Consider the following 121,896-nt stretch of genomic DNA (forward strand, 5'->3'; position numbering starts at 1 on the left):
ATCTCTGGGCTATGGCAAGGTGTTTACATCAAAGAAATGAGATGCACTGTGAGTCTGATACCTTTGATAAGATGAATGATCATTTTTGTACTGCATCTGGACTCACACTGAGGTCACTAAGCTCACAAGGTACTTCTTGACCGTGCATGCAACTCCATAGGAGAGAAGGATGAAAGTTTTGGGAGAAATCTCTCTTAGGAAGAAGTTTAACAAGAAAGGAGCAGAGTTGATGCAATACCATTTTCCATGTTCTAATAAAGTCTTTGTTTAGTGCTAGGAAGAAGATGACTGCTTTTCACAGGGGAATATTTCTCTGTCTAAATTAGCACTGATTTTGGAGCCTCCACTGGTGGATCAAGGGGGCTATTATAACCTCTGGAAATCTTTAAATCCTAAGTACGCCTCCTGGTATAGAAGAATCAGTCAACTCTAGATGTAACTTATCTCATCAAATTAAAAGTAAAACTGAGCTAGCTCTTAGAAAAGCTTTTGGTGAGCCAAAATCAAAACTCCAGTTAAAGACAAGAAGTTTCTAATTCTCTTAGTTGAGAGGTTACGTTCAAAGTTTCAAAGGTAGTGTTCTAAGAAGCAGGTAGTAGAAACGATAGTTCTGAGCGCGATTAATTGTGTCCATTCACCAGAGGGAAGAATTAACTTCAAATCCATTTGATCAACTGAAATATTGATGCTAAAAGAAAAGAAACTTAGAAATGTTGCTGCTTACAAGATTTGCATTCATTTTTGTTGTTATAATTTTCTGATGTTCTGAAAAGAATTTGGAGAAGTTCCAACATAATTTTTATTTTAAAATCCAATTCTGGAATAAAATACAAGCAATATAATGTTCAGCTCAAATAGACCATTCTGGGGACAACAGCTACAGTAACAGAGCAAAGACGACATTTGAAATGATTGTTTACTGGTGTAAAGGTAACTACAGCACATTCTCTCTTCAGAGCCACATTCAGGATGTGGGCATTGGAGGTCGCAAATGGCGTTTTCTAGTAAACAGCGTGAAGGGAAACCAGATACTCCTTGTCCATCTTTCACACTAGCTCACTACTGAATCACTGACACCGACTACAAAGTTGAGACATAATTCTGGGGAATGTGAACATAGACATATCCTCTGACCCAAAAAACAATGTCATTAAACGCCCCCCCCCCCCCCCCCCCCCCCCCCCCAATAAACAAATAATGATGTCCCTACTGCAAACCACATCATTCTTTACCTGGAATCCCTTTTACACCTACAGTAAAAACTTTAGGAGTCCATCTACCTATTCAGGTGGTTTCCATCCCCAAATTATTAATAAAGCTTGGTCTTTGACAGCCTATGTCTGATAGATTAGATATATTTAAAATATCAAATTATATTTCATATCTCTTCAAGTTATACTTCTCTACAGCCCTAGATACACACAGAGAGTATACAGATTCAGAACATATGAATATTTCCCCATATACTCATCTTGTTAAGAAAAGAAGTCTCATAAGACAAAGGGCCATTGAACATTTAAAAATTATTTCATCTCCATCTAAAAATTTATTAACTTATGTAGATCTAAATGATACTCAAATTTCCAATAACAGAAAAATCATTTGATAAAAAGATTTTTTCCTTATTTTCGTTTGTAGAAAGGGGAAGAAAAGTTTTCTCCCTATTAGGTGAATTCTGACCCCTCTTTGGTAAGTCAGGATTTTAGAATTTTGCTTAAGAAGAAAATTTTGATAAAGCATATTTTAACATATTATTGAAAATAAATTTTTAGCAACAATAGAAATTATATTTGAAATGAATATAATACAAGTAAAAATGAAATGATGACATAAATGTGAAATAAAGGTATTGACTCACTGTTGAAATGCATTTTCTAATGAAAACAGTTCCATCTAAACTGATTTATTCTTCTTTCCTATACAACTGCATTGTCTTTCTGCTTTCCTGTATAATATTTTTACATTCCACATCTTCCAATAGTTAAAGGAATTACTGATTTAAAGAGTACAGTGGACCGTTACCACTATTCACTTTTTTTAAACACACATTTTTCCATAAACAGTTTCCCAACATAATATGAGTCTTTCATGAGCTATAGCAAGATCTTTCAGAAGGGTTGAAGACTTCCAGGGATAGAGAAAATTTCATACATCTGTAAGTAAAATCACTCAATATTTACATAATAAAAATGAAGTAGGGTCGCTTTCTGATGTAGGAACACATATCAGTATGATAACAGCAATCTAAAGAATTAAAAATTATAATTTCAATTTAGATATAAAATATGTATCCATGTGAAAAAAATGTAAATAGGTATTATACTAAAGCTGATTAAAATAGAATAAATCAAAATATATCTCAGTAACTATTACTATAATCAACTGTCACTTCCCTGTACTTCTCTCTTTGAATACTAAAATAGAAATTAGAGAGTTTTTGAGAATTAAAAATAAACTAGGAGCAGAACTATTTGTTAAATATTTCAAAAAGTTTCAGAAAATGGTATGACATTTCCCCTAAATGCCAAATAAAAACAAGTATGACTATGTATACCCAGAAAGTAAGGCATGTAGTCTTTAAAAGCCAACAACAACCATAACAATAAAATGAGCTCTTCTAAAACAGCAACAACATAAACCGTGACCTTTTTTGGCACCGAGCACGTGAGAAAAAAAATGAAACTCCAGCCACACTAGCAGTGATAAGTTTTCACAATTTGGAAATGTAGTCATCAGCTCAGCTGAAAAACAGCCACTGAATCAGGTTGTGCAGAATGGCGCCTTTGTTGCACTTGGTATGCACTGACAAAAGACTAATTCTTCGCATTGTTAGAAAGACTGACTGCTTCAGAACAAACCACCACTATTCAAACTTGTCAGAACAAGCTTGGAGAAAACTAGATAAGAGCACTTGAGTGATCTGTACACAGAGACAATTGAACTGGAAGTGAAGTTACATACACGAATGATCTATTGTGTGGTGCAGCTTTAATTGTCTGAAACAATTCCTTGGTCTTGTTTGTAGCAATGATGTTCCGTTTACTGGAGGTCTTCTTTGATGGATGTTTCAGGGCATACAGCTTGCATGCTAATGGTCTTTAACAAATAGTATGCTGGCAACATGTGATAACAGGTACTTCACATAGGGTATGGAAATATTAATTTCTGAGATATGCAAGTTTGTTTGAATTTAGTTTAATTTTAAATGCAGTAATTTATGATTTTGAATAACTCTGCCACACAGTAATCCTTGTACAACACATGATATTCAGGAATGGCCACATATGGAACTTTCCCCATACAAAAAATAGATCATTATGAACTGCACCTGTTTCTACCAGCCAGACGATCTTGCACTGTAATTCTTACGTTGCACTAATAATTATCAGATTAGTATTTAACTGTTCTTACCCAACAGTTGTTTTAAACTGGGGCACATATACCCCTTGAGATTTGATCCAGCAACAACCTAAGCACATGTGTTACTGCACGCATACTTGTAGTCTCACTGGTATGTCAAACAAACTGATCATAAAAAAGAAAGGTATGTTCATATAATGAGGAGCCACCTTTGTACCTCTGAAGCCCGGGCTGGAAGAGGCTTGCAGAGAAAGTGAGTTTTCTCAAAGTGTAAGCTAAGGATGGAGATTTTTATTCAGTGACACAAGAGAGAAGGGAAATGGGGGAACTGTATTCATGTGGATGCGCTGAATCTAGATTAGAAATTAAGATTTAGAAATAAAGCATAACAACATGCAATCAGCCAAAAGTACCATCCCAGGTAAGCGTAAGTGAAAATGAACATACAAGATTAGATGAAGAGAAGTGGTCTTTTGGGGGACAACTTTTCAATAAGAGGGCTCCAAAATGCACAATCAGAAATACTAATACTAAATAAATTTGCTCCTTCTGGTATTTTCTATAGTTTATTCACTTCAGTAAAAATAACAGGTGTCTAATCCCATCCAATATTTTTTGATATCAAATCATTACCAGTTCTTACTTTTCAGCAAGTACTAGCTTAATTAGTTTTATATTATGTGTATGTATCTAAATTTGGTTCATATTTATCTGAATAATACATACAATAATTTCTACCGTCTGGGTACTAACACATACAATTGGATCAAATAATAGCTTTAAAAATACTTCAGCGCATCAGCACTTCCATACCAATAAGCACTTCAGGCATATTTTCATGCTTGGAAAAAGACTAGAAATGTCACTTGACCATCTGAAATGTTATGTCAGTAAACTCCTGAAAATAAATGCATAATACTGTATTATGGCCAAATGGGCAGAGTCCTGCACACTGAAGGGTGAAATAATCAAATCTGCTATAAAATACATTCTGTGTTCGATGTTTTTACCCCAGCCTTAGGAGATAACGTCAGACACTTTCAGAAAGGTTTGTTTGGTTTCTTCTTAAGTTCTTGAATTCTCATTTTAGCTATGAAAGGGTAATTTCCTTACATTGTATTTCTTAACACCTTTCTTACATGGTAGATTGATGACATAAATGCTGGGAGAAGAGAATGATTAGGCAAATACGTGTTTTTCTCATTATAGCTATTTTCACAGCATTGTAGATGAACTATTGTATTTCTAAGGGTAAATAATACTCTTCACGTGTAGAATTCTACATTCATAGGTGAGGTTTGCTTTACAGAGATCCAACTGCAATAATACAAGTCGAGGCAGGGGTGAATCTTCATCCAAATTTAATACTAATGTGATTAAAAATTTTTTTTTAAACTCTTATCTTATGTTTTGTGCCAATTTCCTTTTGTGATTCTAATTTGCTTTTATTGTGGGAACATAGTAACTGACAGCTTATTCATAAATTAGGTCCTGCATACTGTTTGCGACAGCCGTAGACTTGAATCATCCCCTGTGTGAGCAAAACACAAATTTCCTAGACATGCATCAAACTGCGTTCAACCTAAATGTGAGTGAGATGACTGTTAAAACTATAACCCCCAAGCCTTCAGCAAACGTAAAGTCTGTCATGTGAAATTCAATGTGGATCTTAATGCATGGTGTTCTATTGAGGTACACTACTTGATTCAAAAGTAAATTTAGGTATCAGAGAATAAAATTATAATCACAAAACCTTAAGGAGAAAAGAGACAACACAGGAATAAAGCAATTTTTTTCTTAATGTAATGGTAGTGAAGAACCTTTCCATATAAAGATAATGTCTTTTTTTCATAAAAGTCTATGGCCAAATGTATTCCTCATATTATTCAACTGATCTTGTTCTTGCTGCTCCTATAGTCTTAACTGACATTGCTAGCATTTACAGCCTTTACAGAAAAAAATGGTGTCTTGGTTCATACGTGAAATGAATAGGCTTAGACAGGGAAGAAAAAAAAATAACCTACTTGATTTTAGTCATAGTGGACAAAAACCTCAGGGATCAAAAAGTCTACTGTAAGGTAGACTGGAAAAGTGTTCACGCACAAGGACCCCAAGTCAACTTTCTGAAGAAAGTTTGAGGGTTTCCAGAACATCACTCGAACCTGAGATACAATATACAAACTTAAGATATGGTATAAACTTCCATTGTTTTATGGCTGTATTAAAGTGCACAAAAGCTTTGTAAAAGTTTACTGAGGCTGAAAAAGTGTCAGTGCTTTAATATCAAAGCTTCCTCATTCCTTCCAATAAAGGGAGAGAAGTTATGTGCTTTAATACCACCCCCAGCAAGCAGATAAACATTTTCTTTAAATAAGCCATTGCTGTTAGGTTCTGGACAGAACTACGTGCTACTTAGTTTTCCAATATTCTCAGCTTTCACAACTCAGATTCATTTACTCAGAGCCACTATAATTTAAGATCTGGATGCACTGCAAGCCCCTCCAAGGTTGTGGGGAAAAGGCAATTAAAAACCCTACAAAAATTTTAAGCATATTTAAGGTTTGTTTGGTATTTATGTGCTTTTAAAACTTTTAAAGTGTAAACCTACACTATCAGTTACACTACACCCATAGTTACCAAACGTATTAATAATTCTGCAGAATTATTTTCAGCCCAGCAAGTTTAAGAGACATGGGGATACCTTGCAGCATCACAAAGGGACAGGGAATAACAATATAAGAAGCAGGGAAAGTGAAGGGAAACAGGACATAAGGGCAGAAGGAGTTTAGTGATGTAGGATGTAAATCCACTGGATTTACAGGGTCCATAAAACTGGACTCTGCTGTTCATAAAACTTGTTTGGGTAAGCCATATTCTGGATGGCATAGCTTTATATAAGGCAACATGTATAAATCCTATAAAATGCACTGAATCACACTAAATCTATGCTAGCTACAACTGTGCTCCAAAGCTATTTCCATCAAAGCTCAAGAATCACTATCTTTAGAACTGGAAAGCAGTCACAGCCTATTGTACAACTAGAGTTGGGTGATGTTTGAGTCTAATCCCTTTCAGATCTTAGCATTTGGCCCTTGTTTCTAGAGTGGATGAGCTGAAATCCAAGATGGAGAGAGCTTCTCACACTGGGAAAGTCTGGATTCAGAGCTGACCTTTCGGGGTCTTGGGCTTACGTAGTTTGTGAGCTGGTGTGGAGAGGACATAATATTATTTAAGACAAGGATCACAGAATGGTACTACTGTTCTTTTCCAGTGCCACTGAAAGGTTAATTGTTTAAGATAGTGATAAAAAAAATTCCCGTCTGAATGTAAAACCATTGAGTTATATAGCAATTCTTATGGGAGCCGAGAGGATTAAAGCCTGGGAACTGCCACACTGAAATACAGATCTGAACCGATTTGAGTAAAAGAGCAACTCCTTTATCTAGCAACTCCATCACCCTCTGTCAGACAGTGCATTGGGAATGTTTCCCCTTCACACTTCTGCAGGATGCTGAATCCCCTTCAGGCCCAAGGAACATTACCAGTAAGTTAGTCTGATTCAGAGTTTTCAGCTGCCAAATCACGTTCACTCTCTGAGTATACGCACAGAAACGCCTGTCTCAGTCTTCTGCTTAAAAATACACCAGTGCTATCGTTTATATAAGGCTGGGATTAAGACAGTTGAATAAAACAGTAACACATCCATCAGAAACTGAAATTAAGCCTCTTTGAACATCTTAAGCAGAAAGGAAGTGGGTCATTCAATTATCTATGCATAAAATTAGGCATTTAACTTATTTCAGCTTATATCAAATTCTTTAAATCATTCATGGGAATTCACCAATCATTCAAATTAAATATCTGAAGTAATGAGAACTAGACATCTAGAGACAGACATGTATCAAACATATACCAGTTAATAAACAGGTTTTGATTTAACAATCAAAGATGCATCAAACTTTTTAAGGGCAAGTTCAAATTACCTGCATTTAGAGGGGAAAGAGTCTATGCTCAGGTCTATGCAGGTAACAGTGAGAGGAGAAGAACAGGCTCTATGAAGAGACCTCGGCTGCACAGCCCCACTGTGTTCTCGTTACCACATGTTAAGGTGTAACAGAGAAATAGGAATTAAAAGTGTCAGGTATAAAAAGGTGCTCAACTTCAGTGCTGATGCTACAAAGGTGTTGTTAATAACCTTACCGTATGTTCCTTAAAGTTCAGAGTAGCTTAGAAAGACCAAAGCCAGGCTAATAGATACTAGTTTCAATGAAGTAAAGTATCAATCAAAAAAAAAAAAGCCAATATTATTAATATATGTATGATTAATAACCACGTCGATAATTGATTTGGTCAAGCATTACTTATTCAGAAACAGGCCGCTTTCAAAAAATATTCACAAAGAAAAACACTTAAATATCTCAAATTTGCCGTTAACATTTATTTTTAGCTTTTTATTAAAAAAAATTACAAAATATTTTTGGAAATATTACAAAAATATTTTGGGAAAAGTTTAACGAGGAGACTGTCCTAACAATAAGAGTGTTCTTGAATTCTGTTTTTTGTTTCATTCAACCATAACAGAAGCCAGCTGCTGATGTTAGATGTGGATTGGCTTCGACCTTCACCAAAACACAGGAGAAGTACCCTTTCTACATTTCCTTCTAGTCCCACATCGCATGGTCTCAGTGACCAAAATCCAGAAAGCCTCATGTGTCTGACCTAACTGCTTGGTGGGAACGGGTACAGAGCACACGAGATGCAGCTTTTTGCAGACACAGAGCATTTCTCTAAAACCACACAGTTTTTTAGTATACCCTGTGAGGGTGGTGACAAGATGGTTCAACAGGACATTTGTATTAAGCTTGTATTCCCCCTTGCTTCAGCCATCTCACTGATTGCTACAGGATCTAGCAGCTTTTCTTTCCATCACCTACTCTCCCCCCCCACACACTTTCCCCAACGTGACATATTAAGCTAACTTCTGGGGTATTTTTCTGAGGAAATGTAGCTGTAGCTAGAAATAGAATACTTTGGCTGGTATAAAAATCTCTGAAACTTGTGTGATGCTTGGCTCAAGCACTTACAGATTGCAGCCAGGAAGACATTTCCCCACAGGGCTGCCTGACAGAAGTGCCTGGGCTGTGGGTCTCCCCTGCTAGTGCAGACCCTGCCTTGCATCTGAGGCTCACCTGGAAATTTCACTTAGCAAGTTCCCTGCTACTGTGGTGTCCTGTGATACCAATAAAGCTTCTGAGGTCTCCTGCCTTCTTCCTGTGGCACGCTGTAATTGTGACCATAGATCTTTTATCATGGGTTTAAGCTTGTTACAGGGTATTAGAAGTGCTGTGCAGCCTCTGGGAGGAGGAGCAGCAGATGTCCCCCAGGCCTGCCTGGATTAACTGCTTGTTACACAATTGTCAGTCTGACAGCCCTGTTGGTCCTTCTCATGCTCAGGTTTCTAACCTGTAAATCATGAACCTGCTCTAGTTACAAGAAAAAAATTTCTCAATTTTCTGTTGATTTTTTTTGTTTGTTACATTTTCTTTGTTTTGTCTTGGCAATACCTTCTACAGACCCGCTTTCATTTTTTTTTCCTCCTGCACAGCACTTCTCTTCAGAGACAAGTCACAAGCATAATCAAGCTTAAAAAAAAACAACCCCCAAACAACTCATTCTATTTAAACAGATGGCTTAAAAACAATGGCTTAAAATGCCTTATTAACTAATGTAAAACAACTTTTTTAAAAGGAAGAGCTACATTTCATAACATTATCCATATATCTTGCAGAAGCACAGAAACTGAAGATGGAAGCCCATCACATAAATTATTCATTCTCTGCCAAGGCAGTTCCCTGTAATGTAAGTTTTAAATAGTTGAAAAGTTGAAAGGGTTTTAAAGTTAGAAAAGTTTACAAGTTGGAAAGGTTTTAAATACTCGTAAATGGATGACAGAAATCGAGCTTTCCCTAGCTTCCCAGCAAAATAAACCATATGGATATTAAAGCACTATTCTAGTCTCCCCGTTTATGTTTCTGTGTTGGACTGTTTCTTTTGCTGAAGTATAGTCTTTACTCAAAATAACAGATTAATTTTTGTTGCTTTTCGCATAACAATATAAATGAAATATTTGTATGGGATAGATTTACATTGCCTTCTAAGAGGAGGGGTAGTTTGGACATAGAACCTGAATACAGGAGATAGAAAAAATACCAACTAGATTGCAGACTTTCCTATCTGTGATAAAAAGACACATATCATCGGTAGACCAGACATGCAGTTTCCTGTTTGTTTCATTTCAGAGTACAGAGGTTGACAAACATATTTGTATATATAATAACACAACGTTAGTCATCTTCTATCATTAAATGTTTTCAAGTCACATGACACTATAATGGCAAAAAAATTAATCTTGTACATTTTAACAGTCAGTCAGAAGAAATGCTACTGATTCGACATTTCCTTGCTACCTGCACCCTTTGTATACACATCCATAACTTTTGCTCCATCTTTATAACATGCATTTCTGCATTACAAAGACCATTTGCTTAATAAAATTCAAATATCTGCCCAGTGAATAATAAAACTATATGTTCACACATCATGCAACACAATGGCCAAAGAAATTCAATTTGGGTAGCACCATTACAAAAGATTAAATCACAGCTTTGCTAGTGGTCTGTGAAATTTTGTATATTAAGAATGTTTCTGAAAAGTTTCTGAGTGTGGATTTTGAAACTGTGCTGTAAAGAACCCATTCTTCTGGTTAAGAACTAACAGTCTAAGAACAAAGCACAAATCACTTTTATTTCACAAAATATCACTTAGGGATGTATTCTTAGGTAGACCAAATTAATCCCTATACATATACTACTGATAAACAATGTATGCTTTATGTACTATTCTTTCAGCAGAGGCCATGTTTGCTGCACAGCAGTGCAGGCTGCATAAGGATTTCCATTTTAGATGCTGAAAAGTTTTAGAAAATATTGTCCTTGAGGCCAATATTAATTTCAATTAAAGAAAAAACCCCAGGATTTTCAGGGCCACACATCTTTTTAACATCTCATTGTCTAGTGGGTGAGAACTCCTGAGCAATGTGTAAGAGTCAGCTTCTACCTGATCTGTACCTCGGTGCATAAGGGGATTGTTTTTGGAAGAGTCTATGCAAAGGGCAGAGCAAAAACTGTTGTACCTGGACTTCTTCATGACTACAATAGCCAAATATGCTCCTCCCTCATTTTCCATGCAGGGAAAACAAGTTTGATCTATACAAGCTAGGATCAAACCTCTGCCTCGATACCCTGTAAAACCTGGAAAATACAGGATGAGAGAAGAGCTAACAGTGTTGCACATTTCTCCCATTAAATATTTCACATTCTGGTGAAGGTGAGGCTGCATGGCTGCCCCTCTGCCTCACTGCGTGTTTGGTCAACACTGAGCAAAGTACAAGGTGCACCCTCTAAAGCAGTGCAACAGGTGACCACCTAGTGTCTTCCCATACCCTTCATTCTTCTGCTTTAACCAGGAATTGAAACTTTTCCTTTATTCAATTTATGCAGGATGGTACTAGGGTTTATTTCATGTTTTTCCCCCAACTCTTTACTTTTCCATTTAGAATAGCAACACAGAGACTGTATGTCTGATATTAATTATACAGTAGAATTTAATGCCCTTCCCAGACTTGTTACGTGACTGTTATCATGAAGGAGAATTTTATGTTTGCAATCTTTTGAAGGCTGAAGAAAACTGTAGATTAGGTCAAATAGAAAGTTTGTTTTAGATAACTTCTGTCATTACTTCCCAGCATCAGTGAGCATGCTCAAATACAACCAATAAATTCTTGAGTTCTCACTACAGTAAAGAGTAGTCTCTTTGCAAATGCAATGGTTAGAACACATAAAAGATGTCTGATGCCTATTATAAAAGACAGCAAGTGTCTCTTCTGGATTTTCCTTTTCAGGCTGTTTATAATTCAAATATACTTTCCATATTCACTTATTTAAAAACAGAGGCTCTAGCAAAAGGAAACAACGCATTAGAGAGAGGCACTGTGCTACATAATCAGTTTTCAGCTGAGACTTCACTTACCATACTGAACTAGTTTCACACAGTAAGACAACCTTATGACCAAATAAGACAAAAGAAAATCCCTTGTGGGGATGTAGCACTGATCAAGGGAACTTCTTTTGCCAGAAAAGACAGTTTCATCATGGCAGTTAGGGGTTTTCTGACTAGAAAGAAAATTGTGTTGGACAAACAATTCTGCTAGAATTGCATATACCACATTGTTATGACAAGGATTTTAATTTATTTTGTACTATGCTGTAGTGTAGCTCTACATAACAAAAGAAAATATTATGGGATATACTTATATTCTAGTACTGAAAGGAAATGACATCTTTACATGAAATGCTTTTCAAGTTAAATATATATTTTGATTCTACTTTGATAAACTAATGCTATAAATTATCCTTTTATTTGAAAAAGTCTTTCAGTCCTTTGTCTTAAAATGCTAGATTTAAATAAATCCAGACACAAAGACCCACAAAAATCTAAGTGATCCCAAGTTTTGTGACAGAATCCTTCACAGCATTCCCCTGGTAGAAGGCAGACACATGTTGAGGGTTTATCATTTCAGATTGCTTCAACCTTTGCTGCAAATTTAGTAAATATTCAGTTAAGTTATTAAAGCCTTGGGGAGGGGAAGAGGGGGCAGGCACTCACCATGCCCAATAGGGGAAACTTTCACTTTCTAATCTTAACAGAAACACTAGCTTGCGCCACAAAATAAAACCCATAAAAGAGAACATACATATTTTATTGTAGGACCCATATTGTTTCTGCAGCTATATCACAACAACGAACTCTGTATTTCTCTCATCACAGCATATTATCATGCTGGTCCTTGCTCTTGGAAAAAGGGAAATGCAGAACACACGTGAAATAAAAGAAAACACATGTGTTTTAGATTAAGCCGATCTCAAGATGTTAAATCCCAGACCCGCTCCACAGAAGAGCAAAATGGGTATTAGCACCATATGATAATTATTCAGTTTAGAACTAGACCGTAAATTGTAACATGGTGTTTTTCCTAGATAATGCATCCTAATTTGGTTCCATCTTAATTCTGAGAGACACTGTCTCATCAACATTTATTTAGAGTTACATTCCCTGCACCAGTAAGAAGTGCAGCTATTTTTCTGGCAGCCTGCTGTTCCCTCATTTTATCCAGTGCCAAGTGAGATCATTGCTCTTGTTTGTTGAGAGTCAAGCAGTGGGCTACTTATGTCTCTTGACCTTAAATATTTATTGGGCTACAGAAGTTGATTCTATAGACACCTTTGGATTGGGTGTTCAATTTTGATGTGGAAGGTTTAAATATCTGACTTTTCCCTTGAAAAATTTGTTTTAAATTTACTTTGCCCTATCTATTTTGCTTCTACTTTACTATAGCTGAAGAATGAAACATGAGATTTTCATACCTTTTCTTACCATATGGATATCTATCCACAGAAAAGAAAAATATTTACCCTTATTATTGAAATAGCTTTTTATATTTCTGGTTCAGACTGTAAACTGGCTAGATCACTACAATATTTCTTATATGCTCTTCTTGGACCACCACTCCCTCAGCCCAGCTTTGAGTGCATTATAAGAAGTAATCTTCCTAAAATAGTTGTGAAACAATACATACATATGTACCTCTTAAGAATGTGTGTTGAAGTAACTAATAGACATTCCTAATTAGAATGACATAATTTGCAAGAAATATCATTAAACTATTCTCTATTATAGTCAAGAGAGAAAAGGAAACAATAGGACCACATAAGGTCTATTTTTTTCCCCTAACTAGGTCCAGTTGAGTATGGCTGGCAAGATAACAGGAATTACCAGGTTTACACCATTTTTTAATGTTCCATAATTTGTTTTTATTACACATCAAAATAAAACAGATCTTTCACAATCAATTAAAAATACAGGAAGATTAAGAGAAGTGGTTCATTTATTTTCAGGATCAAAGGTTGGACCTTAACTTGTGTCACCACATGTCAGGTAATTAACCCAAATACCTAGGTCTTCTGGGTTCCTCTGTTCCCCCTCTCCTTCTTATTTCCAGCATAACTTTCACCAAATTCAAGAGCTTCCCCTGAGGAGTTCTGTTTTCAAGTAACCAAGACTTTTGGACAGGGGAATGTTTAGTTAAAATATTTCTGATATAGAACGGTTCAGTTTGGAAAGGAGCTCTGAAGATCATCTGGTCCAACTCCCTGCTCAAAGCAAGGCTAACTTACAGCAGCTTACTATTATCATTGGTTTAAATATAGATGCTGATAACCTTTTTACAGACTTTTCCCTTCCTTAGCTATGTCCAATAATTTTGTACACCTCCTTGCAACTGTAATGATCAGAAATACTTCAGTGACTAACAGTAGATAATTTCAAGCCAGCACCTATGTAATTCTGATTTTTATATCAGATACTTGTTTCATTTTATTCCCTAAAATGTGTCAGCTAAAAGGAGACCATCCATAGATCTTACACACACAGAAAGGCACACTAGCTAACACTTTACTAAGGCCATGTATAGATTATGTGATTTCCAGAGAAATCAAACTCTACTTGTACCAATGAAAAATCAGTGGAAGATATGAAGAGATTATTTTTCAGGTAACATTATATCACAAGTTTCCCCACTGAGTTTATTGAAATTATTGGTGGACGCCAGCACTTTTCAGTCACTCAGCAACTCTCCAACTACTTCATCAGGGTACTGTAAGGAACAGTTTGTACTGTGTTCAAAGGGGTCTGTGTAAGAGGACACACTGGTGAAATTGGCCACAGCCCAATGTTGCAGACTTACCTTGTGGCACAGAGCTGGCCCAACATTTGGTCAGTGCTCTACAACATTATTACTCCACAATATTTATATAGCTACCTTTATCCATTAAAATAAATTCAATCCTTCAAAATTTCACCATTTGTACTGGAAACATTCAGGATTTTAGTGAGGTGTATGTATCTTCCACTAGATCCAAGCATGACCAGGGAACAACCGTAAAACAAATTGCACTGCACAGACAGTTTATGAACAGTTTGCAAACAATACAACAAGAAAACTCTTTATCCTATCCATTCAGTGAAATTAAGGAATAATAAATATACGTACAGAAATAAAACTCCTTTCCAAAACAGGCTCTTTTATGTTTGGGTTTGTTTTTGTTTTTGTTTTTGTTTAAAGACTAACTAACCAGTTCTTTAATGTTATCTGAAGTGACTTTAACAAATGAGTATCAGCAGTTCAAACTGAATAGTCTGCCTGGCAGCCTAGCTACTCAGACTTTGAGATTTAAACATGACCTGCATAGAATTTAAAAAAAAAAAAAAAAAAATTAAAAAAGCTTCAACTACTAAAGGGTTGTCATTGTTGTTTTAAATGACAAATTAGTGGGATAGAATTCAAGACACTTAATTATCACATTAGTTAGGCCAGATGGTTTATTTGAAATCCCAGCAGATGAGTATCTGATTTTTGCTTTAAGTTGGGCTCAACGAATTAGCAAAGGCAAAGGACAGCAAGAATATGCGACTCTTTCTTTTGCTTGCTTTAACAAATAAAATTTTGTCTGCTCATCCCCCTGAGCAATGTTTCAAAAAGAATTTATAAAAATAGCGGTAGCCAAAGGAATATGAATGTTCCATGACTCTTTAGATATCTTTGGTCACTTAATAGTCTTGTTACCTCTCTGACACACACTTTCCACTAACTTTTTCAAAGAAAGAGATTTAGAAGCAAACTTCCATAAAAATTGAGACTTTTTTCTCAACCTGAAAAATGGTTTAAATAGTCTGCACCATCTTTTTTCTCTTCCCTAAATGTTTTGGCAACAAATAAGATTCCTTGTTGGATGACTTCAGAGGTGGCAGGGAGAAGTCATGCATCAATAATCACAGAATAAGAACTGGTGGTATGACTTGGCTTAACTATGCTGTTTCAGCAGTTAGCTCTCTAGTGACTTGTTCAAATGGTCTCAGCACATTCACAAGAGTTTCCATTAGTGTCTACTCCAGACGTGAGAAGAATCCATCAATTTCATTTTCAAACTGTCATAGCATGTAATAACTGCCTTTGCTCAAACAGCTTCTCTTAATAGAGAATATTGAATTCTGTCTGGTAACTGCATCCTGAATAAGTTTGTCTTGGGGAACAAGTCATTATTCTTGGAAGAATTTCAGAAGTTTTTTGGCTTTCACAGGCTGCCTGAACTATGGACAGCTACCATCTGCTCTTATAAGAATATACATCTCTAGTGTATCATCGTACTCATGTATGAAGTATATAGACACAGAAGGGCAACATCTTTAATCCCATCCCCACTGTGAAAGTAAGTGGCAAAAATCTTGGCACTTGTTTTCTTTTAGTGGTTGAATTGGAGGAGTTGAAACATTAACAGCACAGCAATTCATTGCCTCTAAAATATTTCTCAGATGACCCTTTGAGAACACAAGTAGCACCTGATGCACCCACTTAGGTGCAGTCCTTGACAAGGCTCTCTTCTCTAAAGTTATAATACTGGTACAATATGTGGGAACAGGGTGTCTGGCAAACAAGGCAACCGAAGATATTTTACATACAACCATAAATACAGTAGCCTCTGTAAGGTGATATTTCCAAGTAGAGAAATACCACAATTTTCCTTTCCTTAGTGGAGATGTGAGGAACAGAAATGTTAAATGACTTGTCCAAAATGACATAGGTATCTGTGGCACAGGAGAGAGTCATGCCTTGTTATACATGTTTCAGACCACATAACTTTTGGATATCTGCCCAAAAAAGTTAAAACACTTATTTTATGTATTGCTCTGATGTAGCAATTAGTGGAACTTGAAAAAAAAACCAAAACAACCAACCTCAAAAATTCAAATCCCAATGATTTTCAATGAAACTAGAATTTTTTAGCAATGAAATACAAGTACTTTGAGGTGTTGCCCAAGAGGATCAGCACATGGAAATATTAACACAAGCAAAACGTTAACTAGGATTTCCAGTAAAGGCAACACAGTCAATTCAGTTCTTGGTATCAAACAGTAACATCTGTTCTATGGTAGGTGTATACTACTCCCATCACTTTTTTACTTCACATGGAATGTGGATTGTCAGTATGAGAGAGTATTTCTGAGTCAGGACATTAAAGTCAAGCTAATGCATACCAAATGCATCATCTATGTATTTTTAGAGTTCTGGGGTTGCCTGCATAGTAGAAAAGTTGCTTTTCCCAAAGTTATTCTTGCAGAGGTTAGATATCATGCAGAAAAACTGTAGACTATACTGTGTCCTTCTCTCTCTCAACCTGGAGTCCTTCTCTTTAGTTGACATACAGGTGCTCAGTTTTGCCTAATTGTGACAAATTTTTTTGGATCACTATCACCCTTCAGGAGCTTTTTCTAAACGATTGCACCATGGTCTCCCCCCGCCAAAGAACAATATGCCTGTAAAAATATTGTCTAAAACACACATGTGCATCACTTACTATGTCTATAGTTTGGGAATGACCAAAGTAATCTACAGTAAAACTATAGATTATTTGCAAAAAAATTTCCCTGTAATGCTCCTATCTATTATTGTCTTGAGATCCTGAATTCCAAAGATGATCAAAATAATCCTGTCTGGCATCGTTAGGTTTCCCTTTCTCAGTTAGGCTCCCCAACTCCTGTCTGTAGCACAGTTTGCAACTTTGCGCCTCTCAATATGTGTGAACTATCATGTCTCTCTCTACCTTCTCTGTCATCCTTTAGCATATGAAATTATGCAGATTACTCCTAGTATGCAGATTACTCCTAGATAAAATCTATACCTGTTAAATTAGAAACATGCATCAATACAGGATGTCACAAGTATCTCAAACCCAACTATTATAAATTAAGTTACAGAAACACAAAAAACATAGAGAAACCTGAAGTTTGCACTATAGAGGCAGCATGAAAAATAATCCAGTTCTGTTTAATATTTGAGACTGCTATAAACCTTAGAGGATAGTTAACTAGTTTTTGGAGAATATTTTTGCATTATGTTTTTGCTTCAGAACGTCTCTACAAACATGCCACCCCAAGCACAGCTCTGTTTTGCTGTCACCCGAGAGGAGAAGCTCTCCCGTGTGCTTGAGAGACACCTTGATTTGGGTCTTTCCGAGAACAAAGGGACATGGCTTCTACTTGGGGGTTAGGGGGAGACAGGTTGCTTTTTATAGAAAAATATCACTCTGTTATTGGAAAAAACCTTTTTAAATTCTGAAAAATAATGACCAAAGATAAGACTGCAAGTCTTGCCATCATGCATACACGAACACACATTCACTACACAAGACACAATTTACTAAATGCTCCTTCAAAATATACAGACCAAAAAAAAAAATAGTGACTACCCTTGCCTCGGAAAGAACAAAAGCAGAGATAAAATATCTTGCCTATGATGATGTAACAGGTCAGTAACAGAAGCAGGACTATAAAATGTGCCATCAGTTAAGTGAATCATGTACTACTCTTATAAACTATCATATTGCTTCCCTTAAATCTTACTTGAAAGAAAAATATTGGCTTAAAGTGCATGCTGGTCTGTTTTGTCTCCAAATACATACTTCAAAGAAAAGTTGCAAATATTTATTCCAAGGGTGCTAGTGGCAATCTTTTAGAAGTGGAATAGCTACCAACAATATGTCATGTGAAATAAGTGTTGAAGTTACTTAATGGCAGAGTACTGGACAGTTATATGGGAAAAATAGTCTCTCTAGTTTTTGAGACAGACTAGGGGGAGTGGAGAAAGAAAGAGGAACTCCGAGCTGTCAACTCACAGCCCTTGCAGATAACTGAATGACTCGAAGTCACAGGGAAATCTTGTCCAGCCCTTAGCGCAAAATGTAATAGCTTAAAGAGTAAAGAAATCATATGACTGGGTGAAGGGGAGTTACTGACAGCCATAAATGGTTTTAAATGTCATTTTTGTAGAAGTTTCACTGGCTGTTATTTATTGGCAAACAGGTCGGTAATAAATTATGGAGCTATATTCTGTTTCAAAAAATCAAAGATCCGCTATTTTTCTTTCACATTCTGTGATTTTCTTTGCAAAGCTTGAAGGCCATCCTGCATGAGTTTGATTGCATATTTGCAATTTATTGTTTCCCTACTGTTAAATCCATCTTTTCTGTGAAAACATTGAGCCTTTGTGAGAGCTGTTAAATGAGTGCAGCTAATCAGTCCTTTTTCTGGAAGGACTCTCTCAGCTAGAAATGAGGTATAAGATCTGTGGCTTTCAAGTTCTACTGCCTAAATTGTTCTTCCGCAACAGCTGGAGAAAATGCTTTCAAGAGTTTTATGCTTCTTCCTGTGTGGTGATGCAGCTTTCCTCTAACGACTATTTCCCATCAATACCCACAGACACCTACCTTCTTAACCACTGGTTTAACGGTTTCTTACCACTTCCACCTTTCTGACAAAAAAGACTCGTTTGGGAGAAGGTTTACAAATATCTGCACACCAGGCTGTTGAAGGAGATAATATCTCAAAGAACTTAAAATTAGGTGTACAATTCTTGTCTAAAGAAAATAAACCAAAACCAGCCCTGAATGTGTGCAGGCAGCAGATGTGACCAAAATGATTGGTTTATACTCTTTTCCATGCTAAGACTACAATGGTCTTTACTGAAAACTTCAGAGCCAGAAAAAATAAGTGACCTTTTTCCATGCAGTATAACTGTTATAAGATTAATAGTTAACACAGCAAAGTCCACTGTTCTGAATCATCCCATATTCTTTTGAATTACAAGAAACTTTAAAAAGTAGATCTTTCTTAAAAACAGCAAAACACATAAAAGCTCTGTTTTTTCCAAGAGCCACTATCTGACAGACGTATGCTGACTTTTCTGGGAAATTTAATGTTTTCTTCATTTTCCAGAGGACTCTGGAGATCCACCCAATTGACTTCTTAAATTCATGCTGCATTAACAAAATATATTTTAACCTTATTAGGGTAAAACTTCCACCTACACATTTATTCAAAATTGCAGTGAAATATTTAACTAACTGGTCTTTTGTACATAGTAACTGAGAGTATCATAACAGCCCAGCAAATCAGTGTGTTTTAATACTGACATATACGCTAAATTATTACAAATATTGTACGCTCTCAATCACACACCTAGTTTACTTATTTGTTATAAAGAAAAGAACAAGGACAGCTACAGCAGAAGAGCCTATACATGACACAGTCTTGTAACTGTTCATATAGAGCACTATTTCATGGAGCATACCCAAACTTCATTCAGGGCAAAAGATGATTACATGATTCAAAAATACTAAACTGTCACTTGTTTTTAGACCTGCCTCTAATGAAAATACAAACCAGTTTCCATACAGAATGCTAAAGATTGCTCCCCCCCCCAAAAAAAGAGAAGTGCTTTTATTTAAATCAAAACATGCAGACTGAGAGTGATGACAAAATGTCACAGAAATGCCATTATGCCTTTATAAAAATGAGTCAATCAATAGCTAATTCTGAAAAAGAATATAATACAAAGTCATTGCTGGTATCCTCTGATCTCATAAAACACAGATTGCTGACATCACTAAGAGAATGTTAAGTAGATAGTCAATAAGGACCAAAGTTGAAGAAGTATTTACTGAGCAGTAGGGATACTGTCTGCAATCAAAGGGAAAAGAAACATTAAAATACCTATTTTAAAACTTTTTTTCCAGCTGTTCACAACCAGAGGATTTCACTCAGTCAAATTAATCATACAGAGGAGTGGATTAAATTTAGATTAAAAAGAAATTCTTATTATCCAGAAAGGTCAGTTCTTAGGCATTCATGAACAAGACAGCAAAATGAATGATCAGGGTTTATAGAGAATCATCTGGTCCATGAATCTACATCCAAATATCCCAGTGTTCTGGCACTAAAAAACATGGCCAGCCCAGAACCTCAGCTACGATTTGTGTGGCAGCCAGGAGCACTATCAGGGTTGGTCTCTGTAGCTCTTACAGACTCAAAGAGGAAAAAGGGCGCTCTAATCAGTTCGTGTTTATTAGCATCACTTGATTATGGAATGTTTATGCTACTGCTTAAACACAACAGTCAGCATCTCCCTCCCTCCAACAAAAACCATCACAAATGCATTAATAATAAGATTGATAACACTGTTTTATGTTACTAATATTGCTAAATGTCATAATTTGCCTTTTTTTTTTTCCGTGTAAGATGCAGCAAAACTTTTAAAGCAATATATCTTAACATTAGTATGAGATGTTGCAAATTCAATTTGTCTGGCTAGAGCATGGATTCAAATTTATTAATTCCATTTTTGTAAGAGGTTCCGGATTACAGGAATACAGGAAAAATAAAGAATGGAATTTATGAAGAAAGAGGACAAGACCAAAAGTTAGGTGAACAGTTCAAATCTAAGAGGAAATTCACAATTGATTTAATTCTTAGAAAGCTTTTTATGGTCTAAGAATGAGAAGTGTTTGGGCTTGCTTAGCTGTTACAGCCTGGGTAGATACTGATTTGGGAGAGTTGGTAAGAGAGAAAGGACTAAAGAATTTACTGTAGGAGGAAAAAAAGAGCAGTACCCAGAATCTCTCACAAAAAAGATGCAAAAGACAATAACATAAGTAGGTGACTGACTATTTTTATTTCCTCTACTTATTTAGGAAGGTGTCTCCAAGAAAAATTCTGAAATCCCAGGTTTGCATTTTCACTAGAATTTTTGTCATACAAAAATCTGAACATGATTATCAGCAATGTTTTTATAACATTTAGTGAAAATAGCTTTAATTCTACTTCCAATGCATAATTATAATTTTTTAGTAGGATTGTTCAGCTCCTACAATGCTTGTGTTAAAACATCAGACAAGTTCATCTTATGGTTTATGTTTTCTTTTCACTTTTCTAACTCATAAACCATCTAATTTATTGTTTTTATGCAAGAAATTCAAATGAGATGTTCAGTAGAACTGATACAGAGTTTTTCTATTGCAAAAATCTGACTTTATACATTTACTACTCGTAAAAAAGTAGTTACTTAATATTTGCCAGTTTTATACTTTTACATTAACTAAAGCTATATGACTTAAATTCAATTTAAAGTTTTAATTTAGACATTAAGAACTTATTTAAATATTTTGTTTTAATTAGAAATTTTATTTTATAATCTTTTTGAGTTAATGAGAACATTTGCCAGTTTTAAAAGACAATAAAGACTGTAAAGACTGTTTTTCTTGCAAAAATCTTAAAATTACCATATTTTAATTAATGCATGCAACTAGACTTGTAAGGAAATAGCCATTTTATACATTTTAGTTTCATTTTTAAAGCAATGAATATGTAAACCACTAAAATTAAAAATAGCTTGTCATTTCATCGTAGAAACCTTACAGTTGTAACAAAACGAGAATCAGGCTTCAACACGCACGTTCAACATTATAAGTAAATACATGCCCTTATCAGACCATAAGTATTTGAATGTTTATTTTTATACATCCCTAAGAGTTTGTCTGGAAATTTCTCATACATAGGTATGCATATATTTGCCAGTGCAAACACTAAACACCAGCTTGTTAGCTATCACACTTTCTTTCTCTCCCTCCACAAGAAAATGTACACAGAAACAAACGTACCCTTTCCTCTCTCCAGCTCACCAATTATATGCCACGATGCACTTTGTCAGAGCAGAGAATCTAGCTTTCATTCTGCATTTCCAGACTTTGTGTAAACTCATTTTGCAATATTAAGATAAAGTTTAGATTTTGTAAACGATATTCGTACAAAATCGTTAAGATTATAAGAATGTAAATCAACCTTTTCTCATTTCTGTGCCAGCAACTGCAATAAGATGAGGAGCTTTCACTGACACTCCTTTCAGGCCTCATTCACTGCTCCCATGTTATTCACAATTTATTCCTGCTTTCATGGGTAACAATAGCATCAGCTGATAATATGCCAAACCAATGGAGTCTTATTTCATTCACTTAGGGGTAGCTTAAAGTCTTAACTGGTGGTTTTTTGCTTTTGGACTGAGAAAGTGAGGTGGAGGGAAGGCTGGATTTTACTATTCACATGCTTTTTTTTGTATAGGTGATGGAGCACTAGCAGTGACTGAGATGCATGCATTTTTTGAAAGTAAAAAATATTAACATACATAATCCAAGGAGACAACACAATAACTTGAATAACATCCATTCACACAGAAAACTGAGTAAAAATAATCTATCTATACTGTAGATATTCTTGCCTCTGTCTGTATCTGGTCTTTCTATAGATGGCTGATATACCGAATCCAGTCACACTGCTCCAAAATCTCATGGCAGAGAGAAAACTTTATTGTTTGTCTTTCAGCTGTCTCACCAAAACAGCCTGCAGACAGCTCCATACCTTCCACACCACTAGAAGATGCCTGACAATACCACTGCAGTTTTAAGGTGATTTGTCCAAATGGTACCGGAAGGAACATCCATAAACAAGGTGTGCAGCTGCCCAAGGTACAGGTCCTAATACATCTCATAAGCCTAGTCTCCACTAGGATATAAATGTGACAAATTACAAAATAACATGCCATTAAGTTTCCTTCGAATGTATAATTCACAGTTGAAGAATTCAATCTTTGGTCATTCACACTGGCAGCTGCTACTTTCAGCCCTCACTGTATGAATCAAGTCAGGATTGAAATGTCTCATGTTACTGCCTGCCACCACAAGAAGGACTCAAATCCAGAGGCATGAAATTCCTAATAAGAAGGGTCACAAGAGTTTCTGCTATTCTACTGTATATTTTATATGAAATTTTCTACCTCACTTAATTTATTCATCTTTGGTGAGACAAGAGGTCACTGGTAACATTTCACTAATTCTCACTAGTCACCAGGTTGGCATATACAGCTGACAAAATACATAGTTGCTTTTTTTTTCTTCCCTTTCCCCTCCTTTTAAACATAAACCAAAAATTATTACCTTTGTGTTACACAAGCAATCCCTTTCCTGCACAGTCTAGAGCTGTAGGCTTTCCATCAGTCTTTTTCACCACACTTTTAAAGCCACTTCAACATTAAGGAGCTCCATAACTGCATGGCAACTGGCTGGCTGCCAACCAGCTGCAAAATGAACGCCCCTCGTATTGACATTAGAGGTTCCTTGATCATATTCAATAAAGCACCTTTGATGTTAGCACTGTTGGCTAATATCATCTTACAGGGTCTTGAGGGAGAGCTTGTTGAGTCTGTAATACAGATCATAAAGCCAGAAAGGACCCTCTAGTGTTAGAATAAAACAAAGTTTGTGTCTCGTGAGGTAAGAGTAGGATTTATAGGTGAGAAAATGTCAAAATACACACATCATCTATGATTCACCATTTTTTGCGTAACTTTTGGTGAACCACAGATCCCACCTTGTCTAACAAATACCAAGTTGTTTTCTTTTGTTATCCAGCCTTAACAGAGAAGTCCCCACAGGACACTAAACAACCAGCCGCGCTTGGGTGCCTTTCTGTCACTCCATATACTCCTGGCTGTCACCCCATATCCTCCTGACCTTCCTTTGCTATAGCCAGGCAGCTCCCCTTTCTGGCATGCTCTCAGAGCAGTCTGTCACCCTACCCACAATGTGGGACTTCAACACTTGGCAGGCACAAAGCAAAACTTCTAGTGCTCTAGCACTGTGGGCTGTCTGGTTTAGTGACACCTCTATAAGTACATGAAATTGTAAAAACAGAGACTAACAGGCCTCCCAAAGGTTTCCAAAACAGAAGGGACACTGGCCCAGGAAAAAAAAAAAAGATGCAAGACAGTGCCCTGTTTCAGCATCCTCAGTGCTGGGGAATGACCTCTAGAAGGGTAGAAATCTTTCCACATCCTTTACTGAAATATGGAAGGTATTCTAGGTTTTGATGGTGGTGGTTTTGGCTTTTTCTCCCTCTTGCTTCATTAGCTTGCGTGCCCAGCCCTGCCGTGGAAATCATCTCCACTGACAACTCGATGAAGTCATCATTTTTTCCTCTCCTCTTCAGTTTTCTGTTCTGCTGTGGGAAATCCCCCAAGGGTACAGGCTTCTTGTCCTCTTTTTCAACTATTGCAAAATTTCACCTTTCCCAGCCCTCTAGACTTGGAACAGCATCTGGCTAGATGTTATGACCTGGAAGATCCCTTCCAGTACTAAGCTGGAGAAAACAACTTCCCTAACATACTAGCCATCTCATTTTAGTCTGGGCCAAGTCTGTTTATAAGCAGGTGAAATGACCCTACTGGAGGAAACCAAAGTGTTGTGGTATCAGGCCTATCTCCAGCATTGGCTGTCGACAGATGCTAGTGAAGTGTGTAAGTATCAGGCAGTCACAGAACGATAGTTTTCTATTATACTCTTCTAGCTTGCAATAACCAGAGGTTTATTAGCTCACAAGTCTCTAAAAACTTCTCTTTCCTCCTTTTCTAATAATAGAGGGAAAAGGCAGAAAAAGGTTATCACACATAACTTACATGAGAAAATAAGATATTCTATTTCATTTTTGTGAAATTGCACAGACACAGATGGAGATCATCTTCATCACCTGTTAAATGCTGGATTATGCTCTCATATTGGCCTCACTTATTCAGCAGGGCATAGTCATTCTATGTCATTATACCTAGCCCCATATGAAATTGTTGACATTATTCTATTCCTTGGGCCAGCTCCTCCCTCTTTCTCCTCCTCTGTCTCCCCAGCTCAAGGACTGCTGCCTCCTCACTCCCACCACCTGTCCACATTCAGTGATATTTTCACCTTAGGCTCAGCACCTTGTGCACACACAGGTCTGCCATACCTCCCGCTCTGGGAATACTGATAGCACAATGCTCTCCACTTCTGAACACCAGTGAGAAAAACCCTCAGACCTGCAAGCTCTGAAATACCACTCACTCTATGTTATGTCACAGTCAAAGACACTAGAAATGGACTTTCGATAATAAAAATATTTCCTTGTAAATCTGCACATTGGGAGGAACACCTGCATGTTTATTTACCAGTTTCCTAGACAAGACATTTAGCCTAATTGATGTGATGTCATAAGGCAGATATTGTAAACTAAATAACAGATGTATACGCTTCCTTCAGACATGAACTATTCAGGTTATTGCATTGCATCAAACCAACATCCAAATGCTGTCTTATGAAATAATCTTAGCAGTGAGGAATTTCGCAGTGCCACAGCCTCCAAAAGAAGCAACATCTCTCATTCCTTCATTTTTGTATCATTGTGCTCCTTTTCCAGCTACATTCTTCAGGTGAACATGTTTTTGTGAGTTATTTTACATTCACCTCAATAAGAGTTTCTTAAAATGTCATGTTTTCTTTGAAATAGAAAACTGCAAAATAACATGATCAGAATAAACTGTGACCATATTATGACTAAAAAATATTTTTAGCATGAAAAAATCCCATAAAGGAGTAAAATTTCTAATTTGTGAAAGAACTGATTAGCTACTCAACTCCACAAAGAAGTTAAAAGTGTAAGATCACCCAAATGTTTTATACCGTCACTATGACTTAGTTGCCTTTTAACAGTGTGCATTCATTAAATCATTAAAAGCTGTCAGTACTTATTAAAATTAATTTGTATCTTTTTTTTTTTAAACAAGGGAATAAAAAACTGCCTGAGATATAAATGCAAGTTTCTTTAGAAGAAGGGGAAAGGAGACGTTAAGAGTAGCCAGCAAATTATATATGTGAAAAGAAAAACAAATAGTACACCCAAGACTGTTATCTCAACTCTATAAATTAATTTTAACCACCCTTTCCAAATATTCACTTTAGATGTGACTATTCGAGAGGAATAAATTCAGTTGAATGTTCTCAATAACTCAATACTTGGGTGTTGTTTTTTTAAAAATTAATCTTCCTAGATGTGTCCATGTCCCCTTGGCAGTCAGTTCCATGAAAGGGTCTACAAGCTTTATAAGCACACATTGTTATGGAAGGCAAGTTCAAAGGCACACATTTAAGCATTCAAGGAAAGTATCCAGTATCAAGGAAAGTTCAGGCAAAAATATTTGCAACACAAGTACTTATCCACTTGAAGAACAGAAGCATCATCACATAGATTAGCTGACCATCCTAATTCCAACAGCACACACCTTGCACAGAACACCTAATGGTTAATTCAGACAGACAAAATATTGCTCCCAAACAACTCTAATGCTCCCCAAATAATATATTTTGGTAAGCAATTTTCTGAGCATTAAAAAATACTTCCGGTAGGGAGGATAACCCTTAGAAAAAGGGAGAGAGGGTTGTAGTTGAGATGTAGTGGAAAAAAAGGCATAAAGAAAAGGAACCCCTGGAATTGTAATTTTCACTATATTTAAGAAGGGAAACAGAAGCATAAAAAGGGGAAAACCGCATAACAGAATCAAATTGCCTGGACCTACAATAATAATTAATGATTTTAAGTGTAAAAAAAAAAAAATCACATGTACAAAATAATTATGTCTCTAATAGTTGGCCCCCTTTCTAAAGGAAATCAAGGGTAAATAAATTGCATAGCTTAAAGAACATTGATTACTACTCCTAACTGTGAAAGCTCATTAGAGATCCAAACAAACAGCTGAAATGCCCAAAGAACCCCAAAAAAGGTACTTGCAAAGACTGACAGTTTCCAGGTGAGTCAGTGTGAGAAGAGAGTTTGAAAGAGTTGAAGTCTTGATACTTCTAAATAACTTAATAGATTTGAGTTGAGCCAAAATAGAGCAACTGGATGAATAAAATTAGATTTTTAAAAAAAGCTTTAAATTTTTTCTGCACTTTGCCAATTTCTAAATCTGATTTCTAGTGTATACTGAGCTGACATTTTAATAATTCTGGCTTTACACCTCTGAGCTCCCCTGCTAAGACAGAAAGAAAACGAAAGGATCCTCCTCATGTTAGATAGGAGTTGGATAAAGGGTTAGGAGAAGGAAATTCCAAGAGTTAGTAAAATGAGATAACCACATTTTAAGCATTACTGTTCCAGGAAATTCAGAGGTGTCTCTAGCTTATATGAGACTTGTCTTTCATTACAGGTATTACATGTTGAGGATAAGATGCCTACTTTCATTTTCCTAGTAAAGTCTTTACAATTTATATGGGTTTATATTTATAATTTTTTTCTTTCATTTTCTTTCAATAATCCTATAAAATCAAAGGGGCACTAGTGATTTTGCACATTGCCTATGTCAGACAAACATTAATACGCCAAAAATAAATGGTATTTATTTGAAAACTGGATGTATAAGATAAAATTTTAACAACTAGAAAGATTTGCAGTACGGATATTTAGTTCTTCGCACTTTTGTGAACCAGTGAAGTTCCTTTTTACGCTTACAGGTTAATATGACAGTCACATTTATGTTTACAAACTTAAATATTAAATAATGTTATTAATGGAATTTTAAAAGGTAGCACACTTGTGTTCATTAATATAACTACATTAAAGATGAGCATGTTAGCTTCTTCAGTGCAAGACGACTTTTTGGTTCACATAATAAAAAACTGAAGCCAAACAACCTGGGTTTTCTTTTCAAACCTACCATATGTTTTTCTAAAATAACAAATTTAACCTTCAAAGATGTGTATGGCATAAAAGACGCAGTCAACTGGTAGTTTACTTTGCTTTTTATAGCCACATTACTCTCTATTTTCACTGAACAAGGCCACACATGCTATTTTAAAGTCTGATGACTCTGGCCTTTTTAGTGTAAACCCTCAGCCCCTCCCTGCCTCCTCCCCAAATCCTCAGGCTGTCTGGTGACTTGAACAAAGTATTGCTTTTTCTGCGCAAGCGTCTCTCTCCTAAGTCAACAGCTATATACTGATCCAAGCACCGCAGACCAGCCTATACCCTGGTGAAGGTAGCTTGTCATTTCCTGTCACAGGATACCCTTCTAAATTACCCTTTTCTTTTTAAGAGTTCAGCAAATCATGTTTCAAGAAATGACCATTTGTATTTCCTTTTTGATTTAACATGTTAAAAATAAACACCAGCCATCCTTCTTGTTAAATCCAGAGCCAGATGAGGGTATTGTAGATCAAAAATAAACATCAAATTATTTCTTCTCCCAGCTATAACAACTTACATTTGAAGTTACAAAAGAAAGCAATCTTTAGGCTGGATATTTTTAAAGATACATAGAAAAGTAGAAAAGGGATTTGAAGAAATTGCAGCGAACTATTTCCCCTACTTTTAAGATTTTATGTTGGAGCATGCACTCTTGATTGATAAAAAACAAATGTCCACAAGAATGCTTAATATACCTCAGATTTAAGCTTTAGTAATCTGAAAGGTGTTGAAAGTAAAAGCAGTTAAAGTTACAGGCTTTCACACCAAGAGGTTTTGCCTTGGAGTTCACCAGGTTTTAGACTCAGATGAGGAATTGCCACATATGCTGTAGAGTTTTCACAATTCTCATTTCAGAGGAAAAGTTACAGCCTTAAATTCCATGCAATGAAATTGAGAATGGAACTCTGTGAAAAATGGGTCTCTCAGTTGAGTGGCCAAACCAAAACCTTTTAAGCAATAATAGATTTAGGCCAAATTGTAATAAAATATTTTATTTGATTTGTAAGTTAACTAACCTTTATTAAAACTTCATTTTGGTTATGGATGGTTTCAAACTATAAATGTCTTTTTTATGCCAAAAGCCCGAAAATATTTACTTTTCCAAAAAGGTCATTGTTTTCTTACAGCGAATCAGCTATTCTTTCACATTTTCCTTGACAGTGAAGTCAGGATACCTCTTGATCCATCTTATTACCAATTCACATGTCACTAACAATGCCAGCTTGCTGGAAGACAGCTGGGTAGTGTGCTACCCAGCTGGGCAGACTCAATTGCAGGGGAGGGGGCTGAACTTGCCAGGATACGGGCTGGCCTACACCACATGGGTCAGTGTGCAAACATTGATTTAGGACACATGCTTACCCAGAAAAAGACATCTTATACAATCCTAAAAACCTTGGCATGGCAAATTGAGGACTTCAGTGCAACTTCCCTATCTCTACAACTCTGATCATGCAAATACGCCAGCACATGTTTAGCCTCTTATGTGTGAGCAACCCTGTTTATTTCCAAAGTTAAGCATATGCAGATTCTGTTTCACCAATTTCCGTACACAGTTAATGTTATGTCTGTCAAGATAATTTTAGAAATATTTAAGGTTTAAATCAAAGAAAATCATTAGTAATCATCCACCCAAAATTACAGCTTTAAAATATTTATGTACTGAGGATTAAAACAAAACCACAAAGTGTTCAAAGTTCTCCCGTTTCTTAACTCTAACCAATGCTGCAAAAATAGTAATATTCAAAAGTCTTTTTTTTTTTGTCTACTAGCATCCCTAATTTCTGAACTTTATTTTTTTACATCTGTTTTATATTGACCTTTCACTACACTTGAGACTCAAATGTAGTGGTGGCACTAAACAAATGGTCATTTTTCCTTCCCTAAATCATAAGGCAAAGTATTGACTCTGCATATCTTCTTCTGTACTCTTTATTCCATTTTTGGTGGAAAAAAGGACAATAAAAGTTCAAAACTCCTCTACAATCTACTTCAGCATAACAGCATCAACGTGAAAAATAAAACGTCTCATGCCAATATAAATATATGCATACATTTTAAAACAGTGATGTTATGCACAGTCCCTAAAGTACCTCATTAATTCATCTAACTTTTACTGTTAAGCCTGCTTTAGTGTTTTGGTCAGTTTCTGAGGTTTCTAACAAGGTCTCCCGTCACAAGAGTGGACTTTTTTTTTCTTAAATTTGTTGAAGGTTACTGAACATTATTCTGAGTGTGGAAGATTCCCTGTTTTAGAAAAGCACACCGACAATTTTCCAAAAGTAAGTAAAAGCATGGCTTTACCACATGTTGGTTAAGGTTAAGGAAGTCTGCGAATGTCCTGAAATCGGACCACGACTAGGGTTGCGTTTTCCACCTTTACTGGATCTGTCTAGGTCTCTCACACATGACAGATCTTCATTACATTGGCTATTCCTTCATTATTAATCAACGCTCTGGATTTATCCCCTTTCTTGTATAAGAGAGGCTTGTAGAGACTACTTTTCTTCTCTGAGGTAACCAAGGTCACTATTAGCACACTCAAGGGAGTAATGTGGTGCCCTGTGTACTTACTGCCTTTGCTTATGTTTGGTAGTGTTGAGATTTCAGTAAAAGCATTATTGCTGCAACAGTAAACTCAGTTAGCATAGGAAAATGTGATCATTGAGTGTTTCTTTTCATTACAAAGTGAAAGAAAAGCTTTAGGGTAAAATATAGCTTTTCCATTAAGCTCCTTTTCCAACTATACAAAAATGATGCTATAAAAACTACAGTGGCTTTTGCTAATTCAGTGGCTGTTAATTTACAATCAGATCAAAAGGTAAGATTAGGTGTTTGAACTTTCTCTTTCCCCACTGCTGTATTTTAACTAATTCCATCAAACAAAATGTCAACCTTACTTTCTTTAAACAAAACTCATAACTTGCTAAAAGAAAAGTTGAGCAGTTTTCTATTTGGATCCAAAGTACAATGAGGTCAGTAAAAATACTCTCATTAAGTTTAAATGAGCTCTGGTTCAGGCATTTTTATGGTAATAACTGGACAACCAAGAAAGATGGATGTCTTATAAAGCTAGGAGCATTTTAATTCTGCTTTTGCCATTTATCATGTTAACATATGGATATCAATGACTTGGAATACAAACAAGAGGCATTACAGTGTTTCACTGAAGGGACTAACAGCTATTGAAGTTCTTAATTGATTTGATGAGGGGCCTGCATTTTTTAAACTCAGGAAACCTAAACAGATGAAAATCCTGTTGTAATATATAAGGATGAATATGGACTTAAACTCAGAATAATTGCAAACAGAGACATTCATAGATGCCTCATATTTCACCTTTATCTTTAACTCCACAAAACCCAAATGTTCTGCCAGTTGTTTCTGCCCTTCCCTGTCCCTCCCCTTCCATGTTCTCAGTTTTTCTTCTACACCAGAAGTCAAGTGTTAATTCCAATATGGGTTAATAAGTGAAAAGACATAACTTTGTTATTTTGAAAATTAATGCCAAAAAAAATCAATTTGGATTACAGTCAATTTTTAAATATTAGAAGATCTAGCTTTGAGCATATTTTAGCTTTAATTTTGAATTTCTTCAAGTGGGAATTTTGTAAGAATGTTTTAGGCAAGTAAAAAACTTGAGGTAGTGCTTAATTGTAGATTATGAAAAATGCCTTTGACTTTAATAAAATCCCACATGCAGTTAAGACAATTACTGTGCATTACACATCCTAGACTGTTCATCTCAATGTTTCATCCTAGTACTGCACGTCCACAGTAAGCCACTTAGCCATGGTGCCGTGTCAGGTTACTGTTGGTTATTTTTCTTTGCTCATGCATGCAAGTACGTACTCAGTATTTTAAAATTAGCAAAATCTTTAGTCATAAACACATAACATTTACCACACTTATTTTAAAGCCAAAGAAGCTGTCAATGCAATGTTAATGAATGCCTTCTAGTGTGGCTAAAATAATTTCTGAAATTATGGAATGTGCATTAATGGGTATCACTGTGATTGGCATAAGATGGCTACAGAAGCCAGCTAGAGTGAGCAGAGCCTTGGAATACAACCACTAGCAGCATTTGCCATAGACAATTCACCTGCTGCTAGCCACACACCAATAAAAATCACTAACACAGTAGATGAACTTTCAAATCCATAGTGCTTCTGCGTAATCCCCTCTTGCACTGCTAGCAGCGTGCAAAATAAATAAATAAAAAGCTTACCATGCTTAATGCTAGTCAGATGAAAAAGGATGCAAAGGAGTGGAAGGGCAGAATCAAAAAGCTTTAAACTTCAGGAAGTTACCTACAATTTGCAAGGTGAACTTTTAATTTCAATTGTATTTTAAAATTATTGTTAAGGAAAACACCAAGCTGCCAGTGTGCTCCTCTTCAAAGAGGTCCCATAAAGCACATAAACACTTGCTTAAAAGCCTTCATTCACTGTTGTCCAGATTTCCCTTTCCTGTCAGGTTCATTTTGTACCTCTCCTCCATTTTTCAGGCCTCCCACTTTTCCTCTTTTATGGCTGCGAGCCCTCAATGTCCTGACATTTTCTTCCTAGTCATCACCCTTTTCTACTGAGAGGTTTCTCATTACTTCTAAGGCTCACTCTTTGCACAGACAGCTTCTGCACCATTTCCCCCCGCCCCTCAGTGCCAGTCAACTGTGCTAAATCCAGACATTCCAGATGCCACAGATACTTGTCCATTACATTATCTCCCTTCAGCCCATCTGCTAAAATCAAATTTGCTGGATCGCGGGCTAAACAAATGCTTCCCCTTCCCTGGCCTCTGGTAGCACTAAGCCAGCTTAGGGTCAGTAATAACAACAGAACTTTGAACTCAGGACTTTTGGTTTTGCCTGAAGATGACCAACTCAACAAATTAAAATTAAATGAAAAAATGAGCTCTCCTGTCATGTTAAATACTGTTATATTGTTGAAAAATATTTCCAAAAACTCATCTTTGCGCTATTTTAGGACCTAAAAGGCCTAACGTTCAAGCCCTAGAATGGAATCAGAACTTGTTAACAAATAAATAGTAACAGTAAGTATTTATCAATGCAGTCATCTTTGTAGTCCTCAATAACCACACTGCTATTTTGTATACACATACACTGCATACCATCTGCTGATGTTTATTTTAATTCACCAGGAAAGGCCTGTGTTTAAGTTGGAATTTAAGTGACAGAATCAGAACAAAAGGAAAAGGGCAGCAGAATAAACTGAATAAATTCCAAATATGACTTGTAAAGGCAGACAATATAAAAGCTATAATCTTAGTTTAATCCTCACACTTTTTAAACATAGTAATTACTAGACATCTGCTGGTAACACAGCCTTGCTATTGGATAACCTTAATTACCCTGTAATATTTCCTGACACTCCCCCAAATATGCCCTATGGATAATAATTCATTCACGGTTCAGCCCCATTATTAGCTACTAATTCAAACAATCAAGACAAAGACAACGAACAGATGACCTTGAACAATTACCCACTCACTGAACAGAATTTATTTCATGCTTTTCAAAGACTTTACTGCTTTCCTGGCTTCATGAGCAGCACTCAAAAATTAACAAAACGCAAGCAAGAAAAGAGCTGCAGAATAAAAAGAGATTTGCTGGGGTACCCCAGCTCCCTTAAACATCATTTGCTTGCATTAACAACATAATGGCTACTGCAATAGACTTCATTTTCTGAGATTAAATAGGGACCTAGACAGACTAGGTGAAAAACACAATACAATTGTTTTATTAGACTTGATTTGTAAGCTAGATAATTATCTGTAAGAAAAGTATTGGGAAACTTGGAATAATTAAAAAAAAATAAACGCACATAAGTAAGATGAATGGAATTCATGCAACTGTTGCAGAAGCAGATACAGTATCATTGACTTCAGTGTTGAAGCAGACTGCTGCAAATGTCTGAGACTTCTCTGTGGGCTGCCCAGGAAATATTTCAAGCCACAAATCACTTTGTCCTCATTTGAGCTGCCATAACCTGATGCCCTTCTTTTTGATTGTATAGGTAAAATTGAGTGCATAAGATGGACCATTATTGCCCAATAAACTTAATTTCTACTAGTTTGGATGATTGACTTGTGTATTTTGAGAAATTATTGTTGTAATGGACATGAAGATACAGCTTTTAAATTTATTATTATTGTAATCAGCTTTTGGACATTTTGTCTTTAGATTAGGATGAGGAGAAAGTACACCAAGGAGTGTAAAAAGTTGCTGTCCTTTTCTCTGTACCTCAGTTCATTGTCTCTGAGACTCTAGGAGGTCCCTTGCAATCCATCTGAAAGTCAAAACATTCAGGTTCAGCTGGAAACAGGACTGAAATTACCTAACTGGTAGGAAAATAAGGTTGAAGCAAAATATAGGAAAAAATGAAAAGGTAAATGAAAAGTCAAAGTCAAAATGAAATAATTGTTTCCTGAGGTGATTCTGACAATGACATTGTCGTTGTAGGAATATGGTTGAATTTCTTAAACACCTGTAAAAGTGAATGGCAAAAAGAAGATATTATAAATAAAATAAAAGCATAGAAAGACAGATGTTACAAAATTTCCCCATGCCAAAATCAGAACTATGATAAAAAACAGCTTCTAAACCCTATTTATTTATTTATTTTTATGCACTAATCACAATGACTTTAAAGATGAGATTTTTTTAATGTAAATTTCTTAAGAATGAACAACCTTGTGAAGTTTAGGGCAGAATAGTTAGTCCTAGTTACAGCCAAACAATCAGAAAGTCACAGGTAAAAGGACAACTATAGTTCTCCTTGATCTTAAAAGGTATGCAGTTTGCAAATATAAAGCACTCCAGGAAAGGTGGAGTGGAAAAGGATTTTCTTCTCCAATGGAAAACATGAGACTGCAATATCTTCAGAGAAAAATATTTGTGTCAACATGGCTTTATACATTACTTAAGGTTTATTGTTGAAGCTGTGCTCTCTGAGCATGCTTTGCTTATCAAGAGTGCCTCATAAAACTTCTAAGATTTAAAAGTCCACCTCCCAGAAAGTACACGTCATGAAATTTCTCTTCTAATTCCAAGCAGGTTTTTTTTTAACTTTTCCACTACCCGTCTGAACATCCTCTTCAAGGATAGCATTGAAGTGTTAGCACATCTCCTTATAACGTTGTACTTTTCTAGCGTAGTAAAGATAGTTTTGGAAAGCATTTTCAGTAGCAGTATATTGGATTAAATTTGGTATGGTCTCTTCTGGCCTCAAAATTCATTAATTACATCAACATTCCTCCTTAACTTCTTTTCTTTTGGTCATTACACAATCCACAATCCAACATTTAGGATTTTCGTTAGGAAGTATGTTTTTTATAGCTAGAACTTCTCTAGAAATGGACATTTGACATTTCCTTTCCCAGATCAAGAGTAGCCTCTCAGGTCATAATCAAGCATCTAGGAAACAAATTTGTTATCAAGCCTTAGTAAGAACAGTATGCTCTATTTATGTTTCAAAAATCACTCATGTAATGTATTGTCAACAGAAAATATTTCCTGTGGATAAACCAACAAAATAATCTCTTGGCCACAGGTCAGGAATGGCCTTTTCTAATGCATAAATATTCAAATTATTGTTTTTGAGGGGAAAATTTGAAGTACAGTTGTTATTAATTTCTATACAGACCAAATTAATGCAACTTGCCTGAAGCTCACGTCCTGGTTCATTCACAAACTGAAATGTCATGTACAGCACGATAGTCTTTTCTTCTAATTAATGTGGTCATGAAACAAATGAAACACAATATGCAAATAAGAGCTATGATGATTAAATAAAATGCTGTCCCTCCAGGAACAAAACACTCAAAATAAACTAGTTTCCTATAGTTGGTTTTGAAAGGCCCATCTGTTAAAACTGAAAGTATTTTGCTTAAATTACATCTGGTTACTAATAGGTACTGTGTTTCAGTTACTTCAGGGAAACTTAAAAGACAAAAGCTTTTTGCTAGAGTTCATGTCCAGAATGAACTGCATAACTGGGTTCTTGGTGTGTTTAATCTTAGATGTTGGGCCAAGCTCAAAATTAAATTCACATTTCTGTTCACATCTGAAAAGCCTCCTAGAAAGTCAGTATGAATCTAGATAATTTCTCTTTATGACTGTTAGACATCCAAAAGAATATAGAACTTCATTTTTAACCTCTTAATCTTATGATTGCTGCAGAATGCCATAAAGCCAACACAGAACAACCAAACTTATTTATAGAGTGAAGGGTCCTTACAAAAATAGGATTCTAAGAAAAATTACTGTTTTGCATCAGTGATTCTACTATCAATTAACATGTTTGATCTAATCTCCTGGAGCACACAATAGTGAGTGAGTGTCTTGCATGATTATTTTAGAAAAAACCTATTTATTAAATGAATGTTAGGAATAGGGCAGAAAAGTGACCAGATTTACTAACAAGAATTCTGATTCAAGCATTTCGTTAGCCAACTAGTTCAACAGGGGATGGTGTCCCTTTCAGACTGGAGAGGGTCAAGCTGGTTACTACCATCTTCACAGCAGAAATTAGACCTTCCTCCTTGTTATCCAATGGGAGTTTTGACAACGGATCTACAACCAGTTTCACCTACTGGATCTTTCCGGGGTGGGACACCACATCCTAGAGTCAGTAATTTCCCATTCCTCATTAAAGCTTCACAGAAAATGTCTCCTTCATCCTGTGACCCTGGGAGTTTTTATGTTTTAAAAAATATTCCATTCCGGTGATCCCTTTCAAGATGAAAACAAGACAATGGAGAAGGTGACCATTTCCTCCAGAAAATCCAGAAAGCCAGGGCACTTGCCTGACATGTAAGAAACCAACATTTCCTGGAACGAATCAGGTACAACAAGACCTCACATGCAACTTTCTCCATCATAAGCAATTGTTCTGACCACCAAACTATGTTCTTAATTAGTTTTGTCCATCTGGACACAAAGATCCTTTCCAATACAATCTCCCGTGTTATACTCCCGTGAGAAGTTTTGATGTGAAGTTATTGGTATTTTTAAGTAACAAGTATTTCTGCTGAACCTGATTTTTCAAATAAGAATATGAAGTTTAAAGACCCTTGGAAAGTTACAGATGCAGAAAACACTGTCATTAGAGCGATAAATAATCAAATTTATGCAAAGATTACATTCTGACAGAGTAGAACTTTTAGATGCAAGAGACCTATCCAGACCCAGAAAGGACTTTAGGAGCAGCAGAATTTTATTTCTTCTCAGCTGCACTGTTAAGCAATCAAGGCTTCAGACCTACTAAGGCCTAATCCACACAACTCAATGGAAGAGCTGAACGTCAATTGCTACCAGCTGCTTTTAATTTCATGTTGTTTTCCAGCTCCCCTTCACATGAAAGATTCTTTTTCTTTCTTAGACTGAATGCTTTTTCCTGCTTGTGTTTTCTCTCTCCTTCCTGGAGTCACGACTCTCTGCTTTTATCTTCAATGTAGTCAATTCCCAGTGCATACCTAAGACTTTGACTACAATGTATTTTTTTAAATGGAAATAAACAAACTTGCCTGCTTTTTCACTTCTCCATGCTTCTGAAACCTCCTCTATGCTGCCCAATTCCTTCTTCCTCTTTTCTTCGCTTAATCTCTGCTTTTATATCCTGCAAAATTCATTTGCTATATCACGTATATCTTTATTCTTTATTATCTTTCTCTCCCTACCTTTATTTTCATACGCTGTCTTCAATGTCCAAATTTGTTTTACATTGCAAAGCTTTAAGGAATTTTTTTTCCCCCAAAATAATACTTTCATTCCTTAGCATTATAATGAAGCAAAATATGTTTGGTTGTTTGAAATTAACAAAGACCATCCCACCTTCTGAAATGTGGATACCAACTTGAATCATACAATCTTTTCTCTCTGAAGCTGAGTGCTAAATTCCTGAAGCACATTCAGAACTTACACTTTTAGTTTTGCCACAGATATATTGCATCAATCTGTTTTCTAGTTTCTATTTGATGTGAAATGTCTTGTATGCTGAATATTCGTAATTTTAACCTACTGCAGTCTGACTTGAAACATTTCTTCTTGATGATTTTTACATCTGCTCACTGCAATATAACCTGTGCCACTGCAAGGGACAGAAATCATCATTGTCACATTTTTATTTCATATATTTTCTATGTGAGGTAGAAATTATAACCATGTGTAAGAAGCCATTGTCGGTATAAGAAGGCAGTTTTAGCAAAAACGATGGTTTTTCCATTCCTATGTTGCCCACTGAAGCTCAAACATTGTCTGGCAACTATCCTCAAGGGCAATTGTCTGGCCAACTTAACAGTGGGCCCCCTGCCATCCTGACAGATGGGCACCAAGTGTAAGTAGCCATAAGACCATATAAGTGCATTTAGTGTGAAACTTGGGGCATAATTCCCAACCTTGATCACCATATGGCTTTTCCATACTGAGTTTGTGATAAATGGGATGTGCAGTGCTAACCTAACTTTGAACATAAACAGCATTAAGGAAAATAATAATGAGAATAGCTCCCATCATGTAATAAGCGGGGGCTAAGTTTGGAAATAGCAGGAGCTAATTAGTAGGATTATTATACACCATCGTCTTCCCCACACTTTTATTTCTGCTGATCTACTAAGCTTTCCATGACAAACTCAACTTCTGAAAAACAAGGAAATCAGCTGCTTCACTCCCTCCATACTCCTTTACAGGAAAAGAGAATGCAAAATTATGAAAGCTGGTGCCTTCAAGAAAAAACCTTGAATTAATTCACTTAGTCTTGTAATTGTACTGAATCTACATTTCACAGTAACTTCAATATTGAATTCCACAGGACAGTTTTACAAGAGAGGCTCCTGTAAAACATTTACCATACACATATTAATGTTCTTACTCTGTATTCTTATTGGATATGGCAAGCGTTTCACACCTCCTCAACACAATTTGTTTCAGACAACTGCCATATCTGATCTAATGCTCAAGGAAAAAGGAACCTGTGAGTATGTTTGTGGCCACCATCTTTATTCTAAATAATTTCAAGTAGTACATGCCTCGGTGCTTGTGGATTTTAGTTACTGCAAAAAACTTCATCTGAGTTTGTTAACAGAAAGGATTGAAAACAAACAGTAAATACTGAAATATGGATTTAGTTCCAGGAACACGAATCTTTTAAAAATTCATACATTGGCTATGAGAATTTTTAGACAGTGCTTCTGAGTTTTAGTTATTGTCAACAAAAATGCTGTTTGTGACCTTTGAAGAGTGAAAATAATCTAATTATATCAAGTCTTGAGAAAAGTATGAGAACTGCGATGAAACATTCATCTAGATTTAAGAGTTTAAGTGGTAGGAAATCATATGAAAAAGAATTTTTCTGGCTGTGTTCTTGCCTTTTCTCTCTATCATATTTTAGGCTGGAGTCCATGGTTGATTTACACCAGTCTAAAACCATGGTAGCAAAAGGAAAAAGTCCCACCTCTCCCATCCCCAGCAACATATTTCTGCTGGAAAGGGCAATGCTGCCTCTCAGTGAGGCATGATTTGAGTAGTTTAAGTTACGTACGGAACCATTGTCTTAGATTAAAAAAAGAGGGAGGCTTAATCTGGTATACACTGATACAGATTTTACTGGAAACAGTTACAGCTGTGCAGCTGAAGGTCTAACATAATGTATGTCTCTAGGTTCAGTTCCTAGCTCTGAAAGGGCAACACCTTTCATGAATACTCATTTGAATTTACTTGCTTTCCAACAGTATTCAAATAATGAGCTCTGCTGGCATGATCACTTGCAGAAAGCAAATGCCTAAGTTGTTTATGTAAGCTTTTCTGGAAGCACAATTTAAATCTGGCCCTCCAAAAATTTCGGTTGAAACATTTATCTAATTAGGAAGAGAGATAACTGACAGGCAGTATTTCATCAGAATTCTGAAGCAACCGTAATAGAGAATCAAACACAGTCACGCTTTCGGTTGATGTATATGAACCCTTTCTGAATTAAGTTCCTACTACCTGAAAAAGGAAAAGTTAAATTAGTGCCTATTTATGTACTGGTTACTTAGGCTACCAATAGCTTTTTTCATATATGGTTACATATGATTAGAGCCCATTGATTTCCTCTTAAGAAGATTGGATCTTTTCATTTTCTTTTTAACTATTAACATATAAAGTCTGAAGCTGAATCAAGTTATGTTTCAAAAATCAGGGAATTAACTAGGCAACATTAAATCGTATATTTTTGCAGACCTATGCATCAACAGGAGGCTTCAAATGCTTATTCAATAGTTGAACAGGTGAGAGAGAAGCAAACCAAACATACCAATAGAACATGTCCTAGTCAGCATCAGAGTATAATTAATAAGGTAAAATCCCCTTAGAGATACAGATATTACCACAAGTATTAGGAGATCAAATTCACAACAGAACGAATGTCTTTGTGCTTCAATTGTGGCTCTGTTGAGAAATTAGTCTAAACGTTGCACAGCTTCCTGTTCATTATCTTTCAGAAACTTCCAGGTCTGATTCACTCAGTTTATCTGAAAAATATTTTTCTGTTGTCAGCCCTGCAAGACTGACTTTAAATATGAGAGTCAAAGCATGGACTCCTTCTGATGAGTGCAACTATAAATGCAGCACTGAAAATCACAGTTGGAATCACCATTACTCCCTTTTCATGATACAAATTACTCCATAATCTGTCTATCGTGAAGACTTAAATATGCCAAATTCGTAACGCAGAAAGAACAAAAGAAAAAGGACTTGAGTAAGATGAAACTAGACATGAGTGAAGCAAAAACAAACAGCAAGAAATGCTCTAATAGGCATTTATCGTCCTATAAAAGCAGAAATACTGTACTTCCGATGAAACTGAAGTTACAAAAGTTAACTCTTTTGGTTACGAAGAGAGAGATACATTTTTACAACATAATTAACCTGCAGAACTCACTACCTACAGGTGATTAGACAAACCAAGAGTTTCATTTGTTTAATGGCTCAGATATTTGTCTGGATAGTGAAATTAAAGAGGGTCTTTACAACAAGAGAAAAGGGCTCATCAACCCACTGCTTCATACAGTAAATCACAAGCTTGGGTGAGATCAGAGCTGTGCATAAATTTCCCCAGTGGGCAGCTGGCTTGCAGAAGTTTCTGATGTTGGCAATTATAAGAGCAATGAAAGCCACACGCTCCTCGGCTACATTTACAGAGTTTCAGTTTCTTCACGTTCTCCACTGAGCTGAGGCGTGCAGTTTCACTGCCAGCACAGGTTGTGATACAGAGCAATGCTCCATCTGCACCCTGTTGGTCATCTGCAAGCCAGCACAGGCAGCTCTCCAACACCCATGTGACCTCAGGGGTCCAAATCAGAATAAAAGTTACAAACCTACCACAGAAGTAAATTATAAAGTATTGTGTGCATCTTGAAAGGAAATCAATTCTATTTTGTAGCAGGTACATTCAGCATATTAGCCACATTTTCAGAATTAGGAAGCAACCAACCCTTTTAGAGAAAACAATACATCTTTGATTGAAATTGCATTGCATTCAAAACTATAAGAAACACATTTACAAAGTTGTAGGCATTGTAAAAGTCTCAAAAATGCCTTATTTCTGCTTGTGTTTGCTGGTGTGGTTTTGATCCTTGTCAGCCAAAACAGAAATGCCTTGTGATTTAAGATTTCAGCTGCTGGGATCCAGTCAATGGCCCAGCTAACACTGACTCTGACTCCTCAGTTTGTTCTCACTCACGTCACAGCCGTGCCGAGGGGGTCCTGAGCGCTATTTGCCTGACCCCTGGCATAGCCGGGAGCCGCAAGCGTGGAGGCTGCGCTTGCCTGACTGATGGCGGTGCTGGGCCCGGGGCTCTCCCTCCTTCTGCTGCCCCTCTCCTGGCACCAGCAGTTCACAGCAGCACAGGCACCCAAAATGCTGCAGGTTGTACATTCAGTAGTCCTCACAGGTCCGCTGATACAAAACACAATTCAACCCTCATCAGCCTTTGCAAGCCCAAAACAGGTTCATAATGGAAAGAATAGGGGGATTCTGTGTTTTGTTTGCTTGTTTTAGAGTATTCTTCTCAAGGCATGGCTTTATGTAGAGAACTGAATAACCTGGTGTCCATAGTCTTTAAAACAGGAATTAAACTTTCTAAAGCCCTTTTGGAAAATTAATTTAAGAAAAAACATTTCCTTATTGGCTACCTTATAGTAAATTGGCAATATTTTAAAATGTGTCCAGTTTTTTCTGTAACAACTCTTGCTGTAAAGTGTTAATATTAAAGACACTGAATTCAGAAATAAATGCAATAGAAATAAGTTTCTTTAAATTATGTTTCTATTTCAGTTCTTCTTCTTCTTCCCAAAATATTTTATTTTCTAAGGTATTGATCATTAGTTCAAAATTGAAAATTGGACAGTGTAGTGCTCCTTTCAGTTTCCAGTTCTATAATCCACAGAATCTTTGTGTTTAATCTTTTGTTAGACCCTAAAGTTCTTTGATGCATGCACATTATTTTCTATTTGATTGCCACCACATGAAAAGGGTGTTAATCCTCTGCTAATTAACAACTTGTTGAGGTCAACGGGGGTCAGTGCTTTACATTTCTGGATTTAGTGAATTTTTGGTTCATTGGAACTTCTTGTTCTCATCAGTTCAGTTATTCCATCATTTTTTCTTGGTGTATTTTGTTCCACGTCAGCAATAACACCCTCTTGTGCTCTTAACCCACTAAGAACATACTAAAAGCTTTTGGTTTGACATGAGATTCAGTTTGCTTGCATTTTTTGAGTAGCCATACTACCTACTCTACAACTACTTTGATTACAAAGCCTATTGCTTCATGCAGTTTAGGTGTTTTGTCTAGTCAGGAAATGGAGTTTCCACTGCTTTTGATAGTCATACTACATGTTTCATTGCATACAGCATTCCTCAATAAAAATATAATACAATATTTCCACAAAATTATTAACAGATTATAAAAGGTATAAGAAATTTTTCTATTGGTAGAAAAAATAAGATTGAAGAAGGTCTTGCCACTTTTACTTATTCAGTTAGTAATATTTATGTGTATAAATATTTCTTCATTGCCTTATTAATCTGAAAATCAGCTTAATTAACTCCAATTTTAGTTTCTTTCACCATTATCTTCACTGAATGCAATGGCTTACATAGTTGAAATTCTATTAATCAGATTTCAAGAACAGATTTGTTTCTCTTTTCACCTGATATCAAGACTAAAAAAAATGGTAGCTTTTTATCTCAGTAACATTAACAAGATCCATCTTATTTTTTCATAGCATGTCAGTGAATCATGCTTATTTTCTAGACGACCATGTAACAACCTTTCAGAGTACTGGTGAAATACAACTATGCTGCCCTTCTTAAAAAGGTTCTGCAATTTGAAGAAAAGTAGATAGCAAGACAGTAGATGTTTTGTTTTTCATTTCCCACAAACTGGAAAAGGTGCATGAGAAAAGGCTTCACAGAAACAGATTAATAACGCTTGATGGGAGAGAATATGAATGAAGAAAAAAATGGAAGGGCATCAAAACAGTCCATATCCATATAGTAATTAAGAAACAAGTCTAGCCTTAGTAACCTTGCCAGCGAGTTCCACAATTTTATCACACATTGTGTGAAAAAGCACTTCCTTCCTAACAAAATAATTTGGTTTTTCTATCTTTAGATTAGGTTGAGGACTTCTCTCATCCCTTGTGAGAGACACAGGGAACACAGGCATTCCCAATCTCTCTCCTCTACAAGCTTCAGTACTTTGTAATTTTTTTTCCTTATGACCCATTTTAATTCTTCTGCTTTCTTAAATAATTAATCCTAATCTTTGCAGTCTCCTTCACCCAAGCCCCCTGCATTTATGTGACTGTTTTCATCACTATTTGAACATCCATATTTCTGAAATACCCTAACAAGGATGAGGAAATTCTCTTTGGAAACCCTGTTTCTTAGTCTAGCTTAAAATTAAAAGAAACTACTTAGAAAGAAAAAAAAACCCATCAGAGCCCTGTGGCTGTTACTCATAGTTATAATTCCTTCAAAAATTCTTTAAAAAAATACAAAAACATCTAAAACTGAAGTGCAGACTTAGCCACCTGCCTGTGTAGACACTGACTAATTACATGTTAGGTGAATCGTATCTCACAGGCAGAACTGTATAGATGATAGACCTTAAAGACAGTTTACAAAAGGAAGTGAGTGATCTTACCCTTTGAATCTTGACTAAAGGAAAAAAAAAATTGTATAAATTTCTTGGTTTAAAATTATTTTGTTATCTGAAGCTCAGTAAAATCTTAGCACAACAGAGGTGATTCATGATCCAGGATATGCCTATTTTTTTGACAAACGAAATACCTCCAGGGTGCTGATTTCTGCAGCTCTTACTCAGCTATTCGAATGATGGCAGGATGAAGGTTTCCCTGAGGTACCCTTACATCGTTACTGAGTGCACACCTTCAGTTCCTGTTGCAACAAGGCACTGAGTATCTCCGTAATTATTTTTGAATGGTTATTGTGACTGTTGAGAAGCAATTTCTGAGATTCCATTTATGCATATATATGTTAAAATGAAAATAGCTGAAGAAAGAACACTTGTCTTTCTTTTCAGTATTCTCTTTCCAGAACTTTATAAAAGAACTTCCCCTTTTTATTAAATTATTAACATCACTTTTTATTCGTTCTGCTATTCATTTGTAGTAATAGATTTTCATCCAGATAAACTAGTAATTCTCTTGAAAGTCAATTCTTTCCTTAGATTATTAACCAAGTAAGGAATTTCAGTGTAAATATTGGCATTAAAACAGTGCTACAATTTGAACATTTGAAGAAGTTTCATTACTTGAGGAATTGAAGTATTTAGATAAAGTTAAATTAGGCCACAAGGAAATATATATTTTTTTTAAGACGACGGTGACCTAAATGGTGAATTGTGACAGCAGCCGACAGCAGCCAAGTAAATAACTTAACAAGAAAAAGCTTTGCAGAATATTGATTTAATGCATCACTTAAGCAACAGAATATCTCAAACCCGCATTATCCATGCTCTATTTCCCTGTACCTTGGACAGTTTATCTATTCACCTCTCTCAAAGGAACAAGCACATATTTCTACACGAATTGTTTGACTATGATGTACAGCTTTTAACAGTATGATAAAATTCATCTTCAGCATAATTCTACTTTTGTGGAAGATACTCATTTATAGAAATTTTAGCATACTGGAATTAAAAAGCTACAGAAATTTAACCAAGATATCATATACATTAATTATCATCTTTACTCTGTGAACATGCGTCACTGCAAAATAAGGATTTTCACTATGTCAAAGGACTGTAAACTGCATTTCAACTTCATTGCACAGAGTTTCTAAAAAAGCATTAACAGAATACCAAAAATCCGATACAAAATTACACAGATTTTAAATTATGGCTTGAAATGTTACATTCAGGACAAAGACTGTAAAGATAGTGCTTTCTCACAGGTGGAGGGACAAAAAGCAGGAAAAAGTACTCATTTTCTTTTTTTTTTTTTTTTAAGGAAACGAGTGAAAGAATTTTTTTTTTTTTTATAACAGTCTGGTTTATTACCCAAAGTAAAATCTGGTGCTGTAAAGATTATTTCAGCCAAAATTAACATTTGTCAGTGTTATGCCATTTAAAATGCATGAATGACAGCTTGATAGCTAGAGAGGCATCCGATTTGAATTCTCTGATTTCCTCTCTGTGGCTACGGAGCTGGAGCTACTGCTGCCTGACTCCATGTCACCCAGCTGCCACGTCAGGTTCTGCACGTAGACAGGACTGTTTTCACAGCGTACACTTAAATAGTTCTACCAAAGTCCTACATGAATAATCAATATTATGAACGAGGGCCTTTCCTACATGCCTGTCTTGAGGAAGCATTTAAACCGCCTTTTGTCCAACCGTTTTGGTTTTCCCTGATTAAGCACTCAATTTTATGGAAAATGGGCTAAGAAGACAGAGTTACTCAGCAGGTGGTGCAGGAATTGCACAGGGTAAAAGAAGCCCTAAGGAAACTATGATTTTCATGGCATTTTGCAAAAACGTGAATGGTCAGAACATTGCCCCCAGAACCAGGTTTGAATCACTATTTATTCATAACATCTTAAGTAATTTCCATCCCTGTTACCTAGTCTCAAAGATATCTCACCAGAGACTAGCAAAGAATATGGAGGTAAAGTCAGTACTGGCAAAATGAACCACAGCTAAACTCCTTTTCAACACCCATCTCACCAGTAAAAAAACTGTTTTAAATTTTCAGGTCTCTTCTCGGTCTTAGAGGAGGTGGCCACAAGGTCTTACTGATTCCCCTCCCTCCCTCCATGCTGTGGTAAAAAGCTCCCAAGCTATTTGTAGTCTACCCTTTGTAATATCTGCAAAGCAGATTTAAGGAATTACAGAAGTTACCTCCTGGCCAGTTTTATTTATCTTTTACAGATAAAGGATGCTCTAAGAGCATCGTTGGAGCCTATTTGACCACCCTTAGCGATCTCTCCAGCTGAGCAAGGCAGGGAATAAGGCTCATCTGTTCACCTCATGTTGATTTGTCATTTGACATCTGTGTCAGAGCAACACCCTGTAAGAGCAGACACTTTGATGCCACTGCAGCTTTATCTCTGTCAGAACTAGAGCTGGGTGGACTATTTACTGTGAATAATTTATTCAGCAGATTTCGCCTTTTCTTCAGTTTAAGAGTTCTCTATACATGTCCTAATTAAAAGAGATAATTGGCTTAATATTCAAGCACTTGATTCTTACTTGTTCCCTTTGTCCAGAGATGTCCTGAATAAAGGCAGGGGTGAAACCCTCGTGCCACTTAAGACACTGAAATCCACTCTCCTCCTTGATTTCACTAAGGTCAGGATCTCAGTCAAGGTCCCTCAAGCAAGAAACCTCCGTTTTAGATTGTGATATGCCACAAATGAGATCCATAATTAGACAGTGGGAAGGAACAAAAGAAACGGAGTGAGGGACGCAGTAATAAGATATTTAGATACCATCATGATGGCTCTATTAAAAAAAGAAATACCACAATAGAGATTACTTAAAGTAGGAGGACATTTAGAAGGGCTCAGGGTAGGATTTTATTCCCCTACAAGGATCAGACAAATATGTGAACATACTGTAGTGACTGCAATTATTTGAACAAGTGCAGTTTGCATTGACTTCCCTCCTCTGCCTCCCCGCTTTCCTCACCTCTGCCTACACCTTGTTCTTTAACCAAGATCAAAACCCTCTTGGTAAAGGAATTCTTCGGTCTTTAACATATAAGAAATTCATTAACCAATATAGAATATATAATACAATATATAGTTAAAGATAAAATGTCATTACTAGAGTTGCAGTTCTATTCAACTATATAATAATCTCTTTCTGAAAGCATCTCTACCCTGCATGCACCTAGTAAGGACCAATGCCTGAAGGCAGTATTGAACTATATTCTCTGAAATATCTAGTGTTTTGCTAGCAGTTTCAAACTCCTCTGTTCTTCAACATTCAGTCACTAAACTATGCTGCTTAAATTATTAAATCTTTTAAATTTAAATTTGCATAAGTTACCAGAGGTAAAATGCGCATCCTTAAAGTAAAAGGTCTGGCTTCTTGCAAGGAAAACTACAGTATTAGTATTGCTTTTATGCAGTATTAACTTCCCTTAAGAAAAGAACAAAATAAATTATTTCATTAAGGAGTAAAATGTGGAGGGCAGATGGTTTAAAAAAAAAAAAATCCTTTTGAAACTATCTTGGTTTAGGACCACCCAAAATTCGAACAGAAATGGGGCAAACTATCTAAAAGACTGAGATATTAGACAAGAATAATGAATCAAAAAATGGGAGCTCTCTTTAGATCAAAATTATTGAAAAAGAAGAAAAATAATCTCCAAGATTTATTATATTGGTCCCCAAACAACACATTACTTTGAAAAAAGCTGTAATATATTTTAACTTTACTATATTTTTACTGAAAAGGAAATTGCAACTGCTAATGACTTGTTTCTTTGCGATGCTTTAATTTCACCAATAATACTGCATTTCTGTTGCAGTCACTGCTGTAGGGGTGGGACAATGGAGGGAATACTCTATTTAATTTTGTTACATATAGCGTGAAATACTTAAACATTCATCTATTTCCTCTGTGAAAAGAGAGATGATTTATCCCAGGGAATGATATAGTCAATAAAAAAATTTCAAAGTTAGACCACGTATAACTTGTACATCAAGAGACTTCTACATCTGAAATGTGAACTGCTAAATACTATCATTCTTCACTAAATCCTGGATTGCACAAAATTTTCATACATTTCAGATTTTAAAACCAATAGAATATCTTACAACAGAAGAAAATTAGAATATAAAGTGCCAGTTGCAGACTTCTATAAGGAAATGGCAGTTTGATAGATAATTTATAAAATATATATGTTTATATATTATTATAGGTTAATTGGGGATAAAAGAACTTACCTGAAAGCGGAAAAAGCTATGTAACCTTTTAAGAGTAGTCTGAGGGAAAAAGACCTGTTATGGTCACCAAGTCAGACTGCCCCTACAAAGTCCTTAATATTTTTGGTGAAAATTGGGCCAGCTAAATTTCAGGCCTGTATATTTTAGGGAAAATAATCTGTTTATACTGAAAAGAGTTATGGGAACTAGTAACCAAAGAAAAGGGATAAAAATGAAAGAATTCAACAAAAATTGACAAAATCACCATCATTTAAAAGAAATCACCAGACTTTCCGGAATATATACAGATGTGATATAAAAATTGTTCAAGTATTTTTCATTTCAATGGTACCTTAATGGTTACAAAGGATTTTATATATTTTAAACTTGAGGTATATCAGCTTAAAAGCATTGTTGATTCTAGCTTTGTTGATCAAATCTGTCTGGACATCAAAATTCTAAATATAGCTGAGCTTTAAGACATTTGTATCACTCAGTTTCATCTGACCAATATTGCAGTTACCAACCCACTGTTTACATAACGTTCTGTTTTATCTAGAAATTTTCTCCTACAAATATGGTTGTTAACAGATTATTTTAATTTTCACTTGTATAAACCTTGTAAAAATTTTAGAATCCATTAGCTGAAAATCCTGGATTTTTTCCTAATGTTATCAGTTTATGTGAATGAGATGTTGATGAGATTTGAATTCCTCACCAACAGTCCTGTAACTAAAATCAGGTTTATAAATATGAAACAACTAATAACTCAAAGTATGCATGAATTTCAGTACATATAGGTCAAGAACCTATATGAATCGGAGATGGTTTTGTAGTGATTAAATTGCAGCCAGATTATCTAAGCTATCCACAAAACTTGACCCTAAACAGAAAGGCGGCCTGCAGAGAAAACAGGAATAAGTTCTCCTGACTTTCACTAGTAATGGGATACTAGCTTCCTTTCTGCTGCTGAAAATATTCCCAGTATCTCATGTGGTTTCATCCACTTTATCTACATAAATAGGTAGAGGAGACAGAGAAATGAGAAAAGACTCGGTTGGAAAAAAAAAACCTCACAAAAAACCCAAAACTTAAACCCAAAAAAGCCCCACAAAACCAGCTTTGCTGATGATTTTTCTTTATGTAAATGGTAGATACTGCAGCCTGGCCAGCTGGTTCATGTACCTCACAGATGACTTGCTCAGACAGCATTTCAGCAAGTTTCACCCCTCCTGGTGCAGAAGAAGAGAACAAACCTTCCTTCACAGCCCTCCTGTACCAGATCCATTTGAAAAACTCCTTGTGTTAGCTTAAGACTGTTCTTAACTAGGGTATAAAACAATTTCCAGGATATATATCTACACACTGCAAGTGCTGTGCATGTTTCCAGGCTCTGGTAATTCCTCTCTGTGAAATGGCTTTTGGGTGCCCTTTGTCCACTTGCCTGCCCTCAAAGATTTTCAATGACTTTGCTGCTTCTCTGCCTTTTTCCAGCTTCTCCAGTATCTCCTGTTTTTTTTGACTGATTTCTTCTTTTCTTATGCATTACCAACATTGAGGGATTTTACTAGCAGTGACTAACATAAGATTTAAACTTTAGCAGATACCACCTACTGCTGAATTATAAAAAGCAAAGGTGTATAGAACAGCAAGAATTCTCTGGCAAAGTTGCAAGCAAATACACCGTCTATACAGCAAAGTTCAATTATTTTCCACAGAAAGAAAAAAGGAAAGGCTTAAAAGTGCTGGGCAACATGAAATCTACATCATACACACAATAGAATTGCATTTGGTTTTCTAAGGAAACAGTTAAAAGCTTTTCAAAAGTATCTATTTATATAATACAACACATCAACATGCAAACTGCATAAGTGCCTTTATTCTAAGCATTTCTTAAAGAAATTTATCTGACTTTTTGATTTTTGCCTTTCTAAATGTAGCATGCATTGCTAAAAAGAAGCCAAGGGGCAAATCTCCTCCTCGCCCCAAATAGTCATTGAGCTTAGATTTACACAAGAAAAAAATCACTAGCTGTTTTGTAAAGTTGTTTGGGAATGCACCCCATACAAGAGGATCAAGGCCATCCTACTTTTTCTCCCTCACACCATATTCTTTCCAATAATTCCGAAGAGTGAAAAAGAGCTATTTTAGTGACGACCATTTCTACCTTACTTCAGTCATCTTTTTTCTTTCCTAGAGTTCCTGGCCAGGAACTGAAAATTCTTAGGAACAGGAGACTGAAAATTCTTAGGAACAGGACCTCTATTAGGCAGGAGTTAAGTTTCTTTACCAATCTTTGCTAGATCAGGGAAAAAAGCCCAAAACAACCTAACCCAAAACCAGAAATAGAAGTCCATTCTAAAAATGGATGGAGTCACAGAGGATCACATAGCAGAAGCAGTACGGTCTCCAGACTCGGACAGCCCTGTTTGTACAGCAACATCTTTTCTCGCATCTTAAGCATCATCACAATGAGAGAATTTGCAAAGTAATGTTATTTTCCACACCGTGGTACTTTTATGATGCTCTCATTCTTTGTCTCTTACAGTTATGAATTCTTCTCTAGCAACCAATAACAGAGAAAGAAACAGTTTATTATTCAAGGAGAGTGAACATGATGTAGCCTAAGTCTTTGTTTTGATTTCTTTTCAATGGAGATGATATGGAAAATAAGATGTCCATTGAAATACATGAATACACGTAAAGATGCACTTCTCTCTCTGCAGACAACAGTGGTGCTAAGTATTAATTTGGCCTCTGAAATACTATAAAAGTCACAAAAACGTCTGCTTGTATCACCTAAGTCTTGATTCATGGCTCAAGAAGCGCAGGTAAATAATCATTGCTCCAGATTCCCTAAATTTTCCTGAAATTCACTCATGATTTGTTTGAGGAAAGAGCTAAACAATACTAAATGAATTCAGATGTTTATTCCCTCTCTTTAAATAGCTTTTCAGCATTTTAAAATCAGAAACTGACATTCATGAAAAAGATGTATTTAAGAAAAGACCATTACTGGTCTTAAAACCAAAGAGTTTACTGCTCTCTGGAGTAAGGTTTCTTTTACTAGTATTTCTTCCCACTTTAATTGAATTAAACAACAACAAAAAAAGTAACCAAAATTATGAAGACCACCAGCGCTGCGAAAAAAAAAGAAAATGTCTCCCAGGGTTTTCAGTTCTCTCCCCTCAGTGTTCTGGAGTCCAGATGTGGAAAGCCCAGTGGAGCTGAAAACATTTTTGGAGGAGGAGAGAAAGTTTTGATGCTACTGCTGTAGCCGTATTTTATCCAAACCAGACAATTACCTTTCTTCATGAAGATTAACAAACCAAACAACAACAAAACCAACCCCACCTTTTATATATTATGACTAAACGTTATTTTTAAGTGAGCTTGCTAAAGAAAAATAAACGCTTCCCATCTTCTTAGCACTTACAAGGCCTTCTTCTTAACTCAGAGTAGAGCATATAGTGTATTAATCTTCTTTGAAATCCTGTTTGTCAGGTGTGTAAGTACATTTTTTAAAATATATTTTTTTCTTGCTCACATATCAAGCAAACACACATTGATTTGCTGCAGCGATACCAGGTCATAGGTTACGGAGGAACGTTCCCATATCTTACGGAGCTACACCTGGAATATGGTGTTCAGCTAAGTGATGACAAGGGTGGTCAGTGAGGTGATGATAAAAGTCTATAAATAGCTTAAGAGGGTGAACTCCAAAGAGGAAGAAGCATTGTTTTAAGGTGGTCTGAACAAGCTTTGCTGGTAGAAACAAGAAGATGTCCTGACACCCAGAGCCAGGCATAAACTGCTGAATAGGAGCTTGTACATAGTCTGTCTGTGCTTGGCCTTGCATACACCACAGGCATATAATGAATTTACTATTCTGGAATAATTATTCTGGTAAATTTCCAAGTATAGTTAAGCCCTTCAACTGCTAAATTAGGCCCTAAGTTCAACAGTCCACAAACAGGAGCCACATGTTCAGGGTATTTAGAGTTACACTAGACAAAGCCCTGGAAACATAGAAGAGGAAATAAACCTGCCCAGAGAGGAGGACGAACACAAACCCTGACAAATCTGTCATACCTCTACTTTCTGTGGTTCTAGGAAAACATGCATGTGGGATTTGGGAAAGGTCTTTTTAATAAGGGTTAATTGGAGAAGTATGTCACACATGACTGAGTACCGTTTCAAATTACTGCTCACGCTGGCATAACTAAATCAGGCAAATGACAGAACACCAAAACAGGCAATAGTCAATCTTCTTCCCTCTTATTTAACCTTTATAGTTTCATTAGTCTCAAAATGACCAAATATCAGCAATTATAGATTTTATGGAATTCATTGCTTCTTTCAAAATATTATTATAACCACATCATAATATTCCCCAGAGATCCAATAGTTCTGTAAAATCTATTTTCTGTTGTCACTTAAATTATTAGTCTAGGCTTTGGCACTGCTGGATTCATTTGTCTGGCTTATGTGATGCAAAAGCTCAAGTTAGATGATCCTGATATAGCCCTTTCTGGGCTTAAAAAAAAAAAATCTAGAAAAGAGAAAATAACCACTTTTTAACCAGCCAGAAAAGAGTTATTCCCATAAAAATCATTGTATGGTCTGTAACGCTGTGTTACTCTAAAAGTCAAGTCCCTATCCCTGAACCTGAAGTCACTTCAGTTTCTCTGTGCTGCCCAAGTTAACTGCAAGCATTTCCTGACACACAGAACGCAGACAGAAAAAGGAAAAACGTCGACTTGAGAAAAGCACAGCTTCCAATCCCCACCCACCAGCTTCAGTTAAAGGGATGACTTCAGTCCTCTACTTAACTAATCCTGCCACTGTAAAATCCTACAGTCATTCTTCCACACATAAAGGGAAAACGGACTCACTAGGAGGACCTAGACTCTTTCAGCTTGAACTGTTAACCAATGGTGGAAATGCAAGAATGCTGAAGTTGTGCCTTCGGAGCCAATAGAGTGGATTTGTGTGTCCCACATGACTGTGTTTCCCCTGTCTTTCACATGGGCAGTATTTAGTTCAATTCAGAACTGCAGATAGTATAGCGTGCAGAGCAGCAATGGGATGTCTGAGCACAAGTGACTGACTTCCAGGCGTCTTCAGGAAGCACATTTGTACACTTCTCCTGAATTAAACTGGAATTCTGCACCTTTGACATCCTTCTACCCTCCTTGCCTCTGCAGAAGGAGACTGCGACCTGCACAGCACAGCAAAACTGTGAGTACGCGGTCTATTTATTTTTATTTTCACCCAAAAAAGCAAATCTCTTAAAATTGTCAAAATGCTATGTACACTAAATCGATGGTTACTTTTTCTTATGAGATGAACAAGTATCTAAAGTGCTATTCAAATTCAGAAATATTTCTTGCATGTTTCAATAATAGAAAAAAAAAAAACCAACAAAAAAACCCAAGAGATCCTCCAGGGCAGTGCCTGCATGCACGCTGCATGCCACACTGCTTCCTGACATAGCCAGCGTGCTGCTTTGTTCATAAAGAAAAACAAAGACGAAAAGCCCTACACATGTATGTTGTTCACTTTTATTTGTACTCTGTGTCTAATCAGGCCTGATCTGTCCCCAAGGGGAAAAAATAAAGGCAAACTTTAACTCCGCCAGCAAGGGCAGCCCAGACTTTCCAGACATCTGACAGTTATTATAATTAGCTATGAAAGACAGCAAAGACACTTTGGGGCAAATAGCTCTTACATTTGGAACAATGAAGTCGAGCAAGGTTCCCATCCCACCCCTTCCACGGGGGGAGGGGGAGAGGCGAGCCAACGGGGGGAGTGTTAGAAAAGGGTTATGGCTGGACGGAAAAAACACAACTAGTATAATATCTGGACTCACTCAGCACGAGGAGAGGCTTTTTGATAAGCAACTTTAACTACCTCTAGATTGCGGCTTGCATTCACTCAGATTCCTGGTGGGGCGGGAAAGGGTGTGGGGCTCTTCGCAGCATAACGTCAGAAGGTCGGGGTGGAGGGGGCAGCGGGGACGAAGGGGGCAGAAAGAAGAGAATATCTATAGCAAGAGACATTGCAATTGCTTCCCAGAGCTTTGCTGGCCAGATCTCCTTAAGCCCAAGTTGCTTTCTGGGCAAGATTTATGAGAGTTCTCAAACAGAAGCAACAGACAAAGCAGAGCTTTTTTTTTTTTTTTTTTTTTTCCTTCTGCTTCTCCGGAAAAGAAATTTAACCTAAATGGATAACTGTGTGATAAGAAGCACTGATTTGTATTTTTGTTCTTTTTTTTCCCCACATATTTATAAGATCTTCCCCCCGCCTGCATGTTCCTTCCCACCCCCCCTCCCCTACCAAAAGTTAGATTCTGAAAACTACGATCAGAAGGGAAAAAGCAAAGACAATAGAAATCTGACTCGGTCCTGGCTGGGCTGGATCTCTAATAAAGCATGAAGTGAAAACAGTGTCTAAGTGAAAGATGAGCAGACTTCTTTTAAAAGAAAAAATTAAGTGCAATAAGGAGAAATTGTTGAAAGACTCCAGACGCTACTAATTATGGCTTAAATAAATCTTCCTGGACAGATGTTTGCTTGCTCCCACTGCGGGGAAAGGAACGTTAAAAGAAGCATTTTTAAAAAAAGGTTTTGACGTGAATTTTTTACATATAAATTTTTTTTTTTTTTAAATACACTATTTTATTCTTTGTCTGCCCTCCTGTTATCTCCCCCTCCCCCAACCGCCGCCCACTGTGAGCTGAGACACCTGAAGGCTAGACATAATGATCAACAGAGCACTGCGCTCGCCTGTCTGGATTCCAGCCAGATTTTTTTTTTCCCCTCCACAATCAAGGAGCCTGCACGCAATGCACGGCAAGCCCCTTGCTCTGCTATGTGCAGATCAGACAGAAGTCTGAACCGTGCCGCAGAAAGATTAAAGACAAACACAAGCCTTTCCTCCTTATGTCGGCCAGGCTCAGTTTCAACTTCATTGTGATTCGCAAAAAATACGAAATAAGAAACTTTGTAAACATACACACACATCATTGTACAAAACGTGCACATATGTGCACACACTTTCCAACACAGCGTAACTAGGGGCATCCACTGTTTCCCATTTTACAGTGGTTTCTACTCTAGCTTTACAGTCAATGCAGTATTTTATGTTAAGTTCATGCATCACTTACATAATTGCCATGTAGCTCTCAAATACAATGGAAAGATTTTGTATACGTATACAATATACTACATAAAGGCGCATAGCTAGTGTACAGAGACCTATATCTTAAAGGCAGTCAAACTTAAATACTTTAACATATTTGGGTTTAGAGAGATTAGCAAGATCTCCTAGACAGTTTTGTGGCAGTTTTAAACACGGCAGTAGAGAAATGCTTTGCAAGTATGTTGTCTTCAAGCCGAAGAAGGAGAGCATGGCAGGGGACTATTTTAGTTAGCTGGCCTTGCAACCCCCGGCCTTCCTGTTGCCACAGCCCAGAGAAACACCGACTGGCCCAGTGTCATCGTGCCAGAAAGTTGGTCTTGGGAATGCAGTATGCCCCAAAATAGTTGCTCTCCCTTTGGTGTGGCTACGGGTGGGGTTAGCAGAGACATCCAGCGAAAAGAGAGATTCAAAGCATTTATTCTATTTAATTTTTAAATGTATGCCATGCAGACCTATTTTCTAAAAGTTCTTTGGAATTGCATTGTCTTCTGGTACAAATTAGGGTATGATACACATGGTGATTAATTTTTGCTTTTCAATATGGACTTTGTGTGAAAAAGTCTTAAAAGAAAATACGTTTTTATATACACATGCACACACATACACTGCTTTTAATTTACTCCCTGAAAAGGCTTAAACTATATTTTAATCACACTAACAGGTATCTTAATAGAAAGATAGGATTTTTTTAAAGCTTTTTTCTTTATATCACTAATAAACACTACTAAAAAAGGAACCCAGCATAGGTATCCCATAAATTTAGTTTAAAAAAAAAAAACAAACAACTTCCTTTCCAAATAGCAGCAGAGACATACAAACAAAAGGTTGCATGTAGTGGCAACAATATCCACAGGTAAGGTAAAGATTCTAAAAAAGAGATTTCAGAGAAATGAAGAGAATTAATTGAGAGCTGCGGTCAAATTTGTATTCCTGTATTTTTTTTTAAAAACAAGGGATTTAACACTTTTCTGAAGGAACATTTTATATATCTTATATGAAATATACAAGCTAACTCAACATAACGGTAATATATGAGAAGTATTTACTTGTAAATTACATGTGTATGTATATACACAAGTTCACTAGTATTAAGTGCTAATTTCCTTTCTACTTTTCCTTGCTTGAAAAATAAAATTTGTCACTTATGTTTCACAAATATATTTCAAAATAATGCCTGCAGCTACATTTTGAAGTGCTGACTTATTTTCTTATGGTAATGACAATAAGCAATCATATTTTTATCCATTACCTAAAGACTGAAATCCTACGCAAATAAATTCACGTAAACCTCAGAAGTGATTTACGCACTACCATGTATTAGAAGGGATATTTCAACTGGCAATTTATATATTGTTTATCAGTGCAAAAGTAATAACTAATCACATAAGAGTTAAGCATTAAGCCTGAGCCTATGAATACAGGGCCTTGCCTCCATGTTTAGTTCAACACACTCCCCTTCTCCCCGAAAGGTCTTTTGGTTTTTGTGAATGCTAGGTGTTCAACAGCTCTGACTAAAGTAGGTAAGATATACAAATGCCCAGCATTTTTGCAAATATGGCATTATCCTCCAGCTGCTGTTGTCCAGGCACCCGAGATTTGGAGCTATGTGTTTTAGCTTTTTACACAAAGAGGTTTTTTACCTAAATGTGAAAAATTCTGACCTGTGATTTTTTGCTGACTTCTTTAAACTTTTAAATAGTTGATGTTGAAACAAAGCAATCATGGAAGCTCATGCATATTTATGATTCCATTCCTTAAAAATTTCATGTCTCATGTCTTAGCCTATGGCCTCCAATTGGTTGTGCAAACTCCATGGTGCTACTCGCACAAACTTCAAGTTTAATTTCTCTTTTTAAACTCTCCTCTCCCCTCTTCCCCCATGCTTCCTCTGTTGTATCTGCTTGTTTGAGCCTTTCCTAGTTCAGGCAGAAGTGCAAGTTTTAGTTTTAATAACAAAGTGCTCAGGATTACTTCCAAAACTTTCAAAAGATTGGTTGTTTCGCTTATACCTTTACATAGCAGAAGTAACTTGAGAGCCTATCAGAAACATAGGCAGTCTCAATAAGGTAACGGGGTCAAATGAGCTCATGCATTACAGATAGGAAGAGAACTGCACATTGCATTTTTATAGATAAAAAGCACAGAGTGTTTTAATGTAAACAGATTTCTGTTTGATATTTTGGCAAACTGTTGCGAAGACCAAACTACGGCTGAGCCAAAATGACTTTCGGCATGGTACAGTTAGACCAGATGGCCACGTGTTCTTTTCTTATTTAGATGAGACTTTTCCTTTCAATAACATCTTTCTTCCTGACCTGCTTAAAAATTCCAGCGAATGAAATCAGCACAGGATTTTCAATTCTAATTGACCATGTGCAGAGGAAGGGCCAGTAGAGAAATCAGTAGGGCCATTGTAAGGCACTCTGCATCAATCTCCCCTTTGTCCTGAATCTTTTCTAGCATGAGCTAAAATAATTAAGAATATTTAATTTATGTTATTTGTACAGCAGCAAACCTAGTCGCATTCAGGCAAAAGTCATTGCAAGTGCCTCTTTTACAAATATGTGCAACAAGGAATACATATGTCTATCACATACCAGACAAACAGGTACTCAGTATCATTTAATTGCCAAATATTTTAGAAAAATAAAAACCCTCAAGCAAAGAGTGAACCAAAAAAAAAAGGAAAGGTGTGGATGAATTAAAACATGAACTGCTTTGCCTTTTCTACTGAAGTCAGAAAATGTGAAGGATATGGTACTTCTCAAATTAAAAAAAAAAATTAAAAATGTCAGAAAAATATAATTTTCCACTGTCCAAAATGCTCACCCTTAAAACATCTGTAATCTTCAATCGCTATTAGTTTGCCTACATAGATTTTACACACACATACCCCACCCATGCTACGTGGGTTGGTGATCACGGTCTCACTTGTGTCTGTGTGATTTACAAGCAAAGTACAAATTGTAAATACTGTATATATCACACACAAACATATCTACAGAAATATGCCCACAGATGACATCATTACAGTCTTACTTATTATTTTATTTGGATTTAGTGAGATATCTGTGGAGTAACTTAACAATATTTAGCAAGATTTAGCAAGTAGAGTATGCAAAAGGTGCACGAGGTCCTACTCATTTACATAACCCATGGATAAGGTAAGTGTGTAAAATGAATCCTTTAGAAGAAAAGTGGGAGGGAAGACCAATTGAAAGCAATACAGAGCAAGTTTGGTTGTGGTGAGGTTTTTTTTGTTTTGTGTATTTTTGGTCATTTGTGGGTTTTTTTTGGTGTGGATTTTTTTGGTGTGTATTTTGGGGTTTTTTTTGTGTGTGTATTTTGGGTTTTTTTTGTTTGTTTGTCGTTTGTTTTTTTTTTTAACACAAGGAAAAGAATTAGCAACAGATTTATTATTCCTGTACTATTTTGTACAAATTCCTTCCTATTCACAGTTTAGTTTAATATTACACTTGAGTGGTTGATGGTTTCAGATTATCACTATAAGCTTGAATCAAGAAACCAACAGCTCTGGAAAATAATTTCTGAAAAATAATTATGAAAATGGTTTCAATAAGATATCCTTCTTTTCTTCAGTTGAATCAGGTTTTCTTTAAAACCCCAATCACTTTTTAAATGTAAGGTGAAAAAATATCCAGGAGAAAATGCAGTGGGCAGCATGGCCTTTGCTATATGTCAAGCATGCAGTCCAAGTAACATGTGCGTGAAGAAACATGCCTGAGAACATAAAACAAAGCACAGACTTTGGGACCGGCCAGGCAGACGTGGTAAAAAGTCTGCTTTCAGCTCTCCAGCAAGATGTTTTGTAGCCTTGGGCAAATCATTTAACTGCCTGGCCTCTCATCTACATCATATTAGTAAAATTCAAGTTTTGAATTTGTGATTGTTATTGCGAGGTCGGCATTGAGATACCACAGCAAAGCGTACTGGAGACACCTCAGGTGCTTGAAAAGAATATAAAACTCCAGACAGAACAATAGTCTTTTTTCATTGTTGTTGTTATTAAATCAGGTCATTTTTGGTGTGGTATTTCTATAACTAGACAAGATACAAATCCTGTTTCTCAAGAGGTTCACGTAACTCAGTGCTGGCCTAATTTTCTTGTTTTTCATGTACTTGAACATTCACATTTTATTTTTTGTTAACATACAACAAAACATCAGAATATAGGATAAATGGAAGATACTACTCCATCTGTAATCATGCTCTATATTCAACATAAAGTGCTGTCATGCAGGGCCTAACACTAAAATGCTGACTCCTGTAGAGTAATGGCTTATATAACAGACTGTCCCATGGTACCAGTGAGACTAACTGCAGGCTAAAATGCTGCACTGCGTGACCAAGAGTACCAAACCTGAGCCCTAGACATTTACTACCTCCAGTATTTGTGCACCAAGGATCTGATCTTGTAATGGCGTTGAGCATATTCTTACTTCTAAAGCCTGAAAGCGATCTAGTGACCAACTTCCATGCTCAAAGTTCAGCACGTGCTTAAAACATCGTGCTGAAATAGGTCTTTAATTTCTACAGAACCCTTTGCCATGAGAAGTAAATACCTTTGCTGGGTTCTGCCCCCTTCCCTGGCGGTCATTAAATTGTGCTCCCAGTTTCACCTTTCTGTTTCTATTGACGATTCTTTGATTCCTACCATTGAACAGACCGAGTTAGAAACCCTTGGACGACAACTGTAAAAATCACTGCACAGGAACAGAAATCAGCAGGCCTGAAGATGGTGAGATTTCACAGAAGATTTTTTTTCAGGCCGCCATTTTGTGACTAACTGAAATGAGAGTGTCACATACATGGAACTGAAAACTTTGTTTTCACTCCATGAGCAAACATGAGGGATATTCTTTTTCTGTGCAAAAGAAAAAAAAATAATTTTCTGCTGAATGTTTCTATTAATCAATACTCATGCACGGTATGAAAGAAATACTCAGACTTCCAGCTATCTTTTGTCAGTGCTGTTCAGGAGTTGTAAAAATTAATTAAGAAAAAGACAACATGGCAGATCTTCTGGTCATCTCGTTGGGTTTGGAGAAGGTTTGGGGTAGTGAGAAGTGGGTGAGAGGGAAGTATCCCACGTGGATGTACGGCCTTGTGCAGTGCTCAGAACAAGGAGAGGAAGTCAGCAAAATGTACATGGTTACGTGCAATTAATGGGCTGTATTTCACCAGCCTATTTTTACTGTCAAGGCTCAAGGCTATATTAGGAGTCTATCCAGTCTCTTAAGCCATGGGATGTGGATAATGGGATCAGACAAAATGATTAAAATCAGTTTGGTCTCATGATTTCAGCTAGTAAGCGCAATAGATGCAAAACTGAAAGGCTTAATTGTATGATAAAAGTACAAACACCTCTTTGTGTTTTACCTCTACATTTTTTCCAGTTTAGAGACATAATTGATGAAGTTTTTTGTTTGTTTGATAAAAAACCTAAAACACAATGGCAAGCAAGATGATTATTTTCTTGCAGCATCCCAGTTGAAACTGGTTTCATCTATCCAAACAAATAAGCTCAGAAGTTGTAAAAACAAATTTTATAGTACATCCCATGAAATATTTTACATAAGGTCTCTGATTAAGAAGCTTCAGAAAAAAGGATACGTTTCAGTTGTTTACAGAGTTTGATAACTGCCTTTTTTTAAAAATAAAAATCTGATAATTTCCCAGAATGTCTTATCCATATCCTGAGTTTGTGCTACTGTTTAAGCATTATTTTTTAGTTCATTTGGAACCATTTTTCTAAGAGAATAATTTGCAAAAAAGAGGATTTAAAAAGGTGAGAAGTCTAGTGAATGACAACAGTGAAGAAAAGCGGTTCCCAAGGTTGATTAAAAGACATAGAAAGGGTTAAAATTTCAGATCTGTATGTAAGAATTAAAAATGAAAGGAGAGTTAAAAAGGGGGAGAAGGGGGGGAAGAGCTAAGCTGCTGGTGACTTGAGTGTATTTATGGATTACTATGTCCTGAAAAGAAGAAAACCAGAGTTGTAAGATGACACTGCAGGGGTTGTCTGGACTTTTCACCGAGTGTAAAGTCTGTTTAGTCAGTGTCTTAATGCCTAATGCTGACCTTTGCCCTCTTCACTCCTCCCTGCTCCAGGTGCAACATTTTTGCAAGTGCTTTAACATTATTGGAAGGTTTGTGCAGGTTTCACACACTGCAAAGTGCAGAGCGTTTTACACAACAACGTCCATTACACACACCCAATATCAAGGCTTAGCACGTTTTTGTTATCCTACGTACACACGATGATTTATTTTACACATTATCTCTTATTAGTTATTACTGCATTAAATTAATAAAAACAAAAGCTTCTTTGTAAGGGTATTCCATTTGCATAATTCTATACAACAAGATACAAGATTAAGTTTAAACTCATGTCACATACTCCCCAGCACTATGAATTATAGCAGGAGTATGCAATGTATGCCGGCAATACTATTGATCTCTCTTAAATTAATTCTCTTTGCTATGGAAATGGGAGACAAAAACAGAACCCATTGCTACAAGACAGCAAAGGCACTTCAGCTGATTTTCCTCAGAAATAAACTGATTTCTTGTACAGTTATTAATTATATTGGGACTGATATAAGTTTTAAAGAAAAACCCAACACTTTTACAGAATAATAATAAAAAGAGCTAAACTACATAAGATCTGTATAATTTCAATTTTGATTTACAAAAATAATGAGTGTAGTAAAATGTATGTTAAATATAAGATGTTATAAATTCTATAGTTGTCAGTGATGCACAAGTCATCATTCTACAATGTCAGTGATGCAAAAGATGGCACACGCATATGTAATGTTATTCATCTATGCCTTATATTTAGTAGATGGTTGCTAAGATTTTTGAGGGCTTGCAATTTTACTTTGCTGGGGAGAAAGTATAAGCTGGGTACCATCATCTTCAAGACCATTCCAGATTTCATGTGGTTTCTGAAAAGCCGCAAGGAACAAATGGGCAAGGAACCCATTTTCCCCATTCATATTATGCTGCAGGACTGACAGCTTCTTCAGTTGTGGACTTGGCATTTAAGATCCTTAAGTTTTCCACCTTATGATACCATCCACTAAAATGCAACAACTGCGGTATAAAGCTTACTGGACATACAAGACTGTCCAGCACAGGTTTCCTGCACTTTGTGGTCTATACCAGCTAACTATGCCTAAAAAAAATTTAGAAATTATGATTTAGACATTTAAAAGCTTTAAATAACTGACTTCCCCCACATTCCGTCCTCTGAGTTATGCTGCGAAATGTTCATTAAGCTGAAGGAAAAGAAAAGAGGAAAAGGATTTGGTCAAAGGAGGTGAATAGTGGCAGGTAGTCTTTACGGAGAACCTTACTAGTCATAACTGTCTAGCCAAAATAACCCACAATAACACCTCTTCTAGGTACGGTATTACTTCAAGGTGAGACTTGCGTAAAAAGAGGTCTGATAAGGGTTTACATTTAGGGAACTTCCACAACAGAGGTGTGTTTGGATCTGGACTAAAGCATTTATTTTACTGGATTGTCTTTCAGATATGACAAGCAGCCTGCACTTTACTGTGTCTTTCTAAAAAAATATTTTGTGGTTTCCATATGACATCTATATATAAATTAATTTAGACCTTCTTCATTATCCAGATAGTTTTAAAGGGTTAGGTTTTGGAGGAGTTTTTTTTCTTTAAAACAAAACATGGATCTTGCTATACTAGTTTATTCTAGGAGTAGGCACTGGCCAAGGGATCAAAATATTCTGGGAAGTGCCCTGAAACAGTTTTCTTATGTTCTTTGATTTCATTTGTAACATTTGGACTACAAGAGAATCAAGAAAAAAAAAAAAGAAAAGTTGTTTATTGTATGACAGATTATTTCTAGAGCTGCGCAGCTTTATCTGAGCACAAAGAGTGCTCCTGTTCACAGTGCAGCTGCTAACAACTCATCAACACTCCTTGTTTAAGAGTAGGGTACAATTAGAAGTCAAAACTTTAAAGCAAGCTGAAATGTTATTATTGTAGTAAGCTATGCAACAGGATTTGATTTCTGGCCAGCCTGTATCTCTTTGCTCCTGACACTGTTTACAAGACATATTTAGTGCAGGTGGTTCTCTCCTTAATTTCACTGAAGGTCAAGTGTACTTGTCATAATTGTATTTTTTGCACAGCTGAGAATTCAACTACTTCTGTAGACTGAAAACAGACATTGTTTCTGTGAAGGAAACATATAGTACTGAAGAGTTGGACTTGAAATAAACAGAATGAAGTAATTTTTCACACTGTTATCTCCTACTAGATCATCAAGATCATCACTTTTGAGGTTGCTGTGTATCAGAGGAAGCAGCCATTTGGCTACTTACACTTACAGAACTTCAGAATCCTTTGTCTGGAAAAAGTAGTTTCATTTGTCTTGCTTTAGATAGCTACTATGAATCTTTTTCAGGACTGCAATCTGAGATTAAGTTCTTGTAATGTTTGTAAATTACTGATTTTACAATGATTTGCAAGTATAAAATGGAATAAAACCGAAATTTCTCAAGTTTCTAATTTAAGTAGAGAAAAAAAAATTGGGACATCAAAATCATGCCTAAGACATATAAAGCTTATTCTTTGTAAATTCTAAACTGATTTGTTATAATTGTTACACACCATACTAAATCTGCAGAAAAAGATAACATGGTAGACGTAGGACACTATTCCTGTGTCTTGATTCATTTACCCTTATGAATTATCAGTCCCTTCTACACTCAATAAGTGCACCTAAAATACAGGAAATTGTCCATTGAACCTGTTTTTTCTGTGAATACATATTTCCCTTATCCTCTAACTTACAATCATTCCTAATGCCTTCACTACACATTTTACCTGAAGAAAGGAAATTAAAGCAAACCATTTTTGAATTGTACTTGGTTTAAAAATTCTTTTCCATGTCAGTTGAAACAAGCCATAACACCTCCCCCCCGCCAACAGGTGTCTCCTTCTGTAATTCTTATAGAACACTTTCATTTTGCATAACACTTAAAAAAACAGTTTTCTTCCAGTAAACAACTCCTAATATATCATAGACATGGAAGAGAAGAAATCCTTCCTTCCAGATCCTCTGCACCATCAGGATCAGAGCTCAGGTGTGCTCCAGAGCATCAGTTCACAAAATTCTAAAACTAGAGACAGATTCTCCTTGTGAAATTCATTTGCTGCTTCACTGGTGAGCTGCTTCTTACCCATCTATTCTACCTCCATGCAACCTACTTCTTTAAACCACTCTGCCCTGAATGACTGTATTCCTCTGCAAAGAGTGTGTAAGACGTAAAAATTGAAACTGGTTGCCATAAATATGAAAAGTTACTCTAGATAGGATGAGATTTTTTTTTATTTTACTTAAAAGCATAAATGCAAGTAAAATAGCGTCTTTTTGTGGGGCAGTTCATTTTCAAAGATACATAAATATTTTTATTAAATTGGCACAAGAAAGATTAGGACTTCAAATCTACATTTTCATTATTAGTGGAAAACTCAAATAAATAACCAGCTTGCAATCTTATTAGTCTCTCTTTCATGATTTTCCTACTTGCAAAATTAGAGACACGTTTCCTCAAAACGCAAAGCAGTATGGTAAAGCAAGCATTGTCTCATGAAATTTCAGTATGTCCAAATATGGGACATCGTTACTTCAATCTGTGGGATTCATCTGACATTTTGTTTCTAAATCCAAAGTTCCTCTTTCCTCACCTCGTTGGTGACTCATGTACTTTATTTTTTAGTTTTATTTATTATTAAGTTTTACTGTTCTATTTTATGGGTAAATCCACATTTCAATTCTACAAAACACACCATTAGAAAAAAAAAGAGGAAAAAAGATCCCTCTAACCAATATCCTTTGCCAGTTTTGTACGTATATTCAGGGAATGAAGTTTACATAACTTCATTTAGAAAGTCATTCATCATGACTATTCTATCGGTAACAGTATTCTACCTGAATTTTTCAGGCTCAGTGGCAAAATTTGGGTAATTAAGATCTTTTCTATGGAAAAAAAAATTAAAATCTATTGGTTACATTAATGAAGGAAGTGAAACTTGAGTTACTTAAAAAGTTGATAAATTTCATGTCCTTTTCAAAGGGGAGTTAAGGAGTTTTTTGCTGAAAGACTGGTTTAAATTTGTACAGTACAAAAATTCCTGAACTTTAAGAAAGAAAGAGGTCAAAGGAAACAGGGACTAACACTGAATGTACATCAAGTTCATGAATATATTTCTTGCTTGCCTAACTGTTTGGGTTGGTTCCCCAAGGGAGATGGCAACACACCTGTACCCATGCATACAGGAGATCACATTTAGCATCATCCCAGCAGGCTTCAATGGGTTAGGACCCCATCATGTGTTTCCAACACACCCCTGGTGGAAGGAGACTGATGTCTTGCATATACAGATTATGAGAACATCAAGGCCATTGAAATCACTAGAGGGACCTGGCTGAATTCAAAAAATTTTTATTGTATTAAGACCTAGCTCTCTACTCTGTTCTCCTCCAATGCCTCTCTGCTGGGTAACGCACTATGCAGTGCTTATGTCCTGTCTTTTTCTTCCTTTCTTTGGGATTTGTACAGAACAGACAACAATGATTTCCTGCTGGATGCCCTTAGGATTCACTGTGTGTTTTGGACATTGCAAAGGGAGAGCAGACAGTCAAGAAAGTTTGAGACTTTTATGGGAGAGGGTGTTGTGGCCTTTGGCTACAAGATCTTAATGAGCTTCCTGCTCCTTTTTTCCTTAGCTCTCTACAACAGGAGGTGGCAAGCATAACGAAGACTAGAATTGTGCATCCCTCCTTGCCAAAGATTTGTCATCCAGTATTTTTAAATATAGAAACTTAACTTGGCTGGCATTTCTTCTACTGCACAAATGTAAAATAAGTGAGGTTAACATAGCATGAAAGAGAAATGTGGGGGAGACCTACTTCTCAATTATTCTGTTTGAAAACTCATACTTTATTTCATGACAAGCAGTAAGATTGACTGAAAAAGGCTTTCCCCATTGAAAGATATTGGACATTCTTGACTATACGAGACTATTTCTGAATGAAGACCTTCTGTATTGTTTTCCATTTCCTTAAGAAGACCTCAGACTGTACCAGCTGTCTAAACATATTTACAGTCTCTCCACACTGCTGCAAACCCAGTGTAGTGGAATTTGTGTAAGGGCCAAAGGTAGCATAACTGAAGAGTTTTTGTTTTGTTTTGTTTTAAGACACAAGAAGATAGCCGTGCATTTTCTGCAAACATAGATACACATATAGCTGGATCATTATAGAAACATTTGTTAATCTAATTTAGAGATACAACCTTTCTGAGTGACTGCTAACTATTTGGCAAACTTTTTTTTTTTAAATTTAGTGCTACATTCTGCGGCTTGCTTTTGACTTACCTACTTTGTTGTCTATTACTGTCTTTTTCTTTTTTTTTTTTTGTAAGATGTTAGTTGAGTCACAAAAGCAAACCCTGTATGTCCAAGTGTACTTGCCAAGTTAATTTTACTTTTATTTACTCGTTTAAGTTTGGGGGGGGGTGTGGGGGGGTGGGGGGGGGAAGGAGGAAGAGATAAACATTTTGGATCAGATGATACCTCCACATCTGAAGCCAGGAGCTAAGATGAGATCAGATCAAGCTTACCTAAAAGCAGATAAGCCATTACTGAATAGCCAATAGAGCATATTTATCACTTGAATCAATTGCTCAAAATTTGACAGTTAATATCTTTTGTGAAATTGCTATTTGGAGGATCCCTCCCCCATCCTCCAGGAAAGACATCTGGCTAGCGCTGAATGGAGTTTAGTGTTTGAACATCCCATCTGGTTTCATCATGTTAACACATGATTCCAAGTCATTCAAGAAGTATGAACAATGGATATTGTATTTCATATAGTGCCATGTGGATTTAATCTTTAAAAGACGATGGCACTGTAGAACTCAACCTTTTAGTTAAAAGTCAAAACATTTAATGTACTGAAAACTTATTTCCCATAGCCTCAGAAAAGTCTCACATTCTATCCTACTCTAAGAACGACAAGCAGACAACGTCTCCCTCATACAGCGTCATTCCCATTCTTACCTATCGTAATACCTATCCTGATAAATCAAGAACATATTTTCTAAACATGGCAGCGAAAAGCAACATTAAGACAGACTTTTTAATGAGAATACTCATTATTTGCATCCTCAAATTACTTCCAGATTCCTTAAAAACAAACGCAGAAGTTTGCTATGAGGCAAGTGGAAGTTAGGCACCTTTGCCTTCCAGAGCTCGTAACTCTATCTTTCACCGAGATTAACAAAATCTATAAAGTCTCTCTTCAAAACAAATGGTAAGCAAGTGTTTTCTTCAACAGATCAGCACTTATCTGTCTCAGTGATGCTGAAAGAACGTCTCATTTCTCTCTCTCCTCCTGAATAAAAATTCAGTTAATAACATTTCTTATTCAAACACTTTTTACATTTATTTCTTCATAAGGATGATTGACCCATTGCCAGTAACACTGAGCTTAACAGGTATTTTCTGTTTTTATTAAAGGATCCCTAGTAAGAGCAAATATTCAATAAGTGGCTTGTCATGAAAAGTTAATAGAACTAATTTCAGACTGAAAGAGAATCATAGAAACTTCAAATGTAACCAGGTATTTAAGTATTTGCTAGCTGTCCTTTAAGCCACCTAATAAAATTAGATTGCTTCATTTGAGCACTTGGGAAAGTGAATGAATTTTACCTGCTAGGGCAAGAAGATGGGGAAGTAAATACAGAGATTTGGGAGAGAAACATCTTGTTAGTGGAATGAAGCAGGGCAAACATGCTTTAAAATTTATATAACGTGTGATCATGTAATTTTTAAATCAGATTGCTGAATCTCAACTCACATTTTATTTTTGGAGTTAAGACACAAAGATTTGATTTCTCATCAGAAATCCCTGGAACTGGACCAGGAAGAGGGACTAGTTTATACTCAAAACTGTGAAGCCAGAATCAGAGCTGTATAAAAAGACATTATAGATTTGGCTGACGAAAAAGACAAAGAGAATTCTGTGGAGGCTGATAAAGGACATTAAATTACACCATTCAACTTTTTCTGAACTCTGTTGGAATATATCCTTTCTTTAGTATCACTATAATTACCAGCCACCTCACAGGTTGAAGTTAGATAAAAGTGGGCAAGAAAAGAAAAGCGGATCACATGACATCAGGATTTTCACACCAACACCTAAATCAAAAGTACTTAAGAGGCTACTGATGATGCTTAAAAAGATCACTTTGCATTATCTAGAAAATTTGTTTACCCGCTGTGTTGTTTCAGTTGACAAAACCTATCTAGAGGATCAGGACTACTGTATTTGGAAACAGAAGGGGCAAAGGAGGAAGAAATGTGCTCAGTTTACTTTATGGAAGTGAACGAGTTCCTTGTGGGAGGAGCTGGATAAGTTCACAGCAAAGCTGGGTTGAAGGTTAGCTGTCGGAGATTTTATTTAAACCTATGAAGGTCATATAGGCTGTTAAACCAGTGGATTATAAGGATTCAACGGTGTCACCTCTAGCTGGGTACAGCAGGGAAGCTACTGGACTCCCTAATTCATGACAAAAACTACAAAATGCAAGATTAGAATAGAATTGTTCATTTCTTCAGGAAACTGAAGTCCTAAACTGAGTCTGCCTTAAAGCACTTTTAAAAGATTTTAGATTTCTGTGGCCTTAAGACATGAAAAGCATGCAAGATCGTTGCTTAAAAAGAACGACTAAAAAAATCCTGCCTTCTAGAATATAGGCAGTTGGTTAAATCTTGTTGGTTTCATATGAGCATTTTGCACAACTCGACTTTTTATAGTGGAAATGTTTGTCTTCTCAGACAAGACCTAGAGTTACAGCTGGTTGTACTCATGATCAGTTTCACTTAAGATGTAGCAAGAGTTTCCAAAGGAGAGAGGATTCATTCAAATGCTTTACTGCAAGTTAGACCATGCTGGCTTAGCTAGACAACACAAACGTGGTGCCAAATTACCCTCAAGAAGATTAGCAATACATCCATTTAAGAGGGCAGTAATACAGTGCCTGATAGAACTCTTGTTGTTCTCTGATTTGCGAGAAAGCGTGGGATATTAATGGTAGTGTTTTAGTTCTTGAATGGAATAAGGAGTATTTATTTTCTAGAACATTGTATTCAATCATCTTGCTCCTACCTATGATGTTTAACTTCATAAAAAAAAATAGAATTTCTTCACAATTCTGTTCTGCATTGGGAAGGATGCGTATCTCAGCAGTTTGATTTAAGTTTCAGCATTAAGAGAAAAAATAAGTGGCTTTATTGAATGCATTTACACTTGCTGGATATCTACATAGAGTTACCACCATTAACTGAAACTAACGGATGGTCCTAATATGAAGCCTTGCAAGGGCAGTCTGAGCTCTAGCTTGGACTTTGATTATTTGTAACTCATGGCTAACATTATGGAGGCTCTAAGTGCGTTATCATCTAAATAACTAAATTCAAACTTAAATCTCTTCTCCTTTCATTAATGCAACTAAGATATTTGTGTGCTGCAGACATTTGAAATCTCAGTCTCTCCCTCTTGCTAATACAATCTTGTTTTCCACATATAAATGGCAAGCTGCCAATTAGGGAAGCACGTGTGCTGCAATGCAAAGGAAAATAAGTAGATATGTCTGTATGTATTAGCTAGAAGTCAGACTATTGTCTAGTGCAGCTGGAGTGAAAAACACTCCAAAAAAGCTAATTACAACTCCAGCCTTTATTATTATAAGTGAAAGCTTTTGTGAGCTAGAGTTACACTTCTCACTACATCTTATTTCATGTTTTTAAGTCTTACTTTTTCTTCTGCCACTGATTCAAACTCTTAAAAAGAAAATTTTGTCAAAGCTATTAAAACAACAACAACAACAAAGTTATAATAAGGCAATTTATCGAACTATAAAACAAAGAATAAAATTCTCTTCATTCATTCCATTACCTCTATGGCTATATTTAGCCATATGTAGAACACAATTCCAACATAGACACCAGAATTTCATTAAAATATCTAATAAACAAAACCTATTAGTATTGATTGAAACATTTTCATAAAGCTTCCTTTTCCCCTTCTTGGGGAAGGAAAAAGTAAGTTACTTGTGAAGCCAGCAGGAGACAGGTTCATCTGGGCTCCTGTTCCAGATTCAGAATGATGTAATATGAGAATCTTCTCTTTGCTTGTTCCCTGACTGCCAGGCTGTGGGAAGGTATGTATATCAAGATTATTTCCCTTTATTCATTCTACTATAAAACTTAGCAAGTTGAGATTATTTTGGACACTGCTATACAGTAACAAAGAAATCTAGGTAATTCTATATGTTATATCATACACACAGTCGTGTATTACCCTCAAAACCTGGCAGTAGTAATCTAGATCAGGATACTGATGAAAACATATGAAGTTAACAAAACTAAAAAACCACATATGTTCTCTCTCTCTCTCTTTATTTTCTGTCCAGGTACTGTGAGTATCTTGACCATCTACAAGGTCACCATATTTGTGGAGCCTACTAAAATAAAAATATGAGCATAATTATATTTTATTCATCCTCCTCTCTAGCTAAGAATGAGAGACTTAGCATAACTAAATTTTGTGGGCTCTGTAATCCCTGCGTGACTGTGCTGCATTCTCTCCTCATGAAATGCTTGGTACATTCTTGTGCTACATTACACACCATAAGCTGCTTTTCTGTAATTCATAGACGACTTCTGTACAGGACTGTTGCCATTTTTCATTTGCAAAAGCAACTATATGAAGTGATAGAACTTTCAGAAATGGAAAAAATGTGTCCTACTTTTAACTTAACAGAAAGTGGCATTTCATCTTATAGCTTTGCCAGTGCACTTGTTAGTAATGTGATGTGATGCGTCATGTAAGTTGAAGTGAATTTGTTTGCCTCAAGGATCAAGTGCCACTTCTCACCAAGATTTCACTTCATGTTTGACTCCTAATTCACAAGTAGTGCAGTCTTTGAATATCAGCTTTTCTGTCAAGCTGGAAGATGGTGATTCATGAAGTTAAACTTCATGTGGGGTTGTACCATTTTTAAAGAAAACTCCTTCGGAAAACATTTCTAAGGATTAAAAGGGAATTCATAGTCAAAAACATACACATTGACTCCAAAATAGCTGTTTCCCTTTCAGCAGCAAATAGACTATTTTAGACAGATCTCTTCATTCTTCCTAAATTTCACTGAAATTTAATGTAGAACAGAACAGTTTTGAGCTTAAAGTTTTGTGGACTGGAAAAAGTGAGTTTTCTGCTTACCTGTAGTCATGAAATATTCATCAGTTTGCCAGTTAAAAAAAATAGCAATGAATGGTATACGGTGATTCATTTCTATATGTGAAGGACTGCATATGAATTCCCAATCTAGCATTCAGTGGTCACATGTATTTGACATATTGAGTCATATTACTTTATCTCACCCTCATACAAGCATAACAACAATGTGGCCTCCCACTAAGTTATTTAGTGTTTAACGTAATGGGCCAGAAGTACCTCAAAGTTGCTTGCCATAATTAACAACACAAGATAGAACTAAATGCACAATTTGTGGGAAACTTTTGCAAGAAGTCCTATGTGCAATAGTACCTACTGCATAATTTCTAGTAAAAAGCTTTTAGTTCATTTTGGACAAGTGCAACTACTTATGCAAACTTTTCAAATTAAATACCCAGTAAAACCATTTAATAAAACATAAAAATACCCTAATCAGACCTCCAGATAAAGTAGTTAATTTTAATAGAATTATCACATCCCAGATCCAAATCTACTTTTTAGGTATTTTAAAAGAGAATTGCAATTGTTAAGAGGTATACGAATTTATTCAGGGAAGGAGAAGGATGACTTTTGGACCTTGATTAGTGTAATTTTGGGGGGAAGAGGAAAAAGAATGAGAGAATCAGCTCTGTGCTTAAAATAATTCATTTGCTGCCAGAAGATTCTGCTGTCACAAAATAGGTGATACTTGGAACAAACCAGACAAGATAAAGGTCTTCTCAGCCTCTGCTTATGACCAGAGCTAAACAAATGCGTAGTTGACAAAGGGCACTCGATAACCTTTTCCCAGGTCTTTGAAACCTTCATCATAGTATTATAGATAACAAGGCTTAAGAGATGCTACTCTTGTTGAAAAGCATCTTCTTCAACAATTATCAAAGTTATGGCAGACTGCCATTTTCTGAGTCATGGAACTGTGCTGTTTGGATGTCAGGCATTGCAGGGGACTTCTCACAGAGAAAACCCCCACATTTCACAGGAATTCAGCAGAATAGCCTAGCTGTTACCACAGCCTTCACCTTCCATTTTAAATATTTTTAAGAGGGCTAGGTATACACTTGAAAAAAAAAAATCAACATAATAAGGAATGCTTGAGAGGATCTGTAAAGATTGATCTATTTGAGATGTGGAATGAACAAAAAATTCTATTAAGTACAAAACCTGTATGTATTTTCAGCTATCTTAATATTTAAGACAAATTCCTTAAAAGAAATTTCTCACTGCATATCGTGTACTGAACTTGCTTTCGTTGGTTTTTAACACTAGAAAGTTGCCTCAGAAGGTAAAAAAATGCTGGTTATTGTCCAACAAAAGAGATAATTATTTTTTACAAAGAAAAAACCCTATAAATTTAGAAAGGTTTCTATGAATAAAGGAGAGCTATGCAAATATTTAACAAATATATATCTTCCTCTATCAAGCGCAAGCCAAGCATATGGCACTGTGCTTGGGAATAAAAGGTGGTGAAGATTGACTACAATTTCTTCTAGGCTCAAATTTGATTTGATGGGAGTCTTATCAAGGTTAGATATCTCCAAATTACAAAAAAAAAAAAAAAAAAAATCAGTAAAACTTGAACACACTATTTTTTATATACTTCAGAACATTCTGGTAATTCAGGTTGTTGATTTTTTTTTTATGACATGGATTTTTATAGGAGGTTCTCTATGCATTTTAAGGCAGAAGGATCAGTATAACAATTTTAAAGAAATAATCACTAAAAAGATATATAATTACACATTTAAGAGGAAAAATGCTATTAACAGTCAATCAAATAAAGTAACAAAAGGAACACAGAGCAGGTCGCAGTTCACTAAGAACTTGTGTTTGCAGAGAGAAATTGTCTAGAAGCGTGCAAAATGCAAAGAGTCATAGCACTCTTCTGCAATGTCAGAACTCAGTGTCATGAGGTACAATGTTTTTGCTGGATACAGAATAATTTAAAACTTTTTTTCTAGTTAAAAGAATTAAAACGAACTGTTAAAACCTCTTCAATGAACCAGCGTCACTACAGCAGCCTATAGTATCTGCAACGGCAGTAACATTTACCAGGGCACGCACTGTTCTGCCACCATTATCAGAGCGACTTGTGATGAAGAAAGAACCAAAGTCAAAATTCTTTCAACCAACCAAAACTCATTGTACAACAATATGTGCCCCCATAGTTTTTGTTGCCTTCCCAACTATGATCTTATTGCAGGTGAAGAGCAGATTTAAATTCTGGAAGTCAAACAAGATGGAGAAGAAACACTGTAAAGTATTTCATGTCCTAACTTGAAGGCATGGAGCATTTACGTAGTAATGTCTATATATGTTAATTTAATGAGTAAAATGAAGGTATTGTATACTATACTACTCAAAAGCAAGTCTCACTGCATGCACCAAAATATTATTCAACATATTGTGAAGAAAATTTTTTACTAAAAATTTCTTGTTGAATAGTATGATTTATGTACTCATGAAACAAGTTTGCCATATCAGTCCCACTTCCTATACTAACTTTACTCAAGGAAAAAGTATTGTACAGAACTTGGCAAAAAAAAAAAGTGTAATATCTGTGGTTTTCTTAAACAAAACTCCATTCCTGTATGATAGGTGTAGTGGAAGCCTTAATTTATGTCAAGTATACAAGCTAATAAAAGATGAGAACTTTCAAAAAAAAAAGAAAAAGTGCTGGCTACTTACACAAAAAGAATTAGAACCTGCTTTTTGTGAGAATAGAAAATTATCTCTTCACGAAAAAATGCAGTGGAAGAGTAAAAGTATCGTTGACCTTTATTCTGTCTGCCTAGATGCTTTACTATAAAAACAAAAAAACACTTATTTAACTGGTCACGTTATATTTAGGTTACCTGGAAGAAATAATGCTTTTGGAAAGAAGCAGCCCAAGATAGTTATAAAAACCTCTTATGAGAACATTTAAGCAAACAAACAAAAATCCAGTTTCATCACCACATATTCCCATCTTCTGGCTTTTCAAAAAAATACAGGTAGTTGTGTTTAAAGTAGGAAGAACATCATACACATTGATTTGATGAGTCTGAGCTTAAACTAGGACATCAAGAAATAATAATAGCAGCAGGTATTCCCTTACTCCTCTGCTACCAAAAAAAGATGCAACTCCTTACTAGATGTTATTACTTCCTCCTCTGATTGACAGTGGTGCATGTCAGTTTGAGTCTCTGATGATTGAAATGTGTATCACAATAAATTTTACTTTTGTTTTTAAATCGTTGTCGTACGTAAAGCAAAAGTCTTCCCTTCCAGAATCAACATTTGGAGTATTGGCATTTCTCTCTTTTTTTGACACTCCGACTGACTGCCATGGTAAGAGAGCACAATGAGGACTCCGAGGGCATTGCCCCTCCTTCTCAACCCCTTCCAAGTTGTATGACAGACAGAAAGACTTCAGAGAGCCAGGACCTTTCTCCACTCTATAGCATTAGCCAGCTCTTTCTGCTGAAATAAATGCAGTAGTAAGTGTCTGTCACTTTACAGAAAATAATAATTTTAAAATATCTTTTAATGCTAGCAGGTATCTTCTGTTCCATTTTGTTTACAAACAAGAAACCAAAAGTTTAAAGCATTTTTTTTTAATTGAATCGCTAAAGTGAACACCTTTGAAAATTAAATGCCTGAACCCACATATCCTATTAGCAATCCATAGTTTTTATTACCTGCTGGTAGCCCAGAACATTTTTTCTTTTGCACTGCTTACTAGCATCCTGAAGAGCTACTGCACACAGCAGGGTGAACTTTTCAAGAGCTGGCCAATATTAGTTGTGATAAAAGTAACATTTGAGGCAAATTCTTTAAGTCATAATCCATCTGCATGCATCTACTTTCACACATTCACAGTAATTTTACAGTATTTTCACCTATATAATCATTATTTCATTTAAAAGGAGGATGAATGGGAATACCTTCTTTAAATTGTGTGCCAGAATTAGGTTATTGCTTAGAAGTAGTAAGCAGAGCTTCCCAACTTCTGTGAATTAAAGGGATTTGCAAAACAGTTCCTGCCCTAATGTGAAGCACTATAAAAATAAACCCTTAGAATACTTAAATAATAGTCTGGAATGGAATTAACAACTTTAATATCTGAAGTTGAATGTAAATGTGTTTTTCTTCACTTTTCTTCTAGTTAGGTTTCTTATAAGGAGCCTACTGCAGAATCAGAAATAAGCTTCTCTTTACCCTTGAGTAAATTAGACAATCAAAAAATATTTTTAAATGCTGGAGAAGGAATGCATCAGGTCCAATCACAAACACACATAAAGAAAAATATGCTCAAAATAATTAAAAATCCATTCTAGAGGACAAAAAGAAATATTGTGTTAAAAGGTGTGGTATAATCAGGGTACCTAAGTTACTTTGAACCTTGCAACTTTAATAGAGTGGGCTTTACATAATACCCTATAAAAAACAGCCTTCATCCTTTTGGAAAAAGGCACAAAATGATACTTCTAACACCACATAAAATAAACAGGAAATCTAGATAATATCCTGGAAACTGCTAGTTATCAAGACAGTTTCACTTGGAAACTATGTACCTATAAAGTTTAAGATAAGAGAATTCTGCTACTAATACTCAGTCCTGCTAGGACTGTAGTTTTTCATATTAACATCTTTTAGATTAAACTGGATCTATATCAGGAACCTTATTTTACACTATTCTACTATTTAGTATACTTGTTAATCTCTCTGAAATATGTATTTAATCAATCTACATGTAACGGTGCACACACCACCAGTAATGTATAATCTGGCAACTCAAAGAATTCAAACTGTCCACTGATGGATCACCTTTCTTTCTAAAAGAAGCACCCTAAACATGAAAATTTCCTCCTTAGTTATGCAAAATGCACATCAAAAGCTGGATACAAAGATTAGGATTGATATGAAAATTCTCTCTGGGATGTTCAATTGAAGATACTCAAATTGTTTATTGAAAAGGTTTGTATATTGTTTTCTTTTTAATTAGAGAAATTTCTAACCCTAGACCTATTATATCTAGCAGCATATAAACACCTGATTTTCAAAGGTCCCAAATAAATGAAAAATTCACACAATTTTCTTCAAAGCTTTGCTGTATAATGTAACTTTTTTGTGGTAAAGAAAATGCACCTTGTCCACAATAAACTTCCCTCAGGAATTGACTAGTTATTACAGTTCTGAGCTAGGGAAAAAACTTGACATAATACCTTGTAGTTACCCTGAAAGCGCACCTTCAACAGTTGTCTTTTTGACTTTTTCCTATTACAATAGTCATTTGAAGTGACATCTGAGATATTTATTTGCAGTAAGAACCCAAGCACTTGTGTTAAGTAGCACCATATTCCATAAGCTGTCTCATTTAAAAGCTGTAAGTCTGGCTGGATACTGGCGTGTATGATTCAAGGTGACAGAACTCAGTACTTAGCAGGGGAAGGAAATGCATTTAGAAAATAACAGAAGTCCAGTTATGAACTATGGAAATATATAATCTCATTGAGTTGAATGGAAAAAGATTATGCTTAAAGTTAGGTACATGTTCTCAAAACTCATTTAATTAATCAACAATAAAAGAATATCTGCCAGTAAATGTTTTAACCTGACAAGGTATTGTAAATGCTGTGTCTTCTCTTTGGGTATAGTCTGTTGCTTTCATAGTGTTAGCTACAGTCAGTAGAAAAAATAAACAAAGTTATGGATGCAATGTTGGGATACCTTCTTTACTGAATTCCTTCCAAAATGCCTTATGGACAGACTATTTAGTATTCATCACTAGGCTCCTGTATAGCAACGGCTGTTAATCTTCTAAAACGTATAGAAAAGGAAAAACATTAGCTCTACAAACAGGCTTATTTTGGCCTATCTTGTCATTTTTAGTAGATGAGCTGTTGGGCATTCTACAGGAAAAAAAAAATAATTCTAGTAGTTAACTGTAAGTAAATTCCTACTTTAGCTATTTAATTATCTAGTGTATCTAAGAAGCAGTGAAACAAATTCACTTTTCTTCTCTTTTCAAGGTCAGCACGAAGATGACATACAGTCTGTATTACACAGTTGTATCATAGTCGACATACGAACCCATAATTCAACAAGCTCAGAATTAAGGTCCAGCACAAACACAGAGTTAAATGTGCTTTCCAGTGAATATTGCGTTCAGTTATTGCTGCTCCCTAGGAAAACAACTGCCCCCCAAACACACACAGAGAAACCTCCTCCCCCCCCACAACGTAACCCAAAAACCAAAGAATGTCATAAATATGGCAGGCAAGGGCAAGACTGAATTTTTGCTATGTGGAGTTACTGAAATGACCTTAACAGCGGAGATAAATAGCACTGCTCTGGTTTTACACTGGTACAGAAGAGATGAGGATCTAACTCCCCTTTTGTTGTTTAACTGATTTTAACGGGAGGAAATGGGGAGGGGGAGCGAAGGGTTTTCAACTACTTTCTGAAAAGGTATCTTTGAAGGGAAAATACAATCTTCAAAAAGGAAGAAAAGTTAAAGCTTTTCCTCCAGTTTCCTTTCATTTCTTATCTTCCTAAAATACATATATACAGTTTGTTCCAGGAAATGTCTGAAATGCCTTCTGGTAGCTTTTAAATAAACATGAAAATCTCCTTTTGAGTTCAAAGAGCTTCAAATAATGACGGGGGAAGAGTCCTTGGAGTATAACACAGATGTAAACAAAGGTCAGGAATCACTCTCAATAATTAAAATGCATTATCATTACTTTTGGACTTCTAGTCTGCTATCACATAACTGAATTAGACTTGAGCAAAGCTCTAATGCGCTTCCACAGCAATCTTTTCCTGTACGCTAAAACCAACAGACCTCAGCTACATTTCTCAGATAGGAGTTAATGTTTCTGGGTACATGTTACTGTTGCAGTTTCATTTGTCAGTAAAGTCTTATTTACTTGCTTCCTGTTATTAATTATGGGAAACAGGATCTCTTCAAACTGTAGGAGAGGCTCTTTTAACTCCTGTCTAGACTTTTCAAGACAAAATATTGATAAGTCCTTTAATGTTTATGCAGAGATACAAACTGAGCGAAAAAACCATCATTACCTCAAACAGCTTAAGACTCCTTATCACACATTCACAAAAAAAAAAAATCCTTTAAATCACTTGGGCTCACATCCTTATTGTTAGTCACTGAAGTAAGGTTTTCTTTCATAGTTGGATACTTTCTTCATCTGTCACACTGATTAATTAACAGCTCACAGTATGAGCCCTGAGCTTAAATAGCCTACTGAAATGAGGAGGAGAGATCAACATTAATATTCCATAAAAAGCTGAAGAGGAAAAATGCTTACTTTAGTATGAAGGGATCTGTCTTCTAATGAAAAAAAAAAATTAACTAATTTCTGTTTGATTACATTACACAAGAAGATGGAAGCGCATGGCCTGTGAAAGAAGATTGCAGTGGAGAATTAGGACAAAAGTTAGAGAAGACTAAATATTTTAAATTAAGCTGTTGGTTGGAAACAATCAGGTCTTGAAGACCAGTGAAATAATTTTCATCACCATTAAAAAAAGCCAGTTTATCAACACGCAATAAACAATTCTATAAACACAGTACTGTTGCCTGTACAGATATATGGGGGAAAGGCATGCAATTACATGAAATGTAGAATGCTAAAACCTTAAACCTAAAGCTGTTTTTAGCTGAAACATTTGTAGTTTCTCCCCACACACACGCATTTCCAAAACTGTTACAGTCCAGCAATTATTTCAAGAGTTTGACTTTCAACAGCTACAAGCGCTCCCCCTTTTCTAAGCCCCTCCAGTACTGCTGAGTGGACAAAAATTACAGATGCAAGAAAAGCTGACAAATGAGTGCAAGGCCCCTCCTCTCCAGTGCCTCGACAGTCAGAGCTCCTGCCAAAACATGCCTGAAAGCTAGTGAGGAGACAAAGACGCAAAGATTCCATTTTCTCAGGGAAAATAGATTTCATGTAGAAACTATCGCAGAGAAGAACAGCACACTGGCACGTGTGTCCTTTCAAAAGCAGAGCAGGAATGAATGTTTCAAGAAAAAAAATGAAATCACATTTGATTATTCAGTAAGTTCAACAAATGCTGTTTAACACACAGCTCCTTTTAAACTGCAAAATGCTATGGGGGGTGAGGGTTCCCATAAAGGTGGAAAAACATTTTCAGTCATGGAGAATATTCAGTTCAATACGATCCAAGCTAAGAGTTCACCACTGTTGCTCTAAATCATCTCCTGATAATGCTGTAGTACAAATGCAACCAAAACAAAGTAAATCCAGCTTTTTTAGCTCAAATCTGTTTGAAGGTGTTTACTATTAAAAGATTCTTCCCCCAGGGTGTCATTAATAAAGTTCCAATGGATTTAAAACCCTGGCACCTAAGCACTTCCAAGTTTGCAAGCTTTTCATAGCAAGTTTACTACTTTTGGCTTGTTACATTATCATGACTGGCACTCATCTCTGAGCAGAGAGATCAGCAGCAAGGTGAATGCAGGCAAGCAAGAAAAAGCAAGAACATCATTTCTCTTTGAAACTAGTCAGAAAGTTGGGGAAAAGTGCAACTGATGGTGGGAAGATTTGGGACAATTCAATTTTCTCACTAATTTAAAAATAAAGAGGATATTTACAACAACAGCATATAAGATGAAAAACTATCAATTATTTTAAGTGTGATTCCAATCCATTAGGACTCAGTGGCAAAAGCAGCTACTGTTAAAAATAACATGAGTTCCCACCAGACCAGGAATTTGGGAAGTAGAGGTGTAAAATGGAGGCTTAGTCATCAGTAAGGTTTTCAAAATGCTTCCAGCTCTGAAGCATTATAATTACTGCTCATCAACATGTAGCATTCTTACAAATTCTCTGCTTATAATAGCCCTTTTTCCTTTTATGTGTGGCTGCTTCTACATATCTGGTGGCAGAGCAACCCAAATTCAGCCGAAGTCTTCCAGTCTTTCGGCGGAAAGACTAATGCAGTATAAACAGAACATAGAAAACATTACACAGTGAGAATACTAAAAATATGATTAATGCCCTGAATTGACAGGTTTGTGATTGAGGATAAAATAAAACTGCTGAGAGTTCTCTACAAGAGGACTCCCAGGGCCCCCCTGCCCAGCACCACAGAGATCCCAGCTCTCTGCCCTCTCTTCACCCTCATGTTCCCTTTCCCTTTAGCCCAGCCCCACACCATGGCATCTCCCCTGCCCACCCAGACCCAGGCCACAAGGATGTGGCACAGTTCTCACTCTGAACCCACGTGCTGCCTCACAGCCCTTGCTCTTCCCTCCTGTCTGCTCCTGAAGACTGCTCTGTTGATAGGCTTAGAAAGAAAGGGCTGGTAACCTTTTGACTAACTCATAACACCACTTCAGGAGATCACCACTGATCATTATACAGGCATTGGGATAGTCAAGAACGATATATGAAAAAACAAAGATTGTGCTGAGAAACAACCCTATTCTCCTTATTCCATCTGAGGTGAAGGACAGGGAACACAAGAACAAACCTTGAACATTACCCATTTCGTTACAAGTTTACATTTATTTTTCATTAAATTTATTTTTCATTAAATTTCTTCACATCCCTTTGGCTGATCCCACTATCCTCCCACTTGCTAAGTCCAGACATTTTATAAGTCTTCATAACCAGACAGTATCTAAATGCTTTTTGTTCTTTTTATGTATTTTACCATCCAGCCATCACTCAGCCCCTCCTCATCTCATGTTCCTTCTGCCACAAAATCCTCTCATCTGCTCTGATAAAATGCCATCCTCCTCATGCACAACTATTCCCATTTGGTCTCCATTCTCAATCAGACTAAAGCACCATCACATTTTCATTTTGTTAGCACAAAGGGATACTAAATGTTGGCTCACTACAGAGATGTGAAAAAAGTCTGCATCTACCAGTTTGATCCTCTTACTGCTGCTTCCCCCCCCCCGCCCCTTCAAATCCTCATGAATTGGATTCCAACCTCCTCCTGTACTCCACCTATAGAAAGTAGAACTGCTGCACTTCAGCATATAGATCAAGAGTGATTTGATTGTCTGATTTCCAGAATCACTGAAAGAGAAGGAGACTTAGTTCTGGGGTCAAACTCTGGAAGGACTAGTAACAGCAGAGCTATATTTAAAAAAAAAAGAAAAAAAACCCACAAAACAAACCAAAAGAAGGGTTATTGACTATGTGAGAGATACAGAGCAGAGAACGAAATAAGAAACAAGATTTGTGAATAAAGAATTACAAACATGCTTTCTCTTATACAGCTGGTAAACTTAGTTTTCAGACTAACATTACAAAGGAATCTTTTGAGAGAAAACTCAAGTCATATCAGATTATAGAAACACTGCAACAGCTGAAAAATATTATCACTTGATTTCACATATATAGTGGCCTGTTCCCTCACTCATTTAACACTATTCTTATTTGAATGCTTTTAAAGATTACTTGAAGATCAAATCCGAGAATTTTTTCAACCTATAAAAGCTGTTGAAAGTCAAAATGAAATCTTGTATCTTTGCCTAATGCCTGTTGTTGCAACTGAGTTCATTTTAATGACCGCATGTCCAGGCAATACGTGGCACAGGGTTTAAAAAGGAAGGAGACTTATGTTTTAGTTGGCACTGGTACAGCACATGTCTTTAGCATAAAATTTATTAACATTAATAGGCATTATGTAATTAAAGCACTGTGCTTTAATTCCCTGAGGGGTGGCGGGTTTTTTTTTCATGTCCTATAAAATAGACAAATAACAAATGTGAGATTTTTCAAAGTTATTTGAAGATTTCAAACTTGCATGTTCCTCCATTAATCGTAACGGAGAAGGTGTAGCTGAACAAGATGGATCCAAAATTCTCAAAATGTCTTCCATGAAACTGCATGAAAGTTAATACTACAGACCAGTCTTTTTAAACATATGCTGTAAAATTACAGTATTTTGTAGACCACAAGCTCTTCAAAAAGTAATCATTAGACCACTGAAAAGCATAGATTTGAAAAGATTTCTTTTTAGATTTCTTATACCATACTTACTTGATACTAGACTTATTCAGGTGAGTCCATTAATAAAGTGGCTTTAACAAGGAACTCAAATATTTGTTACTTGAGCCCTGGCATTTTCAATCCTGAATGCCAAGAATTTAGAAGGGTTTGGGAATACCCATCACCAAACCCACTGCACTTCAGGGAAAGAGGATAGTCATTTATGTAGTTCCTCAGGTACCTTTGAACATTGCAGGCTAAGGAAAGAATGATTTTCAGAGCTATTGAAAGACCGCGGGATTTTTGCAAATTTCATCAGCATTGGTGCATGGTACCAATAAAGATTAGACTGTTACCTAGACCTGTATTTGAGTATTTAAGCGGGATTACTTTTCTTTAAGACAGAAAATGAATTCAAAGCTACACTATGGAAAAAGACCAATGCACAGAAGGTTTAATATTTGAGTTTTCAGAGAAAGATCTTATCAACACTTATCTGCAGCACTGAAAAATAAGCCTAGAGCTCATTTTCTGACAAATTTTTATTTTTTTATATGTCTGAATAATCTCACAAGAGCAGCAAACCAGAACAGCATAAAAAAAATACCACAGACATATGTATTTATGATGTTTAAATTATTGAAAATATAAGGCTTATTCACAGTATTGTATCTCAGTTTAATATTCTGAATAATCTAATTTCACTCAGAGCTAACTTGAGGACAACATATTTTACCTGAAAATCCAAAGAAAAGAATTAGTACAAAAACACTCAGACATTTATAGTAACACTAGCAATTTTTCCTTGGGTAATGTCAAGGCCAATTATTGGCTGATCTATTGAGCATATCCTAAGCTATCACACAAAGTCTTTTATTTCTTTGTCTTCTAGACAAATCACCACAGAGCTGCAGACCAGCAAATGAAGTGAATTGAGGGCAATTTGACCAACATCATCTGTGTCGATTCCCCAGAAGTCGATGAAACATGTTGTCGGGTCTACAAGGTACATCCCAGAGATTAGTTGGTTGTGCCATACAATTAGTAAATGATTAAAACAAGCTGTTTTCTTTGATTACATTAAGATACTTGCAGCAGTGAGAGCTATTACCTTCTACAGAAGAGTGTACCTTCCCAAATTGTGTTGTTTATTAACACTTCATTAACAATGTGCCACCTCAGCCAGGTGATCAGGCAGCACAGTGGTCTCAGGTACAAAGAAAAGATCATTATGAAACTCCACCTGCCTCATTTGGGCAAATCAAGTAAGTACATCCAAACCACAGATTGCACAGAAATATTTGAATGCTAGTTTTCATCTCAGGCTTTTTGTGTATTTCATGCCAAACCCATAAGCTCTCTACAGAGGAATCAACAAAACAGTGTAGAGACTGAATTAAACAGATGAGTTTTTAAATGGTTAAATGTTTTATTCTTTTCCTTTCATAAGTACAGGACCCCAGGTAAATGATGCCTTCCAATACAGCACATGAAAATCTCAATTATGGAAATCATTATTCTAGGCACTATGTGCCATTTTATATTCCCAGCAGGATGTTTTTCATCTCATCAAGAGTTTCCAAGGCCATTTAGTGTTTCTGTATATGCAAAACATATTTAAGGGCCCCCAAAAAGATCTGCTAATTAAAAAAGCCTAGTCAAGTGGTCAGACAGACTGGAACTTGAGGATTATAGGTAAGAGGGATGAAATGAAGGCTTGGAAACTATAATTTCTCTTTCTGTGGTAGCAGCAGAAGCAGCTGTTATAGACCAGGCAAATTAAAGATGTGGCTGACTAAGCCAGCAGTCTGGAAACAAGACATTGCAAAAACTAACAGCAAGTCATCTGCACCCCACTTTTAAAAAGCCAAAAGTGCTGACCATTTCTTTTTCTCCCTCTCTTCCTGTTATTCTTATCTGTCACAAATATCCTCCAGCTGGTACCCTTCCAGCCCTTGCTCACCAGTTAATTTCCCACCCCCGTCTTGGGGAGTTAATAGTAATTCCCAGGACTGTGGACAAGTGCTCCATAGTGGGAGTTGTCAGCAAACAAGAAAGGACACTTCTAAAAGAGCAGCAGGTGAAATAGCAGAGTTACAGTTCTACTCAATTTTTTTTGCATGAGAGTTGTTCGTCATACATGTAAAAACAATCTTCCCATACTGAACAATATTTACCACTCCTTGAGAGCAGTTTCCTCTGCCCAGTAAAATCAGCATCTAGGTACAGAAAGTTCTTCAATTAAAACCAGGCAGATTGCCACCACATTTTTCAGATACATTGGTAAGTGTCTTATAATTGACTATTTTCAGAAAAAAACTTTTCTTTCTTCAGTTTCTAGACTGTTTACCCTGAATCTTTTAAAATAAGTTAAAAATCATTGTCCCATGAACTAATGAGGCTGTATATTGTCTTCCATATCAGAAAGTGATGAAGGATCTATGAATCATTGCAAAAATAAGTTACTTAAAAAACAACAAAATGACCCAAAACCAACCCTTTGTTTTTCCTTGACAGCTGGTATGGACTTCCTATAATAAGTAGAAGAAACATTAGTTGCCTTGCTTAGACAGTTTTTTAGGTCAGTGTTGCCAACCTAGAAATTGTCTCAATTTATATTAGCATAAACCTGTGGACTATTTTCTATTTTAGTTTATACATCGTGAATGAATATCACCCGATCTATTTCCCCTATGTTTATTTGTACTCAGAATAAACCCATAATTTCAGATTTGTGGTAGATGCATTTTTTAAGTGCTGCCATTTCAGTACTATTCTAAAAAGGTTGTTAATAATGTTGCTGCAGTGAAACATTGCATCTGATTTGACACACACTCAAGCTCTTTGCAAACAATTATTCATTAAATATATTTTTTAAATGTTTATGAGATTCAATACCATAAATCTTTAACAGACAAAATTGATAGAGGCAAATTAAGTGCTCCATTTCTTATCAGAAACTAATTTTAAGTGGCATGTATCCTTTGTCTGATGCCTTTACCTGAAAAAAAAAATCAATTACTATTTTGCATTTTCATACAAGTCTAAGAATGAGAGAACAGCAAAAGAATTCTAAAGGTTAAAACCCATATTCAGCAGAGTCTCCCCCCCACCCTCTGTTGAAGTGGGTATTTGAGGAGGTTCTTTACATCTCCTCCCACTCAGTTTCTCTGCTTTGTAAGCAGAAGCCAGCTGCTGGTTCTTTCAAGTCTAGCGGTTAGTTGACATTTACAATTAGTTTATGTTTCTAGTCTGTCTTAGCAAGGAAAAGAGCTAGAAAATTACTTTTAAAGAGTGAAGATTAAATCTTTATATCTCTAATTCCCCCAAAATTGGAGGAGCCTTAGCCAAGGTTTTTTGTGGGGCATAAGGAAGGGACAAAAAGACAATGCTGTGCACCGCACAGAGAATAGGACCAGCGAGTCCTGGCTTTACTGTTACTATTCTTTCCCCTGGAAAACACCTCATTGCAACTCTTGACCAGCAGTGCTGATATTGTTGTTTATCTCCTTTTCAATCTCAGTCTCTAAAAAAATGCTGTGTAAAGCATTGATTACATTTCTGACACAACAAACTTAGCAGCATTATTTAGCAATTGCCATAAAAAGAAAAAAAAAGTCCTTCAAACATACCTATGATAGTAATTTGATGCTAGAGATGGGAGAAATGAGAAAGAGGTCTAGGACATGCCACAGAAAATGCTTCACTTTTCCAGAGCAAGGAGAATATTAAACCCAGCTGAAACCTATACAAAGTAAGATATCAAGTCCTGCAAAAAACTATGTAGTGCACCCATGTGAAAGATTGCCACCACAGTTTAACTCCCTGCTCCAGACACACACTATGATACAGCCCTAACGTCTGACTTATTTCCCAAATAAGCACACTGATACAGGTCTGTTTAAGGTTTGACCTTCTGAAATTTATCTTGAAAAGAAACTCAATTATGAATTTTTAAATATATTAAATTCTTATACGAAAGTACAGATACAAAATAGTAGTGTCATGGCCCCTATTTCAACAGTGGAATACACTTTCTAAAATTATTTTCAGATTAATAGGTATTTTGAACTCATAATAAAGAAAAAATAATTGAGATGGCTCTCCTTTAGGGCAAGTTCATACATGAAGGAATCAGGAAAACAGAGGTGATCTGATAAGCAAAATTCCCCCCAGATCAGGAAATCAAAAAAGCCATACCTGTAGTTGTTAACAGCCCACTAAAGCCCTGAGTAAAACTGAGCTCAGAAGTCAGTCATCTGGTAATACTGTGTTTATTTAATGGACTTTTACAGAGCAGAAATCTAGAGTACCTAGCCTTTTATCTGATGATATTTACTAACAAAGAGCTTTAAAGGAAGTAACATTGACAGGATTGCTGTAGATATGAAAAGGAACTTGGAACATGCAATTACTGGATGGCTCCAAACTTTAACTGATGTGTTTAGGAGCCACAGAAGAAAACCACCCTACAGCTCAGTACAGAGAGTGCCGGAAAATGCCATACTGTTTTCTTCTAGGCCTAGGTCAGGACATTTGAAGACATCCATGACTGAATATGATTTCTTTTCCTAAATCAAGGCTTCCATGACTGAACATCACAGAGGCAGTTATAAAAATCATACTGGCTCAGAACATCTGCAGGAACTCAGTAGTGCAGCTGTTCACTGCACACATGTTAAACAGGCAGCACTAAAACCTGTAAAAACAGGTCAAAGCAAAACCAAAAAGGATCTGAAATGAAGAATTTCACATAGATAACTGGAATAAAATGTAGAAGCAACCTTTTCTCCAGGTCAGCAAGCTGAAAGCATTAAGAGAAAAGCAGTTTGCAGCAATCCACACACAACAGATCTTGAACATTACTTCCTTTTATTGTGTATAGCACTTACGGGGCACTAGATTTTTCTAAACAGTATCCAAAGCATACTTTCAAGTCCAGCCAACAAACATCTGAATGTCACAGCAGCCTTTCAAGAGAAAGTTACAGTGCTGTGAGTTTTTAAAGACAGACTGAAATATTTCAAAGATCAAATATACCCCAATGCTACCTCCTCTTGTTCCCTTGAATTAAAAATGAAGAGCAGCTTATCTGGAAAGCAGAATCTAATTAAAAGTGATCTTTTCTAAAGAGTAAAGAAGAAAAGCACCAATCTTTAAACAAGGTGGAAACCCATCTGGAGATGGACAGCAATGTCTGTTTCTTTTTGCAAAGTAATGATTCAGAAGCACACCCAATAACACATTTAAGTGACGAACATTAAAACATTAAGTACTAAAAATGAGGTGCATCCTATGGGAGCATGATCCAACCATCACCTTTCTTTCCCCACTGATAGAAACTTTAAAGAAAGTCAGACATGCCTGTGTTCAAGTACATAAAAAAGTAATCTGTAATATCTTAGCACGCATGCTAAACTTTTTGAAAGACACTTTACTGATTTCAGTTAGAATTTGTACTTCAAAAGGGGTGCTGTAATAGTCAACAGTAAAATTAAGCTGAGGTTTTGCATGTTTTTGTACAAATGGAGGACAGGAATTCAGATATATCAGATTGATTATTTTTTATTCTTCCATAGAGAGTCACTTTGGCTTTATGAACAGGATTTTTTCCTCACACTTGTTTTTTTCTGTTTGGTTTTGTATTTTTTAAAACAGCCCTCACATTGTTAATATTAGTTCTAGTTTTCACTATGCCTAAATAAAGCGAAATGTTAAGTACATATACAAGTGCAGAGACAGTAAGATGCTTTGCAAGACTCAGGTGGAATAAATGCAAGAATTTTCCATTGCTCCAAACAGAGCTCTTCAGCTACAGCTACAGCACCTTTCTCTCCATACATGTACAGTTGTTTCACTTCATTGCTAAGGGCAAGCTCTATATCATTATTATAGTTTTTTCTTTACTAGACAACATAAACAATGGATCGATGCATTACTTTTAAGACTGATTAGAAAAGAATATTTTCTCAGAGAGATAAAAAGTGGTTTTGAAATTTTTTATTCTGTGCTAGACTAAAGAGAGGTAATGTCTAAATTATTTTAGTTTTCTTTCGGGGAAAGGAGGTCATAACAAAAGAAAGAGAAGGAGGAAAACCAGGCAGCATGATCACTTTCCAGATAGATAGTAGTTTGATCGTTAAGACTTTCACACAGAGCATTGGAAACCAAGATTTCCAGGCCCTTCTCCAACAACAACAGAGCTCTGACATTCCAGAGGCACACCAAAAACACCAGGCTATCAACCACTCTGGGGCAGCAAGGGGTCTTTTTTCTTTTCCTCATGCAAAAGGCCTTCCCAGAAAAACGTCCATTGAAAAATATATTTCTTCAAAACGTCTTGCATTTTCCCCACAGGGGAAAAAAAAAAAAAGATTAAATTTTCAACCAGATGTAGTTTTGTATACTTCTGCAATTGCAGGGAAAAACTCGTAACAGAATGAGAAAAAACAATCTTTTATAAAGTTCTAGTAATACCTTTAATCATATTACAAGCTTAATGTATTACATTAATTTTTTAAATTAACACAGTTGGACTTTTAGATAAAACAGAGAAGAGAAAGAGAAGATTGTGATCCAACAAAAGCATGTTATAAAAACACTACTGTTCAAAACAAGCCAAGTATTTTCTTGTGCTTGAACCCTAATAAAGGGTTTTTTCCTTAAGGCAGTTATTAGGTGTTCTGTCTTCATTTTTGTTTCTTTTTTTTTTTTAAATGAATGGTAACATATCAGCTCTCCTGCTTTGTTAAATGCACTATTCTGTTCTTATTCCTGTGAATAGCAATTTTCTTAGGACACTTTTTTTTTGGTATTAAGTTGTGATAGGATTGCTTTCTCTCAAGTTTGCATTTTACAGAAGACCACAAGCCTCAGAAGATCGCTGTGTGGAAGAAACATATTGGGCCAACCTATCAGGTTGATATTACACAAAGCACAGCCCAGTTCAGTATTCCTTCTACTCTGAAGGAGTCTCACATCAGGTAGTGGAAGTTAACTCACTTATTTCTTTGCTGTTGAACAACTTTTTTCTAGCATTTCCCCTTTACGCACAATTTACATTTTAAGATTCTGGAGAAATACCTACTGCTGCCAAACGGCCACATGAGATGCAGCTGTTCCACCACACTATGGGGAAAGAGGGGGACTGGTTATGGGGACCCCCACACCTTCCCTTTCTCACATAGCCAAGTAAACTCCATTATAATTGATGCAGTATGCAGAAAACAGAAGAGAGGGCTAACGGAGTTTAAAAGATATACAGTTGCAGCCTCATTTAGGAAATGCCTCCAGGCTTCCTTGAGCATTTAGTAATAAACCTAGACCACAAAGCAAAGTGAATGTTCAACTCTACATGCCCAGAAGGGAGAGAAGATCCTTTTCTCCATACTCCTAAACCCATGTTAGCTCCTCCAGTCTTTCTCCAACAAAGTAGGATTCTAGGAATCCAGGAGTCATCATTTCCATTTTTCTTATCCTGAAGGTGGTGCTGTATACAGTTGACAGCTGCTATAATCTTGATTACAAGTTTCTTGCTACATCTTGTAAAAAAAAAAAAAAAAAAATTGAAAAAAGCCATTTTCAGGCTAAGCAGATTAAGAAAATAGAAGTGGCCACACAGTTTGGGAACAGAAAAAAAATTAATGTTTGGCATTCCTCTTCTCTCACAAGTGGCAGTTATAGCTACTACCTGAAAAGCTTTCTGCCCTTGATCAGCTGCTCACTAGGTCATTTAAAATCATTTAAGTGATCTGTAGTGATGGTTTAAAACAAGATAATCCACAACCAGAAAATCCACAATATTTAATGGAATAATTAGGTGTGGAAGGAATCCAGGATCAACCCCCACCCAGTCATGAACATGTTCAAGAAATTTGAACACATTCACATTCAACCATGGTAGAACATATTCTGAAATAATACCAAAAAGATGGGAACAACCACAACCAAAGTTGTTCTCACATTCTTTGTTGTTACTGAATCCAGGCTTTATTAAACTTTTAGAGTCCTATAAAAACAGCCCCATGTAACAGTGGGAGAAACACCAGAGCTGAACATCATTCTGGAGAAGAGGAGGCTGAGGGGAGACTGTATCATGCTCTACAACTACCTGAAAGGAGGTTGTAAGCAAGGTGGGTGTCAGTCTCTTCTCCCAAGTAACTACCGATAAGACGAGAGGAAATGGCCTCAAGTTGCGCCAAGGGAGGTTTAGATTGGACATTAGGAAAAATTTCTTCACCAAAAGAGTGGTCAAGCCTTGGAACAGGCTGCCCAGGGAAGTGGTGGAGTCACCATCTCTGGAATTATTTAAAAGACGTGTAGATGAGGCGCTTAGAGACGTGGTTTAGTAGGCATGGTGGTGTTGGGTTGACGGTTGGACTTGATGATCTTAGAGGTCTTTTCCAATCTTAATGATTCTATGATTCTATTCTTCCCTTCTATATACACGCTGTAATCATGACTAGAGCAAACAAGTAGTGTGATGAAGGTGAAGGGTCTAGAGAACAAATCCTATGAGGAGTGGCTGAGGGAACTGGGGTTGTTTAGTCTGGAGAAGAGGAGGCTGACAGGAGACCTTATCACTCTCTACAACTACCTGAAAGGAGGCTGTAGCGAGGTAGGTGTCGGTCTCTTCTCCCAAGTAACAAGTGATATGACGAGAGGAAACGGCCTCAAGTTGTGTTGGGAGGTTTAGATTGGATATTAGGAAAAAATTCTTCACCAAAAGGGTTGTCAAGCATTGGAACAGGCTGTCTGGGGAAGCAGTTGAGTCACCATCCCTGGAAGTATTTAAAAGACACATAGATGTGGTGCTTAGGGACATGGTTTAGTGGTGGACTTGGCAGTGTCAGGTTTACAGTTGGACTTGATGATGTTAAAGGTCTTTTCCAACCTAAATGATTCTATTATTCTAAGAATGGCAGGTTCAAGTCATTGACTATGTTACCTTATATGCTGCTTTAGATACTACTTAATTCCCTCCCTGTACGGGATTTGAGATGCCATTATTATATCCTTAAATCTAAGCGCTTCTTGCATTCACTTGAGCGATATGAATACATTTAAAGACTGCAATCCATAATATAGTTTCCTTCACAATGTATATACACAACTACAGCCACAGTGAAAGTATTTCAACAGATACAACATTATCAGATAACCAAATCATATCCTTGCTGTCTAACAACTACAACACCTCTCCATACAGCAAAAGAGGAACATCTGGAAATCTGCTTTTGTGAGGGCAACTGGGACTGCACAGCTATATCAGGAAGTGAACTGTGCTCTCCTCAGGGTTTTAGTTATTACAGAATATACTCAGGGCTTTTAGCAGAAAAGCAACAACCATTTTGGTTACTGAAAGAATTACTTGTGTACAAGGCATTTATTAGGAAAAAGTTAAATAAACGCATAACATGCTTGTATGACATGGAGAAATTGTGCACGTTCACTCTATCTTTAAAATCTAGTTGAGCATGAAGAATAGTTCCCTTTCATTTCAGAAATAAGAAAAGTAGAAAAATAGTGTTATACCTAAGACTGATTTTACTAAACCTGCCACTAAGAAGAGTTTTTTTACTAACTCACATTCTGATCTTATGTAAAAAACAGGTTGGGAAAACACGAGCAATTACTTTTCTCAAGTTGTGCTTTGTTTTCATGTTATTCCTCACAGAGGGTTTGTAGCAACAAGTGCAAGAAAAATTACTCATTTCTCTTCGGCCGAACTCTGTTATATGACAGGGAAGTGACTACTTGCAACCTTGATCCATATCAGGTAAACGAAGCCAGGTGAATTTAGCTTCTTAACATAACAGCTGTCATGCCCTCTCTAGCTTTTTCCAACACCCATGCACATCACCCCTTTACACATTTTTCTCTTCTGTGCAGGTAAATCACAGGACTGTGGCTCACTAAATATTACATTACTGCTCATTTGGCTTCACAGATTCCCACAGGACTGTAGGCACTAGATACTACTCAAATACTATCTGTCCGTTCTGTGTGAAGTACATGTACAACATCCTCGCATCTCCAGATGCTCTTAACTAAATTGTTAGTTAATCCTTGAGCTTTTTGGTTTCTTTGTATTTATTTTTCCACTTCTTTCAGCAACTGATTAATTTTTCTGCTGATTATGCTGTTACAATAGTTTTCAGAGCACAGAAAAGGAGAAGATGCAGCATTACTTTAAAGATCATAAACCCTTCTTCCATTCAGAGTCTCTGAAGCAGTATCAGTAATGCTACTACAGTTAAGAGATCAGTACCAGTCAATCTCCATGAAGTATATCTTTTCTGATCTTGAGGGCACAAGTTATGCTGATAAAGAAATCAGAATACTGCTTCTGTGCTATTCAAGCTGATAGTCATGTTTGCCCATATTAAGTTATTAACAGATTTTAAACTATTTCTGAAATATTCTATTCAATATTTTTAATTTCGAAGTTTCTTCTGTTCTTACAAATCTTCTGATATTTATGCCCAATCTTTCTGACCATTATGAAGAACATTAAGGCCAAGTAAGTGGGGGAAGATGACACAAATATGCTGCAAATTTTTCTAGCATTTACCCTAAAGTTCCTACTAGAACATGTTGCAACTTAAAGACCTGAAGATTATGGCTATAATATTAAAACACTGGGTTTTTCTTTCAAAGTCTGTGACCCCTCACAGGTATTAGCAATTGGATTTGTGAGTAGCTGTTACAATACTCCTAAGCTCTTCCTGACTCTTCCTATTCTCACAAACACTCCCACTAACTTGAAGGAGATTCCAGCATAGGTGATTAAGCTCTCCGTAAATTCTAGTCTTCTATGGGTTTCAAGAACAGGGGGAAAGGTTTCCTAGCCTGCCAGGCCAAGCTTTTGTGACAAGGGTGCCAAGAAAGAAATAATTGTTTTGCAAAAGTCACAAGCAAAATTGTAAGAATTTTGAAACAACACTGTTTTCAGCAATTGACATATGTAAATTCTACATTTACAGTAGAGGCAATTACTATAATTTTTATCTTGCATGGAAAGACATAATAGAAATTAAAGAAGCAAAAGTTTACCCAAAATTCACACCCGTAGGTTGCACATCTGTGTAAATAGTGCACGATAAACCATGAGCTATGTGTGCAGAGACACACACAAGTCTATTTGCAAAACACTGAATTTGGAAAGTTCAGCACAAAAAGTCAGAGGCCTCTAGTTTTTTGAACTACTGTTTATTTCAATAGTGGGTACACAAGAGGTTGTTTTAATCACTGTGACTAGCTATAGTGAGAAAGTGCGGTCACACTAAGCTAAATCATTTAATAAGTAATGATTCCTTTGAGATAGAAAGGAGAAAAATGTACAGTAGGAACTGAAAATAAAAGAAATCTAATTTCTGCTTGCATGATTTCTGTTGCACTACCAAGCAGAAAGACAAACTGTAACAAAAATGAGGTATTAGTACATTGGCAGGGCAATGAAAGAAGAAAGTAGTGACAAATATAAGAAGAGGAAATAAAGGGAAGCCAGGTTTTCTCCATACTTGTACCCCAAGACCCAGAATTTTGACATTTTAGTCATGACACTTCCAAATAATGATAAGAAAGAAAACAATGATCTCTACAAGACAGAAGCTAGAAGTGATGCAGTTCCCCAACATACTCCAAGGTTATATCTGTTCCCCAACATACTCCAAGGTTATATCTGTTGCATTTGCTGTTAGAAGTTGAGAAAACCTAACCTTACGATATTTATAACTTCTAGTTAAAATTTTTGGACTGCCTGACAAGGAAACTTAGAGCTACTAAACACTTCTTTGAAGAACCCCCTCTGCCCCCTGCCAAAACTAAAAAGTACTGATTGTAGTAGCCATGCATAGTGGTTTAAGTGAAATCTTTCTTCACTAATATTCAGAAGGGAATAAACACAGACAATTGCTTTCACTTGGCCAATGTACCTTTTTGCATTTTATTAACTGTTCTGATCAAGGTTCCTTCCAAAACCAAAGCAGTCATAAGATTTCTTTTTGCACATTCTAGTACTAGATTTTGGAAGAACCTGAGATGTTATATGAATGCACAGGCTCAGTAGAAAGCCATTTTGATGATCACAGATTTGAAAGACACTGCTTCAAAGAGGTAGCTACACATGACAGATACCAGATTAAAGATAATTCTCAATAAATAATTTCTACTAAGATCTAAAGTTTCTAAATTAATACAGTAGCTTTATTTTTCCTCACTTCTCTTTACCTTCAGTTTAAAATAGATTCATGTAATATTTTCTAGCAGAGAAACGTGCATTGAATTTTAGGTATGATTTGTTTTTAAGTGAGAAAAAGGCATACACACATGCACACATTTACCACACTTAGAATGTGAGGCTTGTACTATAAAGAGAGACAGCTTTTCTGAAACCCCCTACCTATCCCTTTAGCAACTATTTCCATTTAGTTTTGATTTATTCACAGAACAGAAGTTGGATTTAAACTTTGTTAGCACTGCATGAATAATTTGAAAAGAGTCCATCCACTTAGCCAAAACTGGAAACATCTACTATATACATGGTACAGTACCATACTTATATACAATGAACAAGTTTAAAGGGAAAAAAAAGCCTAAGTGCAATTTACAAAGGCTTCATTCTTTTGTTTGCATTCTATCAGTATAAAGAAATAATGCAACTTTAAACAAGCACTTTGAACAAGTTTCACTTACACAGCATTTCTTCTCCTCTTTTGAAATACATGCTTTAAAAAAAAGCTTCACAATTAACACTGAGAACCTTGCAAAATGTGCACAAAGATCAGGAACTGTTTCTGGAAAAACTCACTCCAATTTGGCAAACAATTACAGCATACATTACACTAAGGTGCATTAAATGTTTGGCTCTGTGAGGGTACGGAAACATGTGCTTACCCACAGTTCAGTTCAATAAGCAAAACAAAGTCAGTTATAATTTAAAATGGGGGTAAAAAAAAAAAAAGAAAAAGGAGAGCAAGGGGAAGGACAACAAGTCTAAAAGGCAGAGAACATTACAGCAGCCGAGTGGAAACAAATGAGATATTATAACTGGGATGCAGTCACAGGACTATGTGTAACTCTGTTACAGCTAAACACCAATAGCTTCTGGTGAAATTAGTTCTGTGTGCTACTTTAGTAGAAGTATAAAGCAGCATATTCAAAAGCCAACGAGCACAAAGGAAACATAGTCATGACTATTCACAATAGCGAATTCTATACTGAATGTGTGAACAGGACATGAGTTAGGCAAAATACAAGCAGCCTCCCTTTGCCTGGGATCTTTATAGTGACACAAGCCAAGCAATCTAAACAGAAAATGTCTGTCTGTGCTAGGAGGAGGGGAAGAAATATAACCCCACAAAAAACAAAAACTGCTTTCCTCATGGAAGAATGGTAAATTTGGACAACATTTGGCACCACAAGTTCAAAGGGTTCTTTTATCAGCATTGTAAGTACAGTCTCAGAGATTTTACGTTATTCCTGTCTCCATGCTATTGCTTTTTGTGCCATTAATGGCGTTTAAATTATAGACCTGCTGCAACCATGTAGTCAAAACACCACATCACCCAATGAGACACTGTATTATAATGTCAGTGTGTCTGTGTTTTAACTGTTCTTTCATATACTGTACTTCTCGTCAATCACCCTCTTTCTCTGCCAAAGAATAGATACAAGATACAAGTTATCTTTAGATTCCACTGAAATTTCTTACTCAGATGGCTGCAATACTTCATTCATCACACAACCAAGACTCCTGTTTACACCAACAAAATTTTTAGAGGTACAAATAGTACAGAGCCAGATAAAAAACATTCATGGAGAATTTAAAATGAAAATGTAAGATATGGTTAGGGAGTCATAGAAATAATGTGCTTTAAACAAACTAACTTCTAATCTAGATGAGGTGGGATTTTTTGTTTCTTTTGTTTTTTAAATATTAGGTATTTTTTGTTTCCACTTTCAGTAAAATATTCCAGATGTACTGAAATACTTTTTCCAGAAGCAGGTATTTATTGACCTGTACATACGTACAGTTATTCACAATAACAAATATTGATTAAATAACAATTTACACTTTGACAGCATCTTAAAAGAGAATACATTCAAATTTCTAAACTATTGTGTGACATGATCTAAGGCATTTTGCCTAAATTATTCTAACAAAGAAGTTAAACGGGTCATATGAAGTCACTAACAGAGCTAGGCACTGAATACAGATTTTTGGCCTGCATTTAAACCTTTTTTTCATCTCAAAAGCCCAAAGAAAGCTGTTTCAAGGTCACAAAACTGCTTTTTGGGGGCGGGGTCTGCTCCTATAAGCTGATCTGCTGCTTGCAGCCCTCAAACAGCCAGCTCCACTTAAGATGAAAGGACTTATTTATCCAAGGAAGTATTTTCAAGATTTAATGGTTTCCTATTTTCTGCAATGTAAAGTACATGCAGTTCATCAGTCTGAACACTCAGACCCTCAAGTTAGTGTTTCAAAGTATTCACACTAAGAAAAAAAAAAAAATCACGTTATTAAATTAGTCAGCTAATTTTATTCTGTATTGGCTTATTTCTTATTTCTAATGCCATATGCAAAATAACAGTGATTTTTGCTTATTAAAGGCATAGTCTCAACTCAGAAGAGCTAAATATCAGGAATCCATGAAGTTTTTTGAGCATGTTCTAAACTTGCCAAGATTATCTGGGGCAACTGAATATATTCAACAGTTCAACTAAAATTTTAAAATTATTTCCACTGGGGCAGGTTGGGGGTGGGGAGGGAGAAAAAAAATCAGCCTAAAATATTCTTTTGAAATGTTGATTTTTTTTTTTTTCCTAAATGAAAAGAGTATTTTATATTTTAAGAGTGACCTAGCTTCTTTAATTCTTTTATTTTTCCCCTCCAATGTAATGTCTTTTATTTTCCCCCTGCGCTCCATTTTAAATGTCATCCAAAGCTACAGTGATTTGGTGTTGGATAGCAGAGTACGAAAGCAAAACAAAACTCCCCCAGCTATTCACCCCACTCACCCCTTCTCTCACAGTCAAACAGCTACAACAAAAACCCCACCACACTGTAGGCATTGAGAGAGTTAGGCACAGATATAAAGATCCCAAATGTATTTTTTTTTCCTAAAGTGTCAATATTCAAAATATTTATTATTCCTGACCTTTAGAACAGAAAGCTCAGAGCATCCTTTGGATATACATATTCTTCTCAAGCAGCTGACAAAACATGTAGAAGTAGATCTACTTTAAAGTCTTGAGCTGTCTGAAATATCTTTATCAACGGAATTGGCTCTGAAGCAGTTCCATCAAGCCTCATGATATATACACACAATGACTGAAATCAGAGAGACTCCTGAAATAAGTGAGGCCAGAAGGGACCTCAGTACCTCACCTAGTCCAATGTCCTGCTCAAACCAAAGCAAAACCTGGCATTACCCTGTGCTAGGTGCCTTGTCCAATCAATTTTTAAATAGCACCAAGAACGGACATACCAGCCTCTGCTGACACGTCAGTAATAATCTGAGGCAAAACTTTAATCATTTATTTAATAACAACTCTACACACAGTCTTACACGATCAGCCAATGACTAAAATGGAAGAACATCTACTTTTTAGCTATAGCATGTTCTTCATGACTTATGGTCTACTTTGTAAAAAGAAATAACTGTGGTATGTCAGATACTATGCTATGGTAACTCTTGGTAATGCTCTCAATTTCGTGTAGACCCCTACATACTGGTGTATTAAATGACTTAGTAATGATCACTGAATCTAGCCATGGATGATCCTTTGAAGGTACTTTTAGTTTTTGCATCATTTTAATCTGACCACATTCATCAATACCTTACTACTATTTAGTTTCTTTTAAATTAATGTCATTGACTATAACTGCCTCAAAGGCTCTTCAGAAGTTGGTGCAGTCCTGGACTGAATTAATTTCAAGTACTGATGGTTTGTTCTGACGATTTGATCTGAAAATCCTCCTTGCACAGGAGAAATTAGCCTTTCCTAAATTCAACTCTAAATGTCAGCATAAAAATTCCCATTTAACTTCACTGAGAGCAAAGTAAAGTAACATTAGGCCCTTCTGAAAACCTACTCTGAAACATACTGTTTAGCCCAAAGCTACCTCTAGAACAATTCACTGTTTATAAGCAAATATGACAAATCCCCAAAAGCATCTATTAAAAGATATTAGGTTTGATAACTTAAGAACTGGAGATCTTCTGCATAGAGTTTGTCTCCTTTAGTTGGTTCAATAAAGATTTTGATCTCTGGCCTTTAAATAAGGGTAAAAATACTAGGTATTCTCTTCAGAGATCTACTTGAAAAGATGTGGTATTACATCACAAAGATTTCATGCTTGACCACTAGCTGGCTGTAATTTGCGTTTCAGATATAAAATGAAAGAGCTTACTGGGGAAACACTAGAATACCTCTCCTCTATCCCTGCTCGGAACTGGGAAATCAGGTCCATTTTTAAGCTTAGTAATATGTCCCTGTTGACCTCATCAATAGAAATTCACTGATTATTATGAGAGAATATGGAGAGAACTGCATTTAAACACAAACCAAAACTAAATGAGAATGATCTGTACCCTCTGCATCCCTTCTTAAAAATCACAAGTCTCAAGTTAGACTATATATTTCCATGATTGTCAGGGATATTAATGATTAAATACATTCCATTTTATACCTTGTTATATATACTTATTTGCATATCTTCTACATCTTTAAATCCAAGAAAAATACCATTTATTATTCAATTTAGGATGTATCAAAATGAAATAGGTATACTACTTTTCCAAAACATACATTCTTCAATACTTGTACAGAAAGACACAAAATTAAATGTTTAAGTCAGTACATTTTCAATCAGATATTATTTATGCAGTGCTCATGGAAACAAGCCTTTACAAAAAACAATGCAAAAATATTTTGGTTTGCTTCTCAACTACATAGAAAGTTTTTGCTCTGGGAGGTCCAGCAAACAGACAAAAATATTTGACACTGTAAAATCCTTTTTCACTCTTTACCATCAAAAAAGTCTATTACGCTTGTGTCTCAAAGAACCCCCTTTATTCAGGCCTGCTTACATTTAGTCATGTTCACAGTGACCAAATTTTGAATTTCCTGATAAATTATCTGTGTGTTTGTTTGTTTTAAGTATTTCAGACACATTTGCCTGTTTTCTTTAAATAAATTTCTTGCTTTCTTCCATTTTTCACCTTGCATGCAAGGGTAGAACAACTTCTGTAATACCTAATTTGTATACTCAAAAATCCAGCCATACATATTTAATAATTTCCTTGCATAGTCAAGTAGCAAGCACCTATATTCAGAGACATATGATGGACTGAAGGGGACAATGAAATAGAAACTATCTGTCCACTTTGGGCTTTTCACTGCTTATCATCACCCAAATGCATAGACCTGTAGAGAAACTTGTAGCAGGGCTACCATACCTATGATCTTTAAATACTGTTGTAGATTTAATGATATGAAAATCAAACAAATTAGAAAAAAATTTAAGCTACCACAGTAGAGAGAATTTCCATATCAGTTTAATAATTACTTTTATAATCAGACAATTTGCCATAGATAATCTCTAGAGTGAACATAAATCAGCATAATCTGTGAACTATTCTGCTGACCTCATCCAGAGACCTCTTTTTAAGCTGCAATTTTTGACACACATTTTTAATCATGTGCCTGGCAGCTAAAAATTTATTAATCTTCATTATTAAGTATCTACCTCTGATTTGAAAGAAATACGGAGAGCCATACTTCAGGAGGAAAGAAACAAAAACCAACCCCAAACCCAAAAAGACTTCCCAAATCCATAGAAATATCTATGTCTGCATTCTGGTCCTGAAAAAAATGCCTGTATTGCCTGATCTAGGACAAGCTTTCTGATTATTTTTTTCCCAACCATAAGAAAACTAGGAAACAATGTGAGTATAGTATGATGAAAAAGCCAAACCTAAACAGAATCACATCTCAAGTGAATATCTGTGTCAAGTTTAAAAAGAAATTATATAAACAGTGCACTGTTTATAATTACCAACTTGTCATAAGCCACACACACATAACCCCTTGCGATACAATCTATGTTGCCACAGTTCACAACAGAAGGATAGCTCCTGAGGCTATTATTTCCCTTTTTCCCTTCTTGCAGTGCATTTTTGCAACATATTTCTGAGTTTTATCATTAGAGTCCAGCTAGAAGCATGCTTCTGCAGCCAACTAGTATTCCCCCATAAATTCTTCCTCCCCCATGAAGGGAAAATGTAGGACAGTGCTGCAGTGATGGGAGAAGAAGCAGGGAAGGTGAAGAGACAAAATACACAATCAGAAACAGTAGCTCTACCAGACCTGTATTAGGCAGCATCCATCTTAGTCATAACAGCTCTTCAACCTCATCATAAGCTATTGCACACCACACCTCTCACAAGAATAGGCATGTTTTCCACATTTCTGCATTCTCACTCTCATTTTACATAAGCAACATTTGTTCTCCTTCATTGTCTGAAATTGACGAATGAAAAATCAAATGAAAGTCAGCAAGATTTATACTGTAGCATATTTTTACAATTAGTTTTTCCAAGTATCCCCAAAGGCATCTAGAAAAGAGTAACTAGATTATTTTCAATTACCTGATCTTCTGAATAATAAACAAAAAATATCGACGTAAAGTTTCAGTAAAAAAGCAGCCTAACAACATACTCAAGCAGGTGAACATGGATAAGGAAGCTCAAAACACACAGTTAACTTCCAAAGTCAATTAAAAAGGAAAATCCCTTCTTAGAAAATCCCCATCTAAAAAGGAAAATCCCCCTTTTTAAGACAGACTCTAGTGGGCATACTCAGCGTAGAAGAAAACTGCATAGCACTTTTTCAGGTTCAACTTTGCAGATAAGCAAGGCTTAAGGCTGCCATACATTGAAGGTGGATCATAACATTATCAAAATAAAGGTTATCAGAGGTTGCTTGTTTTTTTTTTTTTTTTTTAAACACACAGGAGAAAAACTGCCTTGAAGGTTATAGGTTGCTCCCACTAGTAATTCTCCATATTAATAATGTTAAAACAAGAAATCTCTCTCAGAGCTGTTTCCCATCATTTTAACTCCAGAAAAGAACTTGTAAAATATAGTGAGCCTTCTGTTATAGAAATAATAGATGTTGCAGTTATCTTCCAAACATCTATATACAAAATATCCATAGAGATTTATATCTAGGCAGCTATTTATGTTGCTTAAAGAACTACACACATAAGAGGACTCTCAGAACTCAGCAGGAAGAGAGTGCTCCTAAATTAGGCAGGGGAAGAGTGAGAGTTACAGGTGTAGAACTGTAGCCTTGAAACTTTGAACTTAACATTGCTGCCATTACAGTGGTATGACCAGGAACTCGCTCTTGGAGTTTGGCCCTGAAAACACTCCTCTCCCAACTGACAAAGAAGCAGGCACTCTTACTGCCTCCCTCTCAAGGAATAGCTTAATCCACCCACAGCATGGAAGACCTAGATTCAAATTCCAGCTTTACCAAGGGGATTTTGAACCCAAATCCTTCCCCCTTACTTACAACCACATGTTCTGATCGAGAGATGCTCTCACATGCCTCCTCAATAAGCTTTCACAATTTGCAAAGAGCAATTAAATATTCAGTTGGCAATAGAGAATATGCTCAGCTACAGCTTGGTAATTGAGACACCAACTTCCCTCATCTTTAGGATTCACTCCAATGACTGCTCATAGGAGCAGAAAGCACAGGGGAAGGGAACAGCATACTCCTTCAGCCTGTTGTGCAAGATACACTGAAGTGAGGCCAGGAGGGCACTTCTGCAGAGGGATGCTCAGCACCAGCCCAGCCTAAGCAACAGGGAATTCATCTGGCAGATATTTTGGTGGCCAGGGGCTTTGGCCACCTCCATAGTGAGACAAGCACTGAATAGGGTGTTTTGAGGATTCAGATTTTGAATTTAGGTACTATGTGCTAGTTAAGAACCTAAGCCAGCTGTGGAACACATTTAAGCAAAATAATGCAGCTTGATCAGGTTTACATTAGGCTAATTTTGTAATGATTGCTTTAAATGCCTACTAAAAATTATTTGCATATTGTAAGTGTGATTGGAAAATTCATTCTATTCTTTCTTATACAATCAAATGGCTCTTGTTATTTTGGGAAGGTCCCTGGATTCTATAAAAACTGGAAGTGCCATGAAGATGCATTTACAATTGTGAAAATGATTTGTTTGCACGTTAGCTTTAGCATTACTTTTTCTGATTTTAGTTTTAATATTACTTTTCAGTATGCCGCCTCTGTACAGACATCACCTGGGTGGTGAAAGCTGGGGGCAGCTGAACTGCTTCATGGGTATCTGCTGGTTGGCATTCTGTGCACATGCAAGGCAGTTTGATGTTGATATTTAGACTTGATTGGCAGCAAAACACTTTGTTTAAAATAGAAAAATTTCTAAATTTACTAAACTTAAGTCTTGACAAGCGAAGAACTGCACGACAAATACCACAGTAGCTCAGCATAGAGGCATTCCACATAATATAAGATATCAAAAGGAAACAAAATAGGACCTTGCTACCATTTAAGACCAGAGATCAGTTTAACTCCTTTACCATGCAGGATGGTAAGACATTTGTTACGTAACAGCAACTTCAGATGGCATTTTTAAATCCTGCCATCTTTTTGCTGAAAAATTGAAGATTAGACTTCTACAGACTCTGAGAGACAGGGAGTGGAGCCAGTAGCAATATTTAGCACACAGTGACTGATTTCTGGCACTATCTAGCTTCTCTGCATCAGGAATCTGGCAACCTGGTAGGTGCTTTTCAAAGACGCTGATTGAATAGTTGATACTAGTGCTCTACAAAGGCTCAAAACAGCAGAAGAAAGAATGAGAAAGAGTAGGTCCTAAGCCCCAAAACTACATTAATTTTTTCTTTCTCTTTTATTTTTAAATAAAGATAGTGGGGAAAAAAATCCTGGGCAGAATGCCAAAGACATTGTTCATCATTCAGCTTCTGACTATGTGTCTCTGACAAACATCTAATATATATCAAACATTTTAGGCACAAAAAAGCCATAATGCAAGACAGACTGTTAGTTCTTAATTTTCATGAGACATGGTATAATCTGCAAAGTACAGATTTTTTTTTTTTGACCAATAAAACTATCACTATTTCCACTCAGAATTGTAAAACTCCAATGAGTCTTTATAATTATAAAGATAGTGAATTTGTACTCATTCACTACACTTATAAGAAATTTTGAGCTATAGAAACTCTAATTCATCACTACCAGCTCTGTATGAAAAATTGCTGATCATTTGGGAAAAGCAGCCATGTTTTGTTGCTGAATATCAAAATGGAATCAATTGATGAGATGTACAAGCTTTGAATGCTTGTGCACTGTAAAATTTTGCAGAAACATATTTGCTCAACAGCATAAAGATGTGTTTACAGACTTACACCTTGGGAAACCAGAAAGGAAGACAAATAAGGTTGGTTTGTGTCCTCAGTAGAGGGGGGAAAAAAAAAAAAATCTTACTGGACTATACCAGGCAAGCAAGCATACTTTCTCCAATTCAGAACCTTTTTTCAATTCTTTCCATTTGTCTGAAATCACCTGGAATGCGCTTTAGGAGCTAATCCCTTCACATTTGGTTTACTCAGCATAGGCCCAATCAAAGCAAGGATTCTCAAATGCATGACCAGCTCAACCCATTTTCTCGGTCTTTTCAACTATATGCATGCACAGCTACCGAAATAGAAAATTAGCTATGTTTACACACAACTAATACATTTGAGTTTCCTAATGGAAAGAATGGAACACAGTTACATGCTTTTTCCTATAATCCACTTAAAGTGATATTTCTCTGCCTGGAGGTCCCTCAGTGTCTTGGCTCAACATACTCCATCTGTATAGACACATTTTCTCAGTAAAGAGGTCTAGGGTTATTCTGCTGTTGATTCACTCATGATCAGCCTTTGTGTTTTGTGATTTCATCCAATAACTGAAGCGTAAATGCAAGAGAGACATAGCTGCCTATTTGTTTTAATTGTATTTCAAAGGTTTTCCTATAAAGAAGAGTCTTACATTTTCTTCTCCCTGGATATTTAGGGTTTTTTAGACTACACAATTTCCACTTCTTTTGATTATACAAGACTATGAAGGACATTTATTTTCCACAGCATAGGATCAGTTGGTGTCTGAACATTAGCAAGTCAATATTTGATGTGGCGTGAATAAAAGTATCTAAGTGGGAAGGAATTTCAAGATTTAGATCTGAGTAAGAACTCGAACGAACCCAATCTGAATTGCAGGCATAAGTCCAAACTGAAGTTTGAAACTACTCTCAAAATCAGCACCTGTTAGTTGAAGACACGTTAAGCTCATTGAACAGTTACAGATCAAAATGGAAGAGCAAGTAAAACAAAATTAGGTAATTGGAACAAACCAGAGAACATGTTCATAAAAGGGCAAGGAAAATTGAGACATCTGTCAACAGCCTATATCTTAGATGTCTGTTAATGGTTTTATATTCAGTTATATGTTATTCCATTGTAATTACTACAAAGTGTGAGTGTCTACATAGTTTGGATGAGCCACAGGTACTAGAATTAAAGAATCTTAGGCTATTGCATAATGTTCATCTGAAAGATACATTGCATTGAATTTAACATTTCTGTGCTATTCTTGCACTTAGATTGCCCATTTCAGCACTGCGCAAAACAAAACGCTGGAATTTTTAGCAGAAATTCTACTGAGTGTCAAGGGAAGGGATCTTTCAAAATCCCTTGGTCCTTTAGAAATTCCCTGCATGCAGTTTCAGGATAACATTGTTTTAAAAAGCCTGGAAGGTAACTTTTTAGAAAGTAGTAAAGAACTTTCACTAAGCCCTTCTCCCTTCCTTTTTCCTAATGAGCTCTTATGTATAGCTATCCTGAAGCAGAGTGGCTTGCACATGTGTAAACACACACGTGCACACACACAAGCTCTTGGCTGCCTATGTTTGTGCCGATTTCTTTTAGTGGCAGCATACCCAATCTGAAATTGTCTGCCCCATAGCTCCTCAAAAAAATGCTATCATGGGTTTGATTGCAGATGTTACGGCATTGCTCACATCCTCTTTCTAGAAGGCAGAGCTGCCTCTTCATCTAACATGAAGTTAGTTTTCCTGGCATGCACATATGCAAACCTCCATCCCCCAAAAAATTCAGACATGACCTTCCTCTCTACTGTATTCTCATGTGCCAAGAAAATAAGTTGCAAACTTAGCCCCCACCCCCCCCCCCAAAAAAAAAAAAAAAAAGAAAAAAAAAGAAAAACCCACATCCAGCAAGTACTGGATTTAGGTGAATATTTTCAGAAGACGCCTACACTATGCAGGTAATCCCACGTAATCATAAACAACCGAATGAGATTCTGATCCTAACCTTCAAGGTCACCTACCCAAAACAAGTGCTTGAGAGTAAGCATTGGAAAGAAGGCAAAGAACAGAGAAGAGGGGAAAAGTGTGAGAAGTATTATAGGAATGGAGTAATGCTACCCTTATTTTTGATATTCAGGAGGAGTTTTGTCATGACTACAGTAGCCCACTCCCTTTTTGCACTGAATAATTCCCAGCATTTCTGTATCACCACATCTCAGATGCACATATTGAAGACTTAACTTTCTAATCTTGCAAGTGTGGGTAGAGAGAAGGAAGGGGAGAGCAAGAAATACCAAGAAGCTTCCCCTCCCATTTGCCCTCACATCACTGAATGATATTTCTCTCTTTCTCTAAATACTTGAGGAATTCACTGCCTCTGCAATAGAGGGAGGAGAAGACTGAAAGGAGACAACTGATTTGTATATGCATCATAAGTTATTTTTTTATTTTATAATTTGAAAATATATTTTGTATGTATATTTATCAAATAGTGGGGGTAAAATTGCAGTTCCAGAGAAAAAAGTGACCAGGTTTTTTCACTCTGTTTTTGTCTCGTTAAATGGATTTTATATATTAAAGAAAAATCTAGATCTCAGAAACCATTTGTCTTCAATTTCATTCCAGGTTTTGCCCTAGGAGAGGTGGGGCAAATTGCTAAGTATTTTAGCTGCTCTTTATTCTTCCTCACTTCACTGTGTCTTACATTATATTAGCAGTATTGTGAACAGCATAGGACAATAATACTGAGCTCTTATGCAAGACACTCAGACTACACCCTCATATGCCAATTAAGCATGATCTACATTTCACAAGAAAAATAAGTTCCAGAGACATGAACAGACTGGTTATATCCTTTCTTTGGTCATATTATATTCTTCCTTCCATCCTATTCACTAATTTGTTTCTTCCTCAGTCTCATATTCTGTCTCCCACAGCCTTAAGGGACAGTATTTGGAACCTTAAACCAGTTTCAATCAATGGGATGAGGTCAGCCGTCACATCCATGGGACGAGGAAGATTAGAGCATATTTATCCCAAGTCCAAGTGCAGTGCCCTATTCAGAGAGCTATGCTGCCTGTTAGTTATCAGGTTGAATTGAAAACAAAAGTTACGTTAAAAGACAGCAGGATCATTATTTCTCCCTTCTGCCCTCCTCCTCAAGTGCCTGAGGTCATTTTCCACAACAAAAATGAAAGCCCTTCTTCAAGTGTTTTTGTGCTAAACAGCAGTGGTTAATTTCTTACAACTAATTAGTTATTCAAGTGAAAGTATAATGATCCTCCAACATGATTGAAAGTGCTTCAACTGAGTTTCCTGCTAACAGCATACTTCTAGAAAAGATGCAATAAATCAGCAGGGTTATGGAAATCTTTAAACAAAGCAAGTCTACGACAGGAACCCATTAAAGATATAGCCATGTAATATTTATGTACCTAGCTGACTTGTGCTTTTAACCTAGCACTTTCAGCTATAGCTTTTTAGCACCTGGGTCATATTCACTAAGAAAGAAATTCACCCTATCTGCTAAAAGCCAGCATAATGTCTCTGCATTAGGTGTTCGGAGTATAGAGTTACCATAGGACTTAAGTGATAGAGCCTTCCCACCAAATAGAATTTCATCCAGATTTTTCTAAAGAAAAATACAAACAGAATACCTTTAAGTAACACAGAAGTTTGAATCTGTGAGCCTCAAACTCCCTGATTACCCTTAGCAAGAAAATCAGTAGGTACCTAAACAAGAAATGTTTTACAAATCCAAGGAGGTATTGATTACAGAAACAAAACTACTCAGAATAGCCAATGTCACCTGTGGTTGTTCAGATTATGATTTGTTGATTAAGAGTGGTTACTGAGATGATAATAGCGGATCTCTAGAGATTTTTATGCTGACTGCATAAAACGCCATCCACTTACCCCAAAAACTATTAATTCATTACAGGTTGGTTTAAATGTATTAGGTACTGCAGAAAAGCAAGACACAGTTGTGTAGAAATACATTTTGATTATGTTTGAGCCTTCTGGATGTTACGGATGTACAAATCTAATCCTATTAAATCTCCAAAAGGAAGACACATTTCCCTTTCTTCCATCACATTAAACTATGTCTGCGTGTGTGTTTACGTATATTTTTAAAACACACATAAGCATATGTGAAGCAAAACGAATAGCTTAGTAATCTCCACTTCCTTTGGCTATACATGCTTTCCCTCATCCCATTCACTCATTTACTTCATTGCCAGTTTCCCAGCCAGTCTTCCCATGGTTTTAAGAGACGGAATTTGGATTCACAAACCAGTTTCAGTCAAGGTCCCAAATACTGCTTGATTTCCTGGCCTACCCTTTCTTACTGCAGCAGATGGCTGCAAAAAGGGAAACCTCGCTGCTGTGGGACTGGAATAGGGAAACTTCAGGAAGGGGTGTAGGAACTGCAGTATCTTGGGACTCTGGGAGGGGGGAGGAAGCAAGAGGGTTATAAGAAATCAGCAGGAGAAGGGGATTGAAGGACAGAGAAAAGGAGACCAAACATCACTCCCCCTTCCCAATAAAATCATCTTTGCTCTCAACATAGGTTTTTGGGCCAATGATCACTTTCAACTCACACTTTCCGTTGGAAAAATAAATTAGGAGTCCAGCTTAATTTTGTCAATAGAAAGTTTAAAGTGGTCACTGGAGCACAAAGTGCTTTTCAAAGAGCAGCTGAGCTCAACAGGGACAAGGAGGAGGATGTTGAAAGTGCCACAAAAATACAGGCAGATTAAAAAACATTAAGGGTGCACCATTTTTCAGCAATAAAGATAAGGCTTTTATAACAGTTCCTGCAATCTTGTATCTATTTATTGTGGGCTGTTTTTCTTTAGAAGAATATCTATTACTTAAAAAATACCTTTGCCAGGGCAGAAAATAAGTAGTTTGTGTGTATTGGTCTTTATAAAAAAACAACAGAAAACAGTAAGCGAATTTGCTCCCTGACTACATGAGATTATGCTTTGCGTTTGTGCTGTAAATCATTGGATCCAGTACAAGTAATTGTACTGCAATGGGTTTTGCTATGCTAAATATTTAAACTGTGTGCCCAGTCCTTCAAATTCTGAGCTTACTCTGTGTTCAGAGCTTTGTAGGGTTGAGTCAATAGTGTATTTGTTTTGAATGGTTGTTCCTAGATAACAGTAACAAAAATTCCAAAACTTGTTTACACCATTTAACATGCCTAAAAGCTTAGCTCAAGACACTAAAAAAAAAAAATCCAAACACAAAAAAACCAAGCAAGCAGAAAAACGCAATTCTTTAGAATGGTCTCTGCTGTTGAAAATAAGTTACACCATCAAAAGGCAAAAAGAATGTTTTGCCAACTCTGGACAAAAAACCGTTTTATTTTTAAACTGGAGCAATGACTGGCATAAAAAGATTTCAAGGAATTTCCTCTTCTCCCTGAAGATAGCCATGAGCCTTTCTACTACCCCAGACTGCACGTTGTAGCAATTGCAAGATAGGCATGTCTTGTGGGTCCTAGGCAGTAACCTTTATTTATCAGAGCATACAGAATGCATGATGGACAGCCAAAACAAAGCAAATCAGGCAATTCCATCGATCCTATGAAAACTTTGTTCCCACCTGAGCAGTACCTTCAGCTCTAATAGACAGGTGTTACATCAGCTGTTTAGCAAGTGCCCCTCTACTATTTTCTTAGCTTGTATTAATATCTTAAGAACAAGATTTCACCAACACTTACACACAGACACCCATGTAGTGTTCAACATACTCTCAAGTTGCATTTGTGGTCTAACTTCTGTAAAGCATGGTGATATTTTTAGAAAAAAGATGAAACATAATCTCTCATCTGTTTCAAATTACACATGAAAAATACTGAGTATGTTAGCAACAAATAGATTTGCATGCAGAAATTTCACAAAGGAGAAAATGCAAGAATGCCAAAATAAAATTTCCAGTAGAGGAAATAATGCAAACAGGCAATGATTTACCATTCTTATATTTTCAGAATCGCAGTTCTAATTGAATGCTCTCTGCCTTTAGTTAGTATCCAGTACTGTGTAATAAACACGGTACTTGGAAAAACATACTTTTTTCCATATCTACACACTACCTAGAAAGCTCCTGATATGTAATCTGGAAGGACACAGAACCCAAAAAGGTACCTCTCCCAGTGAGGACATGATTTCCCCTGTAAACGCCTGGGGCAGTGTGCCTCAAATGCTAATAGCTTGAGTTGTGTGCAATAGCCCTATATTGTTTATATAGCACTTCACGTGTTCAAAGCACTATGAGATACCAGCCATCACTACACTTTTATGAGGCTGTAAGTATTACCCACTAAACATTAGAGTTCAAATGACTTGCTCTTGATCAAAAGAAACTTCGTGCAGCAGGACCATAATTATTTGAATTTGGTAATTCTCACAGTCCATTCCTATGGTGACTCAGAAAGAAGAGGGGGGTGGGATATTAAAGCCAGTTGCTACCATACTCTGCTCTGATAGCAAGATACAGACACGCAGAGAATCCATAAGCTAACTTGCACTCAAACAGCACCTTTTCTGGTAACTTCTAAAAAATAATTAAAAATAAAAGCACACATTGAACAAAATGTTTTAAAAGCCCCAAACTTTTTTCTGAATATATGTATTTCGTATAGTCACTGTGAAGAACCTAAAAGAAAACATACAAACTATACTGAAGTACTCAAGAAATCCCAAGATGGGGATCCCCATTCATTCTGAAGCAGTTTGGTTTTTTTTAAACCAAGAGTATTAGTAGGCAAGTTAAAAGTAATCAGCTCATTTTCTGCAGGTAAAGAACTGCAATCTATTTTCTAACACTTGACTAGAGTAGGACTCAACAACTTTTAGAAATATAGAATATTTTTACTCTCCATTTTTATACATGTTTTCATTCTGTGAAAATTCAATTGCTATGCTATTGGATGCTATCAATTTGTAAGTCTAGCTTCAAAATATCAAGTCTCCATTCCCATAAAATAAAAAGACAAAAGAGATGTTGAAAACCAACCAATGAATCCAGTCTTGGTATATGTGACAACCAAATAAATGCTTGACATAAACACTAAACAGGATACATCCTGAAGATTCTTCTCTTTATAGCTGAAAACACTTCATGTAAAAATACTAACACTAAGGTTGAAGAAAGGCAGAATAAGAAAACTCTTATCCTCCTCTGCCTTTCTATCCAGCATCCATCCTATTATACAATATTGTCTTTTCCACATCTTACATTTTAACTTGTACTCAGTCTTAGTTTCCACACGTACCATATGTTTTCTAAGCGCAGATTCACAGTTATTTGCCCTAAAATCTTGACTGCCGGATCACATGGGAAATAGATCATACTACTAAGACAAAAATGTAGACATCTACACACAACCCAGATTCATCAAATAAGAAGAGGATGTCCATTTAAGGCTATCACAGGAAGGGGGAGGGTAAGAAATTCCCTTCAAAGGCAGTACAGAGAATTACTAACAGAACCTTTTATGTTTTAACCGAGTTGATCATATTGCTCTTAATATTTACCCCCTCTATCATACAACTTCCATTTGACATTTTTGGGGTACAGGCCACACAGAACTCTATGCCAGACTGTGTTTGCAATTTCTACTGTTTTGACTTAGATTGCCTGAAAAGTTAAATTACTAAAATATTTGCTAAAATATTAAAGTTTAAGCATAATATCAGTAGGTGAGCATTACTTCATGGATATTAATGTAAAAAGCAGTTACCATACTCCACCTACTGATCTAAAGAACAGATGTTTGCATATGATTTATGGACACTGAAATATGTGCATATCTTCCATAAATAGTAATGTGTTCCAGTAACAGAGAGTGGAGAATTGTCATCCAAAAGGCTGGGAAACTGCAGGCAGTACTAGAATTTATTCCCAATTTCTTGGCTTTAAATAAAAAGCAAAGCTTATAGGTCCAGTGCCACAATCCTGTAAGTTGGAAAAGCTCTTACAATTTCAAACAGGACTAACAACATTAAGTGATAAATTGCAGAGTCAGGCTCAGTAGCTCAGATATAAAAGTCTGTTTAAAACACATGAATGCAACTAATGATTTGTTAAATAAGAGTAACAATTTATATTGATGGAGGTTCAGTAAGTCTAAAGCAGTAAGCAAAGAGCCAATATTGCCTTGGGTATTTTAACATTAAATTTTGTTTTGGAAGTGTCTTTTATATCAAAATTTAACAAAATACTAATCAGGTAAAATTCTAATGGGCAAAGCATAGTTTTGAACTCTGCAATTAAATTATTTCTGGAAGTGCAATCAAATATTTGCTTGAACTAATTTCATTGCTGCTCCTCACGTTTGTTCTGTTCCTAAATTAACTTGGCTAATCAGCATCCCACCTCATAGCCTGTGTTGTGGACATATAATATTATCTAATGGGTTTAATTTCAAGAGCATAGTCAATTTTTGGACAGCAGACTTACTAAAAAACTTAGTCAAAGGCTACAAACACATGAACTAGCGTACTTGGAGATGTCCTGGTTTCTGACCCAGCAGAACTCTGATAGGATTCAGTGAATTGATGTGTGATGGTTATGCATCTCAAACAAGTTTTGATTTAGTTTCAAAAAAAAAAAAAAAAAAGTCTTGTGGTTATTATTTCACCTCAAAAAGTGTTTTCTGGTGAGCTAAGACACTTTCCCCCTCTTATTTCATGAGCAAGAACCAGATGATTATGCATAACTTTAGATTTCTTCACACTATAATAGACAAAAAAGCAGCCTTGTAGAATGCAGAATTTAAACAAGGCAATCACAATTTTCCCTCCTGTCCCAGGCTGGCATGCACTAGTGCTTCAAGATGTTATGCTGCTGCTACTTTTCTCCAGAGGTGGCTGTACTACAGCAAATTGTGAAATACTCCCTAAAACATCTTTTTTCCAGCAGAGGTTTACAAAGATGTTTCCATAGGTTGAAGGCAACATGAAAACACTGTGATTGTCTAGTTGGATTTCTTGAAAAACACTGGCCTTAGAATTACTGTATTAGTAATTAGGTGATGATGCTATATTCTAATGCACTGCAGAAACTGCAATTAGTCTTTGTAGAATACAATGAGAATCTTAGATTACAATGAAGGTTATTGGATTCTGTTCTTGCAGTTTTTAAGACCACAGAAGAAATGAACACCTTAAATTTTGTCAGAAAAAGGACTTCCTTTTGATAGCCGCACAGAGTTTTTACTTTCAGCATATAACTCAAAGGCATCTAGGAATAAACTGAATCTCTAATAACTACAGTCAGCTGGATTTAATTCCTTTTGGTGGAAGCACAGCGGTGTCAATACTTACTGAGATTTATTGCAGGTAAACTGTCAATACAACATGAAAATTTGTCATTTGAGACAGGTTTAATACAAAAGATGAACCCAACACAAAAAAAATAGAAAAGATGATAAGAACCGATAACTGATCATTCTGCTTCATTTTTTTTTTCCAGATGAGCATCCAGGTGCCAGCTGGTGTAAACGCAGATACCACTGACGTCAATGGAGCTGTGTCAGTTTACACTAGCTGAGAATCTGATCCCAAGTGTGTTAGTGCCATTTTTAGAAACTGCCACTGGAATTCACTTTTGCAACACAATTAAAAATACATCCACAGATTGCATTTTTTCCTGTCCCCAAGTGTATAACTGGAAGTTTGTTGACAGACTGTGAGAGAGGGCAAGTGGGAGATGGAAGTAGCCAACAACTGTATCCATGAGATAACTTTGCAATACGAGTATTAACACTATTGTTCTGTTGTCTTCCTTTTATATGAATGAATATTCGCCTTCAAAAATTCTTAACTCCACCTTCCAGTAACAATTCAATGCCAGCAAAAAAAAAAAAGATGCTGTAAACCACGCAGAGTATCTACCATATAAATATGTTAACATGCTGTTTTAATCAGTGTACAATCAGAATAGACTGTTTTAATGCATCATTAGGGAAACTATTTAAAATCGTGAGAAACCCTTCAAACCGGAGATCTGTGTATTCACCTAAGTATTTGTTCCTAAGCAATCTCACTGCTGTACAAGCAGCAAGATTGTTAAAAGTACTAAAACTACTGTTTGAAGTAGCCTGCAAGCCAGACCTGTCTGACATCTATAATTTATATTTCATCGAGTATTTATGTGGGGGAGGGATAAGGAAGAAAGGAAGAGGTGGGGCAACAAGCAGGGCAGAGTAGTACTTCACTGCTTCAGCCACCATTTCTAAGTAGGGAGACGGAGCTTTTATTACTGTTTTACATAAGGCAGCTGTTAAACATGAGTGTACTCTATAACAATTGCCAGTATTAACCAGTACAATGAAGCTGAACATTAGTCTTTTGATTCAAGATATCAAGGTCAAAATGGAAAAGCTAACTAATTAGAACAGAAGATGCAGTTCACATAGCATTGAAGTAATTGTCTGTTTGTGCAGCACAACACCCATATCTTCAATTTAGGTCAGGCCATCAAGAGGAGGAAAAGGACTGAAGATGAGATGCTCTACTTCACACAGTTGCCCTCTGGAAGGACTGGCAAAGGCAGTCACTTAAATTAAGTACAGGTCATCAGACAAGATATCTAATCTATTCCTAAGACAGGCAGCTCTAGCAGTCCAAATCCCTATGGCCTTTACAGCGACACAACGAACTACTTCCTCATGTACCTCTGTCAATTCACGTTAGGTTCCAATTTTTTTAAAGCGGTATTTCACGTACACCATGACCCTATTGCTCATAGCAAGGAAAGTGCTTTGGTTTATTTATGACCTACTAACCTTAAATAAAAAAACCATACATCCAATCTGAATGTTCACATAAGCCTGCAGATCTGAAATAAAACTTACAATAAAGCTGGCATTTGTAACAGCTAGCTAAGCCCGGTAAGGGATTTAAAAAAAAAAAAAATGAAAACCAGATGAGAGAAGATGAAAGCATTTTTACCCTGCATAACCTGCACACATCAGGAATCAGGGCTGGAGCTCAGGAATACTTTTTTGTGTTTTTGTACTTACAAGTTTCAGCCCATTTCAACAGAGGCTAGGTAACCAGGGAAATACTGACGTTTTTCCATTATGGGGGGGTAGAGAGGGAATAATAACCACCTGTGAAAGTAATTCCTTCTAAGATGCAATCCACCCAGCCACAAGCTCTACATAGCTCCTCTCCTTCCCCTACACCCCATCCTAAATGCCAGGTATCAGCCAGGCAAGATTCCATATTGAAATATGAAGTGACAGACGGAAACAGGGAATAAGAGCATAGGAATAAGTACTGAAAGAAATGGCGTACAGAAAGAAAGCTTATAATAGAACGGATGCTAAACATGAGCAACCCTAAACCATGAAGTCTATTCATTTGGCTAGAACAATGTTGAACAGATGCAGATGCACAAAAGACTACTGAGTTGGAGAGCCTTATTCTCTCATCAATCATGCTGGTGTAAGGAACTCCTTTTGTAGCATCCATGGAATTAAACTGTGGAAAAGCCAGTACAAATAAATGAGGGGGAGTGGGGGGAGGGAATCAAACTTCAGAGCTAAAGTATTGTCAGCAAATATCACATGCTGCTGTATGAGCAAAAAAAAAAAAAAGGGGGTTGACTGCCACATTTTGTTAGAATTCGGATATATTCATAATCACTGTGGCCTTCCTAAACAAAACACATCTAATCTACCATAAAGGAGAAAACTAGTTAATTCCATTCTTGTCTAGTTCCCCAATAGGCTATATTAATGACTCTGTCTTTTAGATATATTTGATAGAAATTACAGTTGAGTTAAATGATGTAATAAATATCTCTACATGCAGAGCAATTATTTGTAAGAAACACCTAGGACAAAGTCCTTGTCATGGTGTTTGTTTACAAAACATACACAGGCAGCACGCTGGAGTCTTTTGGTGCTGGTTCCCTTTATACAAGTACAAACAAATGTAACAAAGCCCCCAACACTTATAAAGATTTTTAAAATAATCAGAAATTGATGAGAGAATATAAGACATCTTTTACCAAAGGACAAGGTAAACAAACAGCAATTCCTAGAAGCCAATGAATCAGTCACATAATCTCAGTGCAGCAAGCTAAGAGTGGACCTAGCAAAAAAGAATTCAGACCAGCTGAGCTGCGAGACCACCTTCTGCAGAACTCTGCTCACAAATGAAAATAAGGTAAAATTCCTAGGTTACCATGTTTTGCCTTCTGATCCAGCCTCTAAAACCCTTCCCTTGCAACACACAAATTGCAATCCTACTTTTTTTTTTTTTTAATTTATTTATTTTAAGAATGAGGGCAATTGAGTTGGAAAGCTCAAAAGATTGGAAAAAAGCATTATGCTACTGTGGAAATGTTTAAGAATAAACACTTTACTGTGTGGTGATCAAGTTCTGATATGGACAGCGTGCTGCCACCTAAAAATATATGGAAAGAAATCTAGGTCATCAAGCCTTGATGTACATTTGCCTTTTTTTCCTCCTGAAAACTATCATAACAGGTTCTGCATGTATGACAATTTGTAAGCAAAAAAGGCCTTCTGTCTCTCTAAGAGGTTTATTGAGAAATTAAGCCTTCTTAAAAGAAAATGCAGTTTTCATCAATCCTAAGCAAGTTTTAAACCAATTGAACCATGTCAGCAGAAGAAACTTCACTCAATTGGGCAATCTATAATTGGCAACACAGATTCATAAAACTCTTAGCTAGCTCTGTTCACATATGGGATCCTGTGTTTTGGTTTGTTTTGAAGTTCAGTTTTGTGAAATGACAACATTAATCCACTTGTGCCTGGACTCCCAACCTATATTGTTAAAGCCTGAATAAGTGAAATATCTTTTCTTTTCATAGAAAGAAGTTTGGAAAACTGCCAGCTCCTTGCACAAAGACTGAAATAGGATGGGCAGACAAGGGTGTTGGTGTCGGTAAGACAAAAATGACTGAAGTTGCATCACCTGTATGATTAAAATCATTGTGTGAATTTTGATCTTCCCCCCCTCCTTTCAGACATTTGAGGATGCTGTCAAGTCAATGGAGTTCTGTTGTAGTGGTTGCTTCAGTGAACATTCAACGCTGTCGGTGAGTTTGGAATTAAAGTGAAAACCATCGACCGTTGATTGTACCCTCCAGCTAACCATCCTCCTCCTTACTTCATGCTTTCAGGCCTTAACACCGAAGATAGCAACCTAACCACCACATGATGTTTCTCCCCCACCCTGACAAGCTTTACAAAAAAAGGTCACAATCAACATTCATTGCTGTCGGTGGGTTTAACTATGTGGACAAGCTCACTGAACAATGAATGCAACTGTGGCCCCACATTTTACAGTTGCCGTTGAGAAGAACATCAGCTCTGAAAGGAGTAGTGAGAAGCAAACACTTCTTATAGGCTACGTTTTTCTGGTCAAAAAATAGTTGGGGATATTCACTTTTTGCTTGCTTTTTTTTAAGTGTGTTTAACTTAGCTGACTAGAAAAAAAAAATCACTGCCTTGTTCTGGAATATTGTCCTCTCGTGGTTCAGCATCATTGAAACCATAAAAATTCTTAATCAGTCTGTACATGAAAATAAATAATAATATGGGGAACTTTGTCTATATCCACTCCTAAGGACTCTGAGCATAAGAAGAAAGGATATTTAAATCTCATTTTAACTAGGCATTGTGAAATAGTTCAAAAATTTCTTCTATACTTGTCAAAACAAATACAAATGGGAGCCAGATTTCAGAGATAGGGATAAAATGTTATTTCAAATAAAATAATAATTAATTTTACATGAAACTGTTTTTAAGCACCTAAATAAGTACCATTAGACAAGAAATACTATTACATTTGTCTTTTTTAGGGATCTGAAAGATGACAGAGAAATGTATATCCAGTAATAATAATAGAACAGTAGTTAAAATGTAAAATTACTGTAAACTTTAGGTACCTATGTCACACACTCAGTATTGCTGATAGTAACAAGAAAATAAAATAAAATGCTTTATGTAAATAAAGCTCACAACTTTGTCCTTATTTCCTTACAACCCTTTATTAACCTGGTCAGACACACAGAAGGACTAGTCTACATTTCTCATATCACACAGTCATCCAAGGTAAGTTCAGCCTTTAGACTTAATGCAACTCAGATATACTGCAGTAGGAATTGCTTCCAAAAGTTAGGTAATCGCACAGCATTCATATTATTCCTCATAATGGGGGGTCCATTAACAATACTTTAGTCTGATTATTTACAAAGTTTCCTCAAGCACATCAGTTATACAACAGTTGTATACTGTACTTGCTTGTTTTATCCGTGTTTCACCATGTAGTAAAAGAACAGGATACAAGCATCAAGGCTATCATGGGAGGATACATTTGTAGTTGCTTCTTAAACTTTGTGTTACCAGTCTACTTAAACGATAAAATATATTTAAATCATGAAAGAGATCAGTCCTCAATCCCATGCAAGACTGATATTTATGGGGGGAGGGGGGAATCATTTCCTCAAAGACATAACCACATTAGCAAATTAAATCTTGGAATTGTTTGGACATTATTTAAAACTGATGTCTAGGAAGATTATATTTTTTTCATTGCAATATTTACTAGATAAGAACCCACAGGGTCTATTGCTCACTGGATACTATTGTGGTCAGAGACAGCAGAGTTAAGTATTATAAGGAAGGGTTGCTATGGATTTATGACTTCTCAGCAACACTGTTCAGAGATAAGCCTATCTTTAAGTTTATTCATTTCTACAAAAACGGGAACTTGAATTACTACTGACTTACATATTGCAGATAAAGATCATGTCGAAAGTAGGACTCAAAGGTATATATTCTATCTAGAAGTAGAAACTTTCAAATTAAGTGGTAGCTAGTATGTTCTTGCAACAGTATGCATCAAGGTTCCTTATTGGAAACAAAAAATCAGGTCTTGTTTCTGCAATACATTTATTAATACTAGTTATAGTTGTGTTATGTATTTTTAACAGAGAAAATACTTATCAAAATAGAAGATTCTGGAATTTGACAACACTGGAAAGAACGGGTGTCCTGGAGCATGAATGGGTTTTGTATATATGTTTTCTAATGTCTGAACTATTAGCACTGGGGGGACAGATTCCAGTACAGGAAAAAGAAAGTAAGTTATATCCTTTTTTAAGGCAGTACTTTTCCTCAAAATACATTTTTTTTTCCTGATTTCTATCATAATTTTGTTTCATACACTCACTAAATATTAAACAGCAAAAACTCATACCCTAATAGAACAGGGTGCAGAAACCTCAGCCAGCATTGACCTAGGCACAGATAATGAGTTCACACCCATTACAAATATAAAACAAATATTTTCAGCTGGACTGCAAGTTTTTACTGGCTTCTGAAGATCAGACTCTGCAGGAATGGTCTCTTTTAATGGTGCCTAGTATAAAATTTATCAGTGATTTTAGTGACATCATGTTTTCATATAGAGATGGAAAAATGTCTTCTTAGTGTATAGGTATATAATGTTTCACACAACTTAACTAAAAGTCAACTTCTACTGATAGTAAGTTACAGAATGTTCATTGGCAAAACAATACCATTATTCCACACGCCACAAGAGATGCTGGCTCGCACACATCTTTCCTTACGCCGTAAAGCCACAGAACAATGCCATTTTGGTAACGACAGCTGTGAAATACTGTGGAAAGGTTTCATGGTCATTTTCATGTTTTTTTGTTAATATGATACATATGTACTCAGTGCAATGCCCACAGGCCATATAGACGTTCTAGAAAATTGCTCCTCAGTGTCATTGTAAATAATTCACTCACAGTAATATTTTTAGGTCAAGCATATCAAAGTTGCAGTAAACATGATGGACCTTGACATAATAGGAGCACAGTTTTACAGCAGCACAGGAGGAGGAGAAAGAATATACTTTCCATACATGAGAGATCAGTTGCTGTTGCCCAGTGCACACAATACTGTGCTTGAAGACAGCAGAGGTGGTACTAAGGGCTTGTTATAAGGTTTGGAGTTGTTGGGTTTTTTATTTACCTCTAAATTCCTCCCCCTCCCCCGACTTCTGGCATAAGAAGGGTCAAAATATCTAACCCAACAGTTTCTGCATTAGGTCTGTAACTTCTGCTTAGCAAGTACAGAAAGACACTTGGTTTTACCTCTAAAACTACAAGTCAAAGAATTCCTATGATAGAAATAGTCTCTGATATTCACGACCATGATAAGATGAATATGTTAGACTCGCTTTTTGGCACAGCCTAACACCACCACACTAACATCTCTTGCTTTACAGACGGTGAAGTGACATACAGTAAGTTAAAGAGTTAAATATAGTAGTCTATAGTTGAACTGGAAGCAGTATCTAGATGACCTTGGACTCCAATAGTGTGTCTTTCTGGAAAAAAAAAAGAATAATTCTGTAATCCTGACTTTTCCCTGTTTTTCTTGCTGACCACACCTTTTTTTTTTCTTTTGATGTTTATCTTTGTAACTTGCCAGAGTTGCAATGAAAACAATTTTTTTTTTTTAAGCACTTGCGTGGTGACACCCGCTCCAGATTAATTTTTGTATCTTGCCCTTTCTTTTATTTAGGTTTGTATAATTTTGTCTTTTCTTTTTTTTTTTAGTCTTTCTGTGCATCTTCCTTAAGTGTGAGTGCCAGAAATGCAGACCACATTCCAAACAGCCCAGCCAAGGCGAGCTGAAATAGTCTGATGTCTCCTTATTTTACAGGCAATCACTGATCCTTTTCAGCCAAAAATAGCATTTGTAATGGCAGCACATAGTTAACACATTTAAATTTATCTAACATTATTCCATAGATACATAAGCGTCCACAAGTTCTTTCCTAGTTTGAAATAGGTTGTTTCATCCCCTTGAAATGCAGCACTTTTTTCAAAATATAGCTCCTCCTCCCCTCCTTCCCCACTGCAAATCACTAAGGTTTTGAAGCTTAGAAACCATGGCAGCATGTAGTAGTAGGAATGAACTTTGAATACAAGCAGAAGTCTATCATGATTTAGTAAAAAAGTATTTAAACTTGTAATTGTATTTCATTTCCCTCCCGTTGTTTTAATTTTAAAAGTATAGACTGCAAAAGGGGCAACAGAAAGAATAAATACAAAATCAGCAAGTTTTTCATGAGCTTAAAAAGTATTCCCTCTCATATATGAGGTGTATCTTCAAGGCGCATAGACATAAGAGAACCATTAAAACATTTGCCATTTGTCATTATTAGGAGATACTGCAGATACTGTCGTATAATTTAAGCAAACAGAATTTCTGGAATGCAATTATAAAAGTTAACTACTGTCCAATAAGAAATGTATTAGAAATAAAAGGATAGCACTGTTTTACATTATTGCATCCTCATTCTTTGTTCATATAGTAAGCATAATGATTAACTGCCTCTCTTGCTGTCTGCATCCAAAATATATTTACAAGCTCAGTATTTTACATTGCCGTGTTAGATCCCTCACTTTATAACAG

At 36.3% G+C, this 121,896-nt stretch overlaps 1 long non-coding RNA gene across 2 annotated transcripts; it reads left to right on the forward strand.

Moving 5' to 3' along the window:
• Positions 1–53,278: 53,278 nt before the first annotated feature.
• On the forward strand, positions 53,279–118,420 carry LOC142085037 (uncharacterized). 2 transcript variants are annotated; one of them, XR_012674534.1, is made up of 5 exons: positions 53,279–53,663; positions 83,853–83,966; positions 117,270–117,343; positions 117,426–117,497; positions 117,582–118,409. It is a non-coding gene; the product is annotated as an uncharacterized LOC142085037 (long non-coding RNA). The 2 variants fall into 2 exon arrangements; XR_012674535.1 differs by lacking the exon at positions 83,853–83,966 and having other exon boundaries at positions 117,582–118,420.
• Positions 118,421–121,896: the final 3,476 nt, after the last annotated feature.

This window comes from Calonectris borealis, chromosome 8 (genome assembly GCF_964195595.1).
Source record: "Calonectris borealis chromosome 8, bCalBor7.hap1.2, whole genome shotgun sequence".
Taxonomy (NCBI): Eukaryota; Metazoa; Chordata; class Aves; order Procellariiformes; family Procellariidae; genus Calonectris; species Calonectris borealis.